Genomic DNA, 144,179 nt, shown 5'->3' on the forward strand with positions numbered 1-144,179 from the left:
AAAACAAGGCCCCTTTATCTAAATGAATTTCTGTCTGTCTGTCTGTCTGTCTGTCTGTCTGTGCTCTAATGCGAACCAAACGACTGGACCGATCTTCACCAAATTTGGTACAGAGATACTTCAGGTATCCGGGAAGGTTTAAGACGAGACTCCAACTCGCTCGGACGCACCGTTGCTGAGATACAGCATTCCAAACACAGTGCCCCCCCCCCTTAGCCAATACAAACCTGCAAGACTTTCACTCATATTCCAACTGCAATACACACGGTCACTCCACATGCACAATACAACACTGATATCCAAACTGAGATACACGCATCAGAGGATTAGATACACAGATCAGCACACAGTATCACACGCCAGAGGATTAGATACACACGTCTGCACACAGTCCCACAAACCAGAGGATTAAATACGCACTTCTGCACACAGTTCCACACACTGAAGGATTTGATACGTGCATCTGCACACAGTTCCACATGCCGAAGGATTAGATACAGGCGTCTACATACAGTTCCACACTCCAGAGGATTAGATACGCGCATCTGCACACAGTTGTACACACCATAGGATTAGATACACGCGTCTGTACACAGTACCACATGCAGTAGGATTAGATACGCGCGTCTACACATAGTTCCACACGCCGAAGGATTAGATACGCGCCTCTTCACACAATACCACACAAGGAAGGATTAGATACGTGTATCTGCACACAGTACCACACTTTGGAGGATTAGATACATGCCTCTGGACACAGTACCACAAGCCAGAGAATTAGATACGCGTCTCCGCACACAGTATCACACGGGGGAGGATTAGATACGCGCGTCTGCACACAGTACCACACGAAGGAGGATTAGATACGCGCGTCTACACACAGTACCACATGCCGGGGGATTGGATACGCACGTCTACACACAGTACCACATGCCATAGGATTAGATACGCGCGTCTGCACACAGTACCACATGCCGGGGGATTGGATACGCGCGTCTACACACTGTTCCACACGCCATAGGATTAGATACGCACCTCTTCACACAATATCACACAGGGGAGGATTAGATACACGTGTCTTCACACAGTTGTACACGCCATAGGATTAGATACACACGTCTGCACAGAGTACCACATGCCGTAGGATTAGATACACGCATCTACATACAGTTCCACACTCCAGAGGATTAGATACACACGTCTGACACAGTTATACACACCATAAGATTAGATACACACATCTGCACACAGTACCACATGCTGTAGGATTAGATATGCGCGTCTACACACAGTTCCACACGCCAAAGGATTAGATACGCGCCTCTTCACACAATACCACACAGGGGAGGATTAGATACATGCGTCTGAATACAGTACCACATGCCAGATAATTAGATACGCATCTCAGCACACAGTACCACACGGGGAGGATTAGATACGCGCCTCTTCACACAATACCACACAGGGGAGGATTAGATACATGCATCTGCACACAGTACCACATGCCAGATAATTAGATACGCATCTCAGCACACAGTACCACACGGGGAGGATTAGATACGCGCATCTGCACACAGTACCTCACGCCAGGGATTAGATACACCTGTCTGCACACAGTACCACACACCAGAGGATTAGATACACGCGTCTGTACATAGTACCACATGCTGTAAGATTAGATATGCAGTTCTGCACACAGTTTCATTTACCGGAGGATTAGATACACACATCTGTACACAGTACCACACCAACAAGGATTAGATACTTGCGTCTAAACACAGTACTGCATGGGGAAGGATTAGATACAGCTTTACTCCAGGTATCCATAACAACTGATCACAGGTTTTTCACTGATATCCAAAATGAGATACACATAATCACATGACGCTTATGGACATACACAGAAACAACATACAACATACACCAGTGCAAAACTGGACAATTCTTATGAGGCCACTACACAAACATAACATGTAATATACCCGTGCGAAGCCGGGTCCTCTCTCTAGTACTGTATATACAGTATAACTTATAAATGTAATACTGCCATATACGGTATGTACAAAATTATAACTATGATAATATTACTCAAATACAAAAATATCAATTCTGCCCCATGTACATGAATATAAATACTATTTACTTCTTCTACATACAAAAAAAATAATTACTATTCACAGACAAAATATTTAGGGTACCATACTTTTGTGCTTGTCCAAAATTTACAGAATCTGTTTATTTTTAACAGGATGGCCATCTGTTTTCTGGTTCTGTTAAATGGATCTTTTAAATTGATGTAAAAAATATGATCTGAATTGAGCCTTATACAGTCGCTTATGGACAAAAATACAACTATAATAATAGCCCCCAAGGTAAATACTATAATATCCCATTTGTGTATAAGAATATAACTACCTTAACACTGTTACCGTTTTCTCACATAATGATCTCGGGAGTATACCAAGAGTTGTGTGATCAACAAAAAAAAAAACAAACAACCAATGAAAAGGGATTCTTATGCATGTAAACAACTTGTCAACGAAGTGGTCAGGGGAACGTGTCAAGAATTGCTCTGACAAACAGGTAGTGCACAGTGAGGCAAACTGCAGCCAAGTACAATGAATACAGTGCTGGAGCTCCAGCTAATATGTCCAAAGGTACAACTTGTAATGGGCTAGAACAGCAGACAACCAGTTTGAATGCATTGATGTCTTAGAAAGGCAGAGAGACAAAACAACAGTGGGCAAAAGAGACTGGCCTGAAACAAACGGGAGGACTAACCTCACAAATATTCATTGTAATGTGTCTTGCAAGGTTCAGCTATCTCTAATTGCTCCCTATTCCCAAAAATGTAACTACTATTAATTGTATTACTATTGTCCAGGATAAAATTAAATTTCTATTCTAAGCTAAACACCTTCCCCCACCTACCTTCTAACTTACTTAGTTTACAAAAAATGTATATTTGCCTAGATCGCCATGGTGGTCATGTGACCGCCCCAAGCATATTTTCAGATTTTCCAGTGACATTCCATTTCCACTTTGATAGAGGTTTTTTTGAGTGTGGAAAATGTGTAGTTGATAGGCTGTGATGGTGGGGTAAAACTGTGACTTGGGCTTGTTAGATGCCCCCAGACATGCTTCCCCTGCTGTCCCAGTTGCATTCCAGAGGTGTTGGCATCATTTGCTGAGGTGTCATAGTGGACTTGGTGACCCTCCTGAGTCGAATACTGGTTTCCCCTGAAACGAGCATTTTTTCCCCATAGATTATAATGGGATTAGATATTCGTTCAAATAGTCGAATATTGAGGGGCTATTCAAAACGAATATTTCACTGTTCGCTCATCTCTAATAACTAACTGTAATATGGCCTCCCATGTACAAGACTATATAACACACTACTACTTCTTATGTACAGGAATACAACTACTACACTGCAATCCATTGTACAAAAATATGAATAAGTTACTATAATATTACTATGTATGTACAAGAATGTAACTACTACAATACTGCCCCTTATGATCCAGAATACTATAGAAGTTCCCTCTGTGTTTGTATATACTGTATATTGAACTATTTATTTTTGGCAGTAATTCCAGATTTCACATATCGCTGCACCGTCATTTGGGATCTTGCTGTTAAATTATTCAGTAAGACCTCTTTCTCTCTTTCCTCTGCTGAAACTTTTCACCTTTTTATTTTATGCCAGATTCTTATCAAGTACAAAAAAGAAAATGTTGGCACCTCTCTTTGCATCGTCTCCTTATGTGACCCAAATGTGTGTCATCTTATACTTGAACCTCGAACATTCAGACATCCTATTTCAAGCAACTTGAAATTAATGATTTGCAATGGTTTTTTGTATGTTATAACTTTAAGAGAAATATGTGTTTTCCAGGATGTATGCTGCCTCTTAGGACATCCCCCTCAACATCATGCTTGACTTTTTTCAATAAGCCTAATAACATGATGCAGGGATTACTGCCACACTAGTATTTGTATTCCGAAAGGAACAGATTCCCAGCTGTGGACAGCGCTGTTTCGATCTGTTGGATCTCATCAGCACAGCGTAGGGATACTAGTTTGGCTGGGTGAGAGACTATAAACCAGAGTCAGGGGATAATAACACTCCTTTGGCGAGTGGGCACCTTTACAGGCATATGGAGACTTACAGCCATTTTCGCTCCACTGGGGGATTATGGAAAATATATGCAAATCTGTTTTCCAGGATATAATTAGGAAAAAAAGTGCCTCTGTTCACTGCCTCTTAGAACATCCCCCTCAACATCATGCATGACTTTTTTCAATAAGCCTATTAACATGATGCGGGGATTATTGGCAAACTAGTATTTATATTCCAAAAGGAACAGATTCCCAGCTGTGGACAGCGCTGTTTCGATCTGTTGGATCTCACCAGCACAGCGTAGGGATACTAGTTTGGCTGGGTGAGTGACTACAGACCATGGTCAAGGGACAATAACACTCCTTAGAGAGTGGGCACCTTTACAGGCGTATGGAGAATTACAAACCATTTTGCCATTAAAATGGCTTGTAAGTCTCCATACGCCTGTAAAGGTGCCCACTCTCTAAGGAGTGTTATTATCCCCTGACCATAATTTTAAGAATACAGTTACTGTATTTAAGAGAAGCAGCATTGCCAAATATCTGACGAATTTCCTCACCTCTACTATTTACTTAGGTTTTCAAGTTTCTGTTATTTTGTAATTTATCTTTATCCCTTACAGGTCATAAATTTTGTCAACTGGACATCTAAGTCACTGTGTGCGTACATATACATGAATTGACCTGTACTGATATTGGTTCCGACTGGAGACTGGCGTAAGCATGGAATATCTTTTTCGCAACTTGGGGCCCCGGCCTAACAGGTGGTATAATCATAGGCAGACGCAGGTTCCAACCTACAGTGACTACATAGTCGGGGGTTTCTTACCGCTGTTGTAATTATGTAAGGTATAGACTCTCATTCACAGTAACTTGCAGTGATCAACACACGTTCATATTCTTAAAAAGGTTTGCAGCCGAAATATTAAGAATTAAGTATTAAGAATTTTGTGGAAAAGGTGCATATATGTGGCTGTTTATGTGAAAAGGGCCCACACTGTCGATATGGAGTTCTTGGTATCATTGTAACAGTTATGGTGTAACATTGTCCGAAACAGCAAAAAATTTTTTATTGAAAGCACAATTACGAGAAAAAAAGTGAAAAACACAACATCTATATTATGTGATTTTTTTACCCAAATATGTTTTGGACTATTTTCTCTATAATTAGTATCGACGATCTGGGCCCTTTTCACGTAAACAGCCACATATACCTCTTACTAGTATAGTTGTGTCTGGTGAGCACCTCTGAAACTTCCCCATGGTGGAACTATTAAAGGATTATTGTATCTTATCTTATTTGATAGGTCTTTGATTCTGTCCATAAAATGGCTGCAGGTGGAGTGGTATGTAACTTTACATGTCACTCAGCCACCTCCGCAGTAACAAACTGCACATAGGTAACAAGCAGAGGTGCAGTGTGGGAGCCTAACTGATAATAGTCATATGCCAGATGGAATCAAAAACTTGTAGACTGTGCGAGTTTGGCTTTAACTTTAATAAAGGTTATATAAGCTTGTTGAATAAATGCACATTTCATACACACATTTCTTAAAGGGGCTCTATCAGCAAAATTATGCCTAAAAAGCCTATCCAGGCACCGTAAATGTTATATTAAATCCCGGCCCTGTTTTTAAATAAAAGCATTAAAACATATATGCAAATCTTACCGAACGTGCACCATGGGCGGGGATAAACGATGTGACGTCAGCTTCGGGCACGCCTGCCTCTTCTGTCTTCTTGTAGTAACGCCCTCTGGTTCCGTGTATTCCAGCTTCTTCTCTTCAAATCCCGCACCTGCGTAGTAGCTCTTCCCTCCGGAGCGCTACTGCACAGGCTCACTCGCCATTTTACTTAATGGCAGTTCGCGAGTGAGCCTGCACAGTAGCACTCCGGAGGGAAGCCCTACTACGCAGGCGTGGGATTTGAAGAGAAGAAGCCGGAAGACATGGAACCAGAGGGCGTTACTACAAGAAGACAGAAGAGGCAGGCGTACCTGAAGCTGAAGTCACATTGCGCATCCCCGTCCATGGTGCACGTTCGGTAAGATTAGCATATATGTTTTAATGCTTTTATTTAAAAACTGGACTGGGATTTAATATAACATTTACGGTGCCTGAATAGCCTTTTTAAAGGCTATTCACGCATATGGTGGGGCTCTATTAGCATGATTTTGCTGATAGAGCCCCTTTAATACTACCTAGAATGTGGCCATAGGATAGAGGATAAATACCTGATTGGTACAGGTCTGACCAATGAGACCCCCACCAATCCTAAGAACACACAGAGAATAGAACACCCCCCTTTCTTGGGATCAGTGAGGTTTCAGTGGTCATATTCAGATGATCAGGAGTTTATCCTCTATCCTATGGTTAGATGGTTTTCATGGAAAAAAAAACCTGTAAAAAAATTTGAGGTGCAATACAACAGACAAATACACGTGTATTGCCATTTATGGGATAAACCTTGTTTTACACTGCTGCCGATTAAATCTGTATTGTGGAAACTAGATCGAACATCTCATAGCGGTTGGGCTTTGTGAACCACTAGTTGCCTGTAAATTTTTGATTGTAAGTCGGAAAAAGATATGTGACAGCAATCCAAACATTGTCTGCAGATGATTTATTGTAAGTAGGCATATCATAGGAGACCATGTACAGTTCAGTTATCCACTGATGCTGTAACGTTTCGTGAATGAGTGCCTTCATCTGGCATAAGGAGCTCTGAGCGATGTGGCATCTCAGTTAAAAAGGATGCAAAATGAGTGAACAGTTAGTGGGTGGTGAGAGAAATTGCCTGCCATGCAATTAGGTTTGACTACCACTATGGATGAGCACCAATGAGCACTGAAGCCATTTGACTGAGATATGTCACTGAACCCCTGATGCATGTGTGGTATTGATTAAAAAAAAAACCAAAAACATGATCATTTTTGGGGTTTGACACTCATGAGCCAAGAGAATAAAGAGTGGAGGCCCAGGGTAAGTGATTAAACATAACAAATAGGGTTACTCACCTCCCCTGGACTCTGGCACCAGTATTCAGTCCTCTTATGCTCTCAGACACTGCTGAGGCCTGTGATTGGAGCTCAGCAGCCATGTTGGTGTCATGACGTATAATAACACAGACTTAAACCACACTAATGAAGTCTTTGATACCTGAAGAAGTCTGAAGACTGGTACTGAAGCTCAAGAGACGTGAGGAACACTGTTTGTTATGCTTAATCACTTCTCCTGGGCCTCTGCCATTATGCTCTGGGGTCTGAAGAGACCCCATGGTATAATAACCGTTCCATTTCAGACCTGTTCAGCCTGAATGATAGAGCTGGGAGAATCTCGGCAGATGAATCTCATGAGCTTTTCCCAACACTCAGAGTACCACCCCATCAGATACTCAGCAATCAGCTACTCTCACTTTGTATATGTGAGTGTGTATATACATATATGGACAAAATTGTTGGTACCCCTTATTTAATGAAAGAAAAACCCAAAATGGTCACAGAAATAACTTGAATCTGACAAAAGTAATAATGAATAAAAATTGTTGACAAGCCACAAAGCTTCTGGATACTACGCCATGGAGGCTCGTTGTACTTCATACAGTACATCGATGTGGCATGATTTAGGTCATTAGACCGAAATGTCCCTGCTTAACATTGGATCAATTTTTCACTTATACCTAAATACCGTTTTTTCCATGGCACATCAACCTATGTTAACTTCACAATAAATGTATTTGTTTATTCATCACTGAATCAAGAGTGTGCAGCAGAAAATTTCTCTTATGTCCTATCATAACATCAGCTCTATGTTCACAGACAGAAAAATGAAGCATATCTTAAAAAGAACACTGTCCCTACTATGAAACATGGAGGAGGCTCTGTTATGTTCTGGGGCTGCTTTGCTGCATCTGGCACAGGGCGTCTTGAATCTTTGCAGGGTACAATGAAATCTCAAGACTATCAAAGGATTCCAGAGAGAAATGTGCTGCCCAGGGTCAGAAAGCTTGGTCTCAGTCACAGGTCATGGGTCTTGCAACAGGATAATGACCCAAAACACACAGCTAAAAACACCCAAGAATGGCTAAGAGGAAACCATTTGGTGGAGGTTCCATCATGCTTTGGGGCTGTGTGGCCAATGCCGGCACCGGGAATCTTGTTAAAGTTGATGGTCGCATGGATTCCACTCCGTATCAGCAGATTCTTGAGAATAATGTTCAAGAATCAGTGACGAAGTTGAAGTTACGCCGGGGATGGATATTTCAGCAAGACAATGATCCAAAACACAGCTCCAAATCGACTCAGGCATTCATGCAGCGGAACAATTACAATGTTCTGGAATGGCCATCCCAGTCCCCAGACCTGAATATCATTGAATATCTGTGGGATGATTTGATGCTCGGCGACCATCAAACTTAACTGAACTTGAATTGTTTTGTAAAGAGGAATGGTCCAAAATACCTTCATCCAGGATCCAGGAACTGATTAAAAGCTACAGGAAGCGACTAGAGGCTGTTATCTTTGCAAAAGGAGGATCTACTAAATATTAATGTCACTTTTCTGTTGAGGTGCCCATACTTTTGCACCGGTCAAATTTTGGTTTAATGCATATTGCACATTTTCTCTTAGTACAATAAACCTCATTTCAATCCTGAAATATTACTGTGTCCATCAGTTATTAGATATATCAAACTGAAATGGCTGCTGCAAACACCAAAATATTTAGAACTAAAAATGATTCAGATTAATAGGGGTGCCCAAACTTTTTCATAGGACTATATATATATATATATATATATATATATATATATATATATATATATATATACATACATACATACTCACACACATACTGTATATACATACATTCTCCAAATCTTACAACTAAGTTTTTTCATATTTTGTTTTCATTTTCTTGAAATAATACCAGAACTGAACTTTTGGAGGCAACATATAAGGAAATTTTATTGTATAGTAAGTATTGCAGCCATCTGTATGACATTTCTACTAATACACAGTAAGCAAAACAGTTTGGAAATTGGCATCAAAGTACATCTGTATATATCATAAACTGCAGCAAAATGAACATTATAATAATTAGAATATTTTCTGAATAATTATCAAGTACTGCATTGAATGTGCTGTAGTTTATATAAGTAGACCGAAACTTGTGATAAAAATCGCCTAAAATACAAACGCCATACATATATGCCACGGAAGTATCTGAAAAGTAACAAGCACACAATGTAGCTCCTAACAGAGCCAAATAATATTATACAGCAATATTTGTCGTGTAAGTTTTGGGACATTTCAACATTTATATTTATAGATATATATATATATATATATTAAAATATGTAAAAAATGCCCAGTTTTCACACAAAATGCTTCATAATTGGGCCTTTAACTTGGGATCGTTCTTCAAATGTCCGTTTCGTCCTTTTTCAGAGTTTAGTGCAATTTCTTTACATTAGAATTTTTCTAGAAACATCACTCATTCAGCAAAATTCAAGAAACAAATTTACCTCCTTTTCTCACAAAAAGTGTTAGTAAATATGCATTTTCATCGGTGTTCATTGTGCATTACTTTACAAGAAACAAAAGAAATCTTAAGAAAAACTGGATATTCATTTCTTTTTGTTCTAATGCCGTTTGTATGTACGGAAAGTGCCTAGCCTCTGAGTAAATGTAATAATCGACATAAGCTACAATATGGTTATGAGATAATTGTAACAAAATCTAAAGGGGAAAGGCAGGGATTTTTCTAATGAATGGTATTTCATTATAAGTTACACCAGGGCAGGGAAAAAAAACCAAGGCAATTTAGCCCTCCATGTTGCCATTTTTGTACACTGAACTAATTTGGGAGTATGGGGTACAAAAAAAATAAATAAATAAAAAATGAATATATATACCCCAAGAAAAGACAATGACGGTAATGCCTGACTGATTGTCAAGAAGCACAACCTAATAATATATTGATAACATAAGTGTAAATATATTAGATTGTTGAGTTTACAAAAAGTTGTGTCTGAGAAAGAAACATATGATCTGTAATAAGTAACAGTATCAACATTTGTTTTTAAAAAAAAAATTAAATAAAATAAAATTATATATATATATGTTTTGATCTGTCCATACATCTAAATACCCAGGCATTACTTACGTACTTTAGGGGGGGCTAAAGGTCAGAATGCACCCACAATTGGAATGAAAACAAAACTTTAAGCTTTACACACACAAAAAAGGCAAAACCACAAATACAACTTCAGTCTTAAATTGCCACCTTCCAAAAATTGTGCAATCTGATAGTAGCAAACCAGGTATTATGTTTGATCGGTCTAGTGCAAGTATGACTGCCAGAAGAGAATATCTAATTGGCTATGAATCCCTTACTGAAAATTGGTCTCAACTATTCTTAAAGGGATACTTTGGGCAAGTTAGAAATAAAATTTAAAAAAACAAAATTGAGAATTTTTTTTTTTTTTTTATAAATCATTTTTGGATCAGCTATGAATCTCATTTTAAAAAAAATAGTGAAAAATACAACCATGAAAAACAAAACAAAACAGAATTTGTGTTAAATATAAAATTAATGTATTCAATTTATTTTAAATGGTATCCCTTTAAAAACAGCTTTAAAAGATTACTGAATCTGGTAGAACTGATACCGGAAATGGTCTTATTCAAAAACATTACATATTTTTATGGCCCTATCCAACAAATTCTCACTTTTTTTACTGAGAAAAAAAAAAAAACGTATTTGTTAAGAATAGTAAAAACAACTTTTATTACAACTAAAACATATGAAATATGATTTTTTTTGGAATGTGATTTTAGACATTTAAAAATGTGAATGCTTTACGGATACAGTATCATATCTACACAGTTCAGCAATTTTGTTTGTAACTGACATCACTATATTGTGGTTATCAATACACACAGGTATAGCAACTATGACAATGAGTAGCAAAGTATAACAAAATAAATTTGACAAGATTTTTTTTTTTGGCTCAGTAGGGGCAATCAAACACCTCTAATTTGCGTCATACAAAATCTACCACAGTTTTTAGCCGATCTGGCATTAGGATATGTGCATTATCAACAAGGCTCCTATAGATCCTTGGGAACAGTCCAATGCTTTGCATAACAAGCACCATACAGAACGAGGCACATTTTATTCATTTATACATGAATACATATATATAATATATATATATATATATATGTTCTGTATTTATATATATAGGATTTAGAGAGAAGGATCAGGGACATAATAAAAAAGTACAATATCCCATTGGCCTGCGTCTCTGGGTCTCAAATAAGAAAGGGTAACAGATCCTTGAACCCCCTTAAGAGACAGCTGGGCTTGGTTTACCCCGGCCACCACCCCTCATCACTGAAGGCGTTTGTAAGGCACTAAATTGACACAACACCAAAATAAATCCTAATGAACACCTACAGATGCTTGTATTATACAAAGACACCATGATCATGTCATCAGGTGGCCAAAAGTTTCTAGTGTTTTTTTTTTTTTTTTCTTCCCCATTGTAAACATGGGATTCACTCAACCCTTTATGTGGGGGGAGGGGGAAATCCACATTTTTGGAAACAAATATTGGAGATTTGTGGTCTACAAAAACAAAATATTGGAAACTAAGAAAAAGATTGGAGGCACTAGAAATAAATAATGCTCATTATTGCCTTTTTTATATTTTCAGTCCACTAACAGAGGTCACTGCTGGTTTGTATGTACTTTGTAATTTTTTTTTTTTTCTAAAATCTTGTGCAAATCGAGAAACCCTTACAGGAAGAACACTTCCCACAGTCCTTAACCGTCTTCCGAAAACTTCAGAAAATGGAGGGTGTGTTTGTATGAGAACGCCAACCTTACTTTGTAAACTAGATTTTCTTTACCCAGACTTTAAAACAATATGCTCAGATTTACCATGTCGGACCCTTTATCAGTAAACCTTTTTGCACTAGGTACAGGTAATGGATGTGCACAGGCAGAGCATGCTAGGATTTGTAGTACTACAGAAACTGGTCAAGAATTGCCGAGAAAATAAAATATTAAAAAAAAAAAAAAAAAACAACTTGCCAGTTGAAATGGTTTTGAAAAGTCAGGGTAAAGGCACGCTGCACCGCTACACAAGGGAAATTTTTTTACTTGGTTATAATTGATAATTTGTGTACTATAAAAAAAAGAAAATGCAAAAAGTGCTAATATTAGAAACTGTATAAAAAACCCTGCGTCTATAGGGAAGTCATAACTGCAGGTATAAGAGCTGATACGGGTCTGTAAGGAGTCACTGGCCATGTGAGATGGGCAGGTCTTGTGTGGGTCTTGTTTGTTGATTTTTGCTTTTTAAAGTCTTAATTAACATTTCTGGCTGAAGTGCAATTTCGCTAAAGAGAAGAAAAATATCTTGTCATTTTGAGCTCGTGAAGATATAGATTTCAGATGAAATCTCGATCCAGTTCACTTGGAAGGTCTGTTAATCACTATAATTAGCAGTTAGACTAGCTAATTTATGCCATGCTTGACCCATTGACTCCAATCTGGTGTGAAAAGCAGCGTCCCTGCAATACATAATATCATTTAGGTAGCGATAGTACTATGGAATTGCAATCTCAGTAACTGTTTGACTAAACCTTCCACTATGCTACTGAAAGATACTGGAAGTTGTAATCAAACAGTAAAAAAAAAGGTTCCTACCAGTCATCATGTGCCACTGAGAAGTCGCAATTAGTACGAGTGCAAAGAAGTGATCCTTGTATAAAAGACTAACCTTCTCCCTAGCCAAAATCTTGCCCGATTATTTCCCATCACACATTCAGAGATTGTGTGTCTGTATACTAGATTATGTGTTGGTATATTATGTTTAAATCCTTTTTTTTTTTTCCAGAATCCATAGCTCAGGTGAAGAGAAACTTTGTAATATACTTTATATGAGAAAAGTGCCCTTCTCTTTACTTATTTGCCTCCTTCACAGATCATATCTGTAGACTAGAACTCTATGGAGAAGGGATGGGGAGGAAAAGGAGAGCTCAAACAGAAACATAACCAGTAGGTAGAGTTCTTTTTCATAACAAAGCTGAGTTGTCAGGAATCGTATCCAGCAGTGTCCTGACAAAAATTACACATTTATTGCCGTAAATGTCTCTCCTTCTCCTCTTCCCCCTTCAGAACCCATTGTGTATGGAGTAGGGACAGAATTAGTTAAGTAAAGATAGGAGAAATACCTTAAGACATATGCACTCTTCTTTAGTGAAGTATAATGCAAAGTTTGTTCCTTTCGCCTGCCTTATGGATACGCTTTAAAAAGTGAGAATTCTTGTCTGAGATCTGCAGTTTAAAACTCTGAAATAGTCATTGTATTTCTGAATTTGTAAAGGGAAGCATGTTTTTTTTTTTATTTATGACCGTGAGAAGGATTTTTTGTAGTCCAAAAATAAGAGACTGTGATGTACAACAACTCTCTTGTCAAAGAAATGTATGGTGTAATCCTTTGTGATGGTCGATGGTGGTTCCTCCTCATAGGTTTATAGACTGAAGATGTATTACTTCCTGAGGGGTAACCACAATTTACTAAGTGCAATTTCATAGTATTGTTTTAAAAGTGGGAATTTTGTTGGCGTTACCAGTAATTCTTTTGCAAATTTCAACAATTTTTGAAAAATTTTAATTAAAATAATATTTTAAATTGGAGCGAGGACAAAATGGTCTGAGGAGGGGAGTCCATGTATATTGTTCTCTACAGATGCAAAAATAAAAACAATTAATTTCACAGCCACAAAGGGAACCTATCACCATGCTTGGGACCCTTAAAATCAACAGTATATTCTTATTCTGCTTGGTTTTAGAGCCCTAGGCCTGGTAACCCCTCATTCCCAAACTGCTGTGCTGTTCTGCAATTTTGTTTTTTTAACATCTCATTCCCCGAAACTCCAGACACATGCACAGTGAAGGGAGGTATACTGTCCTCAACTTCAACGACTCTCTGCATGAAAATACTGGAAGCTGCCCACAGTGAATAAGGGAATCATCCCCACCAGATTACAGCAGAACAGACTCATATCCATGTGGCTCAAAGTGGTGTGCAGTGAAGCAAGGTGTACTCTCTTCTGCTTCAACATCATACTGCGCCCCTGCCCGGAATCATCAGTGAGCATTGGGAATGGGCCTAACCTCCAGCCGATTAAAAACGATAAAACTGCAGAATGGTGCAACAGGTGGGACTAAGAGGTTTAGAGACCCCAATTCTGGTGATAGACTCTTTACTTGCTGCTACAGACACATAACTAGAATTTTGCGAAGGAAGCAAAAATAAAAATTCTTACAACTCCTGGCATGCCTGCGGTATAGGTTTTGAAGTGTCCTTCAGTACGGACAACCAAAAAGTTTTTACAGGATTGGAAAAAAGATGGCTGTTTCGGTCATAAAATAGTGCCACACCCGTTTACTGGTTGTGTGCTGTATTGCAGCTCTGTGCCATTCATTTCAATTGGGCCGAGATGTAGTACTAGATTCATCCCATGAACAGGTGAGGCACCATTTGTAGATAAAAGCAGACATATTTTAGAGCTGAGACTTTGGCATCATGCAGGAACAATGTGCATCCTGTCAATTTGTTAAAACCTTTAAGGGATAGAAAAACAGAATTGCGTAACAAACACACATGATTTTTTTTTTCCCAATTAAGATGAATAAATTGGCCCAAATGTTGTCTGATAGGGAATGTGTCAGCAGTACAGGAAGGGTCAGTCCCAATGCTTGTTCTAAATAAATAGGTTTCCTTTCTCAGTATAAAAGAAGCTGCAAATTTGCCTTTGCAAAAAAGTAAAGCTGACTATATTGTGGCAAAGACAAATATGAACAAAGAAGTGATCTACACATTGACAAAAACACTAAGGGGCCAGGTACAAAAGTAGTGTAGACAAAAAAACGGATCAAATCTGTTCACTACAATCAGATCACCACTTTTGTAAAGGATACGCCCTGGCATAATTTAAGGGCTTTCTCATATAGATGACTTCTATTGCATATTAACCAGACATATCTTCAAAGTCATATTGTGCAGGCTCAATAAGGAGTAGACTTCAGTTTAATAGAGAGAAGACCAATTAGGCATTTAAAACTATAGGCATTACAAATATCGATGGGTTAGGGGAGAACTTCATGGGAAACCTCTTTAGGGCTAAGGCCCCACGTGGTGGGCCGCAGCTAATAAGCGCTGTGGCGAAACAGTGACGTCAACGCATCGCGGCTTTTCACAGAACGTCAGAGGTTTCTTTTGCAGACTTTCTGCTCCATTTATACCTATAGGGAAACCGCCGGTGTAGGCATAATTGACATGCTGCGATTTCCAAAACCTTGCAGCGTGTCCGCTATGCATTTTCTCCTGCAATGTGTGTGGATGGGATTTGCTAGAATCCCATCCACTTTGCAGGAACTGTAAAATGCTGTGTAGGCCCCTGGCCTAAGACTAAGGCATTGTGGAAATACAGCTTTTTTTTTTTTTTTGTTGCAGATTTTGCTGCAGTTTTATAACCAAAACAATGAACGGCTTTTTAAGAAAAAAAAACAAAAAAAACACTGGGAAATATACAGGAAGCTTTTATACTTCTACCTTTTGCACAATCCATTCCTGCCTTTGGCTCAACAAGACCTGCAACCAAAAACCTGGATTTCCACAACGTGGGGCCTCAATTTTACACCCTAAAGCCAGATTCTGAAGAAATAATGCATTATTATTCTGACCCAAGACCCTCAACAATCCAAATCTGTAAAAAACAAGTGCTGTACTTTTTTTTTCCAAGGTTGTTTTCTTTTAATTTGGGTTTTAGAACATACTTGAATGCAGCACATAACTTTTTTTTTTTTCCTTTTTCAGTTTTGTATTGTTTGTGGTAGACATAATACAATGTTGTTAACACAAGGACTGGTATAGTCATATCAAAAAATAGTGCAAATTTTTTTTTTTAACATTTATATAAATAACTCTAGTCCCCTGCTTTTTTTTTTTTTTTCCTTTTTTTTTTTTTAAACACTCTTTCCGAGTTGGCACTCAAACAAATCCACCCATCCCCCGCAAAAAAAGGCTTTTTTTTTTTCTTTAACGTCCATTTTCTGATGAGCAAACATCCCATGTTTAGGCCCTTTTCTAATACAAAAATACTTCCCTCACTCATACTTTCTCTCTTAGTTTTCATATATATTTATATATTGCAAGTCTTTTTTTTCTTTTTTAACAAATAAAGTTTTGTGCAAATATTTCAGGACTTTGTTTCCTTTTTAACGTTAAGTGAAATATTAAAAAAAAAAAAAAAAATACACAGATATATATATAGGTGATGGGGGTATATAGAGAAGCACTCACGCAGGCTAGTCAACTTCTTAAAGGGCAACTGTGTAAAGGAATCCAAGACACAGCTAAACATACAAAAAGGATTGCAAGCTTCTTCAGCTTGTGCATTCAAACCAGACAAATACAACTAAATATTTATACAGGAAGAAGGTGAAGAAGCCGGGAGGGTTTTCTTGCTTAACTTCTTTTTTTTCTTTCCCTCCTTCCCATCGTCTTCTTCAAAAGTTTTTGCCCCCCCCTGTAATTTATTGGTCATCAGAAAGGCACGCAACCATCTAAGTATTGCGACCTCAGCTGACAACGAAACGGGCCAGCTTAGAAGTGCAGTGTTTATGGATATTAACCTTTTGTTATTCAGTTTGGCGTTTTTGATCCTAAAACGGCTGTCCTTTTTGTTTGTCCTTGTCTTTGCTCCGTGCAACTGTGCTATCCAGTACATTGCTTTGCAAGTGAAGTCTGCTGCTTTCTAATATTGAGGGCGTGCCTGTGTTCTGCTGATGCTGGTAAAATGAGGACCCCGGGTAATGACCTATAACCTCGTTGTAGGTTGGAGGTGGACCTTCCATCCTCCCATTGCTGCTGTAAGAGGTGGCGCTCACTCCAGAGTTGCTGCTCGGTGGGCAAGGTCCTCCATAGACTGAACTATCAATTAAGTCACTGTCAAAGATGGTTCGATTGGGAGGTGCCCGCACACTCTCTCGATTCAGTTCCATCTGTTGTTCAGGGTCACGGAGCTGCAATGTGCAGGGCCCTTGGTAAGGCGGTGGTTCCTCTCCATCTGATAACGAGATGGTGGGTGGGAGGTCAATCTCGTGCTGAATGTAGGGATAGGTGGGCTGGAAGCGGTTAAAGCGATCTCTCTGGAGGAATGGAGGGATGCTGAGTCTGTCCGAAGGTCTTGGAGTATAAATGTGCTGTAGAAGGTAGTGAAAGACACAATGTAAATAGGAAGTCGTCCTACACAATAGAGCTTAGACGTTAACCATATATATTTAACGTACATGTCCAAAGAGCCATGAACAGTTACTTATAAAAATATAAAAAAAATTTAAATTTGAAGCCCATGACTACTTGAAAACAAAGTAAAGCAACCACTACAAAATTCCTTTTTTCAACTGCCTAAAACTATTAATGCAACAAGCACCGTGGCCTGAATTTGTGTTATCTTACCTCTGCTACCCCGTTTCCTGACACTGTGCTCTCCGAAGGCCACAGGCTTCCTTCCTACATCAGACAGAAATAAACACCATAAGAATCAGCCCTGTGAGGCGTCTTGGTCAGTAAAAATGGAATTTCATGCATTTTGAATACTTTTTTGATGGTGCGGTGGTCAGAGGGTGAAGGGTAAATACTCTAGTCTTAAGAGTAAATGCCATTTTGGCCAATCCATTTTAAGAAGTGACATGTCGAAATGCATGATAGTGCTGGTTAACTTCCTAAAATGAAAAATCCACCCATTTTATTTTCATATTTTTCTTCTACATGTGGTCAAGTCTGACCTGGCAAAAGCAATCAGACTGCAGTGAACAATAAAATAACCGATCCCACTATTAGGGGCTGTTGGAACAGATTTGTACCAACCAAAAAGATTTTTTTGTATTACTTTTGGTAAATATGTTGAAAAAATATTAGCATAAATTTTCAAGGGTCACAATGTAATGTGGGTGTTGTATGTAAGAAACATAAAGGTTCTTGGCAAAGGGAATCAGCACCTTTTCTGTCATCTTCTGACTTTAGAGGGAGGTGAGTAAGCTGTGAATCCTCCCACTGATCTAGAGAACAATAGTCTGCTGTATAATAAACTCAGTCTACTCAACTAGCTCCATGGCACCAAAACTGTAATACTGTTATAGGCAATCTACAGCCAATCTCGATGGTTATACTCGTGTAGCAAGATAGTATAGTCCTTAAATGACCAGTGGTTGCCTGTATGTCAAGGTGAAAAGGCTTACCGAAGACAGATTCTCTTCTCGCCTCCTGCCCTGGCTGTGCCGATGGATGAAAGATCGTGCAGAAAGCTTGTAGTGGTTTAGGAGACACGTGATCACTACGACCATCACCATCATCACCACAACAATGATGATTATCTGAACAAATTCCAATTCCGCTGCAAGGAAGAGAAAAAACAATGACTTGGTTTTGCCATAGTAGAAAACGTCTACACAGATGTCACTATGAAAAAAAGCCCACTATCCCCTTGTCACGGGATGTTTAGAGTCTATACTACAGGCAATGTGTAATATATATTTTGTGTGGAATGTATCCTCTAACCTGTTGTATACATCAATGTGTAGTTGGCTGATTAGGGTCTAGTGTGTTAGCACATTGTATGCAAATACCTCTAACTAGCGAGGACCAGTGAGGACAATGGGTGGAGTTAATCTGATTGGTGTCTCCAAGAAGATGTTGGACGGTGCATTGTCCAAAGTAGACAGGGGGTCTGCTCTCCTTGGCATAGGTGAGGGGGGAAGGATCTGTGACTCAGCCCTTCCCACCCACAGATACAGGATGTAACAGTGTTAGTATATAGTATGTAGTTAGCAGTTAGTATGGGTTAGCCAGCCTGGGCACAGCTCTGCAGAGAGCCAGGATTTAGTTACAGGACCAAGGAACCAAAGCTATCATTGGATTGTGACTTCCGTGGACTTATTGTTATTACGGTTGATGTGACCGCTGCCGGCTACTAACTTTGTGGATTACAATAAATTGCTGCTGTCTCCCATCCTCATAAGAGGATGTCCCTGTTGATTCAAGAGATCTTCCGGAGGAAAGACCTATACTTCAGCTCCGTGACAACTGGTGGCAGCAGTGGGATCAACAGCGGACAGCGAGATGGACTACAACAGCCCAGCGATTAATGGAGCCACAACCTCAGAATACAGGAACTGGACTATGGCAAGTCTACAAGTAAGGGCCCGGGAACTAAACCTGAGTTATTAAGGAAGAACGAAAGATTAACTGATCGAGGCACTGGAGGAGATGACCCTGCAAAGCGACCATGAGGAGGGCTGCCCCCAGGAGACAGTAGAGATACGGGAGCGGCAGGTACAGACCCAAAAGAGCAGATGGGTTGTTTTGTATGAGAAGGAATTGGCAGTGCTGGGGCCAGAAGCAACTGCAGAGCAAAGGAGTAGAGCAGTACAGAGGGCTCAGGAAACGGAGAAGGAGGAACAGAGAATGGCGCATGAAATGCGAATGGCTGAGATAACTACGAGGAATTATAATCAAACGCTAACACACTAGACCCTAATCAGCCAACTACACATTGATGTATACAGCAGGTTAGAGAATATATTCCACACGAAATATATATTACACATTGCCTATAGTATAGACTCTAAACATCCCGTGACACCCCTCTATTGTGAACTTCAAATTTCTAACAATTGGCCACAGATTTGAAGACAAATGAAAATTATCTGTGAAACTAAGGAAGGGTAAAACTAAATAAATATTCAGATTTGTTAATGTGAACATTCCATATTCCTATGCTTAGACCTCAGTATATCAAGATGTGAACTCCCTGTACATGATGTATTAAAAGTTGTCGCTCACAACCCGTAGTACTGTACATACCGTACTTCTGGCTGTAACTTCTATCTGAAAGGGTTTGGGTAGCTTTCTTTGATATCACCAGACTTGGGAGTACTGCCAACCACCACAATAAAATACTGGTGTTTGATAACCTATATAATTATTAACCAGCGAACAGCAGCTCTTTATAAAGTTGTGTTATTCACAACTATTGCCGAATGTATTGAGCCATGAGACAGAGTGCCTCAATGACTCTAGCTAGTGGCTAGAGATGAACCACAGACAACAGACCGAAAAAAAATCTTCTGCAATACTACAGCAATGACAATAAAACTAAGACGCCATTTTATCTGCATTCATAATTTGAGTATTAGGTAAGCAGGCTGGATCAGGTTTCCTATTTCGCCTCATCTTTCTCAACAAAACGACAGCCATAACATAAATGAATAGGAGTTTCTTTAAATAAATATACACTCCCCAATCCAAAAATATTCAATAAGAATCCACCCGTTGCATCATACTCGCCAATACAGATAAGTGAATCATTCAGCTGGTCCATATTATTCAGTACGAGAAGTTTTTTTTTTTTTCTTTTTTGCCACTGGAAAATAAATTCATCCAATGTAATGACTGGTGAATTGGGCCAAAATCTAAAGTTAGGGTCAAAAATATGCTCATCTCTACTCCTCAATTAAGGGAGTAAATTGTGTGTGGTCATTTCTGAAAGCAAGGCTGTAAACTTACCCTAAATCCTTACTTTTTTGTGCTGCTGTCAAAGTAGAAAGCATAGCCTTGTCAATTTTAGGCAGCAATATTCCTGCCCACAATACTGGAGGAGCCTCTGTGCCCTGAAATGATTAAGGATTGCCCCTGTGGCCTTATTTTAGCAGACTGCTCTCAGGGAGTAAATTCCCAATGCAACTGCCCTACCCTTGTCAAGATGACCACTTATTCACAGATTCCAAGCTGGCTGAAAAATAAAGACTTCTTTAGAGCAGTATGCAGTGCTCCAGACAAGCAGCCCCTCTTTACTATACACAAACTTCTTATACAAGTTCCATGTAATAAACCCCTAATCTGAACCCAGCAGACATAAATTCTGCATTGACCACATGAACCACAATGAAGCATAACATCTCTGCCCAAGAATACTCCCCAAACATTGTAAATAACCAAGAATTTCTGACAAAATTTCTAGAGCCCTGCAATACAGGTCAAAACCATGCCTTTGTGAAACTTTGTGAAATAAAGAAATAGACGCAAGTACCAATGTGGAGATTTACAGAGGTTTTTGGAATTTGAAAGAAAGGACAAAGTGTGCAGCCACACAATAATTGGCTACAACCGATATAGCAGATTATTACATTGTCATGCCATCTAGCTAGAACTTCAGTACCAAATATGGCATCATGAAGCCAATGGAGCTCAGAGGGCTTTCTTTGTATTATTATACTTTTCAGTCATGCTCTACTGGTTTTCAGACAATGAATCTCTGCCAAGGATATTGGGGACATCCTCCATACATAGATTGTCAAAACATGCATGTTTTTGGAAATCTTTTTGCAGCTCGCAATGCTAAGTCTTCAAATCCCCGTCTACCACTTTGAGAGGCTTAAATACTTGTTTCCTACATACAACCAATAAGATCCAGTCTAAAGCCTAGTTCACATCCGTGTTCATTATTCGGTTTGGGAAGTTCACTTGGGGACCACCCAGACAGAATACTGAACGCATAAAAAAAGCGGTGAGCAAAGAAACCACACGGACCCTACAGACTATAATGGGGTTCGTGTGTTTTCCACACAAATCACGCGTAGAGAAAAATACTTCAAGCAGCACTTTTGTCTCCGCATGATTCGCGCGGACACCACACAGAAAATATACATGATAGTGTATGGAGTCGGTGTGGTTTCTTTGCTTTTTAATGCGTTCGGTATTCTATTCAGGGGGTCCCCAAGCAGACTCCCCGAACAGAATACCGAACGCAGATGTGAACCCTATATTGGACAGTGTTGACAATGTATGTAAAGCGCTGTGGAATATGATGGTGCTATATAAAGCAAACAAAATAATAATAGTCTAATCAATGAAAGCTCAAGCAATCACGCAAACCCAGATGTAACATACGAAGGAGTCACCTTAGGAACCTGTAATCTAGATCCATACCACATATAACAAAACAAAACACTACATTACCATGTTACCAAGCAGATAAGAGGCCTGTTTATCAGTAGACTGCAAGGAAAAAAGGGCACATTCTCTTACCTTAAAGGCTCACAATGTCATTTCTACAAACAAAAATTCTACAAATAGTAAGTTTTGCTGGCTTGGCTAAGGTCATGTAAGGTAAAAATTTTGCTTAGCGAGGGATCATGGAGTCCCAGAAGCTCGCTGTTCACATTTTTCTTTTTATAGTTCAAGAACAATTCCTCACAGGACTGAAAGCTGGAGCATGAGATGCAGATCCAGTGCTACCAGGTGGTTGGTGACAACCATTATATTTGACCCTTGTGTTTTGTACCTTTTACTGTACATATGGGGAAGAGCGGTTTGAAAAACTTGCTACAAGAAGTGGAGAACAGACATGGTCCTGAATACTAAAGACAAAGCATGGACCCAAAGATGGAATAATGGAGGACATTTTTAATGACTCGAATCAGAAATTTGGTAAAAACAGACAAAACAATTATAATCAGCATTTCATATTATGAATTATTAAGGAGTGGTACTCATGCCCCTGTCTAGCTTATATGGGTTAAGATTCTCAAAAAGGATTTGCTCTTTGTTCCGCACTGATCCCTATGATTATGTCGGATCTTGCAGCACCTCATTCAGGCAAAAAACAGACAATCCATAGACAAAAATGACGCTTTTTGAGTTTAAAGAAATCAGTATTAAATTTTATACCTCTATAAACAACCAGAATGCTTTGCAGAGGCTGAAAATGTTCACATTTGCAAAATTCAGGTAGGAACAACCTCCCCAATATGTAAAAGAAGGGATAAGATTAGGACGGGACACCATTCTAGAACACCCCATCCCCCTTAAATCCCATTTATTACTAATATGATTTTTTATAATTTTGTCGCTTTAACTGGTCAAATAAAGCCACCTAGGCTCTAGCAGTTCCCACCACTTGGACATCTCCCAAGATGTTGCTGCCGCCTAAGGCACATGAATTACAAACTGGAATCCAATTAATGATAAACAGACAGATAGATGGTCAGACGGATAGAAAGATGCTTCAAAAAAATATGCAGTCTCATGCTGCCCCGCAGCAGCAAACTGTAAACACTGGAATTTCGGCACTCACTCAAGCATGGGGATCAGAGAGTCTGAAATGTATAAAAATCTAATCTCGTTAGTTGCGGCTGTCTGTGAAGGGAGACGCTTGGAATTCATTGGGATTCTGGTCCGCAAGCGCTCTGCCACTGACTTTCAACTCCTGTCATACCACTTATCTCTGCCTCTAAAAGATTTAGACTCCCTCTCTTGCCTTGTTCCTAAAATTCACCCAACAGCAGAAGATCTGAGCAAAAAAAAGATTAGAAGTTTATATGAATAATTAGATAGATTTATATACCTATATATTATTTTCAAATTGGAATTTTGTCTGCACTTTTTACAATGGCAAAATTCTAAATAAATAAAAAACCAAAAAAAACAACAAATATATATTATATATAATTAATATTTATTTAAAATTGAGCAGGAAGGTGCAAGGGTTAACATAATAAACACACATTATCATGAGACGTAAGCTGGAATTCCATTGTGGCATTTTAAGTAAAAAAAAAAAAAAATATGACAAAAGCAACCACAGCCACACAGCTACACCTGTGCCTGACTGTACAGGGGCAATTTCAGGATGTTCAGAGTCACAGCTATATTTATATTCCCCAGTAACACAAGTTGAAGTGTGACTCCAGCAGCCAAGCATGGGGCAGGCCCCAGCCACTTCCAGACAAACGGGAGAGCAGCTTTATTTGCATAATGTCTAGACCATCGTAACAGCTGCTGCCTGGAGAAAACCAGTTTTCAACACACATCTCCCAGGCACCTGTAGATGCTGCCGCCAGGTGAGAAGGAAGCGGCCAGAAAAAACAATAAACAAAGCTTGTGATGCTGCCAAAATACAAAAAGAAATGAAAAAGGTTACTGACCTCAAGGGCATACGAGGCATTTAAGTCCATTTTACACATTTTATCTAAATTTTTCATTATTCATTTGTTCAAAACAACAGCATGAGCTGTATAGGGAAGGATTGGAAGAGTTAAAGAAAAATCTAAAAACAAAACAAATAAAAATACAAAAATTACATTAAAAAAATAGATCAGCTGTACCAGTTTTATATTCTGTACTAAAATCTTACACAACAGCCCCAAAACTGTATTTTAATTATTATTTTTTTCTCAAATTTGCGAATGCTGCAATCAATAGCTGAAGGCAAAAAAAAAACAAAAAACCTTGAATAAATTGTGCTGTTATCAGCTAGGTTAGTTTTCAGGGATCAACCTCAAGCTCCTAAAGAGTCAGGGCTAATTTTAGGTGGAGTCAGAAAAAAATTGAAAATAAAATGATAAACTATACAATTATTGATACTAGGTGATTAGGACTAGAGATGAGCGAGCACTGTTCGGATCAGCCGATCCGAACAGCACGCTCCATAGAAATGAATGGATGCACCTGGTACTTCCGCTTTGATGGCGGCCAGCTGCTTAACCCCCGCGTGTCGGCTACGTCCATTCATTTCTATGCGAGCGTGCTGTTCGGATCGGCTGATCCGAACAGTACTCGCTCATCTCTAATTAGGACCTAAATCAAAATTGCGATTAATCAGGTATTTCACCTTATTTACTATTAATAGCAACTTAGGCCTCGTCCCTTTTCAGGCAAACAAAAAACCACGACCCCACTACCCAATCATAGGTCTATCAGTTTCCTAACGTTATTCAGAAGCCCAGAAGACGACGAAGACCAGTGTCTGAGCTCGTGATAGGTGAGGAACACTGGGGTTTTTTTATGTTTGCTCGTCTCCCATACACCTCCACTAATTATACTCCGGGGTGTGAAGAGACCCCGGAGTATAATAGCAGTTCTGGTTTGAGTATGTTCGGTCTGACTAAAACTGCAGGCAAATAATGTAATATCCGAACTGGAATAACCATCGTGCATAAAATCACATTTGTCATTCAGACCGATGGTCGGTTCCAATTATTTTTCAATGAATTGCCCTGGTTCTGATATCACAAGCTCAGCTTTCATATGCTGCCAAGTATGAAGTACAAGCTATAAAAAAAAAAAAAAAAAATTAGAGATATCGATAGTTAAAAACACAGCCGGGAATATGATTTTATTTGCAGCATGAAATGCTGCATGTTAAGTGTGAATTTTCATTTTTTCAACTTAATGTTTCTAGGTGGTATAAAACTGGAGATACAGCCACTTGAAGTGACCATTTTCCCTTTGGTAAATGTTTCGGCTCTGTACATTTACAATACAAATGTGTATGGACTTTCCCTAGTAACAGCTCAGTTTAGAGGGTTGCTAAGGAGAACGTTAGCCTGTTTTATACTAAAAAAGGAATTTAGACAGATAAATAAATATTACAAAAATAGTCACCAAAAAACCTCAATGCACAATAGCGCAAAAAAAAAAAAAAAAAGTTACATTTTAATGCTTCAGCAGATCAAGACGCTAAACAATTGTATACATCCATCTTAGTGGGAACTGTTTGGGGAAGGGAGGTCTCTGTTCCAGTTTGATTTTACCCCAGCATATGAAACCCACCCAACCATGCCATTATGGACCATGCTTCATGTCAAAGAATTTGACTTGTCCACATAGAGCCCTGACTTCAACTCCAAACCTTACCAAGGGGAAAGGGAGGGGACCACCTCCCTTAATATTAATATAGTATATGTTACACATACACGCAAAAACAAATGAACACATGCTTAACTTTCCAGTGAACACAGTGCTAGAGAAGGATATCATTAGGATTAAGGTCATAGACGGCCTGACTCATAGCTGTCTATAAGGATACTCTCCCAGACGACACACAAACAATGTAGGCAGCAGGCAACACTTTCTAGATTTCCTTGACATACAACTATTGTCCTGCACTGCCCTTGCAGATTTTTACAGACTATTACCAGAGAAAAGAACATGTAGCTAGAATACAATGGGGACACTGCCCTTCACCTGTCCTTGTACAGACAACCTGCCGATGCAGGAGGTGCCAGCTCACAAGGCTGCCATTCAAGATTCCTGCATGTCTGGCTCTCCGCCTTCTCCAGACAATACGAGTTTAATGATCAACAAGAGAAAATACCGAAGAGGATGAGATCTGTAACAGGTGCAGCCAAGACACTCATGTCTGACTACACGGCTGCCAAAACCCCGCAAAAAAACTAGAAGAGGAAACATTAAAAACTAACTAAATATCTATTTCCGGGCCAACCCCACGCCCCCATACAATTCATTTTTGGTCTGGTCTTCAGGGACCAATATGGCTGCCATTTCAGCTTTAAACAAAGTAGTGCGGGATTCCAGTAGGGTAAATAAGTGTAGTTACACAGTAATATTAAACCATGAGTTCTTACCAGGGCTGTGGAGTTGGAGTCAGGACCAATTACAGACCAGAAAATATATGACCCATATAAAGGATGTATTTCCTGGCCTCATAAAATCCGCTCTCTATGGTGCTATGAATCACTGCCACACCACAGGCCTTATTATACTGTAATGTTTACAGGACAGAGGGTCTGCAGTGAAGCAGGAACTCACAGCACCATACAATACTATAAAAACTTAGTCAGGATCTCTAGAGTCCAGAAAATACAGCCGAAATACTCAAGGATGCACCAATTACAGTGGAATGGACATCATATGAAGTGCATAGCTAGGAATGGCGGGGACCCGTGGCCAACTTTTGACATGATCTCCCCCCCCCCCACACTCAAGAGGGGTACGTGGGTGTCCAAGCTGTAGGTGAACAAGAGGGTGACATGGGGTGCAGGGTGTGTATGAGCAAGAGGGGAAACGGGGGTACAAACAAGAGGGGAGAATGGAGGTGCAAGCTGAGTGCACCCCTATTCCCCCTTCTTTCTCACACACAGCCTGCGCCCCTACGTCACCCTCTTTGCTCACACACAGCCTGCATGCCCATTTACCCCTCTTGTTCACACACAGCCTGCACCACCCACTCCCTCCTCTTGCTCACATAGGGCGGAATGGGGGTGTAGACTGTGAGCAAGAGGAGTACATGGGTGTGCAGGCTGTGTATGAGAAAGGATGATGGAGGTATAGACTCTGTCACCCACAGCCTGCACACCCATGTACCCCTCTTGCTCAGTTTGCACTCCCTCCCATTCTTTCTCCTCTTCCTCACAGCCTACAACCCATTCCCGCTTCATTGTACACTGACCTGTGCAATCTGGATCACTTCGCCCACAAAAGACACTGATTCTATCTTATGCTATATTCACACCTGCGTTCGTGTGTCCGTTCTGTGGTTTCCGTCTTCTGCATGTAAGAAGACGGAAACCACAGACCAAGTCCGGCCGTGAGCGGCGGTGAGCGTTTTATGCTCTCCGCCGCGAAACCGGTTTTTTTAAACCGGACACAGAGTACTGCATGTCCGACTCTCTGTCCGGATTTAAAAATCCGGTTTCGCGACAGAGCATAAAACGCTCACCGCCGCTCACGGCCTGACAGCTTTCAAACCCATTCAAATGAATGGGTTTGAAACAGTCCTGCAGGTTTACGTATCCTGCCTCTGTTTTGTGCAGGAAACGGAGACCTGCAGAACAGAGACTGGGCGCAGATGTGAATGAGCCCTTAGTAAGTTAACGGACCTTTGATGACGTCATTTCACAGGTCCTGTAACCTACTAGTATAGATGCCAGGACAGGGCTTAGGGACAGCAGGCAGGAGATAGAAGTTTATCCTGCCCGCAAGTGTCGGGAGGCAGGAGCCCGAACAGCAGGTGGCCCCTGCTTTAGTACAGTAGTGAAGCCAGCAATTTCTGGCTACACTACTGTTATAAGATGGACTGTGGAGGAGGCAGCTCCTCTCCGCATCCATCTTCAGGCACCACCTGGTGATGCAATAAATAGGGCCAGTTACCTGCTGGAGTAACTCCAACAGGTAACGGCCTATTAAAAAAAAATCTGAAGCAGTAGCGGCTGCCACCAGGCCCCCTAGTGTCCTGGGCCTTGTGGCAGCCACTACCGCTGCTACCCTGCAATTTACGCCCCTGATCATATGAAAGCAAGTCTGGGCCTTCAGCTAGATCACAGGGCATTTTGCTTGGGATTTTCTGACATTTAGTCAATGCAGGTGGAGCTGCTGCTATGTGTATGCAGTTTTTAATTAAAAATACACACTTTTTTTCAACTGTGTTTAAGAAACGGCATTAAAATATATATAAAAAAAAAACAACAAACAAACAACCCTCTGAGAACTAAGTCCAGGGCCCCACGGTTTTAGCAACAGGATTTTAAAGTCCCTGCACACAGTGCATCACATTGCATTTAGTGAATCCCATCCACACCTTGTGGAAAAATACAACAATCAAGCTGTGATTTCCAAAACCATCGCGGTTTTGGAAATCGCAGCATGTCAATTACACTTACAGAAACAACAGCAGTTTCCCTATAGGTATAATGGAAGCAGAAGTCTGCAGAGGAAACGCCTGCGCACTGTCCGCGAAAAATGCTGCGGGGAAAACCCATGATGTGTTGTCATTAAGACTGGGGTATTTGACACTGATTTTACTGCCGCCCAGTAGGGGGACACACTTAATAGTCATGATTTATGCACCGCCCTTCAGAACCCTTGCGCATAGTCGCAAACCTATAGTATAAATGATGATCAAGTGCAGGCGGTGGCTCAGCACAAAAAAATCCAACTAATTTTATTCACCGGCGGTGTTAAATAGTCGCCAATCGCATCACAAACATGGCATAGGGGATTTGATTAATTGTTTATTTTTTTATTTATTTATTTATTTATTTTTTATTATTATTTTCTTTATCCGGATCCATTTGCCTTTAAAAGCCTGGTGTTTGCCGTACATGGTGATACTGTAGTGAGCATTGTTTTTCTGTTGTAAAACTGTTATTCTTCTCTGAAAGGACAGAACATTCAGAGACTTTCCTATCAGACAAACTAGATTTTAAAATTCCAGACAAAATGCAAATATTTCATCTGTCTGGGAAAAAAAAAAAAAAGTTCAACTGTTTTTTCAAAGGGGGCAGTGAAAGAAGGGGTGGAGGAGGGGAAGAGGACAACAAACAAATCCTTTGTATTCCTACTAAGGAGGGGGAAGATGTACAACAGACTGACATATCATATGCTGTGTCCTTGCAGACATCTGATGTTTATTAGGAGTCTGAGAGGAAGAGGAGGTTAAAATAGCCTCTGTGCAGGCAGCTTTGTGTCAGTCAACTCTGTAACCTGCTTCATCACCATTCAATTCATGACACTGCAAAATATCTGCAGAGCTGCTCCCTGAAGGTGCTTAAAAACCGCTATTTTACATGGCAAGCACCAGTCAGACTTTTAGAAAGAAAGAAATATAGTGCGCTTTTATTTTATTGGTTTTTTGGGGAGAGGGGGCAGAGGGAAAATGGTTAGAGCCATGGGAACACAGCTGATCCACCCATTAGGAACTGGGATCACTAGAGCTGGGAAATTAATTGGAAAGTAATCAAAAGTCAGTTTAATTGATCGATGTGAACTTGTCCAGAGCCATGCCATCTTGTGCCACACTGCCACTGGCTATAAGATGTGTCGCTATCTCAAAGCTATCCAATCAGGAGTGCTGATACATGAATAACCAAAATTCTGTGGCATGGCGTGTCCTAACATAATTGTTTATTAATTGTCATCGAGGTAAAATGCTCAATTAATTAGGATTTTGATTTGGCTCATAAACACCCAGTCCTAGATATCTCCATATCAAAAACTGACTTGGCAAACAAAATGTCTGAACATGGCAGTAGCTTAATACAAGGCCATTTGATACTCTTTGGTAAGTGTGTTCTTAATGAACAAAATGGCTGCCTCCGCTCTGCACCTGTCTCGTCATTCATGCAATGAATCTTAATGGACCATTTAAAACCCAAATTTGAAATTTTCCTACATGTTTGGTAATCAGATTTATATTTGTACTTTTTATTAAGATAAAATATTACAAAATATTACATGACTGCCTGGGCCTAACAGTATTCAATACACAACGGTATTAGTTTTCAGTATACTTTCCAAAACTACAGATAGTATATAGACTCGTTCATTTCTATGGCCCCATACATACATTTCTGCTTTATACAGATCAGCTTCTCAGTATGCTTATCCATATCTGTGGCACAGACTCACCCATACAAGCGTGTGGGATTATACAAGTCTCTTTGTAGATTTGTAATTGCCGAAGACATACTGATGTAATGCTGACATTTTTTGAAGAATACAAACCTATTTTTGCATACTGTAAAAACCACATACATGCACACGTCTCAGGCGCAGTTCACATCTGTGTTTGGTATTCCATTTGGGGGAGTCCTTATGGGGAATCCCGAACAGAATACTGAACACATTGCAGTGAGTTTATGAAAGCACACAGACCCCATAGCCTATAACGAGGTCTGTGTGCTTTCCGCGCGCTATCCACACGAATCATGCAGAGAGGAAAGTAGTTCATGAAGTACTTTTCTGTCCACAGGTTTCATGTGGACACCGCGTGGAAAACACACAGACCCCATTATAGTCTATGGGGTCCGTGTGCTTTCATAAGCTCACCGTTTGTGAATGTGTTTGGTATTCCGTTTGGCGAGTCCCCATGCGGACTCCCTGAACAGAATACTGAACGCAGATGTGAACCAGGCCTCAGTCTCAGAAACCACTGAAAATTTCTCTATGCCAGTTTAAGTATAAAAATGTCGAAAACCCGACAGACACTCTGAGGCCTCCATTGTTGTTAAAGGGGTCTGCGGGTAACCACCACCAGCGCAATTGTGACCCTAGCCTAAGATTGTATTTAGACAGTCAGGTTTTGAGAAAATATATGGGAAATATATAGGAAGTACTTCTATTTCTACCTTCTACTAAAACCACTGCAGTTAAAAAAAAAAAAAAAACCAAAAAAAACCCACCAGCAAATAAAGCTCATAACATGGTGCCTCAGCCTAAAAGACTTTTTTTTTAACCTGGGATTAAAAAAAAATTGGTATTCAGAATGACTTGATAATGATCCACATCTGTCACTCTTTTACTACATATAAAATAACGACGAATTGACGTCTCTTTCTTTCAATCATGACAATGGTCAGTGAGGAAGAGTCATTCACATCCAACCCCCAGCCTGGCCACCGTATACCTCCTGACCTCCCTTTGGGGCTTAGGAAGAGATTTAAGTTCATCACAGAGCGGACATCTAAGCAACCACACAACTGTATTACAAATATTCCTAACTAAATGGGTAAAATTGAGCAAGTGCAATAGAATTTTGCTACTTTTTGACAAACTATGAAACAAAATATTACACTGTGGATTAAAAAAAATATCTATCTTATTACAAAAATTCCCATGCAAGTTTTTGCCATCCTCAAGCCAAAGCAAGCTATTTGTATTTAACGTTTCTGAAGAAAAAAAAATATATATCATAACCGTTGTCCAATCTTCTATAGGTAGCTTTTCAAAGTAATTTCCTGCACCAGACAAAAAACTGTAACTACAAACTAAGACAATTAACCAACTATGACATAATGTGAGAAGGCTGAGGAAAAACACATGAAGGAAACCAAACATTGTTAAGATACACACAAAGCCTCATAAACATTGCACCTTGTTTGGAAAGTAGGCTGGAGCCCCATATAGAAAACTCTCAAAAATACTTTGAAAAAATATGAGGAAATACTGCTAGGATACTAGGGACAATGTGCACACACACAGTGCTATCTGGTCTATAGCAAATTATAATCAGAAAAAAAAAATAAAATAATGGACATCTTATGAATTTATACTATATTACCATTACCATGCGAGTCAAGACTATCTTCAGGCTAAGGCCCTATGTAGTGAGTCTGCGTAGCGAACTTGCAAAGTGAATGGGATTCTGCCTAATACCATCCACACATTGCAGGGGAAAAAAAAAAAAAAAAAAAAAAATCAACAGTGAAAAAAAATTGCGTTTTCGAATATGCTTGCTCTTTCGAAAATCCCAGCATGCCACTTATACCTGCAGAAATGCTTTCGTTATAGGGATAATAAAGGCAGAAAGTCTGCAGAGGTAAAATACTGTGGAAAAAAAAAAACCAAAACATGATTTTCCCAGTTTTTTTATGCTGCGATTTACTAAGTGGGGCATTAGCCTAATAGTGGCAAACTGCAGGTTTTAGTGAAAGACTGGAGAATTTTGTTTGTCCAAGTTTATAAATAAACTTTTCAGAATAATTATTTCCCTCCATTCATATGTTCAGCCATTTAGGGTTATGTAACCAGTAACCAATCCACTATAGGAATGACACACTGGGCAAGATGCCCTCTTAATTGTCAACCATGACTAATACACAGAGGTTCTATAGCTTGGTGAGGGTGTCACATAATGAGAATATACTAGTGACAAGCATTACGATAGTAAGTAATGTAGAGAATTAGCATAACCAAATAAATTAACACTTCATTTACTTTAACATTGAGGCCAGTTATTCATATTGACCTATGTAGATCATGTCTTCTGAAATTGCCAAGTTAGCTACCACGTCATCACAAAAAGTCTAAGGGCCCGTTCAAACGTGCGTGTATTTTGGCAAAATACACGTGTAAAAAAAAAAAAAAAAAAAAAAAAAAAAAAGACTATACTAGACATAAGATATTGACTTCAATGACTTTTTTTTTTACATATGTAAAAAAACACATGTAAAATGTCATTGAAGTCAATGGGAGACTTGTTATACACATGTATTTTGCCAAAATTAACCCCGCGTGAACCGGCCCTAAAATGGGTGCAGGGGCGACAGATAATCATTTATATTCAAGGTTAAGAAACCAAAAAAAAATCCATTAAAATAAAGACAGATGTAGATACTCACAATATAAAATATATATATATATATATATATATATATATATATATATATATATATATATATATATATATATATATATTTTTTTTTTTTTTTATTTTTTTCTCCAGAAAATAAGCATATCAGTTCTGGGCCATCACACTTTAACTATCCACATTTTAGATAAACCCTCTTCAAAACAAAAGCGATGTTATATAAATTAGGATACATTTGGATATTGGATTTGAAACAAAAAAGTACTTCTGTTATATAAAATGTGCTTCAAGAGATCTCAGTTTTGACTTACAGACATACGTGCAGCCAAGATATATCTATAGAACCAATTAAAATATCACATTGGCAAAAAAAAAAAGTAAGACTATTCCCCTGCTACAATCACATCTGCACGCTGTCTAGACACAACCATCATACAATTGAATGAACAGCCCACTGCCTCTTCATAAACCTCCTTCTTTATAGTGTTCACGTAAGAAGATTAAAGACAACATACAAACAGATTATTAGGAAATAGAACACTATTTTTAATAGTCTAAAAGAATAATTGAAGCAGAAAAATAAAAAAATAAAAAAAACAACATTTAAAACAGAAAACATACACACACACAAAAAAAAAATCTTCCTGTTCTCCCAGCAACCCAAATATTCTGGCTGCGCTATGTCTAGACACCAGATAACAAAGGCCATTTGAGGCTGCGCAGAAGACATAGAGCGATAGTAGTCATTTAAGGATGCAGCTAGTGCTCGGTCTCCCTGGATCTGTTTGTCAGATGAAGTTAAAATGGAAATGATTAGCTATCACTTTGTGTCACGGTGTGAAAAAAATAATAAAATAAAAAATGGACAAGGCAGAAAAAGAAATCTACCCAAACTGAAAGCATATAAGAATAAATCTAAAAAGGAGAAAAAAAAGCATAACCATTATAATAAAAAATATTTTTCAATATTTTGTAGGTTGTAAAGAAAAGCTTTCTTTTTTCAATAACTCGGGTAGTTTTCTTTAGAATGTCTCCTACACATTTACATATTGTCATATTGTACAGTGGCAGAAAGCATCTTAATACCAGCTGTGACAACATCTGGCGTCCATGTTGGCACTTTGCTGTTCCTGATGGTATACTAAAAGCACATTCTGGAAGTTTGTTATTCTATGTAGGGCTCAAAAATGGAGCTAGAATATACATACATTGTGAACACAGTTAAAGTCTGTCATTGGTTTTCTTCACAGTGGTCCATGCCCCCAGTTTCACCGATGAAAACATAACATTTAACCTTTTCCCGCCACAGACATTTTTTGATTTTAGACTCTATATTTTCCTAAAGCCATAACTTTTGTAGTTTTCCACTCAGAGAGCCATAGGAGGGCTTAATTTTTGTGGGACAAATTATTCTCCGTAATGGTTCCATTTAATATTAAAATTTTCTCCCATTATGCCGTTTACCATATAGGAAAAATATATTTTACAAGTTTGTACATCGGGCATTTTCAGATACCTAATGGGTAAGGCTTGGTTCACACATCAGTATGCCATCCGTCCGTTTGTATTCAGTTTGAGACTAAAAACCGACTGATGCACATACTGATTGTATACCGACACCTTTTTATGCTGATAGCAAACGCGGTTCGTCCCCTAGAGGACAGATAAGGGGATTAAAAGTAGAAAATTGTAAACAGTAGAGATAAGGACTAGAGATGAGCGAACACTGTTCGGATCCGAACAGCACGCACCCATAGAAATGAATGGAAGCACCTGTGACGATGACTTTGCCAGTGGCCGGCCGGCGTCACAAGTGCTTCCATTCATTTCTATGGGTGCGTGCTGTTCGGATCGGCTGATCCGAACAGTGTTCACTCATCTCTAATAAGGACATATTTAAATACTAAACATCCACCATAATATTTTGGCGGAAGTCAGAAAAAGGATATAAGAGTTTACTAACAAAAGACATTCATAACAAATCCACAGGCTACTAAATGGGATCTTTAGCGCTGTATATACAGAAGGAGCAGATGATGTTGGTGTCATAAATGCTGGTAATACATCAACCGATATACTAAACTGGATAAACACAGAAGTGGTCTAAGCCAAGCTATACAAATTCAATGTGAACAGGGCACTGGGTCCAGATGGTCCAGAAGTCCCTACCACATGTGAAGGATGAAGGGAATCAGCAGCATAAGGAAAGGGACACGGACGTCACAATGCCAGAAGAAAAGTTTGGCACATAGGACCTGATCGCACCTGGAGACACCAGAGCTCCGGGGATAGATGAACGTGTTTGTTTTGGTTTTCACCTTTCCTGGCCTCATATTAAAAAAGTGGTCATCATGGAAAACCCCTTTAAATAACTCAGTCCAGTCATTCTTAATTTTTATGGATTCTCTAGTGACTGGTACAGTGCCAAGTGACTGGTGCAAGACACATGTGGTGCCGGTTTTAAAAAATGTCCCTAAATTTTCTCCAGGTAATTACAGAGTGGTGAGTTTATCCATTGTGGGGAAACAGTTTGAGGGACTCTTAAGCAACTATATATAGGAGTATGTGACTATACGTAATATAAGTGTCTGACATCATGGTTTAACTAAGGACAAGAGTTGTCAGACTAATTTGATTTGCCTTTTCTCCTCTCGTATGAAGAGGAGTGTAGAGATCTGGACATGGGTAACATCAGTTCCATTGGCTTGGAAAATATAGTTTGTAATTGGATTGAAAACTAGCTAAAAGACCATATTCAGAGTTGCGGTCAATGACTGCTTCTCAGACTGGTCCTCTGTTCTAAGTGGTGAAGGGCTCTATGACTGACCCTTTATAGGAGATGTAATAATGAGGGAGCAGTCAGTGGGAACATATATTAAGGTGCATGTAGATGTGGGCGCCACCTTCTGCTGTTTAAGAGGTGCCCACCATGTCCCTTTGGCTTCTTTGCACTTTGGTTTCTTGTTGTTTGTCAAGTGTTTTGTTCTTTTTCAGAGCTGTTGTCACAGCTTGGCAGGAGGCCATGCCCAAATTGAGAAGAAAGATGCCCCCACATGCCCACTTCCCAGCAATGGTATTCGGGAAGATGATGTGCTAGTAGTTAGGAGAATATTAGAGTGGGCATGGAGATGTTGTTTGGGTAAAAAATTGGAGTCTGTTGTCAGGTTATAATAAATTAAAGCTGTTACCAACCCCATGTAACCCACAAGTCGGTGTAATGTGGCTGCTTTATTATGGTACACACAGGTGGGGGAATGGTAGAGATGTTGTATGTCCGGTGAGTCTGGGTAAGGCGGCATGTGAATTCTAGCTATATAAACACTGTAAATACAGTAAAGGACAGTTATCATGCAAAGAGACAGAGACTCCTAGCATCATAGGATGGCTATGATTCTTGGGAATCTGGGTCTCCAGGAAAGATTTGGGCCAGGAAATACAGTTGACTGGATTTTACAGAATCCTAATTATTTAAATTTTAACACCAACAAAGACAAGCCATAAGGTTATGCAAATGGAGGAAATAGCAGATGTTGCCAAGATTTGCAAATTTGATAATTTGCAAGCACCTAGCTCCAATCTCCAACATGTGAGAGGGACATAAAAGCCACATCGAAAGCAAACTGTCTTAGCCACAAGGAACCTCAAAAGTTATATCAGTGGTGTGGAATGACTCGATGTGCCAGTCATCAAAACTGGTCACAAAGTGAGATGGGTAGAATCCTTGAGCTTAGAAACCTTGAGCTTAGAAACCTTGATTTATTACTCAAGCAGATCACTATGAGTCTAGACTAAGATGTCAGCACGGCAATGGAGGTCTACTCTCTTCAGCAATGATATTTTTGTCTCAGACGCAATGATAGTTGGAAATTGTTCTGGAGACACATAGACAACTCCATGAAGAAGAGGCCTTCACATGAGATCGTCGCGCTGGTCCTACTGGATTATGGTATGGAATCAGGGGCAGTTTTACAACAGGACGATGCCAGGCTTGATGCGGCTTGTTCTACTGTGAGCAGTCTGCATGGCTTAAAGAGGACCTTTCACCACTTTTGGGCACATGCAGTGTTATATACTGCTGGAAAGCTGACAGTGCACTGAATTCAGCGCACTGTCGGCTTTCCCGATCTATGCCCGGTGTAAAGAGCTTACGGTCCGGTACCGTAGTGCTCTATGGTCAGAAGGGCGTTTCTGACCATTAGCCAGAGACGTCCTTCTGCCTCGCGGCGCCAATCGCGCTGTGCTGTGGAGTGGGGAGGAACGCCCCCCCCCCTTTGCTCACAGCGCTCGTCCATAGACGAGCATTATCAGGAGCGGGAGGGGGGAGTTCCTCCCCGCTCCACAGCACAGCGCGATTGGCGCCGCGAGGCAGAAGGACGTCTCTGGCTAATGGTCAGAAACGCCCTTCTGACCATAGAGCACTACGGTACCGGCTCCGTAAGCTCTTCACACTGGGCACAGATCGGGAAAGCCGACAGTGCGCTGAATTCAGCGCACTGTCAGCTTTCCAGCAGTATATAACACTGCATGTGCCCAAAAGTGGTGAAAGGTCCTCTTTAAGTGTGTTACCATGAACCAGCAGGGTCTCTGAACTAGTCTCCCATTGAATATACCAAGATAGTCATTGGAGCTGCCAGCAGCCAATCTTGATTATTTTTGATCCAGAGTCAGGGGCGTAACTACCATAGAGGCAGCGGAGGCGGCTGCCACAGGGCCCGGGCCATTAGGGGGCCTGGTGACAGCCGCTACCGCTGCGTGTTTTTTTTTCTTTTAAATTGGCCGTTACAGGCCCTATTTACTTGCCGATCCTGGACATAATACTGTGTGCATGGGCCACTATGGGGGATAATACGGTGTGCAGGGGCCACTAATGGACATAAAACTGTGTGCAGGGCTTACTAAGGGACATAATAGAGTGCGGAGGAGGGGGTCGGTCAAGGTCTTCGGTGTCGGTTGGGGGGGGGGCCCATGTCAAAAGTTTGCCACGGGGCCCCGCCATTCCTAGTTACGCCACTGTCCAGAGTGCATTCAGCATGGAATAACACTCCTCAGGCAGCCATTAGAGGGGTTGTCCATCCTCAGCAAGTGAGCCCCTATCCGTAGAATAAATAAAGGACAGGCAAATTTTGAAGCAGAATCTGTCTCCAAATCAGTTCCAAATTACTCTGTGTGAACACATACTTGTTCATCATTAACTTAAGGAAAAAAACAAAACAAAAAAAAAATAGAGATAAAGGTTCTGCAACAAATCTTTTGAACAGAAGCCAAGATGTTTTGGGGTTGAGGAAGGGTTTGATGAGTCGTCTGACAACAGCCTGCATCCATACACAAGCCCCCAGTGTTCTCAATGCTCATATTTCAGCTACTGACTCGCCAGACAGATGAGGCAATTTCTAATTTATCATTTCCAAAAAGCATCAAAGGAAGCTTTCAATGTCCTGTCACTGTGTGGAAGTGCCACCACCACCATCATCATAATCATCCTCCTCCTCCTCGCCACAAACAATGTGGACTGCCTGATGACAGCCTCATATCCTACAACACGGAGAGTCACATGGCATTGGTAGGTATTTCACAATACATTCTTAAAGGTCCCGTAACCTTACAGACTTAAACTTATAATAGTTCAGCAGTGTTCTATAAAGAGCTGCTGATAGCAATCACACCTTGTGCCTCATCCCTTTTTGGCCTCTCCCATGCAATTGAATACAGTAGCAAAACGATGGGGTACAGACATTGCACAGGATTACATCAGGGCCAGGGGCCACACGGTGGCTCAGTGGTTAGCACTGCAGCCTTGCAGCGCTGGAGTCCTGGTGTTCGAATCCCGCCAAGGGCAAAAACCTATCTGCAAGGAGTTTGTATGTTCTCCCTGTGTTTGCGTGGATTTCCATCCCATATTCCAAAGACATACTGATAGGGAAAAATGTACATTGTGAGCTCTATGTCGGGCTCACAATCTACATTTAAAAAAAAAAAAAAAAAAAAAGATTACATCAGGGCCCTAGTGGGGAGATGCCAATCTGGATTGACAAAAGGTGCGGGTCAGGTATCCCCAATAGATAAAACATGGTTGCCATCACTCTTGCAATCCGCTGCACTCATAATGTTGCATTATTAGGCAGGTTTACAATTCAGGACTCTGGGAAAGCTAGTTCACCAGAACAGCAGGGGTTTGGGTGATAACTGTTATTACCTTTCTCACAGTCATGGCAAAACCACTTTCCCAGACTCGAGTGGCAAATCAATCTATATACCCTGCATTCCATTTGAACAACTATGTCAGTTGTCACCCAGCTTTCCCAGATTCCTGAGCAACACATCAGCCTATAGATCCCTTGTTTCACTTTCTTGAAATTGCACAGCATATTTACCATCCAGCAGCCTATATATCTCCTGCACATTAGAAGAATGATTTACCATTCAGAGCTTTGATAAAGTTGGGATGATCATCCCTGGGGTGGGAAGGCTATCCGTTGTCACCCAGCTTTCCCATACTCCTGAGATACAAGACGGCAGGTAGAGGAATTACACAAGAGGCAGCGTGTCTGCCATAAGAAGGAGTTACTATGAGAGCATTAGAGACTACTGAGCTGGAGGCAGAGGACGAGGCCGCCAGACAGCGGGGAAGCTTTTCAAAATCACTGACGCATTCCCAGAGAAGAACAACAAAATTTGGAGGTGGGTTGAGTGTGAGTGAAGCGGCTTCTGCAGGTTATTACAGAGTCTCTGAGGCGGTGAGTAATAACACAGTTATTTTTAATACGTCTTCTTTTGTATCCAAGAACATTGGGAGGAATGCATTAAACGTCGCGGCCGGGATTCACAGAATTGTGCAGCGTGCAATGAATATGTCCCAGCGTCCAAACAAAAGCCTCGTTCAGACTCCCAGATGGAAATGAACCCCTTTATTGAGACACAAGAACCATTATGTGCAGATTCTCATACAATCCCAGCAACACCCAGGGGACAAAATTCATGGAGTTTGCCAAAATAGATTCAGTATGTGCAATTCTTACAGAAGTGGCCCCATAGGGAACTACAAGTCCCAGAATTCCATGGAGGAAGTAGAGAATGGAATTCATAGTCTCACTGCTGACATGAGGATGCATCTATTTTTACGTGCAGTCCAAAATGGCCAACAGCCTGTTAACAGGTCCCAATAGTGTTAGATTAAACACACAGCAATCATTTTATTTCAATATACAACCTGTGGCTTTTCAGCTCTTACGGAACTACAACTCCCATCATACACTGTGGATATAACTAGCCAACAACCAGGAAGTGACAGACAACACCGCTGTTAGATTTTGGTCGGAACCATTTCCCAAAAGCAAGGAGCCACTCTCACGAAGTGGAATCCCTAAACTTTACCTTCCAACATCTTAATCCCAAATTGTGGAAGACTTTAGATCCTGCACTCTGTTCCTCCCCCAAACACATAAATCACCCCTTCTTACTCAAATTTATACAAGCCTTGCTTCCTTCACCCGACATCCCTATGAAAAACAATATATTTCAATCAATATATTCCAACGTCCTGGGAATGGTCTCACAGTGTCACTCAATGACTTAAATTTGCATGTTTTTTTTTTTTCCTGAATGCAAATGGACAAAACATTTTGGGTTACCACTTTTAGGCGATATGTAATGGCACCCATCTTATACTGGTTGTCAAACAGAGAACCGTAACTAGCTACCATCATCAGTTATGCCCCCCTACTTTTTAGCTTCTATGCTTGTTGATAAAAGTTTATAACGTGCATTATTAAAAATGTATTTGTTGCGTGTGATATGTCAGACTCGATAGAGTGCCAAAGGGAACTTACTGTTAGTATGTACCTGACAATGGTGTCTGGGCGTTGAGTTGCTAAACTGATGGATGCAAAGACCAGCAAAACACCTTCAGACAGAAGTAGCTGTGGTTAAAATTGAAAGCTTGACTTTGGTTTGGCTGTTGGAGCATCATCATATCATCAATGTGCTGTGCATGCCTGACATTTTCCACTGATACGGATTCTCTTAAACTTTCCTCCAATTCTGGAATAATTTGAGGAGCATTCGTTTTTGGCTACAACTCAAACAAAATGGTCTTCTGCCCCCCACGTCAAGATTTGACTTTAGACCATCGCATACCACAACGTGGTCAATGAGCCAACAATCAGTTCCTTTTGAAACTCTGTCAGGACTGACATATCACATCCCCTAAAACAGATTTTTAGATAATTAAAAATAATAAAATTGATCAACAGCAATATAAGCTAATTGACTGTGGAGGTGTCACTGCAGACGTTGGCAGGTGTGCCACTAAGGGCAGGGTATGCAGGATGCCCATTATTTAGTCCAAGCAACTCCTAGACCCTAAGCCCAGGCCACAGCAGGGCAAAAACCTGCTAACTGTGCACTCATGCTACTTCACTGTGTCACGTGGAACCCAGACATCAAAGACTCTGATCTATAAACTGTCTTATCTCCTCCTTCTAATCGTCTGGGGCTAAGGTTCCTTGAAGCTCATGGACTTGAAAGAGATTAGCAGACTGCTTCCTCCCAAGGAACAATGTAGACCTTGTAAAAACAAAACCGCAGGAGGAACCGAGCACTGAAAGAAGACACCGTTCCAGAAAAATACTGTACAGAAAAAATAAACAAACAAGCCAAGGAAACACAAGAATTAGGGCGACAAAAGGCTGGGCGAGAGCAGACGTGTCGCAACAGGAGCAAGCACAAGGAGGAAACAATCTCAACCACATGTAGAGATATCAGAGAGGACACTCACTTCAGCTCTGGTATTTGAGGGGACACCCCCTCAAAAAAGCAAACAAAAAAAAAATCCTAAGTGTTAAAGGGGCTCTACCAGCAATATTATGCTGTATGAAGGCTATTCAGCGACCGCTAATCTTATTTTAACCCCCCCCCCCAGTTTTAAAATAAAACCCTAAAAACATATATGTAAATTATACTTATCTTGTGCGGTGGGCGGTGATGCACGATCCGTCATCTTCTGGCACACCTTCCTCTTCTTTCGGCAGATGCCCTCCGGTCCTGGCTCTTCCCGGCATTATCGTCGTCTTCTTCCGGCGGATCAAATCCGGCGCATGTGCAGTAGCGCTCCCTCCAGAACTACTGCTCACGCTCCGGCGCCATTTCTCTCAATGTCAGTGCGCACGCGCCGGATTTGAACTGCCGGAAGACGACAATGATTAAGCCGGGGAAGAGCCAGGACCGGAGGGCGTCGCCGAAAGAAGAGGAAGGCGTGCCAGAAGATGACGTCGGATCGTGCATCACCGCCCACGATAAGTATGCTCATACAGCATAATTTTGCTGATAGAGCCCTTTAAGAATTATACTAATGCAATTTTTTTAACCCACAAATTGGCAACAGGGAGACTGTCACACAGCTTTCAAAGGAAAAAAAAAAATGAAAGGAATGAAAAACATAACTCCACATTTTATTAACATAGCATTCTTTTCCACTTCCAAATTTTTCAGCTCTGGTTGTGTGTGTCAGTCTTAACTGTAGTCCTAGAATTCTATTCATGAAGCAGAAAGTTTAGGAATAATAGACTTTTGTATTGCATACATTGTGATGCTATATCGACGACTATTGAATTCTATAGGGCTAAATCCTTGCATTTTTTTTGTTTTTAATTTTTTTACAGTTGCAAATTCTAAAAGCCATGTGATGAGCGGTCAAACTACACCATTAGTTGTGTGACTATAAATCATTCTTAATCTATAGGGAAACCCCTGACAGATAAAAGTAGTGTCCTAGCTAAAGTGGTGACACACCATCTACAGCATGCACAAAATCACTATAACTCTATTCCAAAGTGGTACATGTAGTCACAAAAGGATGTGCATGGCAGGGTAGGCAGCCATCTCCTAAGTGTATTGCATGACTTCAGATGAACGGTCAGCTGTTCTCCAGAGTAACAGCAGCAGACAATGTGAAAATACTTCAAGATCTCATGATCTCCAGGCTATGTGAATCAGAAGTAAACAGGGAAGTGGAGGAGGACACAACGAAAAGGCGATAACACCCCACTGTAAGAAATTATATTAGCATCACCCAACTCCCAAAGGATCATGAGCAACACCTAGTGAGACAGCATTTCCATGAGAAGATGAATACAACATGGAAAATCATGAAATGGGGAACAACTTCTTCACAGATTTTTTTTGTTGTTGTTGTCAGGCTGAAAAAAAAATGTGCTACAGGAATTAGTTTTTGATGTGTTTCGCATTAAAACGAACAAGAGAAGTTTTTTTTTCAGGCAGATCCTGCTTCAAACGACTCCTGCAAGAAACACCATGTGAACATAACCCTGTTTATATGCTCAGGTTTTCTGATTCAGTGTTCCTATACGGATTTCCCAGCAAATGATATCGATGACCTATCCATAGGATGAGTCAATATCATCCACTATATGGAAAAAAGAGCTAGAACCATATGGCTCTCTTCTCTGTATAGTGGCCATGATAAATGACTGCAGCTCAGCTACCATTCACTTGTATAGGGGCAGCTAAGCCCGGATTCACACAGGGTTTTTTGATCCGAATCCGCGTCAAAAAACCGCCTCCCATTGAATTCAATGGGTTCCTTTTCCTCATGCAGTTTCTTCTCACTCAAAAAAAAGAAGCGACATGCCCCTTTCTTCAGGCGGATTCTGCGACTGATTCAGCCGTGGATGTCCACTGCGCGACATTCCCTCCCAAGTAGGCCCATTCATTTGGGCCTAATCCAGAGCAGAATGCCACGACTGGATGCAGGTTCACTGTATGCACTGCACCGGCATCTAGTCGTGGCTAGCCGTTTTTTGGACTGGATTCTGAGGCGGCCTCCACGTCCAAATGCGGTCCAAAAAACCTCCGTGTAAACCCGGCCAAAGCCATCTACTACTGGCTCTGTTCTCAATATAGCAGCTGATCACCAGAAAACTGGCGTAAATGATGATAAATCTGATGGACTAATGACCTCGCCCCAACAAACCGCCCATGAGTAAAGTGGTGTGCAGGAAGTAAGAAAAAAATAAATCGTGTTTCTTGCACAAAAAATGTGTCTTTTTTCATGTCATATATGGCAGTTTTCTGATTATGAAAAATCAGCTCCAAAAAGCCCATAAGGGGCATAGTTTTAATTTGTATGAAAATTTGAGTCAATGGCATACTAGCTGAAAGCTCAGTGACTACATACTCATCTGTACAATGTGGTTGTCCTCACATCCACACTAAAGGCCAGGGAGGGGGATAAGGCCCATGCGAGGTGAACAGAGGATGGCAGAATATTTGGCTCTTGACTCAGCTATAATTTAGGATTCTGGAGAGATGATGCGTTAAACAGATGGCTCTGTGTTACACTAAAATGTTCATGTATTTTAAAGCACTAGAATATTTTCCGAAGTACAGACAGAGGCGGCCTGAAAAACTGAGGAATCTGAAGCGGGTTTAACCCAGACACAACCAAAGAGAAATGAGTGGCATATGCATCAGATAGCTACAAAGATTTGTGGAGCATAGACACAGATAATGTAAACGGCAGGGAAGAATCTATGATCCACTAGCAAGGGATCTGTTGAGGCCTTGTCACTCAAGATCTTCCAACGTAGTTAACAGACTTCACACTCCAAAGCGAAGAGTATGATGATCCATTTGTATAGCACACATGACAATGGCCCACGTAGAAAAATATTGAGTAACGTTTGAGTAACGTGTGTAAGAGCGCCTTACACAGCGTGGCATACATTCTTAAAGGGGCTCGATCAGCAAAACCTAAAAAAAGAATGTGATCTACTTACGCATTGTGCACGCTGGGCAGGCATTCAGGGTGTGTCTTCTTCATCCACACCTCCTCTTCAACCGATGTCCTCGGTTCCCGTCCTCCTCCGGTGCTTGCTAACTGACATTGATTTAAAAAACTGGCCTGGGCGCATGCGCAGTAGCCGTAGTAGAAGCCACATGCTACTGCGCATGCGCCCAGGCCATTTTTTTTTTTTTTATCAATGTCAGTTCGCGAGCGCCGGAGGAGGACGGGACCCGAGGACATCGGAGGAAGAGCTTGGATGAAGAAGACGGCGGACCCTGAATGCCCGCCCAGCGTGCACGATGCGTAAGTAGATCACATTCTTTTTTAGGGTATCATTTTAAAACAGGGGGGGGGGAGGGTAGTTTAATATAACATTTACGGTTCCTGAATAGCCTTTTTAAAGGCTATTCACGCATATGTGGGGCTCTATCAACATGATTTTGCTGATAGAGCCCCTTTAAGTTGCGCACATTTACTTGCACGTTCCTTCCTACAACCCGTGATCTCCGCTCACTCAATGACCTAACACTTACATCCTCTATTATCAGCACCTCCCACGCTCGTATACAAGACTTCTCCTGAGCTGCACCACTTCTCTGGAATGCTCTACCCCGGACAATCAGATTAACTCCCAATTTCTACAGTTTCAAATGCAAACTAAAGACACATCTTTTCAGACAGGCCTATCACAATTTCTAACGTAAACCCTTCCGTACTATAATTAGAATCCCCAAAATTTAACCCTCCTCTGTCCCCGCTCCCACATTACCCCACATGGTATGATGCCATTTCAGGTTAACTTTATTTGTCCAAGCTCCATCCACATGTTACAGGACACCACTAGTAACGGCTCATAAAGTTTTGTTTGTGTAATGACAGTAACCTCTATTACAAAATTGTCTGACCACTGTATAAGCAATGCCGCCCCTGCTATCTCGAGTCACCCCCTCTACTTCATAGATTGTAAGCTCTTGCGAGCAGGGCCCTCAATCCCATTGTGTGAAATTACTTTCTTTGTAATGTATCTTTCTGTCTGTATTTGAACCCTACAAATTGTACAGCGCTGCGGAATATGTTGGCGCTAAATAAATATAATTTATTATTATTATTATTGCGACACGCTGTTACCTTGTCACTACGCCTGACTGGCGATACCTGTGTTTTGTACTACTAACTTCTTCAGATTGCAGAGTCTGAGGATCGTCAATTAAAGAAACGTTACCTAATATTGCTCTATGTGGGCTATTGTCACTGTGCCAAATAAATGGATCATTATACTCTTCGCTTTGGAGTGTGAAGTCTGTTAACTAATTTAGTCTAAGGATTAGGATCCTACTTGATAGGTGATAACCTATCACGATCTGCCAAGATCCTCAAGACATGTCAGAAGAACAAATGGTAAAACATTTGGCGCAAAGGAAGGCATCAAATCTCAAAGACAACCTATGAGCAGAATAATAACTGTTTAAAGATCATCCCCTCAAGGCTTGGTGATGACAAACAGCAGTGGAAAATCTAAGAAATAACCTCCCATGGAAACTATAAAGGTACTTCTATAGGTGTACCCGAGCTTTCCCCCAAAAAAACTTTGAAAAGTATTTTATTTACTAGGTTTTACACTAGGGAAAAGCAAGAATGAACATACTTACATTCACTGGAACGTTAACTGGTGGTACAGTTGCACTGGAGACTATGGGTAAGGGGGGGGGATTTACCAACCAATCTCCATCATGTTTTCTGGCACAGCAGGGTGTGAACATAGGGCAACTTGGGCACATAGCCCTTTCCTGTGCTATAGATGCACCACATAGTTAGTTCTGCGACCCGCCTGCTATTATTCCTGATGTTCACATCAATATATATATATTTTATATACAGGTTTATTATATGATATTTACTGCACTCTGCTATACAAAAGTCAGTATAAATCTGACATAATCCCATCCACCCTGTTTATAATGGTGAGTCAGTGCTTGCTGCTGTATATAGCAAGTATTACTTTATTTTAATACACGTTTACAAGTCCAGGAGGAGAAACACATCAGAAGAGGTCGTCATATTTTCCTGCTCCAGTCTCTATATTATCACATTACAAGAGATCCATCAGCGATGCTCTTTAAACATGCAACATACACTCACTGGCCACTTTATTAGGTACACCATGCTAGTAACAGGTTGGACCCCCTTTTGCCTTCAGAACTGCCTCAATTCTTCGTGGCATAGATTCAACAAGGTGCTGGAAGCATTCCTCAGAGGTTTTGGTCCATATTGACATGATGGCATCACACAGTTGCCACAGATTTGTCAGCTGCACATCCATGATGCGAATCTCCCGTTCCACCACATCCCAAAGATGCTCTATTGGATTGAGATCTGGTGACTGTGGAGGCCATTGGAGTACGGTGAACTCATTGTCATGTTCAAGAAACCAGTCTGAGATGATTCCAGCTTTATGACATGGCGCATTATCCTGGTGAAAGTAGCCATCAGATGTTGGGTACATTGTGGTCATAAAGGGATGGACATGGTCAGCAACAATACTCAGGTAGGCTTTGGCATTGCAACGGTGCTCAATTGATACCAAGGGGCCCAAAGAGTGCCAAGAAAATATTCCCCACACCATGACACCACCACCACCAGCCTGAACCGTTGATACAAGGCAGGATGGATCCATGCTTTCATGTTGTTGACGCCAAATTCTGACCCTACCATCCGAATGTCGCAGCAGAAATCAAGACTCATCAGACCAGGCAACATTTTTCCAATCTTTAATTGTTCAATTTCGATGAGCTTGTGCAAATTGTAGCCTCAGTTTCCTGTTCTTAGCTGAAAGGAGTGGCACCCGGTGTGGTCTTCTTCTGCTGCTGTAGCCCATCTGCCTCAAAGTTCAACGTACTGTGCGTTCAGAGATGCTCTTCTGGCTACCTTGGTTGTAACGGGTGGCTATTTGAGTCACTGTTGCCTTTCTATCAGCTCGAACCAGTCTAGCCATTCTCCTCTGACCTCTGGCATCAACAACGCATTTCCGCCCACAGAACTGCCGCTCACTGGATGTTTTTTCTTTTTCGGACCATTCTCTGTAAACCCTAGAGATGGTTGTGCGTGAAAATCCCAGTAGATCAGCAGTTTCTGAAATACTCAGACCAGCCCTTCTGGCACCAACAACCATGCCACGTTCAAAGGCACTCAAATCACCTTTCTTCCCCATACTGATGCTCGGTTTGAACTGCAGGAGATTGTCTTGACCATGTCTACATGCCTAAATGCACTGAGTTGCCGCCATGTGATTGGCTGATTAGAAATTAAGTGTTAACGAGCAGTTGGACAGGTGTACCTAATAAAGTGGCCGGTGAGTGTAGCTATTCTAGAGACCTGAATGGCAACTTTTGCAGCACCAAGGGCAAGGATGGATGGCTGAATTTCTTAGGCAGGTTTGTTTAGATATTAAGGAAAGTAAAGTCACAGCCCCTTTACAGGAGACCATATTGATAGTAACCCAGCCGTCACATAAGAGGGCGAAACAATGATGGGCCACATTCGGACATGGTGGATTTGCTGAAAATTGTGAAAATTCCATCTACACACACTGAAAATAATCGTGGTCACACCACAGACTTCTAGACACAGTCAAACTATCATGTTGTACAATGGCTGTGGACATTCATATTTTTTAGTGCATTTGCAGCCACGTTTTCCAACAATGTTACACCTTAAATAGATTTTTGATTTAAAAAAGCTGGTGACAACCGCTATTGGTATTTATAATGGCAGCCATATTAGTTGTCCAGAGGAAAAAAAAAGTAGACAGATCAAAGGTTTTTATTTTCAATGTTTGTGGGAAAATGTTGCTTAAAAGAGTATTATAAGTTACAGGCAGCCATTTTCTCAAAAAATAAATTAAAAAACATAGCACTATGCTGGTCATTGTCTGGTACAACTACCATTTAGCTACATGGAAATGGGTGCACTTTGGTGCTGTTTTGGGAAGAAAGCAGCCATTTTCTGCTCCTACCATTTGATCAAAACTTATGCCTCATCTCCATATGCACTCACCAAGTCAGCAGCATGGGACTCGGCTGCAGAGCTGACTATCTGTCCCATGCAGGTTTCTGTTTGTGAATCACTTCAGGCTTGTATGACTGGTTTGGAATTACAGTAAGATCTGCGTGGCTGGTGTAGACACCGATAAATGAATCATGCTTTCCGCAAGAATAAACCTTTGGGCTTTTACAGACATCAATTAGGGAGCGAAGCTGAAGGAACAAAGAGCGCCAGACGTGTTTGTACAAAGTCAAGTAAAAGTGGATTCATCGGATGCAAAATTAATACACTATCCAGTCTTTTATCCAGCCAGCGGCAGAGTAGTAGGATGCTGAGGGCCGGTCTTGCGTCTTCCAAAATAGAAAAAAAAAAAAGTCTTAAATGTCTTTTTAGGTCAGTTTGCGTATTGGAAAGCTGGGTAATAGAGTGGATTTCATAGAAACAACACGTATCACCTATCCACAGCTCTGCTGCTCCATGTTTGAAAGGGACAGCAGAAGACCCCACAAGTTGCAGCTCCATTCATACAGGGTACACATTAGGACCATAGGGGATTTGGGGAAAAACCCTACAAGTCATCCAGGATTAGAATAATATGACTGCTTTTGCCCAAAACAGCGTCACCTCTGTCCATGAGTTCAGCATATTAATGTAGCTAAGCTCCACTGAAGGGAATAGGGTGATGCTGCAATACCACACAGATCCTGTGGTCAGGCTGGGCATGGTCCGGACCTTTATGAGAAGATCAGCATTATGAATCATGTCACGTGTATGGCCTGCTTTACTTTCAGATGTAATCCTATACTGAAACTAAAGCGACTAACACTAGAACCCGCTCCTTTATTTTATATTCAAAGGGGGCCACTATTTTTGGAAGAAGGAAATGACGAACCAAGTTTAAATAATGGAAATATTACAAAGAGACATCTATTAAGACTAAGATGATGTTTCAGAGACATTTCACCCTTTTGACAAAAGGACTTCTTTGGAGCAATAAGGGTTGGAAAAAAGTGGTAAACAGCAATACTCTCATTGCTCTACACGTCTGACAAAAACTGCCATCTCTCAGCAACAGCGCCACCAAGAAGACAACAAGTGATCCTAGCTGGTCTGTCTGTGGTACTGGGGAACATAGCGGGAGAACCCCGAAAATCTACATATTTCATTTTGCTGTTCCTTAGTTAATATTAGTTTTGAAAAGACCAAATGAAAACAAATAAGATTCCAAAGATTTGTCCATTGTGAAGATATTGGATTATGGTTGGGTGCGAACATGGTGAGGAAGGAGAAGGAATCAAACATATGAACTTATGACCCCACCGCTGTCCATTAAGCTACAATGCTGCTTCTTCTTTGCAAGGGCATCCAAAACAATCCAACAGACAATAAAAAAAGGGGGGGGGGGGTAAGGTCAAAATGCCTTTGAGGATTCCACACAATTATACTTCGGAGTACAAGACTGGGCCCCTTAGTCCCTTTGTGACAATTGACCTTTAAACTTCACTAATAACCTTCACAAAGACCTTTCCCACAGATCTGATCCTTGTCCTTAAGGTCACGGCATGTGGAAGAGACACAGACGTTAACAGCTGGGACTTTTACTAGTTTGGCAGAAGAACCATAAAGACCAGATTCAAAAAATTTCATTATGAAACAAAACATGGGCTTAACTTCAGATTATCATGGGAATCTCCTTTTATGAAGAAACAATTCAAGGCCAAAAACACCAATTTGACCACCAATTAAGTTCCAAAAACAGATATTTACCAAAAATAAAAATTCAAAAATTTTCCTCATGAACCCAAAGAAGATCCAGGCCATGACACCAAATGTGCTTTTATTGGATTCCTCTCCTGGTGACTGATGGATAATTATACCCTTGGGAACTATATCTAGTTCTTTGAAAGGTCAAGCCAAGTTTAAGAAGCCACCATACTCCAGTGGACACTGACGGGGACAACCTCCTTCAAGACACATTCTATTGAATCTGATGATGGGGAGCTGAAGATACTTTGTTTGGGTTTTTGGGTGGTTGATTTGTTCCATAAAGAGCTATGCACTGCCCCTGACCTTCATGTGTGACCGCACTTAAACACTTTGATCATCAGAGCTAAATTATACACAGTCCATCTGGCACTGCAGGGGCCAACCTTATAGGAACATGTATTTGGGAAAATTAAATTCAAAAATAGTAAACAAAAATATAATTATAGAGTTGATTTCCAATCCTTCAATCACACTACCACTGTCGTAGAGTAGTATTACTATATTTCTAGGCTAGTAGACCCATTATATTGTCAAATGATTGTGGCAATATAATGCCAATTCCATAGCCCTTGCATTGCCCCTATAGCAGTTGTGAAGAATGGGATGCTATGAAAATCCATTATCCTATTTATTAATTGCAATATACCCACAAAAGTCAGTGACACTTGTCCCCTTTCCTCCATTGCGTTTCCGGCAATTAGATAAGAATAAAACACTGCCTGGCAGACTGCAGATTATACAAGTTTTCAACAAATTCTGCTACTCCTGTGAGCCTTCTGAGTATTTTTATGCATTTATCCCTGACATGGCAGCAGGTAAATGGCTAAATCACAAAGCAAGTAATCAAAAGAAGAAGCTATAGACATGGCGGGAAGGAGCGCCTGGCAACACTGTTATGCATACAGTGACAGAACGCAGCTATACTCTAGTACATATGAAGCAGTATTATAGTAGTTATATTCTTGAACATAGGAGGCAGTATTATAGCAGTTATATTCTTGTATATAGGAGGCGGTATTATAGCCTGACAATGCTGGGCTATACAATTGACAGTAGACAGTGTTACAGTAGTTATATTTTTGTACATTGGAGGCAGAATTATCGTAGATACATTCTTGAACGGGGGGGGGGGGGCAGTATTTTATTAAATTTATTTACGTTGTAGTGAGGTTTACATAAATAGTGACTGGAATCTGAGTAGGTGCCATCCTTATATATTAGTGTATGGGGTAAGAGTATAGCACTATGCAATTCTGCTGCAATACACATATTAATCATCAATAGGTTTTGGGACAGCAGAGGTTACTATCTAAATATCTTCACAATACAACACAGGGAACGTATCTATTACAAAATGGGCATTTGACAGATTTTATACCATAAGTGAAAACTAAAGCATTTAAAAGAAAATCTTGTGGACATATTTCTGACCATAACCAGCACTTGGATCTATAGCAGTTTAAACACAGTCAATAAACCACAGCAGGATATGAGGTGACCACACAGATATCTTCATGTACAAAGCTCAAGACAATGGATTAAAAGGGCCAGCTTGCAAGAGAAGAGACGGAGATTAGTCACACATATGGATGTAAATGTGTCTGGATGTTTGGAGTACTGTGACAAGGTAGTCATCATGGGTGGTAGAGAGGAATCTATCTTTCTACTCCTTTGGTTGTAAGATATAGCAGTATCCCTTAGCAAGTCCTAAAAGCTGATAGCAGGACACAATAGAATCTTATCACACAGAATTCTAGGTAGCACAGAATTCTAGGTAGAAAGACAGACTTATGATGGTAAAACGATGGGTCGAAATTAGTTTTTAGCCCTAACTACTCAATTACCACGTTACTTATGTTACTAGTGGGCTGCATGCATGCTTACGGTTTGCCAAACCCAAGATTTCCAATGCAGGTGGAAACCATCTTTACGATATCAAGTAGAAAAAGTGATGGGTGATGTAAAGAGAATTGTTCATCCTGAGCTTCCGAAATGTCAAAAACACAATGGTGATAGGCACACTTTTAGGTTTTGCTGTCAAAAACAGTGGTGAGCAGAGCTGATTTAAAACTGCATAACAACTGAGATATACCTCATTCACGGTCCCTCTGAACATCCAACAAACCTTGCAGATACCGATCTCACATTTATGGATTTTAGAGGAAATGTTTATAAAAAGGGACAGTATGATTTTTGTAGCCTACTGTATGTCCCTTTAAATCTGGTTTATAGTGCCACTGAGTGGGGTCATGGAAGGTGAATGTTCATGGCGCGTCTGTTTCCTTCCACGCAGTGTCCAATGCTTAGTGGTCAGCAGGTTAGCAGGATTTGGTAACCACAGGTGACATAACACCACATGCTGCTGTGGGTTTGGGAACATATGTGCAGATCTCAGATCTAGGCCCGCAACTGTTATTTTTTTTTTTTCCTTTCTCTCTTGTGATATTCCAAATTCTGTTCTTTTCCTGTTAAAATTAGATTTGCAGAACAGACATCAGATCTCAGCATCTAAGAGAACACAATGATGAGAATAACTAAGGCTTGCCAAGACTCTGTCTGTGCAAGAAACTAAACAACAAAAAATCTGAAGCCTTAGCTCTTACATATTATAAAGCCAAAATGTGGGCTCCAGGAAAAAGTCACTATAATTTAGGAATTCCACACCAAAAAAATGCAGCATTTGGAGTGGCAGAACTTGGGCACAAACGTTACAGATTTTCGATGGCTGAAAATCTGCAGCATTTACCTCCTGTGCAGATATACCCCAATTCATTTCAATAGAGAACAATACTAAAAGTCGTACTAAATAGGCGATAACACAGAGCAATACTCTATCGTCACCTTATAAACAGCCTCTCCTGCATGATATCATGACAATATATAGTATTCATCTGTCCTATAGTCAGCCTCTCCTCAGCCTGAAAGCAGGGGGCTATTGGACTTTATTGCTAATACAATGAGCCAATTCATCAAAAAGCAAAAATACATATCTTACATTCAACTTCACAATGATTACCACCACAATAGAAAGCTCCCAATAAGTCTTTATCCAATGAAACTGATGGCCACTTGCCAGAAATTAAAGTACTATCACCATGATAGCCAAAACTATACATCACTCACGGCTGGATAGTCTGAATCATTACGTGTATGATCAGTTTAGCTATGGTAAGACTGAAACAGTTGGTAAATGCTCCCAGGGTGGGCAAAAAAATCATTGGTGGGGTCACCAAAGACAGTGCTGTGGTGTATCTTTCTGTTATTCAAGATGTTCTGCAGTAGTTGTAGATGGCACTCTCTTTGCCAGACAAGCAGGTTCTCCAGACTCCCCTCTAGACAGGGGAAAAAAAAAACCCAGACAGACGTCTGCAAGATGCTGCTGTCCTGTAAGATCAGGATGGCAGAATCAAAAGCGATGAGTTAACGCTGTAACCTACATGCAATGTGACAACAAAGGGCAATATCTGGAGAAAACTTATCTAAACCACAGACTGGCACTGCCAATGCCATATTTTTTTTTAGTTTATGACAGTATTTTATGTATACTAATTTATTTATTTTTTTCCCCTTCGAACTACACAATTTGATGTACCGCAAGTATTTTCTTCTTAAACATTACCATATATAAGATTTTTGGGGCTATTTTTTTTTTTTTTTTTGTCTTAAAGCAAAGTAATACAGTAATGTAACCTGTGGTTGGTGTGAGCTAGCCACAAAACAGTGCTGGTTATGGTACAGGAGTGCAACTACAGATGGGCTTAGAGTCGAACCAGATGAAAATTTGTTACCATCATTGTGTATGACTAGTATCGGGTCTTCAGTCTTGCGCACATATTTATCAATGTCCTTGAAATAAATTCACCGCAAACCGCAATTTCACACTCATCTTTGAGAGCAGAGGCTGAAAGGAAGATTAAGGAAGGAGAAATTTCCCTAAAGATGTTGTTTGGAAAGACTCAGACTGAATCCTATAATTGCCGGCGGGGGGGTGGCAGGGGGTTGTAGGCATTGAATGTAACTTCACAAGAAACGCATTCTATGGCTTTAGGACACAGTAACAAAGTCTCTACGTAGGTATCAGGCTGACAGGAGGCTGATTATACCGGTAGGGCTAGGCTATACATCCATCTGTATAAACTAGCTGAGGATGCCAAGCTTCTGTTACAGTAATGGCAGAGTTGATGACTTTTGACAATATTTTTGTCTTAATGACCTTGACATGAATGGAGAGGGGATGGAGGACTTATACAATGTCCTATACGGCAACATGAGTGACAAGTTTTAAAGCAATTAATTCATAAAGTAACACCAGAGATCATGTAATCCCCTTAATGCACAGTGAGACATCACAGACCTGTAGAAGAATAGATGTAGCAGAGCTGAATTTATAGTTTCTGTCACTGGTCATTTTATTAACTCTACAGCCTTAGCTACAATCCTATGGAACATTGCATATAAGATGACATGGTATTAGAGAGAGTTGTGCCAGATGACAAACTCAGTATTGCTGCGTCAGTAATATAAATCGACATAGTCTTGGAAACACTCGCACAATGACAGATAGAAAAACTGTAATCCTAATTTAAGGCTGATTATTCATTTTCGCAATGACATTAGACAGTAAACATATTATATAGTGAATACTTCTTCTTGAAAACTGGTCTACTTAGGTTACATGACAGTAGGAAAGGGGGTGGGTGGGCACTTACTGCGGAATTGAAAATTGATATATGTGGTAGAACATCACATAGTAGCAATGTACATATATGTAGCAGTACTACTTATTCTTTCATCAACCATGTTAAAGAAATATAGACGACTGGGTCTGCAGTCATAAAATCCCAAACACCAGTTTGATATCAGTGTGAAAGGTATCAAAACGACAAACTGAGTACTGCTACATCTGTACGCACTCAACGCATCTGCATAGACAATTCAAAATACAGAGGGATTGACGTTTTATTTACTCATACTTAGTGACCATCACACAAAGACTAGTCATACATCTATAGACCAAACCACAGAGGATGCAGTGCAGCAAAACTCAGCATGTAATGGCAACATCAAAATACAAAACCTAAAAACCACCAGGAAACAGATCCCAAAGTAAAATCCATCTCCGTTAGACACTATAAAGCAGGAACTGCAGACACTGAGGATTCTAACACTTCACCTGGGGGGAAACTGATGGCATCTTCTGCTTACAGAGCGTCTGCCGCAAGTAATTACCCTCTGTATACTGACTCATATATTCCTAGGCTCACTCCTACAGTCATCACTGAGTCAACGGACATCAGACCATAGACAGACCATGACAGGGAGAGTGCACTTCACAATCTTCCAATGAAAAATTCAACTGGAATGTTATACACAGAGAGCCATGTATCTACAGACAGACACAGTTATACAGATATATACACAAATGTACATTTATATGTACACAGACACCTATATACACACATACATATAGACAGTCATGTATTTATCAATGGAGGTAGACTATAGATAAACATACAATCATTTATACAAATATTTTTTTTATATATATACATATATATATATATATATATATATATATATATATATATATACACACACACACACACACACACACACACACACACACATATATACACACACACACACAAACACTATTTTATACCACACACAAACCATCTATAACTTACAAATACCTGCTAACAATTAGATGGACACACATTCATACACAGATTATAAATATAATTTATATATTTATTTTATATAAACATATTATATACGCACACCTCTGTACATATACATACATGTTTGTATGTAGCTATCATAATATATTATTAGCGATTATATAACCTACAAACTTGCATTAACCCTTTGATTCTCCCAGCAGCAAATTTTTATTCTTTCATGAACCACAATCTGAGACTCTGAAGACACCAGCGCTTTATAAAGCATCTATTTTTATGTAAACTGAGCTCTATAACCACTGAATCTCAGACACCGCCAGGGTCATCTGAATGTAAAACCCCAGATGACCCCAAAACCCTCAGCTCATATTCTATAGATCCCAATTATGCCAGCTACAATATCTACACACAATTCCATTAGTCTGGCAATATTGTAGGTAACACAGAAATTATGTATCTAACGAATCCCAAATAACATATTTCTAGCTTGACGCTGAGAACTGAGCAGCAAAGAGAAACTAGTTATGATCTATACAGGCTCTAAAGAGGCAATAATGGGATTGTATACTGCTATCTTAAACACACTGTGCTGCTGTGGAGGACAAAGCATTTCTTTATCCAGTTGCTCATGTATCTGCATGCTTCCTGGGATGCCCCCTCTTACTCCCTTCTCCAAAAATTTTTGGTGCAGTCACAATAATCCCTCTTAGTCTTCAGTGCAGGGACATTAAATCCAGGCTGCAGCTATAGGTTATACGTCTCGCCTCACACTATTAAAACTTACGCAGTAAATTCTCTGCTTCCTGGGAGAACTCGTAAAAAACATTTAGCAAGTCCCCATTTTATTTGAAGTTTTTCTATGTAACAGAGGCTTGTGCAGCAGAGTCAGTTGGAGTCACCCCTGGGGTGCAGAAATCCTTCCACTGCATTCCAGGCTCTATGGAAAAGGTGATTAATCCCGCTTTATGTAAGAGTTTCTGCACAGAAAAAAAGGAACAAAAACAACTTTTGGAGACATTGTCTCACTGTCGCAGATTCAGGTGGCTGAGGTCATTGGCAATGGGTGGAAAAACAGGGGATCTGGGGTAGGGAGGGGGATACAGAAAAGTGGACAAGAAGGACTGGAAGATCCATAATCAGCAAACGGGGAGGAAAGTTTTCAAGTTTGTAAGTGATGTCTATATGGTTATGGTTAGGGGATCTATAAAGCTGCAAGGCTCTGGAGGAGGTCTAGGGCTGAGAATAGGGGTTACATTGCTGTGATGGAAGTCTGGCGGGTTGAAAGACTGCAGGGGGTCTGCAGAGCTTCAGGCATATAGAGGGCTTTGAATGTGGTTGTACAACGCTGTGGAAGAGATCTACAAACTTGTAGGGGATGGGGTTCTGGAGTACTTTAAAGGGGTCTATAGGAAAATGAATGAGAATTTACAAAGTTACAGAAGTCTTTAGGGCTGTGAATGAAGTCTACAAGGTCGTGGAAGAGGTGCAGACAGTTTTACAGCTGTGGTGGGAGTCTGAACTGGTAAAGGGCTCATCTAAGGGTCTACAGAAGTGTTAAGGGCATATAAAGAACTGTAGGGCTATGGAAAGGCGTTATACGGTTCTCTTAAGTTCTATTAAAACAGGTTTCCACCCAGACAGGAAAGAGTTAAAAATGGGGGGGGGGGGTCACTTTAATCCAAGTCAGGTTAAATGTGTCACTCGGCAAAACCCAAGGAAGAAAGAGTTAATAAGTCGACAGAGTCAAAACCATATATGACACTGACAAGCCTGTGCCACAAAATGGTTAAACTGTAAAGCACCAAGTACATTGGGGACAATGAAGGCATTCACATCAAAACACAAAAATAAAGGTGGCGGCTTAAAGGGACAGGTCTTGGCTTGAATATCACAAAAAAAAAAACAAAACCTGTTCTGAGTGACAGGAAAGAGGTTGTGAGTCCCCCTCTAATTGTATCACCTCAAACTATCGCCAGACATTGGCAACAATGTATCAACAAGACATCAGCAACAATAACAATAATGACAATAAAGACAGAAGACACAGAAGAAGATGGAAGTGAGAGCTGAGCCTGCAGAATGAAGGAGACATCCCCCCTCCCCTTCCCCCTATACTACACAATGTACAGCCAACTCCAGGAAAAGTTTCTGTAGAGGCAGCACAAGTGCCAAGAAGCTGCCAACTGACTCCAAAGATCCCCCCCACCCCCACAGAGAGGAAGACAGGGGGTACTCACTGATCTCCATGCTTTGGAACAAGGACCTCTTGCAGTTGCAGGAGCAGGAGACATTGGACTGGATGGCAGAGCTGGTGCTGTTCAAACCCATCAAGTCATACATTAAAGAAGAGGAACTCCTTGAGGAAGAGGCAGGGTCACTGGGTGCCACAGGGCTCTGGCTCCTGCTGTTGCTGGAACATTGCAGACAGGGCTAGGGTGGCGGGGGCTGCTGCTGGTGCTGCTCCTGCTGGGGAAGGGGGGTTGCAGAGTTACTTTGTGGCAATCCCAGGGTCTGTCATCTACACTGGGACTGGAGCAGAGAGTAAGCTCCAGTTAGAGGACAAGTCCACAGCTCCACTCTCAGCCTGGGTCTGTGTAAGGAGCACTCGGTAAGTCCCAGTTCTTCCTTCCCCCTCCTCAAGTCCAAGGAGATTGCCTTGCAGCCGGATCCAACACCAGGCAGCCAGACGGGCCGTGACGTCAGCGCCAGACTGGGACTGCCCTTCCACAGCGAGGGGGAGGGAGGGGGAAGGTTGAATGATTGACAGGAGTGACGGCCAATGCGGAGCGAAGGTGGGCGGGTGCAGCTCTTAAAGGGGAAGCCGTCTGTAAACTAGACTGCCCAATAGAAGGAGGTGTGAGAAGCAGCTCTGCGCTAGTGAAAGTGCTCTGCAAGGAGCCCCGCATACAGATGGCACAGTTACCAGTATCATTCCTTCCTCACATTTTAGGAATAGATTGCAAGCTTCTGAAGCAAAGTGTGTTCTTTAGGAGAACTTTTCACGTGACACTAGACTTTTCAGACTTTTCTATAACTTGGTTAAGGCAAACTTTGTGCCAGGCAAAGTCGAGGAGATGCCAGGGCCAGGAGCATAGCTTATGGGGGTGCAGAGGTAGCAGTCACTACCAGGCTCTACAGCTTGAGGGCGCTCCAGAGGTCTCTCTGACACATCAAATATACCGTTAGCCTCCATGACACTAGGTAGCTTCATGTTACACCTCTGGCTGGGCCTATTGTGCTCACAGCTGTTGTCAGTCTATATGGTGGCCAATGGAAGATAGGTTTGGGGCATAAGAAAAGCTTTGTCTGCTATAATGTGTATAACATTGTCAGCGTGCCTTGTGGATGGTACCAAAGGGTAGTATTGGTTGGGGCATTGTTTGCAGATCTCAAGGGGGGAAGGGTTCATGTGATATGTATTGTCAGACAGGCATTGTGGCAGAGCAACATTGGTTGTGGGCACTGTTAGATGGCACTATGGCTGGCATTGTGCAAGTAATGGCAGGTACTTGCCATGGAAGGTCATGGGGCACTGTGGATCTATAAGGGTACTGTAGACGAAGGGCCATACATGTTGAGTTGGGACAAATTTCCACTGAGATTTTGATTTACATAGTTTATATGTTTACAGTCAGAAACCATCCACAAGTTACCACATACATGCTATGGGCAGTAATGTGTGGTCAGTCCGAGCCACTTCTAAAGTAATGCAAGGAGTATCTGAGGTGGCAAATATGTAATATTATCACGATAATCTTATCTAATCTGCCATAGACACTGTAGTGGTTCCACAACATACCCCAACATTCTTGTCATGGGAGAATTTTAACCCTCAAAATCCCTCTGTAGCCCAAATTGTGATTCAAATAATATATATAGATGGTGGCGTAACTACCGTAGAGGCAGCGGAGGCGGCTGCCACAGGGCCCGGGCCATTAGGGGGCCCGGTGACAGCCGCTACCGCTGCGTTTTTTTTTTTTTTTAATAGGCCGTCACGGGCCCTATTTACTTGCCGATCCTGGCAGGGCCGGGATCAGCAAGTGACACCGCGGGCCCCACAAATACTATCATTATACTTGGGGGGGGGTCTTTGCAGACCCCCAAGTATAGTGATCGGCGGACCGGGAGAGGTAAGGGAACATAAAAAATACTATTACTTACCTCTCCACGATCCTGCCAGGCCTCCTTCCTGACGTCCTTTCTGACGTCTCTGACGTCACATGAACCCGGCCTGCGTCCCAGGTCATGTGACGTCTGACATCATTTCAGAAGGACGGCAGCGGAGAAGACAGCGTAGGAGCCGGGGACAGGTAAGAAACAGTAATTTTTTATGTTTTTATTCCCCCGGGTCTCCGATTATTATACTCTGGGGTCTGAAAAGACCCCAGAGTATAATAATTGTTTATGGGTGTCCACTATGGGATGTAATACTGTGTGCAGGGGACACTATGGGGGATAATACTGTGTGCAGGGGCCAGTAAGGGACAAAATACTGTGTGCAGGGGCCACTATGGGGGATAATACTGTGTGCAGGGGCCAGTAAGGGACATAATACTGTGTGCAGGGGCCAGTAAGGGACATAATACTGTGGGCAGGGGCCAGTAAGGGACATAATACTGTGTGCAGGGGCCACTATGGGGATAATACTGTGTGCAGGGGCCATTATTGTGGATGATACTGTGTGCAGGGGCCACTATGGGGGATAATACTGTGTGCAGGGGCCAGTAAGGGACATAATACTGTGTGCAGGGGCCACTATTGGGGATAATACTGTGTGCAGGAGCCACTATTGGGGATAATACTGTGTGCAGGGGCCACTATGGGGGATAATACTGTGTGCAGGGGCCACTATGGGGGATAATACTGTGTGCAGGGGCCACTATGGGGATAATACTATGTGCAGGGGCCACTAAGGGACATAATACTGTGTGCAGGGGCCACTAAGGGACATAATACTGTGTGCAGGGGCCACTATGGGGCATAATACTGTGTGCAGGAGCCACTAAGGAACATAATAGAGTGCGGAGGAGGGGGCCGGTCGAGGTCTTCGACGTTAGTGTCGGTTTGGGGGGCCCATATCAAAAGTTCGCCACGGGGCCCCGCCATTACGCCACTGATATACAATACATATTTCCCAATATCCTTCCTTATAATTGGATAGTATTACCAAAGACTATAAAATAATGTTAAAACTAGGCTTCCACCAGCCTGCCCAAACATCATACCATATGCTACACTGGTTGTTAAATGTTACCAGTTTACAGCACACCCTGGGATTGGAAGCCCTATTACTATTGGGATTTTCCTTCTTGTGCATCCTATTTCATAAAATCACTACAGTATATAAATGTTTATAATAATTAAAATTTCATAGTCAGTATATATATATATATATATATATATATATATATATATATATATAATGTTAATTCCAAAAAGAATGCATATGGTCCCCGTCACAACAGCATGGGTTTGCAGAAGAGTCCAGGTGCTGATCTAGTTTGCCTACTGTCCAGCTCTTTCACCAATATAGAACATTTGGTGCATTGTGAAACAAGAACTCCAGAAGACCCAGGACTGTTGAGCGGTTAAAATCCTACATTAGGAAAAAATGGAACATTTCCTTTCCCAAAACTCCAGCAATTGGTCTCCTCATTTCCCACACATTTCTGGACTGCCTATAAACCATTCCAAGATAAATAATTACGTCTAAGGGACAGTATGTAAGCAGAGAGGCATGGACTCCGAGCATCATATATAACTATACTGCAAGTCCTGACATAGTACACAGGCCGGTATCTGGCTCACAGTGTCTGAGACTCAGTGTGAAGCCAGCCTTAGGCCTCATGCACACGACTATATGCACAGTCAGTGTGCTAGTGTGTTTTGACGGCTAGCACGCTGACCCATTCATTTCTATGGGCCCTTGTGCATGACCGTGTATTTTCATGGTTCGGTGTATGGGGCCGTGAGAAAAACTCAGGACAGGTCCTATTCCTGTGCATTTTGCAGACCATTCTCACTTGGCACCAATGAATGAGGCAGCGGAAGCACAAGCACGTGCCATTCACTCATCCAGTTCAGGCTGAGGCCCCGCATTTCGGAAATGCAGCTTTAGCCTAAAAGGTGACTCTACCCTGAAGACAAAATTTCCTTATGAGAAATGCATGAGAGCTGAGAATCTTCCATCTTTGCCATTAATAAGAGATAGCCAGTGACTAAGACTGAGGCCCCATGTTGCGGAAATGCAGATTTTTTTTGTTGTTGCAGATTTTCTGGGGGTTTTTGAGCCAAAGCCAGGAGTGGATTGAACAAGTAGACATATAGGCTCCTATATATTTCCAACTCCTTTTGTAGCCATTCTTAGCTTGGCTCTCAAAAACTTTGCCAAAATCTATTGCATAAAATGCAGCTTTAAGGCTAAGGCCCCACACAGCGGGCCGCAGCTAAAAAGTGCTTCAGAAAAAAATGCAGCAGAAATGTGTTTTTTCCCACAGCAGTTTTCACAGAAAGTTTTCCTCTGCTTCCATTAAACCTAAAGGGAAACCGTCAGCATTTCCGTAGGTATAATTGACATGCTACGATTTCCAAAACCACCATCTTGCAGTGATTGTAAAACATTTTTTTCCATGGCATTTCCACCACATGGGGCCTTCCCCATTTTGCAGAAAACAGCTTTTTTTCTTGAAGATTTTGCTGCATTTTTTTGATCCAAAACCAGGAGTGGATTGATCAGATGGTAGAAGTATAATTACTTACATATTTCCCATTTTTTAAATATTCTTGGCTTTGGTTCAAAACCCACAGCAAAATCTGCAACAAATTCCTTTGTTGTTCATAGAAACCAATCAATGGCGAAAATGGACCGGACAAACAGAGGATCCCCGCGCTCAATCCGTCGTCTTTTAAAATCTCACTTTATTTAGGAAAAGTACACACAACGCGTTTCGGGCTAACTGCCCTTTTTCAAGTGTATAAACTTATAACTAACGTCGAGCTGGATGCATCCAAGCATCCAGCTCGACGTTAGTTATAAGTTTATACACTTGAAAAAGGGCAGTTAGCCCGAAACGCGTTGTGTGTACTTTTCCTAAATAAAGTGAGATTTTAAAAGACGACAGATTGAGCGCGGGGATCCTCTGTTTGTCCGGTCCATTTTCGCCATTGCCTACACCTAGGGTGACGTGGATTCTGCTGGCTCTCCTCCAGGGGTATAAGACCTCCCCTCCATAAGTGGTGACAAAACGGTTGTGATCACAACCTTCTAAGGTGAGAAGCTTTCTTGTCATATTGACCTCCTTATTGTACGGTACTTCACTATGTGCAGCTCGGTGCTGTTCTCTGTCTATCTAGAAACCAATCAAGGAAGGTTTAATGTCATATTGTCTTAAAAAATGAATGCCACCCTGTGGTTGTTTTTTGGTATTTTTTTAGACAGTTTTAATAAATTTGCTACTTTATGCTTATAAGAAACCACCTTACTGTATTTTTACAGAGCCACTCTCTCATAGACTCTCTCATATTTAGTCCCCGGTGAATTATTTTGGTTTGTCGTGGTAACTGTTGTAGCCTCAGCACTATGTGCAGCATGGAGTCACTCTCTCCTGTCAAGGTCTTAAACAACACTCAGAAATGAAAAATACGGCGACCATCACAGCTGTAACACAGGTTACAACTCAGCTTTCTCTAAACATCAATGAAATTCTGCAGTTACCCTTCGTTCACATCTGTGTTCGGTATTCTGTTCTGGGAGTCCGCATGGGGACCCCCCGAACAGAATACCGAATGCAACTGGAAGCGGTGAGCAGTAAAACCACATGGACCCCATAGACTATAATGGGGTCCCTGTTCTTGCCGTGCGCTGCCCGCACGAATCATGCGAGCAGGAAAGTAGATTGCAAACTACTTTCCTGTCCGCATGATCCCTACCGAGATCTGGTGGCAAGCACATAGACCCCATTATAGTCTATAGGGTCCGTGAGCTTTCACTGGCACACCGCTTGCAGTTGCGTTCGGTATTCCATTCGGGGGGGGGGTCCTCATGCGGACTCCCCCGGACAGAATACCGGACAGAAAGTTAGCAGGGACTTTGTGGACTTTCTGTGAAAAACGCAGGAAAAACCCCCCAAAACATGATGCGTTTCTGCTGTGGTCTTTTCCGCAGCATTTTTTTTTTTTTGCCAGATCTCGCTACATGGGGACTCGCTTCTTAGGACACAGGAGTCTGCAATGTGAAGATCATGCTGCCCCTTCTGCTCCATTAGCATCTGTCTGCACTTGGAAAGTCTTAAGCAGCCCATACACATTAGGGTAAGTTCACACAGAGATTTTTGGTCAGGATTTTGAGGCCATATCGCCTCAAAATCCTGACCAAAAAGAGGGCTCCCCAGTGGCGTAACTAGGAATGGTGGGGCCCCTGACCGACGCCGAAGACCTTGACCGACCCCCTCCTATGCATTCCTGCGCACTCTATTATGCCCCATAGTGGCCCCTCCACACAGTATTATCCCCCATAGTGGCTCCTGCACACAGTATTATTCCCTCATAGTGGCCCCTGCACACAGTATTATCCCCCATAGTGGCCCCTGCACACAGTATTATGTCCCACTGTGGACACCCATAAACAATTATTATACTCTGGGGTCTGAAAAGACCCCAGAGTATAATAATTGGAGACCCAGGGGGAGAAAAACATAAAAATAACTCTGTTACTCACGTATCTCCCGACTCCTACGTTGTCGGCCTCCAAAGTAGTCCATCTTCAATTACGTCAGACATCACATGACCCGGGACGCAGGCCGGGGTCATGAGATGTCAGACGACTAGGCTGAAGCCTGCCCGGATCGTGGAGAGGTAAGTAACAGTGTTTTTTTGTTTCTTACCTCTCCTGGGCCGCCGATCATTATACTCGGGGGTCCGAAAAGACCCCTGAGTATAATGATAGCAGCGGTAGCGGCTGTCACCGGGCCCCTAACGTCCCGGGCCCTGTGGCAGCTGCCTCTGCTGCTACGGTGGTAGTTACGACACTGCGGCTCCTATTGAAATCAATGGGAGCCGCTCAGGTCTTTTCTGTTGGCTCCTGGAAAAAAAAGCGAAATGCTCATTATTCAGACTGTTTCGCCTCACGATTCGGCCTGAAGAGACTCCCTCCTCCGGATTAGGCCCATTCATTTGGCTTAATCCGGAGCGGAGTGCGCGGCTGGATGTTGATGCAGTGCACCGGCTTTCAGTCGCGGCTGCCTGGTTTTTGGTCCGGAACCTGAGGCGGCCTCCGCCTCAGGTTCCGGACCAAAAATCGTCGTGTGAACTTACCCTTAGGGTGCATTCACACGGAGTAACGTGCCGCGTGACCTGGCAAGTATACGCCGTGTGAGATTTTGCGGGCCGTATACGCTCCCATTGATTTCAATGGGAGCGTGGATCATAAACGCCGCGTTATTTTGCAAAATCACGGCCGCAAAATAACGCGGCGTTTACGATCCACGCTCCCATTGAAATCAATGGGAGCGTATACGGCCCGCAAAATCTCACACGGCGTATACGTGCCAGGTCACGCGGCACGTTACTCTGTGTGAATGGGCCCTGAGATGTATTTTGGCGAACAATCTATGTAGAGAGCCTCATGAATTTCCATCCACAGGAAAGTATCGGGCAGTTGGATTTGAGTTGCGCAGGGGACATGTCAGGCAGTGTCTTCTTCTTTCACATTTAGTTAAATATTCACTGCTCAGATGAGCCAAGCATGCATGTGTATGAGTTGGGTGAAATAGCTGATTGCCAAAAAATCACTATCTCAAGCTATGTTCCTAACTGCACAGAGTCCACTGAAAAATGACAGAGCACTGAGGACTTTTTCCTCCACCACTTTCAATTTAAAAACAATGGACACCCGATGGACGCATTTGAAGTCCACTTGGGCTCCATGAGTAACCTCTTTTATAGCATCATGTGCATGCCCAGATAGTTGTAAACCCAGCTTTCCCAGAAACCTGAAGGGTAAATATGCCTAGTTATAAAGTGATGTATCACCCCCTACCATATTGCTGTCACATTTGCAACTCTGAATAACAAGTGTAAGCCGATGGCTGGTCAGGTAATGGAGGGGGTGTACATGTCACCCAGACTTCTCAGGTGGGTGAGATGAGAAAACTCCAGGAATGTTTGTTCTCAGCAGACAACTTTCGTCTGCTGAGCATTTTGGTAAATGCTAAGTACTGGGCTGGATCTTTAGGAATGATAGGATTGGTAGTGGGACCTGTCATTCCACCCCACCTCCAGTCCACACTTTGGGGATGTACCGGTAGCGACTCAGCTGCAGAGAGTCTCCTTGTCAAGGAGGCTTAAGAAGCCAAGCTCCAGCAGCAACACTTTGGCAGAGCTTGGCTGGAGAGCTGACAGAGAGGTCATAATTTTGGAGCTGTGTCCTTAATGATTCTACTGGCTTTTGATTTCTGTTATTCTAGGTGAAGTAACATATTCTATATTTAGTTAGAGCCTAGCCGGGCAGGTATTTATTTTTGTATTGTTTCCTTTTGTTGCTGCACTACCTTTTTGAGTGAAAATAAACCCTACCTTTGTTTTGGACTAAAAGAAACTGTACTTGTGTGTCTATGCCACCCTACCTAGCAACCCCAGACCCTGACACAAGCAACATGGCCACAATTCCAATTCCCATGCACTTTCCAAACGAGCTTTCCCAGAGTCCTGAATGGCAAATCTGCCAAGGATAAAGTAATATATTCCATTGTTCTTATTTCAAAGCGGCACAGTTGGACAGAGTTGCTTTCAGGACCAATTATAACCCAACTTTCCCAATTCCTTGAATTGATAAACTTTATAACTATGCGGCTTTACATCTTGTACTTTTATATGGCTGCAAGTATGTTCTGTGGTAACAACCAAATATGGCCACTATTACAAATTTTCGCAAAGTTTTTAAACTCAGTTTGCCAAATGATAATATGGCTAGTTATGCAGGTGATATTTTACACTTCCATACTGCTGCATAAATAGGCACATTTGCCATTCAGTAATCTGGAAAAGGTGAGTGAGAAGCACTATGATAACCCATGTTCTTTGGAAAATTTGCAAGAGTGTGGATAGTAAAATTAGCCAGGTTAGAAGAGATTGATACCAAGACATGGCTATTTGATGACTGTAAAGCTGGCACCTAGGCTGAGTCTATATGTCCTAGAACAAGGACCACTAGTAGCATTGGATCTATGGGGAAGATCTGATAAATCGATGTCAGGACACATCGCATCGGCATCATAATTTTGCATCTTATATACCTGTCTGCCTGTAGACTGCAGTTAGCAGACTAACTGTACATCAATCTATGTAGGGGAGAGGCTATAATTCTGAAATTGTATAAACTAATGGCAATGCAGAGTAGCTGCTTCTATCCAGCAGGAGATGGCACTGAGGAGCGGGTGACTAGGTGGGTACAATATCTATTTTGGTACATCTGTTCCCATCCTGCAGTCACAGGAATTTCCAAAAGCCTGTCTAGACATATCTATTAGGATTTCAATGCTAGACATACCCCCCCACCCCACCCTGCATCAGTTAACACCTTCACTGCCTGGCAGCTCCATAAAAGGAACCTGAATTCAGTCCAAGAGGACTGCAAGAAGACAAAGGATTCAATGCAGATACAAAAAGACTTCACTTCTCAACTTTTTATATATTTTTTTTTTATATAGACATGCAGCAAAAGACAACAAAAGAGCTACCTTAAAGGCTGCTGGTATTATCTATGCTGACGGAAGGGCATGAGCAAAGACAGCACTGCAGCATGGGTTATATGGAATCTCCCTACAGAGGAGCAGAGCTGGGTTTGTCATGACATTGTGGTTAACTGCAGATTATTATGGGGAAGGTTCACCTGCAGTTCTGTGGAAAACTCACAAATGAAGATATTGATTTATCATGCCAAATAACAAACTCAGCTCTGGTACATCAGTATATTTTAGGAAAACATTTGCTCATCCAGTTTTATGCTCCTAGCTGAATGCTAAATGATAGATCTCTATATTGCTGGTTGCTCCATATTTTGGAATATTATGATTCTTTACTAAATAATAACTATAATTTATTTAAAATATCTACCTATTTAGATATGAGAGGCAGGGACACAGAGATGTATGAGATCTGTCTATGGTTTCCTAACTATCTATAATACTAATAATAATCTATCCCTTTGCTATCTATCTATCTATCTATCTATCTATCTATCTATCTATCTATCTATCTATCTATCCCATCTCTCATATCTGTCTATGTATCCCCTCTCTCATATCTGTCCCCTCAATCATAATCTATCTATCTATCTATCTATCTATCTATCTATCTATCTATCTATCTATCTATCTCTCTCTATCTATCCCCTCTCTCATATCTATTTATCCATACATACTCTGTCTCTCAAGCTGGGTTATTTTTTATGATTTTTATATTCATAAATTATATGCTCCACAAATCATGTACCCGAAGAACCAGGAGATAGATCTAGGAGTTGGTGCTGCAGTCTCATCCTGTGCCCAGCTCTTTTGCATCTACTGCATCCACAGAAAGACAAGAGGTGACGCCAATAGATCTGTATTTAGAGAAGCTGGATTTTCTGTTATCAGGAGTAACTATGTATCCCAACATGAAAGCATCACATTGAGATAGCAGATGTATGGCATATATTACTTGTCTGGCTACTATAAAACTACAATACTCATCGTGCAAACAGTGGTTGCTGGGACTTGTAGTTGTCTATGTATCAGCCGCAGCCCTATATATCAGCCCTTTGCAAGCAGCACCTTTCTCTCCACATGATTCGTGCAAACACCGCGCGGAAAACACACGGACCCCATTATAGTCTATATGGTCTGTGTGGTAACCAGACTTTGGTCTGTGTAACTAACCACTTTTTAATGCGTTCAGTATCCATTTGGGGGGTCCACAAGCAGACTGCCCAAATGGAATACTGAACGCAGATGTGAACCAGGCCTTTGCCTTTGTGAGAACAGGAGACCCTTGAGGGCAGTGATACTATTACATAACAACAACACTCAGTACAATGTATCATTTTATGAGTAATCAGTGATGTCATCATGGAGCAGCAACCTGAGCACAAGACACAAGTGCTCACATTATTACGACTCATTGTAGTAATACTGCCTGACACCTTACCTGCGTTATAGGTCAGCGTAATAATAATGCCTGATACATTAAATGGTGTAATAATACTGCCTGATACTCATCTGCCTTATATGTCAGTATAATAATACTGCCTGATACTCCTCTGCCTTATATGTAAGTGTTATACTACTGCCTGATACTCAGCTCTCAGTGTAATAATGCTGCATGATAGCCACCTTAAATATAAGTCAAGGTAAGGCTGGGCCATATAGCGACTTTGACTGTAATTCCTGTTGCATGACGATAAGATCTCCCATGACTACTTCGGTCATGTTAGTGAATGGAGTCATATTGCAATCCTGAGGGTGTTGTGACCGTAGTCAAGCAATATTCGACATTTTACCGTCAAGAAGTCACGGTCGCAGCAGCCTCGTGGTCGTAATGCGACTCCATTTACTAACACGAGTGAACGTGTTAAAGCCAAAGTCGTCATGTGGCCCTATCCTAATAATACTGCCCAATAGCTATCAGCCTTACATGTCAGTGTAATAATATTGCCTGATATCCACCTGAATTATGTGTCAGTGAACTGCCTGACATCCACCTGCCTTGTCAGTGTAAGAAGAGCACTACTACCATTACTGCTACACTACCATTATAGCAATAGGTTGTATGCTCTTCTGCTATCCCAATTGCACTAGCTACACTACTATTACTACAGGGCAGGCACGATGGTGGTTCCGTGTCTGTACCACAGCCCCAGATAGCCCAGTGACAGAGCCCAGCCGGCAGGACAGGAATGCAGACTACTACATCCCGGCCGCAGATAATTAAATGCCTTCTGTCTCTTTAAATGTTCCCTTAGGACACGGACAGGCGTTTCCAGACAGTGACGTCACAGCCCGTCTGGAAAGTGACGGACAAGGAATCCCACCAATGAAAAGTAAAACCGGTAAAGAGGCAGAACCAGACTGTACAGCTGACCAATCAGAGCTGAGCAGGCGTGGCCCATGGACACATGCCGGGATAAATACACGTGGTTGGCTAAAGCCTACAGTATAAAAGTCGGAGCTGTGTGACCTGGTTTTGACCTCTGGACCGGCAATTGTCTGTAACCCTTAGTGTGCTAGGATGGCAACAAGCTGTCTGTCCTGAGAGTCACAGACAATGGCTCCATAGCGGTGTGATGCCGAGGGACCTCAGTGTGTATAATGGCGACCAGTTATGTAAGCAGAAAGTGCTGCATGCATGACTAGTGATAGTAGAATGTGTGGGGCAAATGGGACTGACACTGGATGAATAATCAATCTGCTATAGATTACAAATCTGGTATATTTTATGCCTAGTCTAGATTTCTACCATTTATGCTTAGTTCACATCTGCAGAAATCAGCGACGAGAAAAGTCTTGTCTGGATAATGAGAACCAGCCCACCTCCCCTGGGTCACTCTGTCCCCTCACTCCTCTCCTGTTTTCATTCCTAGTTACCTGTGCTATTGGGATTGACTTTGATGCGTCTCAGCAGCGTTTTTTTTTTTTTTTTTTTTTTTTGGGGGGGGGGGGGGGGGGTTTGCTGTGCTTCACTACGTAGGGCTTTAGCCTTAATCTGCCCCATTATGAGCTAGTAACCAAAACTCTTTAGCCATTTTAGGACACAGCAACAATGATGAAAATCATTTTTTACCCCTTATGCTTGGTTTCGCACTAGCTCTGTCTCTCCATTGTTTGGTTCCATCAGGGGAGCTGAACAATGAAGAGGCGAACCCCATTGACTGTAATGAGGTCTGTTGCGTGTCCATCGTTTGGAAACTGAAACTGGACAAGTAGGACTTTTTCTACCACCAATTTTGGGGAGACTGGTGCAGATCTGAACGTGGCTTTAGCAATCGGGATAGCTGCGGCGCCGGGACCATGTGGGCTGCCGCCATCTTCCTCACTGTTTCCCTGCTCAATCAGCACGCCCACATTCAGCCCCAAATGTATGGTGCCGCAGCCGTGGCTGCATAGCCCGCCCACACCCAGCCATGCACCAATAGGAGGTGCGTGGACAGACCAGCGCCGGCGGAATGCCAGCTTGTACAGCAGCGTCGGAGGGTTCTTTGGAGGGTCACGGTAGCGATTTGAGGTGAGTGACCCACATTTAAAGTAGCCTATCCTACAATATGCCTGTGTGTGTGAAATTTCAACAAAATCCATTCAGCCATTTGGCTGTGATTGAGGAACAAACATCCAAACCATTACTTTCACCTTTATAATATTAGTAGGATATGATAATATATAATAACTTCCCTGTGTAAATAGTGTCCCTTATTAATAATGCCCCAGGTGTTTCCTAAGTAAAAGGTTTTCCATCTCATCAATAAACAAAAATCAGTGGGGTTCCAAAACCTGGGACCTCGACTGATCAGCTGTTTGAATGACCCGTGTTACCTGGGTAAGCACTGTGACCCCTTCTCTGTGTACACATGTCATTCATCTCATAGTGGCCATGTAATATAACTACAGCCTCATCCTGTACATGTGTATGTGATAAGATTGTAATATCATTACATGGTCACTACAAACAGCGTGTGCTATAAACAGGCAACATAGCCCTTTCAACCAGCTGATCAGTGGGGATTCACTGATCTCTTACTCATGAGCTGTCCTAAAGATAGATCATCAATAAAAATTAGCTGGAAAGCCCCTCTAACAAAGTCCAAGTGCCACCTTAAGGGGTTGTCCAGGTTAACCACTTTTTTAATATGAGTCTGGAGAAGGTAAAAAAAACCCAACAAAATATATATATATATATATATATATATATATATATATATATATATCTTATTTATTTATATATACTCATCTGTCCCCAGTGCTCCCTTGCTTCCCAGCATGGTCTGGTCCTGCTGCTCCGGTGTTTTCTTCAAGCAGATATCCCCACCACACTGTGAGGTGCCATGTTCCTTCCTTAGGGTGCATGCACACTGAGTAACGCCGGGCGTGTATGAGAGCCGTACACGCCGGCATTACAGCAGACTGCCGAACACTTCCCATTCACTTCAATGGGAGCGCTCGTAACAGCGGCGTTTACGAGCGCTCCCATTGAAGTGAATGGGAAGTGTTCGGCAGCCCTGCTGTAACGCCGGCGTGTACGGCTCTCATACACGCCCGGCGTTACGTAGTGTGCATGCACCCTTAGGCCTTCTACCAGAAGAAAACACTGGAGCAGGACTGGACCACACTGGGAGATACTGCAGCTCCAGGAACACGTGTGTGTGGTTTTTTTTGCTTTTTTTTTTTTTGCTTTTTTTTTCACCGTCCCTGGCCAAATATTTAAAAAGTGGTTATCTTGGACAACGCCTTTAATTAAATTAATTACTTCCTTATATTATGCCACTCATTTCTCTTGACATAAGTACTTCTCCCCTAAGGATCCCTTATATAAATGACATCTTTTAAGTTCATAAAGTCCCCTAATATAAATGACCTCTTAAATAAATGACCCCCTATCATCATAATGCCCCCTCCTAATGACGCCTTATACTATTAAAATACCAACAACTGTGCTAAAAAAAAAAAAAAAAAAAAGTTATACTCAACTACCTGTGATCCCTTGGTGAAGGGAGCTGCCATCTCCTCTTCTTTGCCCTGTGCTCTATGCGCCGTTTCCACTCATTGGATGTCTGCGTCTCAGAGCAGGAGGTTCTCAGAAGCAGATGTCTTTTGTCTGTGTTCTCGGTGTCTTGTAAACCGCAGGCCTTGAAGTGGCTTGCAGTTTACGAGACAGAGTTAGTTACACATTGCTTTTGATGGGTCGACGGGACCGACCTTCTTTTTGCACTTGAAAAAGGGCCATTGTAAGGCCCGAAACGCGTTGTGCTGTGTGCTGTGCTGTATATTATTCAATAAATAATTTGAGTTTGGATCTTGGTCTACCATCCTCTTCTGTATACCAGAGAGCATGGTTCCTCCACAACGGACCTTTGGTCCTTTACTCCTGTCCATTGCTTCCTCAGTTCTCCGGTGACGGATTGAACTGCCGCCATTCTCACCTTAACACACTCCACAAGTGTTGTTACTGCTCACAACCCCATAAGGTGAGAGGCCACCTGGTCTATGACAACATTTGTGTGTCTTTGAATCCATTTACCACTCCCAATACTGCACTTAGTGCGCTTGGTGTCCCCTCTTTGTTTTTCATTCCCACGCTAGCTATGTCACTGGTTGGACCCCTACTCCATAGCCTTGTTTACAGTGCTGAGTCCCACCTAATCCTTTCGTAAAATCCATGACAGTAATTCACTACTTGCAGCAACAAAAACCTTTATTCCACCTGACAATAAATTATATTTTTTATTAACTCTGGGAATGGTGTCCAGGGTATGTATTAGCAAAGTATTAGGATGAGACGTCACATAGAGGACTTTCTGCTTCCATTGTAGATATAGTGAAACCGCCAGCGTTTCTGTAGGTATAATTAACATGCTGCAATTTCCAAAACCACAACGGTGTCCACTGCGCATATTTTTCTGCAATTTGTGGAAGGGATTTGGAATCCTGTCTATTTTGCAGTGACTGTAAAACGCCATGTTTTCTTTCCCCGCACCATTTCCACTGCAACCAAACCATAGTGTTTTCGCCATGTGGAGCCCGGCGTTAAATGGTTTACTTGACTCAGAAAGCAATATAGTTTGTAAATCTTATTAGCTGTATTACATATATGTAGCACAATCAGCAGTGCAACAAGCACTGTAATGCACAGCATATCACGTACTGTATTGCGTCTTCACGCTTTACCCAAGTGTATATTACAACGAATAGAAAAACCCTGCTTATTCACACGTAAAAACCGCCTAAGCGTTTTTGGTCGCAGTTTTTTGCAAAAAAAAAACCCCGCTAGGCATTTTTCACCTTCCATTCACTTCTATTGCTTTCCTCAGGCGGAATCCGCCTGAAGAAAGTTCATGTTGCTTCTTTTTTTCTGCTAGCAGCAAAAAACTGCTAGCAGAAAAAAAAAAGCTAGCAGTCTCCATAGACCACCATTGTATGGAGACAGATTTTGAGGCGAAATCTGCTGTCAAAATCTGCCTCATTGTCCTCGTGTGAACTAGCCCTTATTAGTACTGCTACTAAAAGCACTAGTCTTAGTCCCCCTACCTCTGACATATTTTATTTTGTTTGTTGTTTTGGTTTGTAGCAATGAGTGTAATAACATTTGTTACATTCACATTCCGATCAGAACATTCATTTGGGACATTAAAGCCACTTGGTCCCTATCACACCACTAGGGGTCCCGATAGCCCCATAGCAGTGAATAGATCACCACTCACGCAAACAAACTAGCACTTCATTCACATTGAGGACCCTGGGGGACTTAGCTGGGGGTCCTCCACACATGAAAAAAATTAACATACAGTATTATAATATATAATAATACAGTCCTATGAAAAAGTTTGGGCACCCCTATTAATCTTAATCATTTTTAGTTCTAAATATTTTGGTATTTGCAACAGCCATTTCAGTTTGATATATCTAATAACTGATGGACACAGTAATATTTCAGGATTGAAATGAGGTTTATTGTACTAACAGAAAATGTGCAATATGCATTAAACCAAAATTTGACCGGTGCAAAAGTATGGGCACCTCAACAGAAAAGTGACATTAATATTTAGTAGATCCTCCTTTTGCAAAGATAACAGCCTCTAGTCGCTTCCTGTAGCTTTTAATCAGTTCCTGGATCCTGGATAAAGGTATTTTGGACAAACAATTCAAGTTCAGTTAAGTTAGATGGTCGCCGAGCATGGACAGCCCGCTTCAAATCATCCCACAGATGTTCAATGATATTCAGGTCTGGGGACTGGGATGGCCATTCCAGAACATTGTAATTGTTCCTCTGCATGAATGCCTGAGTCGATTTGGAGCGGTGTTTTGGATCATTGTCTTGCTGAAATATCCATCCCCGGCGTAACTTCAACTTCGTCACTGATTCTTGTACATTATTCTCAAGAATCTGCTGATACTGAGTGGAATCCATGTGACCCTCAACTTTAACAAGATTCCCGGTGCCGGCATTGGCTACACAGCCCCAAAGCATGATGGAACCTCCACCAAATTTTACAGTGGGTAGCAAGTGTTTTTCTTGGAATGCTGTTTCTTTTTGGACGCCATGCATAATGCCTTTTTTTTTATAACCAAACAACTCAATCTTTGTTTCCAAAATGAAGCTGGCTTGTCCAAATGTGCTTTTTCATACCTCAGGCGACTCTGTTTGTGGCGTGCTTGCAGAAACGGCTTCTTTCTCATCACTCTCCCATACAGCTTCTATTTGTGCAAAGTGCGCTGTATAGTTGACCGATGCACAGTGACACCATCTGCAGCAAGATGATGCTGCAGCTCTTTGGAGGTGGTCTGTGGATTGTCCTTGACTGTTCTCACCATTCTTCTTCTCTGCCTTTCTGATATTTTTCTTGGCCTGCCACTTCTGGGCTTAACAAGAACTGTCCCTGTGGTCTTCCATTTCCTTACTATGTTCCTCACAGTGGAAACTGACAGGTTAAATCTCTGAGACAACGTTTTGTATCCTTCCCCTGAACAACTATGTTGAACAATCTTTGTTTTCAGATCATTTGAGAGCGGGCTGTCCATGTTCGGCGACCATCAAACTTAACTGAACTTGAATTGTTTTGTAGAAAGAAATGGTCCAAAATACCTTCATCCAGGATCCAGGAACTGATTAAAAGCTACAGGAAGCGACTAGAGGCTGTTATCTTTGCAAAAGGAGGATGTACTAAATATTAATGTCACTTTTCTGCTGAGGTGCCCATATTTTTGCACCGGTCAAATTTTGGTTTAATGCATATTGCGCATTTTCTGTTAGTACAATAAACCTCATTTCAATCCTGAAATATTACTGTGTCCATCAGTTATTAGATATATCAAACTGAAATGGCTGCTGCAAATACCAAAATATTTAGAACTTAAAATGATCAAGATTAATAGGGGTGCCCAAACTTTTTCATAGGACTGTATATTATGCAGCAAAATCTGTGACAGAAAGTTCACAATGGATCCAACCCATGTGGACAGAGTTTATTCAGGATGCTATCACACAAAGTACATTGCAATGGTGTAGTTGCATTCCCGGATGGGGTCCATTTAAAGGGAGTCTGTCACCAGAACCTAGCATATCAACCCAGCACTGTAGATAGATAGGTTAGGGCCAGCTGAATCAAGTGGTATTTTCTCCTTGTGTATCTGTGACTTTCCAAGATATTGCTGTGTTTGTTGATATGCCAATGAACTCTTTGGGTGAAGCCTTTGCTCCATAGAGGTAAGCCACAATGCTTCAAAGAGCTAATTTGCGTATTGACTAAAATGGTAATATCTCAGCAATGGAGACACCAATTCACAAGGGGAAATCGCAGGTGACCCTAACCTATTTATCTTCTGGGTTGTAATGCTGGGTTCTGGTGACAGACTCCCAGTAAGTAAGTGAAAGTATTAATTCATTATGGGCTTTCCCATATTGTGGCCTGCAAAACCAGCCAGTAATGTGGAAAATTTGCTAATTTATTAGGGCTTCACAATTTCAATGGCTTCATTCTGGACTGTGGCTACACTTCTGCGTGGAACATCATCTGGCAGCCCCGTTGTTATAAGGGCCAGTAGAAATCTGCATTCCTATTTGCATTTTTTTTAAAACCACACATTTGGCATTTTTGTTCAGTGTTGGTAATATTCATTGGTGTAGAACAAGCGAGCAAAGACTGGAACCTGGAGGAAGTGTAATGTGTAAACCAAGAGAGTGATAGATTCTGCACCAAATATGCACCTAATGCTAATAACTGGTAGTGGGAAAGCCAAACTACTCAAGTGCGTCTTTGAGACTACGGAGACCAGAGTTTAACATATCCAACTAAATGTGACTACTGAGGGATAAGTGCCTATAGCCAAAGGGTGCTGAGATTGCTTAAGACTATTGTGAAACCAAATTCTGTGGGAACATACCCATGAGTAACCTGTCAGTGACCAGCCAAGTTTCTACCTTGTGATTCAAGAGAGAAAGAGGCCTGATGCAAACAGTATGTGGAGAATATTAAGAATACTGCACTAAGGCTCGGTTCACACTTGCATTTGAGAATTCCGTTCCCCTCTCCGCCATTAAAAATGTGGAGAGAAAAGCGCTACAAGCAGCACTTTTCTCTCCGCATTCATTGTGTGGGAACCGAGCGGAAACCACACGGACCCCGTTATAGTCTATAGGGTCCGTGGGTTTCCTAAGGTAACCACCTTTTTATGCAGATTAGGTTTCCGTTCGGGAAGTCCCCAAGTAGACCCTCCAAAAGGGAAAACAGAATGCAGATGTGAACCTAGCCGTAGACTGGCTTGTGTTTATAGTCATGGACAAATCATCGTGAGGCTGGAAATTTCTGAGGCTGTTTGGACAATAATAATGGTTGTGTGAACCTAACTGGATGACCTTGATGTCAGAGGCCAACTTTCATGACAGATTCACCATATTTGGCCTTCTGGTTCCCACGCAGAAAGCTAAAGCAGAGCTGTGTTTTGCATTGCGGGTGCTGTGGCTGATCAGCTGCAAAATCTGGGGAAAGAGCGAGTAGGAAAATTATTTTTCAGCATCCTGCTTCCATCTTTTTCTTCCTCTGAATATAATTCTGCCCTGAATCTGCCTCAATATCAGTGCCAAATTCCTCTGTGTGAACATGGCCTAATGGATACACTGTACTAGGCTACTTTTGCACAGGTGGGCTTAGCCAAGAGCTGTGAACTGTGTGCTGTTGCTATGGCTGCTTTAAAGAGGACCTTTCATGTCCTCGGGCACACGCGGTTTTATATACCACTAGAAAGCCAACAGTGCGCTGACATGGCGAACTCTTGACATGGGGCCCCCCCTTCCTGACCAACACGGAAGACCTTGGCCGACCGATTTTCCCCCCCGCCCACCCCGCCGCATTCCTGCGTGCTCTATTATGCCCCATAGTGGCCCCAGTACACAGTATTATGTCCCTCAGTGGCCCCTGCACACAGTATTATACCGCATTGTGGCCCCTGCACATGGGATTATGCCCCATAATGAACACCCATGAACAATTATTATACTCTGGGGTATTTTCAGACCCCAGAGTATAATAATCGGAGACTGAGGGGAGATACAGACATAAAAAAAAAAGTTACTTACCTGTCTCTGGCTCCGCTGCAGTCTTTGGTGGGGTTGACCATCTTTAATAACGAACAGATGTCACATGACATTTCATGCCATCCCTCCATCTGCCCCCAGTTTCATGTCCTCCCTCCGTCTGCCCCCAGTTTCATGTCCTCCCTCCATCTGCCCCCAGTTTCATGCACCCCTCATCTCTACCCCCATTTTCATGTCCTCCCCTCCATCTCTGCCCCTAGGTTACTGTTGCTTCTCAATTGCTCCACACCACACATACATACATACTCATACACAGACACACACTCACACACTCTCCATCCTGCATCTCACATCCCCCTCCCCTTCAGTACAATAAAATACAATACAATACAATACACAGAGCGCCCCCTGACTACTATTAGACAGTCATTAGTAACCGCAATTGCAGGCAAGTCTGAATACAAACAGTGTGTAGAGTACTGATCCATCTACTGGCACTCCCCTCCCCCACCTCCTAATACACAGATATCAGGACACTGTCCTCTCCTCCCTAATACACAGATATCAGGAGACTGTCCCCTCCTCCTAATACACAAATATCAGGACACTGTCCTCTCCTCCTAATACACAGATATCAGGACACTGTCCCCTCCTTCTAATACACAAATATCAGGACACTGTCCTCTCCCCTCCTAATACACAGATATCAGGACACTGTCCCCTCCTCCTAATACATAGCTATCAGGACACTGTCCTCTCCCCTCCTCCTAATACACAGATATCAGGACACTGTCCCCTCCTCCTAATACACAGATATCAGGACACTGACTTCCCCCTCCTCCACACCACACATACATACACACTCACACACAGACAGACACTCTCCATCCTGCATCTCACAACCCCCTCCCCTTCAGTACCTAGCACCACATCTCTCCTCCTCTTCATCCCTTCCAGGACTGCACGGGCTATAAAGACACGCCCACCTAGTCATGTGGCGGCTGACGTTACACAAGGTCCTTAAGCACAAGCTTTCCCCGCTCTTATCGCAGTTACAACAGTTTGTCTGTTATAAGAGCGGGGGTAGCGGCTGTCACCGGGCCCCCTAATGTCCCGGGTCCTGTGTCGGCCGCTACCACTGCTACCACGGTAGTTACGTCCCTGCTCGGGGATCTGAAAAGACCCCCAAGTATAATGTTAGCAGCGGTAGCGGATGTCACTGGGCCCCTAATGTCCCGGGCCCTGTGGCAGCTGCCTCTGCTACTATGGCAGTAGTTACGCCCCTTCTCGGGGGTCTGAAAAGACTCCCGAGTATAATGTTAGCAGCGGTAGCGGATGTCACTGGGCCCCTAATGTCCTGGGCCCTGTGGCAGCTGCCTCTGCTACTATGGCGGTAGTTAGTGGTAGTGGTAGACGCCACTGTAAATGTCCTTATCACTACTCTGTTTACAATTTTCTACTTGTAATCCCCTTATCTGTCCTCAATGGGACGGACAGTGTTTGCTATCAACATAAAAAGGTGTCAGTATGTGCATCAGTCCGTTTTTAGTCTCAAACTGATTTCAAACGGATGGATGGCATACTGGGCATACTGATGTGTGAACCAAGCCTTAAGAAACAGAGGGACTCTTTTGACCTGTTGTGGTTCCCTAATTGATATTTTTGGGGCTCTACTGTATCCACATTCAGAGACGTAAAGGAAAGCTGTCTGAGAGGAGAAAAAAATCACTTCCTATTAGGCAACTACTAATGGCTGGTCAGCCACAATTTTGGTGCAGCTCACACGGAGGATATTTTGTTGTGCCTGTTACTTACTCCCCGATGCTGTGACCCAGCAGCAGTCACCGGGGCAATAGTTCCACTGAGTACTCTTGGTTCTTTTGTCATTGCAGAAGCTGCAGGTAGCAGCTCTGCTCATTTCATAAGTCTGGCGGAGGCAGCGCATTTTTTTTTTTTTTTGGAGAGCAATTGCTCGGTTCTACACAGCACATGTTTGTGCATAAAAAAAACCCCTAGGATTCCCGCCCACGCTGTTGTCTTCGTTTTTAATACCAGCTGACAAACCAAACTACTAAACAAAAGTACAAGTTGTACATTTCTTCTTTGCAGTTATTTTAGAAGTAAAAATAAAACCCCTCAATGTCGAGGAACAAAATGGAGGCCGAACTGACGGTGTCTTTTTGTTCGGGCAGTTACCGCTATCCTATTCACATGTCTCACTTGAAGGCTGAATGTGTACTGCAGATTTTGCATTTATTCTCTTATATATTAAGGTGAGAAAACCGCTAGAGAAGGGCAGAGAATTATTGGCATGTTATTTACATATTCTAGAAATTAATATTAAAATAAATTTAATGTTGTTTTTTTCCCTAAAGTTAGGGCTTTTCTACATGTCAGCGAAAAACGGCAATGAGAGTGAGATTATTCACATGTCCGTTTTTCTGACAGACATAAGAATTTCTATTTTTAATGGCCAAGAAATGGACACAGTTGAGTGAATGTCACCAAAGCCTACCCTTCTATACTATACAGGTCATTTCCATCTATTATATGGTGCAAATTTATATGTATGAATAACTAATATTGAAGGCTGTGAACCATAATGTTTTCCGGCTGTAACCTCCTCTGCGGGAACATGAGCTTTGGAACTCTTACTTTCATCTATATAGTGTCATGGTCAAAAGCAATTTTAAAATAATGTGATGTCGCCCTGCTCTCATTTTAATACCTTGAAGAGTACCTGAATTTTCATTAACCCCTTCCCCTGGTGGAGCCATAGGAGGGTTTAATATTTGCAGGACAAATTTTTCAAATAATTTATATCACATAATTGTGCTATTGATTATTCTGTGCAATGTACTGGGAAGCTGACAAAAAATTCTGAATACGGTGGAATTAGAGAAAAAGTACGTTTGTGCAACATTCTCATGGGCTTCGTTTTTATGGCGTTCACTATGCAGTCAAAATGTCATGTCTAGGGTTGAGCCGATCTTGAGATTTCAGGATCGTTTTTAAAATCCGATTTCCGATCATTTTCCATCCGAACCCGATCTCGATCCCAATTCTGATCCTGATTTTTGCCCCACTACGGTGTTCACCATACGGGAAAAATATTTTTATAAGTTTGTAGACCTGGTATTTTCAGACACAGGAATACCTAATTTGTATGTGTTTCACAGTAATTTCCTATTTTTATATATACTCTAGAGAAAGGGAGGTGATTAGAATTTTTTTTTTTTTTTTAATTTTTATACTTTATTTATTAAACCAACTAGGCAGCGCCGCACCTCCCATGAGGCGACCTGAAGCGACTGCTTTAGGCGGTGCTATGCCAGGGCCCCAGGGAGGGCGGCATTTTTGCTTACCTAAGCCAGTCCAGGACAAGCTGTCCTGGACTGGTTTAGCACCGAGCGGTGGATTGAGGAGGCCGCTGGAGCAGCGCTGCTCCAGCAGCCTCCCCTCACGCTCAGGCAGAGAGCAGGTCCTCTCCCTGCCTGCTCTCTGCCTGCGAACGCTGTTAAGCCATGCCCCCTTCGCTTCACCACGCCCCCTCCACTCGGCCCCCTCCTCCGGGCCCCCTCCTCCGGTTCACACCTGCAACTAGGGGTCTTGAACCACAGGGGTCTGATCACTAATGCAATATATTACAATGCTAATGCATTGCAAAATACTGTCATTTGTATGATCAGCTGCATAAAGTGGCTGCTCATACAAATGAATGCCAGACAAGTCTTCAATAGGCTTCCTGCTGTCATAGCAATAGAGGGTCTTGTTCTAGGACTGTATAAGTCTTCATACATGATGTCCTATCAGTTTTTCTGCTGCAGTATGATTGCATCATATTTAATATAGTCTCTAAGGCTGAGTTCACACAGAGTTTTTTGGTCAGGCATTTTTTAGAGGTGTTTTTGTTGTGGCTATGAATTATCTTCTTAAAAACGCCTCATGGTTTTTAAGGCGGTTTTTGTCAATTCCACGTCAAAAAACGCGTCAAAATCCGCCTCCAAAAAATGTGAGGCGGATTTTCTGCCACCCATTGACTTTTTTCAGGTGGAATCCTGAAGGACTGTATGGTGAGGCATTTTTTGGAGGAGGATTTTGAGGCGGATTCCGTGTGTGAACTCAGCCTAAGGTTGTGGTCATGTACAGCAAGGATCATTCTGCCCCCTCCCCTATCAGTCTATTTGGTTTGTATACATGTAATTCTGCCAGGAGTAACTGTAAAATTACAAACAAATAGCTGTGAAAATCTAGGGCAAATACATGCAGACATGAAGACAAAAGATCCTTGACACTTAAATCATTGAGGAAAAGAGCAATATATGGTCACATGCATCCTTCAGAAATTGTTTTTAGATATACCTGAAGAAGAAGCTGAGAGCTTCGAAACGTTGTAATCTACAATCATTATTAGTTAGCCATTAAAAAAGGTATCAACTACTGAAGACTCTCAAGTTTCCTGATAAAGGCCCAGACATTGTGTCTGTTATCTCTCTTTTATCAAACAGTCAAAGCCCACAAGCTTGTTGAAGAATACAGGAAGTAAGAAAAATAGATAGCAGACAAACTGCTGAGAGAGTGAGAAGGGGGGGCACATGTTATATAGGGCCAGGGCTCCACGTGGTGTAAATACCGCAGTTTGACCACAGCATATTAAAGTCCCTACAAATTCCATCCATACATTTTGGAAATCGCATTATATTAATTATACCTACAGAAACACCACCACAAAGGAAAATTCTGCAGACTTTCTGTAAGAAGCACTGTAGAAAAACTGTGATGTATTTCCGCTGTGGTTTTTCCTGCAGCGCTTTTTAGCTGCGGCCTTAGGCAGTGTTCACACTGCTGCTGCTGTCCGCCCCGGGGTGTCCGCTGTAAACCCCGGGGAAACCGGACAGCAGATGGCTTGGGAGCGGTCGGCTTTAAAACCCATTCATTTGAATGGGTTTTAAAAAGTGACTGCCCGTGAGCGTTTTCACCTTCTCTGCCTGGAAACCAGTTTTTACAGCGGACACAAAGTCCTACATGCAGAACTTTGTGTCCGCTAAAAAAACAGTTTCCAGACGGAGAGGGTGAAAACGTTCACGGGCGGTCACTTTTTAAAACCCATTCAAATGAATGGGTTTTAAAGCCGACCGCTCCCAAGCCGTCTGCTGTCCGGTTTCCCCGGGGTTTACAGCGGACACCTCAGGGCGGACAGCAGAGGCAGTGTGAATGCCGTCTTGGCCTTAAAGCTGCATTTTTTGCAACAGATTTTGCTGAGGTTTTATGAGACAAAGCCAGAAGTGACTTAAAAAGGAATTTAGATTTATATAGGAAGAACTTGTACTATCTGGTGCATTTTAGAACCACGCCACGCCAACTTGTCTAGACACTATGCTAGTTGTCTAACTAGACCCAAGCATCTGTTCTTTTTGTCGCAAAGCAATAATAAAATAGTCTAAATTGATTTGGGCCTAAAAGGATATGCAAATCATGCAAGAATTGTGGTGCACGGGTCTTAGTAAATGTATGCTACTGTTTTGAGCTTAGTGCAAGGATTTAGGAGGCAAAGCATTACACAAAGGGTACAAAAGAGAGAATCCCTCAGTCATGCTCCAACCTGTTTTACACGAAGTGTTCCTTTCTAATGATTTTTTGGATACCGTGCAAAATATATTAGACAATTGCTTAGACAGCAGTGCCACAAAACTGTAGAATTAAAGCAAGCTCCCATGGTCTTCTGGTAGAATTGACTATTTTGGATTATTTCCTTACTATAACTTATGCCAGACAAAAATGACGGACATAGTTACATATTGCAGCATCAAGGGATAAATCATTTACATGATGGAATCATGGACACCATTATCACTGTCATGGATGCCAAGTGCACCAAATCTCGATGAGGGAAGCTGTAATCCGCCAGCGCTTAGGCCAAAGGGACGTTGAATATTTATAAATTCCTGAGAGTTCAGTATAGATTGGGAAAGTACAGACTGGGAGACATTACATTCAGTTTGTGTCTCCAGGAGATTTTTGCTCCTTAGCAACTAAAGTTTTTTTTCTTTTTCCTAACTACTTCTCCTAAATTGGAGGTGAAACTTCACACAAAAGCTCAAGATGTTCTGAAAATGCTGCACAAAGTGTTGGATTGTCTTTAAAAAACAAAACAAAAAAAAAAACCCCTTTTGTTTCATCAATGCTTCCTCTTATTCTATAATAAGTGGACACTGCTCAGTACTACTTCTCTTATTCTGTATACATAGAGTAGACAACACACACAGTAATGTGACTTCTCGTATTCTGTCACATGAACCCTGCACAGTACCACTCGTGTTCTGTATGCTGTGTGTAATTCTCAGGGTCTGCATGTATTCTGTATATATGGACACCGTACAGTGCCACGTCTCTTATTCTTGAGTTCAATTTGTAGTGTCTACATTTATTCGGTATACAGTATATGGACATGGCACAGTACTACTTCTAATCAGGCTCAGATTGGCCACCGGAGTACTGATGAATTTCCTGGTGGGCCGTACCATTAGGAGGCCCTAGTGGACCCCCCCCCCCACACACACACACACACACCCTTCTTTAGGCAGTAGAGGTCTGGTAATGGCCCAAATAAATTACCTATCCCCGCTCCTGCTTACTGCAGTCTTCTTATTAAGCCTCCAATGGGCCCCCATTTGCGACACATTACGTTGTTGCAATATGATGTGCAGCACACAGGGTTCACTGAAGGCTGAAGACGAAAGAGGAGGCCACAAACAGGGGCGGTGATCAGGAAGTGAATTCAGCCCGTTTCTTCCCTGTTCTGCTGAACCAGTCATAAACAATACAACTGGATCGCAGAACCAGGGAGAAGTGGCTCCCCAATCAGGTTCTGCTACTGGTAGACCAGTATGCAACAGCCTTCCCACTCTACAAGTCCCCAACTTTTAGGCCACAGACCACACTAAGCTTAAGTGTGGCTACTTACATGTCTGCTCTCTGGCTCCTCCCACTCCTTTCCACTCTGGGTTCACATGACATCATAACAGTGTACTTTGAGCAAGAGGGAGTGGGCCCGGGGAGCAGGCAAGTATGTAATCACCTAATACCGCTGAATGAGGACCAGTGAAGGGGTCCAGGTGAGGTTAATTCTAGGAGTCACGCTGCCACTGCTTGCTTGTTATCCATCATGTAGTGGAGGGGCTAGGTAGCACAGTGGTGCACATCATATGGCAGGTAATCAGCATGGCTCACAACATGTTACTTACCTGTTGCCGTACTGTCTCGGTACAGCTGATCTGCAGGGTCCAGGCAGTGGACCCGTAGAAATAATTCCACTGGTGGGCCCTAGATATCCCAGTGCAACAATGCTTCTAATGTCCTCTTTGCTAGATGTAATTTATAATAGTTTGTTGTTCTGTATACCACTGCACTTCTCTTGTACTGTATGCTGTGTGTAATTCTCAGTATCTGCTCCTATTTTGTATACAGGGACAATGCACATTACCACTTCTCTTGTTCTCCATATTCCACAGCACTTCATAGACATTGTTAGTCACTATCCCATATAGGGCTCACAATGTAAATTTTGTATTTCTCTTTGAAGTGTGGGAGAAAAATGGAGTATCTGGAAGAAAAATAATGGTAGGCACAAGTGTAGTTGGACAGTAGGGCATATGACCCAGGTCAGTGGCGTAACTACCGTGGTAGCAGCTGCCAAAGGGCCCGGGACATTAGGGGCCCGGCGACAGACGCTACCACTGCGTTTTTGTTTGTTTTTTTTTTAATAGGCCAGACCCTGAGTTACTTCATCCGGTAACGGGCCCTACTTACTTACCGATCCTGGCAGGGGCCGGGATCGGTAAGTGACGCCGCAGGCCTCACAAGCACTATTATACTCGGGGGGGTCTTTTCGGACCCCTGAGTATAACGATCGGAGGCCTGGGAGAGGTAAGGGAACATAAAAAACATTGTTACTTACCTCTCCACGATCCGGGCATGCTTCGGGCCTACTCGCATGACATCACATGACCCGGGACCTGCGTCCATATGCGTCGTGATGCAGGCCCCCCGGTCACATGACGTTCCAGAAGATGGTTGACAACGTCGGAGAATGCAGCGGAGCCAGGCGATAGATAAGTAACAGTAGTTTTTTATGTTTGTATCCCCCCCTTGGTCTCCGATTATTATGCTCTGGGGTCTGAAAAGACCCCAGAGTATAATAATTGTTCATGGGTGTCCACTATGGGGAATACTACTGTGTGCAGGGGCCAATATGATGCATAATACTGTGTGCAGGGGCCACTATAGGGCATAATACTGTGTTCAGGGGCCACTATAGGGCATAATACTGTGTACTGGGGCCACTATGGGGTATAATACTGTGTGCAGGGGCCACTATGGGGCATAATACTGTGTGCAGGCACCACTATAGGGCATAATACTGTGTGCAGGGGCCACTATGGGGCATAATACTGTGTACAGGGGCTACTATGGGGTATTATAGTGTGCGCAGAAATGCGTGTGGGGGGGGGGGGGGGTTGGTCGAGGTCTTTGACGTCGGTCGGGGGAAGGGGGATGCATGTCAAAAGTTCGCCACGGCACCCCACCATTCCTGGTTACGCCACTGTCCCAGGTATTTGTTGTCAGGGAGACATTAACAAACCACTTTTATGTATTTAGATACAGAACAAAGGAGTGAAAAGAACCTTTGGCCTGGGTGATGAAAACCTTTGGTACAGGGTTTCTGTACGTATGATCTGTGCACAGTACCACTTCTCTTTCACCATTCTTGCTGTAATTCTATTACTATTCTGTAGGTATTCATAGACTGTACAAGCATCATTTCGCACACACTTTTACACTAAAACCCCAAAGATATTTCTTGTCTTTACTAGATACGGCGGAATGGGTCCATTAAATAGTTAAACATCAGCTGTGGGTAGTGGGGGGATATGGAGTCATGTACAGAACAATCCTCCACATTATACAGGAGCTGGACGGGTTTTTTGGTTGCTGGTAAGGCAACAGTCGAATGTCCCCTAATGTTTTACAAATCTGTTCATTGTTTGAAGAGGGCGGACAGAACGGCACTATTTTTAGCCTCCTCGCCCCGATACCAGCTTGCTATTGTGCAGTCTGCCAGGTTTTTGGATCTGGCAGGGCATCTATAAATGTCTGAGCGCAGATTGAGGGAACAGCGGAGATTATGCTGAGCTGCGCGACAAACAAGAGCAGAATACCCTCCTCTCCAGAATGTGTCTGGGTAATGACCTGCCACACGCGCTTTACTCAGATGCCTGACGAACACTCGGCTTTTATCTCAGACATGTGCGGCCATCTCTGTAGAAAAGCCTGATTGCATCATTGAGGGCATTAAAAAGTTTTAGGCTTTTGCCCAGTTCTACTGACAAGTGTCTGTTAGGACTATTGGTATTTTAACTCCTTAAAGACATAGACATAGCGATCTGCAATCTAGAAAGGCTAAGCAAAAGACCGCAGTGGAAACACATTGTGTTTTTTTTCTGCAGCGTTTTTCTGCCTCTATTATACCTATACAGAAAACGCCAGCATTTCCATACGTATAATTGACATTCTGTGATTTACAAAAACAGAAGCATTTTTTAAATCACAGCATTTTTGGTGCGATTATTTTTTTCTTTTCTGCAATATGTGGATGGGATTAGCCAGAATCTCATCCACTTTATAGGTAATGTAAAACAGCCTCAAGGTGATTTTAAAGGACTATATATTAGAAACTCCCATAAATCATCTCATTTTCAAAACTACACCCCTTACATAATTCAAAACAACATTTCAAAAGTTTGTTAAATCTTTAAGAATTTCATGGAAATTAAAACAATATGGAGGTGAAATTTAGACATTATTTTTTCCCCCAATAATACATTCCTTTAGCTCTAAAATTTACACATTCATGGGGGGGTTAAAGGAGAAAATGCATAAAAAATTTTTTAACCCCATTTTGAAAACTACACCCCTCTCAGAATTCATTAGGAGTATAGTGAGCATTTTGACTCCACAGTTGTTTCACAGGTTTTATTCACATTGGGATGTGTAATTGAAAAATTACTTTTTTTTCCCAATAAACTTCCATTCAGCCCCAAATTTTTCATTTTCACAAGGGGTTAAAGAAGAAAAAGCACCCCACAGTTCGTTACACAATTTCTCCTGAACACGGTATTATCCCATGGTTATAAAATGTTGTGTATGGAGGGGTTCAGAATATAAAGAGAGCTAAAACACACTCTAGAGGCCTCCTGCTCAGTGTGTGAGCTTGTGGAAGACTTCCACCATAATACACTGTCTACCAATAAGTATTTGGACACCTGTGGTAGAATAGAAAAACAACATTTACTCATATTCAATAGTTGGTAGAGACTCCACAAGCGGCAATTACAGCCTCAACCCTCCAGGGCATGCTTTCCACAAGTCCTTCTATGATGGCTAGTGATATTTTATTCCATTCAGCTTGGAGAAGACAGGTAAGTTCTTTCACCGATTTTGGACAACTGCAATTTCGTGGGTCTGCCGACTCGGGGCCCATTCCAACAATCACTGTTCACCTTCCACTTCATAATCACATAGGCCACTGTCGATTTTGGGTAATTCAGTTTGCTTGCTATATCCCTTAAGGATCGACCATTTCTGTGGTATCCCACAATTACCCCTTTATTGAAATTGGACAACTCTGCAGTTCATGACATCTTTATGCGACTAATGCCAATGCTGTTTCCTACACGATATTTAACAGTGGAAAGCGTGACGTATATCACGACCGCAGATATCTTCATTTGCATTTGCATGGGTGTCCAAATACTTATTGGTAGACAGTGTAGTGTGGTGGTCAGCCTTCAAACCTTGGTGGCAGCGCCATACTATTATGCCATTGTCTCCAAAGGAGTTAAAAGGTTGTCCAGGAATTGGACAAATGCCAGAGGAGGCCGGGGAAGGTGAAACAAAAAAAAAAAAGTTACCTGTCCCTCGTTTGCGCACTGTACCTTTACCACCGAAAGTTCTGCACCACACATAACAGAACCCAGTGACATATGTGAGTATTGTAACTGGGTCCCTTCCAGCCACCACTTATTGTCCTCAGCAGTCACACACAACAAAGTCATATTGCACGCACAAAGTGGTACTGGACAACCTCTTTAATGCAACACTTTGAGGGTAAAAATGCTCACTGCACCCCTTGATAAATTTCTTGAGTGGTGTAGGTTCCAAAATAAAGTCCTCTTTAAGGGGATTCTATTGTCACAGGCAGTGGATTGTGCTGCCAACCCCAGCAGACTCCATTCCTTCGCCCTTTGACCCTGATATGGGGATCAGGACTTGACTGTCGAGAATCCAACAAGCCACTACCTCTTCAGCTGTTCCAGGTTTGGAAGTAGCTGACCAGGCAGATAGAACTGTGGTGGAGAGCATCAGAGAAACATAATAAAATGCATAAAAACAGAATGTGTACACAGGTTACTGGTAAATTGGACAGATAGAAAAATCGACACAACAGGTAACAGGAGGCCACCAGGGCCACTGATAGTAGGAATAAAAGCAGACTAGGATAAAAGCCCAAATAATAGGATACTGTTAGGAGTAGGACTGGAGCTTCTGCAGCGCTGTGTGGAGGTTGCCATCCCTCTCCGCGCTGTTAATAGCCTGTTACTACTAGCAAAGGCTTTGGGCCTGTATAGTAACAGCCTGTTACTGCTAGCACATGCTTCGGGCCTGTATGGTACTGCTAGCACAGGCTTTAGGCCTATATGGTAATATCCCAGACCACATGACGTCTGGGACATTATCATACAGGCCCAAAACCTGTTAGGATTAACATTGGATCCCGGAGAGGTGAGTAACAGTGCTTATTATGTTACCTCTCCTCCCCTGGGGCTCCGATTATTATACAGGTAGTCCTCGGGTTACGACGGTCTTGGTTTACAATGTTTCGTTGTTACGACTAGAGATGAGCTAAAAAGTAAAGCTCCCTCGTAACAGAAAGCTGCCAGCACTCCCGACTAGCAAGGACGAGCCTGCGGCTAATCAACGCTGGTTCTGCAGCAGGCTCGTCCTTGCTAGTCGGAAGAGAGCTGGCAGCTTTCTGTTACAAGAGAGCTGACTTTTTCTCATAGGAATGAATTGACTAGTGTTGATTGGCCAGTGTACAGCATTCGGCCAATCAACGCTGGTTCTGCCGGAGGCTCCTCTGTGAGGAGGCGGAGCCTAAGATCGGACCACAGCAGTCTCCATTGTGGTCTGATATTAGACTCCGCCTCTTGGCCAGCATTGATTGGCCGAATGCTGTACACTGGCCAATCAACGCTGGCCAATGCATTCCTATGAGAAAAAGTAAGCTCCCACATAAATGCAAGCTGCCAGCTCTCCCTGTACAGTACGTGATTTAGTGTGCAGCGGCTGTATATGGTACAGTCTGCACACTAAATCACATTGATCCGTTCCTACGTTGTAAATCGAGGAAACCTGTACTTGGGGTCTGAAAAGGCCCCTTAGTATAATAATAGTTCATGGTGTGCAACTGTGGGGCATAATAGTAGGGTGGGCAACTGTGGGGCATAATAGAGCTTGAAGGGTCCACCGTAGCCCCTGTAACCTCTATTATGCCCCACAGTCTATTGTGCCACTGTGGGGCATAATATAGGCTGCAGGGGCAGCTGTGGGACATATATATAGGGGTTGGGTGCGTGGAGAAGTGAGGAGTCAAAGATGTCTGTGTTGAAAACTTTACAGAGTCAAGTCACAGCTGGAAGAAGTGGTTATGGCGGTCCAAAGGGAAGAAACAGGAAATGTGGGAAGACATCTCTTGTGAGTATTACTGCACAAACTATTATTGCATTGTATTTATTTTAATACTGCGCTGGCGTCGGAGGTGACGCAGGAGGAAGACGACAGAGAAGGGGAGGATCCAGCTGAAGATAGAGCTGTCGCAGGATCGTGTTCTCAAGCTGCAGTGGGGACGCCCCCATCGCATTTTCAGCGCTGGGGCCCGCTCCCATTGCTGTAAGATAACACATTTGCATACCGGTAAAAACCGGTATTTCTAAGGAACGGCGCAGCGGAGATCACATCTAAAGGTAAGAGACGAATAGCCTTTCTAAAGGCTATTCCGAAGTCTTATCCACAAAAAAAGAGGTTTTAATGGTAGAATCCCTTTAATAAATCTCATTGTCTGTCTGCATTTGATTGTTAAAGACCCCCTTGGAGTAGGTACAGTTTGTCAGAATCAAAGACAGGCACATGATGCTTGACGTGTGTGAAGCCTCTAGAACAACTCCTACAGTAATCCATTTATTTATAGTATTAAAGGGGCTCTGTCATTGGGAAAACTCATTTTTACCTTTACTTGCATAGCCTTTAGAAAGGCTATTCCATGCATACCTTTTGTATGCTAATCCGCTCAGTCATTTTTGAATGAGCCCGTTTTTATTCATATGCTAATTAGCCAGCAACGAGCATCGGAAGCCTCAGTGAGCATATGCTGTGTGAGCATATGCTATGTGTGTGTGAGCGCAGAGAAGGCTGATGAGTCATCATCATCAGCAGCAGCAGCCTCCCTGCTCTCTCACACACACTTACTCATTCAACAACGACTGAGGGGATTAACATACAAAAGGTATGAATGGAATAGCCTTTCTAAAGGCTATGCAAGTATATATTTAGCTAAAAATGAGTTATTCCAACGATAGAGCCCCTTTAAGCCTTACAATTTAAAGCGTAACTAAACTTTTGCACAACTTTTGATTTTATGGCAGTATTTATGTAATTAATAATTTTTTAACCTATTTTAACAAATTTTGGATCATTTCTATGAAATCTTGCATTTTTCACTATGTTCCTTGCTACTGTTTTGAGAGCTGATCCTGCCTCTCACTGAATATTACTATGCATGGGAGTACGAGTCTGTTAAATGAAAAGAAAATGAGGGTCACTTCTAACAGTTATTTACAGGACATTAGAAAATGTACAAACTTGCTTTTTGTGTCATAATAGTAAGGAAAAAACTGCCATTGAAACTAATGCAGCTGGTGGCTCAAGCAGTAGCGTGGATTCTTTGTATACATCATCATTGGGTGTGATTCTGGATTCATAGTGGCACAAACAGTTGAATGATTTCCTTGTATACATCATCATTAGGTGTGATCCTGTGTTTACACCTCAAAGAAAAAATAAATACAATAAAGTTTTAAATTGATGGATTATCTCTAGAGATGAGCGAACACTATTCGAAACAACCATTTCAAATAGCACGCTCCCATAGAAATGAATGGACGTAGACAGCATGTGGGGAGCGGGGTTAAGCGGCTGGCCGCCGGCAAAGTCTGCCTGCTGGCCTCTTCCATTCATTTTTATGGGAGCGTGCTATTCGAAAGGGCTGTTTTGAATAGTGTTCGATCATCTCTAATTATCTCCCATTATTAAAGTCTACAACACAATATAATCATTATCATTAATACTATACTGTATGTGTATATATATATATACAGTCCTATGAAAAAGTTTGGGCACCCCTATTAATCTTAATCATTTTTAGTTCTAAATATTTTGGTATTTGCAACAGCCATTTCAGTTTGATATATCTAATAACTGATGGACACAGTAATATTTCAGGATTGAAATGAGGTTTATTGTACTAACAGAAAATGCGCAATATGCATTAAACCAAAATTTGACCGGTGCAAAAGTATGGGCACCTCAACAGAAAAGTGACATTAATATTTAGTAGATCCTCCTTTTGCAAAGATAACAGCCTCCAGTCGCTTCCTGTAGCTTTTAATCAGTTCCTGGATCCTGGATAAAGGTATTTTGGACAAACAATTCAAGTTCAGTTAAGTTAGATGGTCGCCGAGCATGGACAGCCCGCTTCAAATCATCCCACAGATGTTCAATGATATTCAGGTCTGGGGACTGGGATGGCCATTCCAGAACATTGTAATTGTTCCTCTGCATGAATGCCTGAGGATTTGGAGCGGTGTTTTGGATCATTGTCTTGCTGAAATATCCATCCCCGATGTAACTTCAACTTCGTCACTGATTCTTGAACATTATTCTCAAGAATCTGCTGATACTGAGTGGAATCCATGCGACCCTCAACTTTAACAAGATTCCCGATGCCGGCATTGGCCACACAGCCCCAAAGCATGATGGAACCTCCACCAAATTTTACAGTGGGTAGCATGTGTTTTTCTTGGAATGCTGTTTCTTTTTGGACGCCATGCATAACGCCTTTTTTTATAACCAAACAACTCAATTTTTGTTTCCAAAATGAAGCTGCCTTGTCCAAATGTGCTTTTTCATACCTCAGGCAACTCTATTTGTGGCGTACGTGCAGAAACGGCTTCTTTCTCATCACTCTCCCATACAGCTTCTATTTGTGCAAAGTGCGCTGTATAGTTGACCGATGCACAGTGACACCATCTGCAGCAAGATGATGCTGCAGCTCTTTGGAGGTGGTCTGTGGATTGTCCTTGACTGTTCTCACCATTCTTCTTCTCTGCCTTTCTGATATTTTTCTTGGCCTGCCACTTCTGGGCTTAACAAGAACTGTCCCTGTGGTCTTCCATTTCCTTACTATGTTCCTCACAGTGGAAACTGACAGGTTAAATCTCTGAGACAGCTTTTTGTATCCTTCCGCTGAACAACTATGTTGAACAATCTTTGTTTTCAGATCATTTGAGTGTTGTTTTGAGTAGCCCATGATGCCACTCTTCAGAGGAGATTCAAATAGTAGAACAACTTGCAATTGGCCACCTTAAATACCTTTTCTCATGATTGGATACACCTGGCTATGAAGTTCAAAGCTCACTGAGGTTACAAAACCAATTTTGTGCTTCAGTAAGTCAGTAAAAAGTAGTTAGGAGTATTCAAATCAATAAAATGATAAGGGTGCCCATACTTTTGCACCGGTCAAATTTTGGTTTAATGCATATTGCGCATTTTCTGTTAGTACAATAAACCTCATTTCAATCCTGAAATATTACTGTGTCCATCAGTTATTAGATATATCAAACTGAAATGGCTGTTGCAAACACCAAAATATTTAGAACTAAAAATGATTAAGATTAATAGGGGTGCCCAAACTTTTTCATAGGACTGTATATATATATATATATATATATATATATATATATATATATATATATTACACATTATTAAAACTTTACGGTAGGAAAGTAGATTACAGCAAACCTTTCTAGTAATGCACTTTATTAAATGGCATATAGACATCTGGTATTAAGGTAACTTTTACCAACTAGCTTTTTTTTTTTTTTTTTTTAAATGTAGATTGTGAGCCCCACATAGAGCTCACAATGTACATTTTTTCCCTATCAGTATGTCTTTGGAATATGGGATGGAAATACATGCAAACACGGGGGGAACATACAAACTCCTTGCAGATGGTTTTTTGCCCTTGGTGGGATTGGCCCTCCAACTAGTTTATTTTGTCATTGTTGATCATTGTTGCCTTCTTGGGTTTCTCCTTTGGAGACTTCCGGTCCTCATTGTTTGTAATGTTAGATTCTTTGCATGTACTTTGTATGTTTGTATTACTCTTTGTACTTTTGAAAAAACATTAAAACTTTTGAATTGAAAAACAAAAACTCTTACGACCTAGACAATAAAAGAAATGCAATATTTAACATGAGCACTAAATGGAGTAAATAATAATAGCACAATTGTTTCTTTTATTTAGCCTGTAACAATCTGGGGTCCAATATTATTATTTGCGATCCGAATATATTTAGCCAGTACTCTTATATAAGGGCAATGCCCCTTCAAAAAGTCACTCCTACTATTGCAAAACACAATTAACAAATCACCCTGTGAAAGGCTTTCCCAGGTTGAAGTCTCTGTATTAGGCAGATGTGTAACTTAAAGCATGGGGCCCATCACATTTCATGCACTGCTGTCCTCTAATGTGGCATAAGGGTATTACCATCAGGGCCTGGGTACAACTGGCACCAGCACTCCCCTTGACTATAATATTCAAGTGTAGACATTTTTTCTTGCAACTCTAGGCCTTGATGATCAGGCCAGTAATATTTCCTTATTCCTCTCTTCTTTGATTGGTTGCCAGGTGCCAATGTAAGACAAGTGCCAAACACCCGGGATTAAAGCTGATCTGTATATACTGAATAAAAGAGATTGGTCCCGAAGGAGCTTACAATCTAGTCTGGCAGCTAAAAGCCCATGCTATGAAGAAGTGTCTCCTCACCCTCGGCTGACCTGATTTTCTGCATCGTGCTGTCTGAGTTCCCTGAAAGGCTTCACTCCTCCTCCAGCGCAGCAGATCTTTCATCCCAGACTCATCTCTTTCCTATTCCCACTTGATTATGCTGTGCAGGGCAAAGAAGAAATCTCATTATATAAATAAGCTGCACGGTCTTGTGATGTTGGCACCCAGGGGACTGGCAGCACCAGCCATTTGGGTTTGTCTTCTAATAGAGGGTGAACACTGGGTCTAAGTTAGATATATGTATATAGGTGGTATATGTGTGTTTACTGTATGTGTGTATTCATGTTACAGGTCAATATGTATAGGTGCATCTGTGTACCCTGTGTTCTGGGCCCTTTCTCTGCAGAAAGAAGAAAGCTAATCCAATATATTATATATTCCTTATTAAACACCCTATTGACACATTAGAAACATGATGATCATACACCACTCACATAAGAGATAACCCACGAATAGGCTGCTTACACAAAAGATATATGATCCACAAACACTAAGTGTTTACACACTGTCAGTGCTGTAGACACATTCATCATACATACCACTCCTATAATAGATGCATGCATCATACACATCACTTACATTTTAAGCTTACACATTCTTCAAGTCACTCACATATTATAGGCATACAGCGCACACACCAGTCACAAATTAGATGTATGTATTGCATGTCAGTTACATATTAGGCACAGATAGTTGACATGTCACTCACTTAACAGACACAATGCAGGTAATAAGGACTGCACAACCCAAGAGACAAGGTGAGTCTCTGGCCTCAAGCAGCCCTACCCAGGACTGCAGGGGCAGCTGTGAAACCTTCTGTCCTTCATTCCAGTACAGCCTTGCACAACGTTGCATATGCAGTAAAAATTGTACATTACTGATCTGTAGTAATCCCTACATGCATTGATGTGTGCAAGACATTGTTGTCTTTGAGGTTGTCTAGAATGGATTTGTATAAATCAGGTGTGTCATGGATCCAGTGAATGGCGCTGCATTGGCTCCGGCTATGTTAGATGTGATGGGCTGGCAGGTGGAGCCTCAGCATTGTTAAAGTAGAGGCTAACTATGCCTCTACAATATGCAACTTTAACCTGAACCTGTCTGGTTTAATGTGGATACAGCAGGTGTTGCCTCCTACTAACAGTCATAAGAGACAGTCTACTGGACACCTACTGGATCCACAGTATACCAGGCAGCACCTGATTCTACCCACTTCACTCTAACATGTATCCTGTCCACAGCCACCTCCACCTGTGTTTCCCCTTCAGCCAACCTAACAGCACTGCACCAGGGGCCTCCTGCAGGCTGTAAGGGAAGTGCCGGCAGAAGTGTCAGGTTACAGGAGTGGGATCAGAAAGTCATTAAGGAGGCTACTTACTTCATGGGTCCAATAAAGGAGAAGTAAACTGGGGGGGGGGGGGCAGTAAAAGAGGCATTTACTGTATGGATGCTAGTAAAGGAGGAAGCAAACTTTATGTAATCTACTGTGCTGGGGGTAATTATGGGGTCTTTATACATGGAATGGCCCCCACGTGAACAGAAAATCATCTCAATAATGTAACATAGACTCATAACGGATTTCGAAACGCACGATTCATTCTAAAAAAGAACTGAAAACCTCATTGAAATACCACAAGATAGAACACCCCATTGGCGACCACATGTCCACAAGAAATTTGTTGTGTAAGTAACAGCCAAGGAGGCGAAATCAGTCCTGGTGTATCTGGAGCAATCTGAAAGCAGCTTCCACTTCGGACTTGGCTAACAAGTCCCAACCCCTGCCTGGCGAACCAAATCTACCTCTTGGTCAAACAACGTTTAGGACACAGCCGCATCCTCTTTTGAAATTCTGTCATTAACTGACTCACACTTGGGATAGGACAAGTGATGGATCAAGCAATATTTACCAATGATTCCCTCCACAAATCGAGTCATGCTTGAACTTGCAGGAGGAAAAAAAACTATAGTGCTCCTCGTTATTCAACCAGCAGGACCCTGTAGGTTTGTGAGTAATTGATCCTTGCCCAGTGGCTGTCTCCTCGGTGCTGCCTGGAAAAGGTTGCTGACCGCTGTCTGAACTCCTGGTCATAGTGCCACCAAGATTTCTCACTGTACAGCTTGTTGGCACTATATATAATATCTAAATATACAAAAAGCTCAGGACCCTTTGAGGGGCAATGTTAGCAAAAAAAGTGTGCCGGCACTGCAAAAGGCTCAACCCAAAGTTTCCTGAAAGTTTATGCGACTCTCGGCTTCCGATCTGCATTCCGTTCACAAACCCTCTCCTTATCCAGTGTCACGTGGTTGGTGGACAAGAGAAACCAGGTGTCTACATATTCACCTTAATGATTTTTTTGTTGTTCTCGCCCGGCACATGTGTACCTAATGGAGTGACACCACAAGAACTTGAATCTCTAAAGACCAGGCCCTGTTGAAAACTGACAGGTGAAGGGACCGCCCCGCCTGAGCCGGCCACAGAAACCTGTCTACTAGCATTACTCTCTTGCTGAGCAAGCATGCGCCGTAAGACCGAAGCGAGATCTTTGCCAGGGTTCGGGTTAGCTAGGGAAGACCAAACGGGAAGGCAAGGTGGCTCACCGTCTTTCCTTTTCCCTGTGTATGATAATGGCGGTGCTAGTGCTGGAGAAGGGGCCTGTGGTGCTGGCAGATCTTCAGGGCTGTGTGACTCCCCTGGAGAAGCCCTTGCTGGGGAAAGTTGCACTGGAGCATGATGAACCAGTTGAGATGAAGATCCAGAACTATGGCGTGAAGAGTCCCTCCTGGAGCAGTGCGAAAAATTGCATGAGGAATGGCGTGTCCACTAGTCCACCATTATCCGGGAAAGTCGACTTGGTGACCTGGATACCGATCACCCTTCCTGGGGCCAACTGATAGCATTGTGATTACTGCTGTGGTCCCTTTAAGACCACTGGGTCAGGAGGAAGAAATGCCTCTTTAAGACTTCAATCAATGTGCTGGTCCGGGTCTTTATAATCCTGTTTATCTCTTTACTCTCTGCCGGCTATTTCATTTCTCCTTAGTTTAGGCTCCTGCTTCCTATTTATTACTGCCTACTGGCTTTGGACTTTTTGCTGTTTCCTCAACTTCCCACTTGGATTATGATTCTGCTACCTTGCTCCCGTTTAGCTTCCGACCTCTGGATTCTGAAAAGTTCAACTCCTCCAGTAGAAGCAGTGGTGAAGGCATCTGGAAGCTGATTTTGACTTGCTCTAGGTGTGGTGCTTTTTGGTTGAGGTTGGTATACGTGAGAGTTGCCTGTCCCAGTCCTGCTGTCTCTTTATTGCATACTCATACTATTCTGGTATCTGTACTACATTTTAACCATAACACCGACGATCCCGATGGCGATGCTCACAGCATTAATGGATAAAGCGACTTAACTCTCTGCTGTGGTGTCTGCGGCGATGAAGCCTGCTGCAAACTGAAGAAGAAGAAGACTTGGACGCATCCCTGGCCCGTGAATTTGCAGCATAATCCTTGACCTCCGACTTGCAGATCTCTCCTGGCCCTGTTCTGCCCATTCTGATGGGATGTCGACTTATCCCTGGTGACCCCTGATGCCCCTAAGGACTGGGAGTACTGCAGGGAAGGAAAGGACCTGTGGTAAACCCTGCATCAAACCTGTGGCAAGCCCTGTGTGGAACTCTGGGTGAAGCCCTGTGTAAAGACCCTATGTCCTGTAACAGCAGCCTGGCAAGGAGTAGACACCTGTTTGGATGTATGAGGAAGTGTCCCACCATACTGTAGAGACTCCTGGAGTGGGACATAGCTGAGGCAAGGCTACATGGGATGGGGAGGGACAGGGTTGAAAACAGCAAAGCCAGTAGAAATGCTTTCTGCATGTGGGAAAGCTGTGTATCCCGGACCAGAAGAAACCCTGCTCCCAATCTCTGATGCATGCCTCACAGATGCCAATGCCGGCAGCGAGGGTTGAAATCCCTCTACCCCGGGTGCTCCACACTCACCCTCCTGAAGCACAGGGCCTTGATGTTCATCTCCTGTGGGAGACTCGAGGGCGGCCATCTTGTGAGCTAACCTCCGCGAGGCTGTCAGGTGGTACATGGAGTCTCCTCTCAGACCCAGATTCCTGCTGCAGCTCTGCCTGCCTCCCAAACCTTGGTTCCCTAGGAGGCGTCGGAGGGTGCAGATGCCACAGCCCTACAGTACCCTGCGTTTACCTCCTTGCGTGGGCAGGCTGGGGCTGAGGCAGGCAGGCTTTCTGACATCGCAGTGTGGCCTGTGAGACGGAACATTCATAGCCTCCACAGATGGGATCCTCTCAGCTTCTCCCAATAGGACACCAGCCGTAGCACATCTAAGGATATCCTCCAACCATTGATGCGGAAATTCTAAATTACTGCCATGACAACCAAATTGTATAGCAGTCGTTGCTTTAAAGGGGTTGTCCCACGTCGCATACTTACCAGTCTTCGTTTCTGTGAATTCTTCTGTCTTCCGGCTTTGTCTCGTCATTGGTGGGCGGGGTCACATATGCAAAGCCAAGCGGCGAGATGCCGCCGGCCCTGCGTGCGCGCTCATAGACCAGTCTAGCCTTCACAGTGCAAATACAGACCCGACAGGATGTCGGGTCTGTATTCGCATTGTGAAGGCTAGAACTGGTGTATGAGCACGCACGCAGGGCCGGCGGCATCTCGCCGCTTGGCTTTGCATATGTGACCCCGGAGCGGAATAACAGCATCGCTTCTGCCGCTGCTGGCTTCATGCAGGGCAGAAGCATAGCGATGTTGCTGGCTTCACCTGTGCCGGTGTCTAACAGTCCCCAGCATCCGCCTCTCTATTACAGAGGATGCTGGGGAGTGTTAGACGCCAGCACAGGTGAAGCCAGCAACATCTCTAAGCTTCTCCCCTGCATGAAGCCAGCAGCGGCAGAAGCGATGCTGTTATTCCGCTCCTCCGCCCCCCGCCCCGGAATAGCAGCATCGCTTCTGCCGCTGCTTGCTTCATGCAGGGCAGAAGCATAGAGATGTTGCTGGCTTCACCTGTGCTGGCGTCTAACCCTGTATTGGCGGCCCCTTCCCCCAAAGGGTAAACTACCCCCCCTCCCACCAGGCTCGCACCCGTGCACTTAGCTCCTCCTCCCTCCCCCTGAGAGCAGGCAGACACATCACTTGACTCAGGAGCAGCTAGGTCAGGGCTGTGGCCACAAAAAATTGAATAAAGTAAGATAGTGGCCAAACAAAGCAATTTTGCTGAAGCAATGTATTTAGGAAAAGTCTTACATTCACATTAACAAGCATTATAGATAGGATCCTTGTGACGGGACAACCCCTTTAAGGGCCGCTAATGCATATAGCACGTCACTATGAGACGAAATTCATTTGTATATTCACTCGCATACATCACAATTTAGTTGCATATTACACACAGTATGCATATACTAGCCACACGATGTAAGTTCCATAACATAATACACACGACATATACGTCACTTAGATATTAGAAACATGATGTATACTTCATAGCACTTACACTTCTGAAAAGACTCCAGAGTATAATAATAGTGGTAGTTGATGGGGTTTGGGAGCTCTCTCTTCCTCACAGCCGCTTCTGCTCTCCTCTTCTGCATTATATAGGTAGGCAAATAGGCTGTTATCTGCTGGGGATACTCGAGCAGGTAGTGGCCTATTAAAAAAACAAAAAAAAAGTTATACTCACCTACCTGCAATCCCTTGATGGAGTCACTGCTGCCGCCTCTTTGTTCACCTGCGCATTAGACGTCTGCATATCAGCGCATTAGGCATGATGCCATCTTAGCATTGCCGCCTGCGCCGAGATGCAGAGGTCTAAGCCAGCCCAGGACAGGTCCACTCAGCCTTGTTTTCAGAGCGGCCTGTCTGGGGCTGGTTTAGGGAAGAAAAAAAATTGTAAAAATGACGCCCCTCCAATAGAGCCGCCTGAAGCAGCTGCCACATGTATATGTAGATGTATAGTATCATGTATAGATGTATAGTAGATGTATAGTACCTATATGTATATGTTTGTATGTATGTTATTTTATTATATCTATCTTCTTCCTAAACTCTAGTTTTGTGCTTGGCTGCTTCAGAATCAATGGCAAGCAGTCAAAGGAATTGAAGGTTGGGAATTGGAAGTTTTGTAAATTAGGCGGGGCTCTGCGCTGCAGGGTTTTGGGTACGGCAGGAACGCCACAGCAAAAAACGCATAAAGTAGATGGGATTCTGGCTAATCCCATCCACACATTGCAGAAAAAAAATCAGATGCTCACATGCTTAGCATGTCAATTATACCTATGGAAACTATGGGGATTTTGGTATAGGTATAATAGAAGCACAAAGTCCGCAGAAGAAAGCTGCAGACTTTCTGTGAAAAATGCTGAGAAAAAAAAACAATGCAATTCTGCTTCGGTCTTTTGCATTTCGTTGCAGTGATTCTCTGCGTGGAGCCTTAGCATTAAAGGGTTAGTGTGTAAAGATGGTTAGTTCGACTGGTGCTTGACAGATCCTTCTACATCTTTGTTGTACAACTGGAGAAACCTGTTCTGCACATTCTGATATTCCAAAATTCTTCTGCACAGAGTTCTATGATCAGATGACCTGATGCAGTGTTCCTCCCAGACACCACTTTCCCCAGTGCGATCATCACATGATCTTGCCAGATTTTTGATATCCTCTGGATATAAAACATGAATAATATTATTATTATCATTATTATTATTATTACAGAATATATATAATAGTAAATGTTATGAAATAAAGCAAGAAATACTAACACTATATTGGAAAATTTTATTTTCTCTTTTATTACTTTACAGTACATGGGGTGGTAGAATATGCTAAGGTAATTGCTTGTATCTGTAGAATGCAAATTAAAAATAATAATACAATAAAATATTTATTTAAAAATAATACTGTTTTTTGGACAATGTTATTATTGTTCCTTCATTACTGCCTCTGTGAGTGACTTTTTGCTGTTCATTGTCTGCCCCGCTGCACTCAAGTAGTTCTGCCACTGAAAATCATTTTATTTGATTTAAAACCAGATGAACTGGACAAAACCCCATTACACAAATCAGGCACTAAGTTTCTATAGTGTAGAGATCCAGCAACTCTTAGGCCCCGTTCCCACGGAGTAACACGCCGTGCATTCAGACACGTATACACGTGTCAGAGTGTGAGCGCTTAAAACAGATCCCTTTCACTTCCATGTGTGCCGGCTCATGCGCGCTACACATTGAAATCAATGGGTTAAAAAGCCTCCCATTGATTTCAATGTGTAGCGCCCGTAAACCGGCACACATTGAAGTGAATGGGATCTGTTCTGAACGCGAGGTGTGTTACTCCGTGGGAACGGAGCCTAAACATTTACACATCTAAGGGTTGGTTCACATCTGCGTTGGTATTCTATCCAGGGGAGTCCGCAAGGGGACTCCCTGAACGGAATACCAAATGCAATTGCAGGCGCTGTGCAGTAAAAGCACACGGATCCCCATAGACTATAATGGGGTCCATGTGCTTGCTGCCAGGTTTCCGCACAGAACAAAATAGATTATGAACTACTTTCCTGTCCGCATGATTTGTGTGGGCAGTGCACGGCAAGCGTACGGACCCCATTGTAGTCTAGGGGGTCCGTGTGCTTTTACTGCACAATGCTTGCAATTGCGTTTGGTATTGGACAGAATACCAACGCAGATGTGAACGAGGGGTAAGAATTCTCACAGCTGAGGGTTTGCTACAATTGTATTCAGTCTAAAAAAACAAACCTATGTGAGCTAAGCACATCAGCAGCAAAAGTTTCAGTGTTTCAGTGCATGTACATCAGTCTGGTGTCAAAGCTGCATACCTGAAAGAGAATTGTCTACGCTGAATTCAACTGTAACAAATTCTCAATTGCCTTTGGATAACCCCCCCCCCCCCCCAAAAAAAAAATGTAAGTATTTCATTGAAAGTAAATAGAAATCTTGGTGAGAAAATTATACACAGAACATATTTGAGAGTTGCAGAACTTTCCAGTACATGGGTCTGGACTGGCCCCTTAAGAATCATTGATATTTACAGGGTCTCATAGACTGCACCTCCTGAGGCAATTCCTTAGTAAATCACAAGATCATTACATTTAGAGTTGGTTTTGTGAGCAGCATGTTGAGTTGCAAGCATTTTGTTTCTTAAATCACAGTTATGACCTTGGCTCTAATTCAGATCTAACGATTCTAAGATGTGACATTGATTCAGTGTACAGATAATCTTGCTCTCCTCTCTGGGCTCTGGAGGTGAGACTGGAGCTCAAACCAAAGATCTGCTTCTCTTCTTCACTAAAATGCCAGCTCCACCCAAAAAAGATCAATATTGTGAACAGAGTTCTTTAATTTTTCACATCAGCATCAGTAACGAGAGTAGATTCATCATAACAACCTATTGATGGATGAACCATTTGACACATTGTAACTCATGAACAGCTGACCAAAATATAAAAAACAGCTGCAAGGATAAACTGTAGAAAGCATATGGCTGGAGTTACCCTTTTAAGGGAGCCTCACATTAAAGCTGCTTTTACACTAACTATTGTTTTTGCAGATTATTAGACATTGTACATCCTAGTGTATTTTTGGATGTCATCCTTGTCTGACACATCATGGCCATGGAAATCCTATACACTCTTAGAATTTCCACCTCCAGCTGCTGTGACTAGCAGTACTAGTAAAACACCTCTCATCCAGCTCATCAAAAAGAGGAAGAAGGAGAAATAGATTTTTCAGAAGGTGACACATCACTACCAAGGCTAGGTGTCAGTGAAGAAGATGGAGACACAGCTGATAGTCCAGAAAGGACCTGCTGTAAAATATGTGTTATAGCGTAGGAACACACAGAAGTTTGACCCAAGATCAAATCATTCATAGATGTAATATACTCCTGTGACTGAAATGAGTAAACTAGGAACTCAAAAAGTTAATCTTCATTCACGTGCTGTGCAACAATCCAGCGGCTCTTGGCAGTGTCACTAAAACAAGAAGTAGCGTTGCTGTTGCCACCCATATTCTTATTGTTAGTACTTGCATGTCACCCAACATTTTTTGCCAGTCATTATTTTACTGCACAGTGCTTAATTATAATAGTGATTAGTCAACGTTAACCTCTTCCCACTGTGGTATTTTTCGATTTTTTTTGTTTTTGACTCCCCTCCTTCCAAACCCCATAACTTTTTTATTTTTCTGCTCTGAGTCATATGAGGTCTTATTGTTTGCATGACAAATTTTTCTTCATGATGCTACCATTTATTATTCTGTATAATGTACTAGGAACCTGGAAATAAATTCAAAATGGGGTGGATTTGAAGAAGTACATTTGTGCAACTTTCTTACGGGCTTCGTTTTTACGGTGTTCACTGTGCAGCCAAAATGACATGTCACCTGTATTCTATGTTTTGGTACGATTCTGAGGATACCAAATTTATATAGTTTATTTACATTTTAAACTCTTAACAAAAATCCAAAGCTGTGCCTAAATTTTTTTTTCTAAAAGTTGTCATATTCTGACACCTATAACTTTTTTTATACTTCCATGCATGAGAATGCATAGGGTGTCTTTTTTGCGGGGCTGGGTGTACTTTTTAGTTATACCATTTTGGGGAATTGGTATTGCTTTGAACACTTATTATTCAAGATAAGTTATAAGTTATGAGAGGCAAAACAGTGAAAAAACAGCGATTTGGCACTTTTGATTTCTTTTTTTCCACTACAGCGTTTACCGTACGGGAAAAATCTTTTTATAGATTTGTAGAGCGGGTGTTTTTTTTACACAGGGATACCTAATGTGGATGCGTTTCACAGTATTTAAGTACTTTTATATGTTTTCTAGGGAAAGGGGGTGATTTGAATGTTTAATACTTTTTATTTTGTATTGTATTTTTTAACTTTTTAAAATTTAATTAATTAATTAATTAAATTTTTTTTGCACTTATTAGACCCCCTAGGGGTCTGGAACCCCAGGGGATCTGATCACTAATGCTATGCATTATAATGCTAATGCATTGCAATACATTGAAAAAAACCCCTCATTTCTTTTGAAGGCTACATTGATTAGCCTGCAAAAGAAAACCATTACAAATAGGCCTGGGAGCCTTCACAAGGCTCCCGGCTGTAATGCCAATGAAAGTCCAGCCTCGAAGCTTGCTCCGGGTGCTGGCAGTTCCCAGCAAAACTGCGACGCCCACGCATCGGTAAATTGGTGCCTCAATAAGCTTTGACCGAGGTGCCAGAGGGGTTAATGCCTGCGATCGGAATAAAACAGCAGACACCTGGCGGCTATGGTGGCCACTCGGCTCCCGAGTGGCGACCATCTTTACACACCTGGCATCCGCCATACTAGTACTGCGGATGTCAAGAAGGGTTAAAAGAGGTGGCCCTCGTGGCCAGAAAAGTCAATGTGCATTAAAATCCTTCTTATGTCAAAAACACCATGCTTGCCCCAAGGTGGGGCTTGTGGCTTAGGAGAGTGTGGGCGGGTACTGAGAGGGGAGACATGAGTGATGCACTCACGTACCCCGCCCACACTCTCCTAAGCCACAACAAGCCCTGCCTACTCCCAGCATCTCTAACACTAGCCTGGGAGGCAAGGGTGCGCACAGCGCTCTGAAGGCATGTGAAGAAGAACGGGAAGCGGCAGCGATTCTGTGCAGGTAAGTAGGGGGACTAAGTAGCCGGGGGAATTTTTTTCAATCACTACACAGCATGGAGTCCAAAAATTGAAGCGTTCAATTTTTGGACTCCATGCTGTGTAGTGAATAGGATCGTTTGTAAAATCCGATCTTCGATCATTAAAAAAATCCCATTGAATTGCATTAGGATCGGAATTGGGATCGGGATCGGATTTAAATGGAAAATGATCATAAATCGGATTTTAAAAATGATCCTGAAATCTCAAGATCGGCTCAACCCTAATTGGTAAGCATGGCAGCCTCTATGCTATGCTGCTTACATAGCAACAAGTGTGTCATTGGCATTACGCAGAGGGATGAGTATAGGATAGCAGTGCTTTTAGAGCCTTGCTATAAAGACAAAACAGAGGAATTCTTCCCTGCTTCCCAAAAGGGAAGAAACATTTGAATGTTGTCAGAATAGACTGTATACTGAGCTTGCTTCATAATTTAGAGACCACTGCAACTTCCAGTCGCATGTGTACCCAGGTGGCATCAGCCCTCTCCTAGTCCACCTCACTCAGCCAGCGCTCAACCTACTCCGCAGTGTGCCACAGCTCCAAGTGTCAGGAAGAGTAAAAACAGAAGCAGCAGCCAGACCCATTACATTATCTGGAGGATGATGTACCAGAAATGCATCAGTTTGCAGTGACAAACCACAACAGGCAGCTGACACCCACCGATTGCACTAGCAGGTATAATTGTAATTAGAATGCATCTATATTCCAGCAGATTGTAAGGATTGGAGTCAGGGTCAGGCAGTGCAAAGTGACACAGCTGGGAAAGCAACACTGTGCAACTAATGACAAAAGGGGTCGTAGGCCCTGCAGCTATGACTATGCTGTAGTATCTGAGATGAGGCAGACCAATGCACTTCCTAATTGAAGTGCGCCTACCACGACTCCTTACGCTTCTATCCCGGCGGCTAGGATAAGGGAAGAGGAGGCCCTGAAAGTCCTAGGGACTGGAGTCATGCGGTCACACCTAAACAGAAAGCACAGTGTAACTGCAATGCAAAACAAAAGACTAAACAGCATGGAACCAGGGAGGACCACAAGTCCCAGCAAGACACAGAAGAGAAGGCGAGGTCAGACGAGCAAGAGGTCGAGCCAGGAGATATAATAAAGCTACCGAATCAAAAGACAAGGGATAGTCAAAAATACAAGCCGGGTCTAAAAACCAAGAAACATATAGAATAAAAACAGACAGGGAATCAGACTGAGCAGGGGGACCAGGAAACCCAAAGTGAATGGCTGGCAAGGATCCATGCCCGGGTGGGGTTTAAATATCAGCAGAGAACACACCTGATGGCTAATGACATGGAGACTGAAGGCAAGGAAAAGATTAACCCTTAATGACCTAAGCACACCCAATAGAACTCCTAACACGTCTCCCAGGGAGACGCCGCGCAGCAAGGAGACCGCGGCAACTCCGTATCCTGACAGTACCCCCCCTTTGAGGAGGGGCCTCCGGACCCTCAAGAGGACCCCCTGACTTAGTAGGGTAAGAACGGTAAAACTTCTCCACCAATCTAGGAGCGTGAAGGTCTCTGGCTGCCACCCAAACACGCTCCTCTGGTCCATACCCCTTCCAATGTATGAGGAACTGAAGGGAATTCCGCACTCTGCGTGAATCAATGACCCGTTCCACCTCATACTCTAGTTCCCCCTGAACGATCACGGGTTCGGGTGGGGAACGAGTGACCATTGCCGGAACATACTTTTTGAGTAGGGACTTATGAAAAACTGGGTGAATATGGAGGGACCTAGGAAGTGATATTTTGAATGACACAGTGTTGATTATTTCAGAAATGGGATATGGACCAATAAAACGCGGGGCAAATTTAGTAGATGGAACACGAAGTTGGAGATTTTTAGTGGATAACCAGACCTTGTCACCCACCACAAAGTCAGGTCCAGGGTGGCGCTTTCTGTTGGCGAAATTGACTTGATTAGCCTGGGCTTTTCTCAGCGATGCCAGGCTTTCAGCCCATACAGTACAGAGAGATTTAGCAACGTCCTCTACTGAGGAAAAGGCGAATTCATTGCCTGTTCCTGAGGAGAATCTGGGGTGAAAACCATAGTTAATGTGGAAAGGAGACGACCGAGTCGAGGAGTTGACAGGATTATTTAGTGCAAATTCAGCCATGGGCAAATATTCACTCCATTTATCTTGGCAATCAGACACAAAGCACCTCAAATACTGTTCCAAAGATTGATTCAATCTCTCTGTTTGACCGTTAGTCTCTGGGTGGAAGGCTGAGGAAAAAGAAAGAGAGACTCCCAATCTGTTACAAAAGGCTTTCCAAAACCTGGACACAAACTGCACGCCCCTGTCCGACACCACATTTGAAGGAATACCATGCAGACGTAAAATGTGGCGGATAAACAACCAGGCCAACAATTTAGCTGAAGGCAATTTTTTCAAGGCAACAAAGTGGGACATCTTAGAAAAACGATCTACTACAACCCAAATTACCGATTTCCCTTTAGAGGAAGGGAGAGCGGTAATAAAATCCATGGAGATGTGTGACCAGGGTCTATTGGGTAGCGGGAGTGGATGTAAAAGACCCGCTGGAAGTTCATGGGGCACCTTAGATCTGGCACAGGTCTCGCAAGAATGAACAAAATTTTTAACATCTCATTGCCAAGTTGGCCACCAATACGTTCGTGATAACAGATTCCCAGTACCAGTAATGCCTGGATGACCTGCCAGAACAGAGGAGTGGATCTCCTCTAAGAGCTCCAAGAGGAGGTGGCTAGGAACAAACAATTTACCTGGCGGTACCGCACTAGGGGCAGCATCCTGAGCGTTGAGAATACGGGTTTCAAGATCCGAGGTCAAAACTGCCACTACCACCCCAGGAGCAAGTATATTTTCAGGTTCCCCATCAGAACTACCACTAAGACCAAAACTTCTAGACAAGGCATCTGCTTTAGTATTCTTTGAGCCGGGACGGTAGGTAATTACAAAGTGAAACCTAGTGAAAAATAGAGCCCACCTGGCTTGACGGGGATTTAATCTTTTTGCCTTGTCTAAATATAATAAGTTTTTGTGGTCAGTTAGTACAGTAATTTTATGTCTGGCCCCCTCCAGGAAGTGTCTCCACTCTTCAAAGGCCCACTTAATCGCCAGAAGCTCTCTATTGCCAATATCATAATTGGCCTCGGTAGTGGAGAACCTCCTGGAAAAGTAGGCGATAGGTTGGAGGTTGGTAAATGGTTCAGTGCCCTGAGACAGGACCGCTCCTACACCTACTTCTGAAGCGTCAACCTCTACAATAAAGGGCAATTCAGGATCAGGATGGACCAGGACTGGGGCAGAAGTAAAGAGTTGTTTCAAGGTGGCGAACGCTACCTCCGTCTCTGGTGTCCAGGAGGCAGGATCCGCCCCCTTTTTGGTCAAATCGTTGAGAGGTTTAACAATAGAAGAAAAATTTCGGATAAATTTTCGGTAATAGTTGGCGAAACCTAGAAACCTCTGAACTTCTTTTAAGGTAGTAGGTTTCTCCCATTCAAGTACTGCAGATACCTTTCTGGGATCCATACCAATGGTACCAGGAGTAAGGATGTATCCCAAAAAACCTATCTCCTGGACTCCAAATTGACACTTGGATAACTTAGCACAGAGGTGGTTTTGACGTAGCCTAAGAAGAACCTCTTTTACATGTTGCTGATGTGACTCCCAGTCCGGTGAGAATATGAGGATGTCATCTAAATAAATTACTAGATATCTACCTAACAGATCCCTAAAAATGTCATTCACAAAACGTTGAAATACCGCCGGAGCATTGCTCAAACCAAAAGGCATAACTAGGTATTCAAAATGACCTTCAGGGGTATTAAATGCGGTTTTCCACTCATCCCCGTCTCTTATCTGAATCAAATTGTAAGCTCCACGGAGGTCAATTTTAGAAAACCATCGAGCCCCCACCACCTGGTTAAAAAGATCCGGGATGAGTGGCAGAGGATGTTGGTCTTTGACCGTAATTTTATTGAATTCCCTGTAGTCAATACAAGGTCGGAGGCCAGCATCTTTTTTTTCAACGAAGAAAAACCCCACCCCCACAGGAGAAACTGAAGATCGGATATGTCCTTTAGATAGGCTCTCTTTAATGTACTGGCGCATGGACTCGCGCTCTGGAGCTGAAAGGTTAAAAATGCGACCTTTGGGTAGTTTAGCTCCAGGAACCAAATCAATTGCGCAGTCATAAGGTCGATGTGGAGGCAAGGCCTCCGCACTGAGCTCGTCAAAGACGTCTTTGAACTCGGTAATAAATTCCGGAATTTTGATATCATTTTTGATAGTACAAATAGTATTAATATGAGAAGTACAGGAATCTCCCCATCTAACCAACTCCGAAGTTTCCCAATCAAACACTGGATTATGTACACGCAACCAGGGTAAACCAAGAATAACGTCTGCAGCCAGTTTTTTCATAACAAAAAATGACACTTTTTCAACATGTAAACTGCCGACAACAAACTGCACCTCAGCAGTACGGGCTAAGATTTTCCCTTCAGACAAAGGGGTTAGATCTGCTCCAGATACCTGAAATGGGTATTTCAAGGGAATTAATTCAATCCCTAGAGCTTGCGCCACCACTTCATGGATGAAGTTCATGGCGGCACCTGAATCCACCATCACCTGACATGCAAAAGTTTTATTACCATTAACAAGAATAGCAGGGACTAAACATTTCTCAATATTATTAGGTACCTGTGTGCCTGAGTGACCCTCCCGGAAATCACTCAGGCATTGGCGTTTTCCCGGCGGTGGTTTAGGTCTGGTTGGACAGTTTCTCAGGATATGTCCAGGTTTGCCGCAATACAGACACAGAGCGTTTTCTAGGCGATACTTTCTCCTGGAGGCGGATGTGGACCCCAATATCATTGGCACTTCTTCAGGTATAGAACTAGAGGTAGGAACAGCAGAAGAAGGTATAGGTTCCGAAAGGACAGACCAGGATTTAGCTGAGGACCCAGGTTTAATTAATTTCTCTCTATGCCTTTCCCTAAGCCTCCTATCAATAGAAATAGCCAAGGACATAAAGTCTCCTAGATTTTCAGGGACTGGATGACTTACTAGAGCATCTTTTACAGAATCAGATAAGCCTTGTCTAAAAAGGGTTAACAAAGGTCTGTCAGTCCACCCTGACTGAGAGCTCCACTGACGAAACTCCGTACAATAGTCCTCGGCCGTTCTAACTCCCTGCTGAATAGACAACAGATGGGACTCGGCCAAGGCAACTCTATTAGGGTCATCATAAATCTGACCTAATGTTTGAAAAAACTTATTTAATGAATTCCATTCAGGAGCTCCAGCAGGTAGAGCCAAGGCCCAGTCTTGTGGTGACCCTTGTAGAAGGGACACAACCAGCGCCACCTGCTCTGCTTCAGAAGAAAGGAAATTAAAACGGAAAAATAAATGGCAAGATTCCCGAAATGTTCGGAATCTGTCTGGTTTACCGTCAAAACGGTCAGACAAGAGCATTTTAGGATCCTGACGGGTATTCAATATGGGAAAAACTGGTGTTTGAATAGAAGAACCTGCAGCGGCTGATGCTGGATCAGGCAAAGCATCCAGACGCTGCGAGACTTGGTTAATTAACCCAGCCATGCCCTGCACCTGCCTTGATAGTTCGTCCAGGCGGTCAGTTACGGAGCGTTCGGCATCCACACTAAACTGCCGGGCGGTCTGCCTAGGGTAAGGGCCAGCCATTATGTAAGGATTGGAGTCAGGGTCAGGCAGTGCAAAGTGACACAGCTGGGAAAGCAACACTGCAACTAATGACAAAAGGGGTCGTAGGCCCTGCAGCTATGACTATGCTGTAATATCTGAGATGAGGCAGACCAATGCACTTCCTAATTGAAGTGTGCCTACCACGACTCCTTACGCTTCTATCCCGGCGGCTAGGATAAGGGAAGAGGAGGCCCTGAAAGTCCTAGGGACTGGAGTCACGGGGTCACACCTAAACAGGCTAATGACATGGAGACTGAGAGCAAGGAAAAGATTAACCCTTAATGACCTAAGCACACCCAATAGAACTCCTAACACGTCTCCCAGGGAGACGCCGCGCAGCAAGGAGACCGCGGCAACTCCGTATCCTGACACAGATAATGCTGACCTCATGAGTTTCTGGTCCAATAGCTTAGAGCAGTGGAAGGTGCTGGCCCAGTTTGCCCTGGATGTTTTATCCTGTCAGACCTCAAGCGTAATAGCTAGAGATGAGAGAGTAATATTCGATCGAGTAGGTATTTGATCGAATACTACGGTATTCGAAGTATTCGTACTCGATCGAATACTACTGCTGCTATTCGCATGCTGTACACTGGCCAATCAACGCTGGTCAATTCATTCCTATGAGTAAAAGTAAGCTCTCTCCTAACATCAAGCTGCCAGCTCTCCTGACTAGCAAGGACGAGCCTGCGGCAAATCAACGCTGGTTCTGCAGCAGGCTGGTCCTTGTTAGTCAGGAGAGCTGGCAGCTTGATGTTACGAGGGAGCTGACTTTTTATCAGCGCAACTGCAAGCGCTGGGCCCCATAGACTATAATGGGTTCTGTGCGCTTTAACTGCACAGCGCGTCTCCTAAACACTCTCCTCCTGCTATTCGTGGACTTGGTGACCCTCCTTTAGTCGAATAGTGGTTTCCCCTGAAACGAGCATTTTTTCTCCATAGACTATAATGGAATTCGATATTCGATCGAGTAGTCGAATATTGAGGCTCTACTCAAAACGAGTATCGAATCTCAAATATTTCACTGTTCGCTCATCTCTAGTAATAGCCTAGAGGGCGTTCAGTGCTGCTGGTGACAGTCTAACACCTGAAAGGAAGAAACTGTCCACATCTATTAAAAAATTACTTTTGTCAAAATGCATCAGGCATGGATCTGTGAGGATTTTCAAACACCTCTGCCTGATTCCTCTGAATAATGGTGTCACCATCTCCTTTATCATTATGTTCCATTTAATGTACTCCTGATGCTGCCTGCTACTCTTAAACAGCTGCCACCACTGAGACTGACATGTCCTGCAACCTGGTACATTATATTATGCCCTGCTGCACTGCCGCCCATGTTGCCATAGCTATCACCACTGCCACCACTCAGCCAGACATATCCTGTCACCTGATCCATCATATTATGCCCTGCTGCACTGTCATACTTTGCTGCCTCTAATCACTGCTGTGAAACTGGTGCTGGCTTGTCTGATGATCAGGACCAACTCCCACCTCTACCTGGCTGCTCTGGCAGTCAAGAAAGTTTACAGAGATGCTGCTTTCATCATTGATGACATCACACTTATGTTGTGTGTGGTTAACACCTGACATCATGTGCATAATGAATGGCACATGATCAGGATCAGTAAGGAAGTGATTGCAACAGATTGTGTTGTTCACACATATGCAAAAGGAGAGTAAATATTTATTTTGTTTCGATTAATTAATTATTAATAATGATTAATTTCACCCCATTTTTTTGTCTTTAAAAAAAACAAAAAAAAACAACAAAAAAAAAACCTCTCAGAAAATCCCTTGAAAATGTAATTCCCACTTTCTTTTTTTGTTATTGTGTTGCGTAGAGATGAGCGAACACTAAAATGTCCGAGGTTCGAAATCCAATTTGAACAGCCGCACACTGTTTGACTGTTCGAACGGATTTCGAACCCCATTATAGTCTATGGGGGGAAATGCTCGTTTCAGGGGTATGCAAAATTCGATAAAATTATACTTACCAAGTCCATGAGTGACGGTGGGGCTGGATTCTCCCGGCGCAGCATCCCCGCGTCTTCTTCCGGGTGGAATTCACTCTGCTCTGTGAATTCCAGCCGGAGGACGCCGCGGGGACGCTGCGCGGAGAAGACTTCTAAAGGTAAGAGAAGAACCAGCATTGATTGGCAGAATGTATAGCATTCTGCCAATCAACGCTGGTTGTGTATTGAACCTTAAACTTCGAACAGCTAGTAGTGTTCGATCAAGTACGAGTATTTCGAATACCGTAGTATTCGATCGAACACCTACTCAATCGAACACTACTTGCTCATCTCTAGTGTTGAGGGCTGTTTGGTGACCATTTTTGTAATACACTTTATTAACCTATCTAACATCCTTTTTAATAGAAAACAGGCTGTAATATCCTCTTACTGAGCTGTCTGTACAAATTTGTATTGTGAATATTCAGAGCTGAAACACTTACCAAAGGAGGGGATGATCACTTTAAACAGATGTATCTCCTGTTTTATACCCCCTAAAATAATGCTTCTAATATCATAAGAAATGCTCATGCTGCCATGATTGAAGTACTAACTATAACAGAAAACAATCTAGAGTTAAGAACACAGTCGGGAATTCAAACTTAATATGTAGCAATTTATACTGCATATAAAATCACATTCCCAACTATGTTTTTAACTATTGATATTAGTATATAATTTTTTTTATCTAGTACGGAGAATCTCAGCTTTCTTGTAATACCAGAACCATTTTTTCTTGGTGGTATAAGACTGGAGATACAGCCATCTGAAATGACTATCCCACTTCCATAAATACTTCAGCTCTACATGCTGCATTAACCCCTCTTTCGCTTTTGACTCCCTCAACCCCTTCCAAACCCATAACTTATTTATTTCTCCACTCTCAGAGCTATATGAGGTCTTAATGTTTGCGGGGTAAATTTTCCTTCATGATGCCGCCATTAATTATTCTGAACAATATACTGGAAAGCTGGAAAAAAATTGAAAAATAAAAATAAAGTAAAAGTGCATTTGTGCGATTTTCTTACGGGCTTCATTTTTACGGCGTTCACTGTGCAGCCAGCCAATATGACATGTTATCCGTATTCTATGTTTCAGTACGATTCCAGGGATTCCTAATTTATATGATTTTATTTACATTTTAACCCCTTAACAAAGATCCAAAGCTGTGCCAAAATTTTTCTAAAAGTCACTATATTCTGACACCCGTAACTTTTTTATACTTCCATGTACGGGGATGCATAGGGCATCTTTTTTTTGCAGGGCCGGGTGTACTTTTTAGTTATACCATTTTGGGGAATTGTTATTGCTTTGATCACTTTTTATTCCAAATTTTATCAGAGGCAAAACAGTGGGAAAAAAAAAGCCGTTTGGCACTTTTGACTTTTTTCCCCACTATGTCATTTAACCATACGGGAAAAATATTTTTATAGATTTGTAGAGAGGGCATTTTTGGACACAGGGATACCTAACATGTATGTGTTTCACAGTATTTATGTTGCCATTTTTCTCAATGGCAGTGCCACCGGAGTGTGTGCAGTAGCTCCAGAGGGAGTGCTATTGCGCACGTGCCGGATTTCAACCAATCGGATTTGAACTGCCGGAAGAGGATGAAGATGAAGCCGGGGAAGAGCCATGACCGGAGGGCATCGCCGAAAGAAGAAAAAAGAAGAGGTAGGCGTGCCAGAAGATGACATCGGATCGTGCATCACCGCCCAGGGTGCACGTTCACGTATGATTTACATATATGTTTTTATAGTTTTATTTTAAAACGGAACGGGGGTTTAAAATAAGATTAGTTGTGCCTGAATAGCCTTTTTAAAGGCTATTCATGCATGTGTGGGGCTCATACAGCAAAATTTTGCTGATAGAGCCCCTTAAATTGTATTAAAACACTATTTTTTTTCCACTTTTTTTTTTTTTACTTTTTCATGTGTCCCTATGGGACACTTGGATCAGTGATGATTTAATCACTAATCCTGTATTATGCTCTGTGAGACACAGGCTGCACGTGTCTCACAGGGCATAACAGGAAGTGAGCTGGGTCCAGAAGACCCGGCAGGATCAACCAGGTACCGGGGGCTCAGGGCAGCCTGTGGTCACTAACCAGATCGCGGAACCCTTTGTTTGACCATCGCAATCAAAGGGTTAAAACCTTCGCTCGGTGAAAGCACCGACCGAAGGTTATGGAAAAGGGTGAGAGCTGTTGGTAACAGCTTTCACCAGCTTCCGATTCTGCCCACTCAGCTAGTGAGCGGGCGAGCGCTCCATGACGTAGTATTACTTCATGGTGCACGAAGTACCTAGCTCCCATGAAGTAATAGTACATCATGGGTCGCTAAGGGGTTAAGTACATGTGTACGGACTGAGTCTCCCTGGCAATGTTTAGTTAGATCATTGCTAATGTGAACTTTACAGCCTATTTTATATTATAAGGAAGTTTAATAGGTTAATGAAGTATATTACAAAAATATTCACCTCACACCTCCATGAGAAAATGGCCGCTTACAATACTGTGGAAGCGGCCATTTTTCTTGTGGACGCGGGCATGCGCACTCGGCTTTGCCCTAGGTCCGAGGCCTAGAATTTAGAAGACACTGCCGGAAGAACACGTGGTGAAGACCTCGTTGCAAAAAAAGATGGAGGCGGCACTGGAGAGTTCTCTGCCAGCATTGGGGACGCCTTCAGTGCTGTTTGAGCACTAGGGTCTGTCCCCAGTGCTGCAAGAGAACTCATTTACATACCGAGAAAAACCGGGATTGCAGGCAAACAGCGGCACGGAGAAGACAAGTAAAGGTAGGAGACGAAGGCTTTCTTAAGGCTATTTCGACATGTTAGGGAGAGAAAAATCTGTTTAAAAGATAGGATCCCTTTAAACAGCTATTTCTACTGCTCTCTGTTGTCAGCCAGCTCCTGCAATTTCTGATATTTGCTCCCAAGACACTATCAAAACAAGCGCATGTAGCTTAATGAATCTGGCCCAATGAGTGTATAAAGGGTTAATACCCAACACAACAGTTGACTGTGAATTGTTAAGGTGGATTATTTTTCATGGCGCTGTCTAACGGTAGGTTTTGCAGGTGTGTTCAGCTCGCTAAAATCTCCTCAATTGATTTTCTGCAGCTGTTTGTGCAGCCCCACAGAGAGTAACATTTACACAGCAAAACCCAGAGATGCTCAGTGTTAAATTGCTCTGCCCGTCCATTATACAGAATAATTTCATCTTCTGCCGTGTGTATGTACAATGGAGTAGATGGGAAAACTCAGACATCACCCAAACAAGTTCTCTCCAAATGTCCCCACAACGATTTATTGCACTTTGCTGAGATATAATAACTTATGTTTGCCGAAGAATTTCAAATAACACATTAGTTCTGCTGTTAAACCTGAACTGCATCCAGATTCCCAATGTTATAGATTAACCTGTGTCATAAGAAGGTATTCTATGATATGACTAGGGAGGATGGGAGATATAGCACAAAATTGTAATACAAACTTTGTCAAGAGCCTACTCTAAACAGGAATAGAACTATAATACTGTGCCTTATTTACAGGCATATAACCACAATAAGACTAGGTCTTATGTACAAGAATATACGTGTAACTACTACAATACTGCCCCCATGTGCACGAATATAACTACAATAATGCAGTTCTCTATGTACAGTAATATAATTACAATAATACTGCCTTCTATGTACATTACTACAACTACTACAATACTTCTTCCTCTGTACAAGAATATAACTAACACTTCCCTTTATTTACAAGAATACAACTACTATATTACTGTTTTTTCTTACAGGAAAATAATTACTTCTCCCGTTGTTTAAAACTTTAAATAATGCTGCCCCCAGGCTAGGACAGAGACCAGGACAATAACAGTCCACATAAATAGGACAAAACTATACCTCTAGTAATAGGGTAATATCAATGTTCAAATAAGGTGCATACAGGAATAGCAGCCAGACAAGAGATACCTCAGTAAAGTGCAAGCGCTTATGTCAGAGGAAAGCTGCAGAGTAAAGACCAATCAATCAAGATAGGCCAAGAAGTATCCTAGAACATAGCATATGAAATAAATAAAGATACCCATAGTGATTGTAACGTCTGGCCTCTGTCCTCTGACACACCCCAACGCACGCTTCCGTAAGAAGTTGCCTTCGTCGCTGCCTCTGACACTGGATGCCTTGACTGTGTGCAAGGCATCTTGAAAGTTAAAGATTACCAAAGGATTTTGGGTCTCAATGTACCATTGTCAGAAAGCTGGGTTTGCGTCCTAGGCCATCGGTTTTCCAACAGGACAATGACTCCAAACATACTTCAAAAAGCAACCAGAGATGGATGGAAAGAAAGTGCTGGAGAATTCTGAAGTGGCCAATGAGTCTGGATCTAAATTCCACTATACACCTGTGGAAAGATCGTAAAATTGATGTTAGGAGAAGGCAACCTTAAAATATGAGAGACCTGGAAAAGTTTGCAAAAGAAGAGTGGCCCAAAATTCCAGTTTATTGGTGTAAGAAGCTTCTTGATTGTTACAGAAAGCAAATGATTTCAGCTGCTTTTCCCAAAAGATGTGCAGCCAAATATTAAGTTGAGGGTGCCAGTAATTTTATTCTGCCCATTTTTGGAGTTTTGCATAAAATCAAACTTTTTTTTTCTTTCTTAGTTTTCTTGTGTTGTCCCAACACACAAAGGAAGTAAACATGTGTATAACAAAATATGTGTAATTGCAATAATTTTCTGGAACAAAATTTCAGGGGTTCCAACACTTACGGTCAGGATTGTAGGTACACTCTAGATACGACTGTACCTGCTGGTCAGTTGCCTGTTGTGACTCCGATTGGTACTGTGAGGTGAAAAGTTTTGCTTCATCATCTTCCAGATACTGTAGTGGGCCTTGCTGCTTCTGCTTTTACTCCTCCCAACACTTGTGGCACTGGCAGAGGAGGTGGAGCACTGGCTGAGTGAGGTGGACAGGGAGCAGGGATAGATCCCACAAAACAAAAATATTCCACAGCCCAAGTCTCATAAGTTCATGTGGATCAAATCAATAGGAGACACTGTATAGTGCATGGATACAACACCCTCCGGTCAAGGCAGACACAAGCTAAATCCAAAATAGTAAAAATCCAGCACAGAGGTCTCCAAATATATAAAACTTAACTTTTAATTGAAAAAATGCCATGATCACGCTCTGAAACATGTAGGCAACTACTATTTCAACATGTAGGTCAGTCTATTGTCTAGTCATGCTGTGAATTTGTTTTTCACTTCCTTCGCTGGTAATGCTGTATTTTATGGCCATTTTTTCAGCCTATGCCATTGTAAAACTGAATGGGAGTGGTTTGCCTTACACCTATGAAACAAGTGAGGAGGATGAGGAAGATTCATGAAAATGATGGCTTGCCCCGGTGAAGATGGTGGCAGGAAACAGTCCAGAGAGGAGGATCCAGAGGAGGTGGATGGGCCCTGCATGGTGTCGGAAATGGACCTGCACAATACGGGTGGAACTAGTACTTGGTCTTGCTGCATTTCTGGATTGTGGCCGCTGCATCATCATCATTATCATCCATTGGACATTGCCAGTTTGTTTTAGAGCCTGTGAGATAGATTTGTTATTTTTCTCCCTGGATTTTAAAGAATAAAAGGGGGGAATATATGTGATTGACTTTTTTCCACTACTGTGGGAAGGTCTCCAATCTGACCCATCACTATGGCCTGTTTGTTTTGATATATTTCTATATTTATCTTAGTGAGATCCCCTGATGAATGGTGTAGATAGGGTGTGCTGTTTAAAGGTTTAGTTTGGTACTGCCCTTTTAAGGGTGGGAGTCACTTGGGGTGATAGCAGTGGAATCCACTAAGTAGTGCAGTAGCGTCTGAACTGCCAGCAGCTTGGCTAGGTAAAGTTGCACAACTGATGGATGACTTTGCACATATTGCTGTCTCCTGGCCACACATTCCTTTATGGATGACTGACATTGGTGTGGAAGAGAAGGAGAAACATTTTATGATAATGCTGCGCACTGTCAGCTTTCCAGCAGTATATAACACTGCATGTGCCCAAAAGTGGTGAAAGGTCCTCTTTAAGTGTTTGTCTTTTGTGCCTCTGGGTTGTGTTGGTATGTCCTGTCCTCTGTGTTCTATGTTCTATGTGTCTGTATATACAGTCCTATGAAAAAGTTTGGGCACCCCTATTAATCTTAATCATTTTTAGTTCTAAATATTTTGGTGTTTGCAACAGCCATTTCAGTTTGATATATCTAATAACTGATGGACACAGTAATATTTCAGGATTGAAATGAGGTTTATTGTACTAACAGAAAATGCGCAATATGCATTAAACCAAAATTTGACCGGTGCAAAAGTATGGGCACCCTTATCATTTTATTGATTTGAATACTCCTAACTACTTTTTACTGACTTACTGAAGCACAAAATTGGTTTTGTAACCTCACTGAGCTTTGAACTTCATAGCCAGGTGTATCCAATCATGAGAAAAGGTATTTAAGGTGGCCAATTGCAAGTTGTTCTACTATTTGAATCTCCTCTGAAGAGTGGCATCATGGGCTACTCAAAACAACTCTCAAATGATCTGAAAACAAAGATTGTTCAACATAGTTGTTCAGGGGAAGGATACAAAACGTTGTCTCAGAGATTTAACCTGTCAGTTTCCACTGTGAGGAACATAGTAAGGAAATGGAAGACCACAGGGACAGTTCTTGTTAAGCCCAGAAGTGGCAGGCCAAGAAAAATATCAGAAAGGCAGAGAAGAAGAATGGTGAGAACAGTCAAGGACAATCCACAGACCACCTCCAAAGAGCTGCAGCATCATCTTGCTGCAGATGGTGTCACTGTGCATCGGTAACAATACAGCGCACTTTGCACAAATAGAAGCTGTATGGGAGAGTGATGAGAAAGAAGCCGTTTCTGCACGTACGCCACAAATAGAGTTGCCTGAGGTATGAAAAAGCACATTTGGACAAGGCAGCTTCATTTTGGAAACAAAAATTGAGTTGTTTGGTTATAAAAAAAGGCGTTATGCATAGCGTCCAAAAAGAAACAGCATTCCAAGAAAAACACATGCTACCCACTGTAAAATTTGGTGGAGGTTCCATCATGCTTTGGGGCTGTGTGGCCAATGCCGGCATCGGGAATCTTGTTAAAGCTGAGGGTCGCATGGATTCCACTCAGTATCAGCAGATTCTTGAGAATAATGTTCAAGAATCAGTGACGAAGTTGAAGTTACGCCGGGGATGGATATTTCAGCAAGACAATGATCCAAAACACCGCTCCAAATCCTCAGGCATTCATGCAGAGGAACAATTACAATGTTCTGGAATGGCCATCCCAGTCCCCAGACCTGAATATCATTGAACATCTGTGGGATGATTTGAAGCGGGCTGTCCATGCTCGGCGACCATCTAACTTAACTGAACTTGAATTGTTTGTCCAAAATACCTTTATCCAGGATCCAGGAACTGATTAAAAGCTACAGGAAGCGACTAGAGGCTGTTATCTTTGCAAAAGGAGGATGTACTAAATATTAATATCACTTTTCTGTTGAGGTGCCCATACTTTTGCACCGGTCAAATTTTGGTTTAATGCATATTGCGCATTTTCTGTTAGTACAATAAACCTCATTTCAATCCTGAAATATTACTGTGTCCATCAGTTATTAGATATATCAAACTGAAATGGCTGTTGCAAATACCAAAATATTTAGAACTAAAAATGATTAAGATTAATAGGGGTGCCCAAACTTTTTCATAGGACTGTATTGTTTTCAGGTTTTCTATGGTTTTCCCCCAAGTGTTTCAAACCTTCCCTTTGGTACAGCCCTGGTGTATCACAGGCCACTGGGTGGGATTGTAGGAGACTTTTTCTCCGTGGTGACCGTTGAGAGCTCAGACCAGTTCCCTGTCTAGCTCTGGACAGTTGAGTTCCTGCAGAAGTACTTGCCAGCACTGAGAATGTGCTTCAATGGCCATCCATACAGCCTCTAGTAGGAGAGATTTCTGCCCTATCCTCATCCACAGACAGCTCTGAGAAGGGAGTTTGGCTGTCAGGACTTTTGGATTCCATGCCAGGAGGAGCAGTGGAGGACACTAACAGGAGTTGACTCAGGCCTAAGCAAAGGTAACCAGATCCCTGTCAAGACTCCCTGCACTACTGTCCCCAGTATCTCTAGCTAGGAATGGCATAAGAGGAGTTGTAGTTGGAGGAAGTCTGCCTTAGAGCCTGTATCATACCTGGGCATCTTCCTAAGACCATAGCTGGGGAAATTGGACACTGAGGAACTACTACTCTCATTTCAAAGCTGCCCTGCAAGTGGCACATCATCTGCCACTACTGCTCCCATCCTCCAGTTTCCTCCATCTGGGTTGCGGCACATGTGGTGTGAGTCACTGCGCACGTGACAGTGTCTGCTCTGTATTTCCTGGTCTAACACACGACAGCAGCCGTTTTCCTTATTTTGTGGCCATTTTTGTTCATCCAAAGTGAATTATCATTTGTTCAGTTTTGTGAAACCTGAAGAAACCTGTCTAGTTATGATTTCTGGTTATTTCCATATTTAAACATGTAACTTAAGCTGTTTTACCCAATTCATTTCTTTGGGTTGCTCCCTGTCATGGGCAGCGAATAGTGAACTCAGTGTACCACCTCTCAGAGTGGTCCTGTGATAGATGGCTGCTGACCAGGGACTCAAGAGACTCTGGTTTGATTCACTAGAGGTTACAGGAAGAGGATACTTGGAACAGGCTGAAGGTCAGTGGCAGACGGCATATAAGACAAATCGGAGACAAGCCTATGGGTCAAGGCAGGCAGCTCAGGTTCAGTAGTCCAGAACAGGCCAAGGTCATACAAGGGTAATCAGCGGAACAGGATCAGAAGCCTAATCAAAACAGACCAAGGTCAGTAAATGATTATCTAATACAGAACCCATGCAGAATTTGTAAGACTAGATCCAATATTGCTCAGGTATGGTTCAAATGACTTAGGGTCCATTCACACAGAGGAAAATGGTGAGGAATTGGTGTGGAATTTCAGCACTGAAAAAAAAGCCTCTCATTGACTTCAATGGGTTCCTTTTTCTGCTGAATGGACCCTAAAGGAACATTCAGATCATGTTTTGATCACCAGTTTAACTGATTAGTTTTGCGGAGACAAAAAGTTGATGCAAAAAATGAATGAAAATGGATGGAAACTGACGACCAACCATTTACTTAGAGTCAATGTTAACCCCTTCCCAAAATCCGCCATTATAGCACAGCAGATGTTGGGTATTTAAATATGGCACTGGCATGCTCCAGGGCTTGTGACTCATTACCATAACAGCTGGAAACCTATTGAAGGGTCCATTCACACGGAGGAAAATGGTGAGGAATTTGGTGTGGAATTTCAGCGCTGAAAAAAAGCCTCCCATTGACTTCAATGGGTTCCTTAGCAGGGTAGATGCAATGATTCTTCCAGCTGTGCCAAAGCAAAGCATTGGGCCTTTTCCCACCCCAACTTTACCACTGCAAGCCATTGGTTCCACTCTCTTTCCCTCATTTCATGGTTGTAAGGTGAAGTGCACATTGAGTGGTACTTTTGCATTTTTGATAGGGTGCCCCTAATTTTTCTCAAAATTATGTCACTGTTACTACAATACTTGCTTGCAAGATGAAGTGCACATTGAGTAACAGTGTTGTACATGCTGGAGCATGAGTTTGAGCAGCAGTATATGGGGAATGATAACTAAATGCAGAAAACCAACAACACAAACATCACTTTTGGAAGATAGTCCAACTTTTTCAGGCACAGTGATAGTGCTCCCCAAAATTTTCTGGAAATGCTGTCAATTGTCATTCCCCCAACATTATATTGATGTGGCATTTTCTCTTAACACACGAATAACCAGCAGGATCATCTAGGTTCTTTTCTGCCTCCAAAGCATTGTTCTCAGGGTCATAGCATCCTTTCCATTTCAGAAGATATTCTACCTTTTTCAGGTGACAGGAAAGGAATTTTTCCATTTATCATCATCTGTTATTTATGATACTGCAGCTGATGCTAGCTGCTACTCCTAATCAGATACCAACAACGATTTGGAATATTCAGGTCAAACCAATTTGCTTATCTCTAGCTAGAAGTCATCAATTGGCCATAGCTAGCTTGGCAAGCATTTTTTTTAAGGAAATCATGGTTTGTAATTATTATTAACACCTTAGTTTGGTTTTATTGCATCTAAAGTATGTGTTTATACTGTATTTGTAACAATAAAGCATGGACCTAAAGTTAGAGTAAATGTAGTTACAAATCATAACTGGAACAAGTCGTCATGGTAGTTTGGGCTGAATGGAAAAATGGGGAAACTGATGTGAGATATAAATGTACATTTTATCATATTAATCTCCTTTATTAACATTAACAATTGTTGTTACAATTGCTAAGTAATAAGTAAATCATAACGATATAATTGGCCGGCATAAAGGGGTTAATTTGGGCTCAGTGCCTAAGGCAGTATGAGCTGTAAATATGGGCTTCAGCTACTGACCAAGGGGAAGACAACAATTTCCTACTGATAACTTGTGGGCAGGAAATGTAAGCAATAGAGCACCTGAAATACAACAATGAAAGGATATTACACATGGGCAGAAGAGCAGCATAGAACTAGATATTACGCTATGGAAATGATTATTCTACATAGAAGATTATTGGCTTACTTCCATGTTTGACAATTCCATCTCACACTTCCAAAAACACACTGAAAGATTATTTGGCACGCAAACGAACTTGCCCCAATGTGTGCAAAATTAGAGTGTGAGACCCTGCACACAGAGACTGATGTGACTAAGTACAGCACTGTGGAATATAACACCAGAGCGACAACCTACACTTTATTTCCATATAGAAGTTGCTGGGATTGCCCTGATAAAGCATTTTTTTTAATCTATTTGGTTACTTCAACAGTTAGAGTAACTTCACAAGGGGTATTTTGGTCAGGATTTTGAGGCCGTATCCACGTCAAAATCCTGATCAAAAAGACGGCCCCCATTGAAATCAATGGGAGTCAGTCAGTTCTTTTTTTCCAGGAGCCGGTTTGTTCTGGCTCCCAGGAAAAGAAGCGAAGTGCTCATTCCCTCAGGCGGATTTGCCTCGCAACATCTGCCTGAAGACACTTCCTCCCGACTAGGCCCATTCATTCATTCATTCATTTGGACTAATCTCGAGCGGAGTGCGCGACTGGATGCCGTTGCACAGTTGCAGCTACCCGTATTTTGGACCGGAACCTGAGGCAGCCTCCGCCTCAGGTTCCAATCAAAAAACCACTGTGAGGACTTACCCTTAAACTGCTTATAGTTTAGTCATCAATCTCTGATCCTCCACAGTCTTTTGCAGGATCAGGAATCAGTGAGTAAAGACTGTTATCTGTTGAAATAATTCAGTAGGTAGTGTCCTGTTGTTACTGTGGGGAGGCCAGTTATATGGCATTATATGGTGTGCGGGCCAATAAAGGGGACATTATACTGTATGGGAGCTAGTAAATGGGGAATTAGATCTATGGTGTCACTAAAAGGGGCATTATACAGTGTGGGGGCAACCAACAGGGCGTCATATGCGGTGGGTGTACAAAGGAGCACTTTACTGAGTGAAGCATTCCAGTGTAAATTATATTGGGGTGTAGCATAGGGAGCCTAGCATTTTACTAGACAAGATAGCTGAACATGCTGCATCATGCTGTAACTGGGAAAAATAATATGAACCTAAATACAATGTTCATTTGAATATGTTGTAGAGAATCTTTTGCAGGCAATTTCTGCCTGAGGTCTGGAACCCATGGACATCACCAAACGCTGGGCTTCCTCCTTTTTGATGTAGTACCATGCCTTTACTGCAGCTGTCTTCAGTTGTTGCTTGTTTGTAGGTCTTTTTGCCTTAAGTTTTGTCTTAGGCATGCCGAGATCTTGTGATTGATATAGCCATTGCAGAATATTGCACTTCTTTGCCTTAAAATACTCCTGGGTTGTTTTTGCAGTATTTTAGGTCATTGTCCATCTGTACTGTATAGTATCATCTGTCAGGTTCTGGGGTTGCTAGGTGGGGTGGCATAGACACACAAGTCCAGTTTCTTTAGTCCAAAACAAAGATAAAGTTATATTTTCACTTAAAAATATAGTGCAGCAAAAAAAGGAAACAATACAAAAATAAATACCTGCCCGGCTAGGCTCCAACTAAACCTAGAATAGGTTACCTCACCTAGAATCACAGAAACCATAAGCCAGTAGAGTCATTCAGGACACAGCTCCAAAAATTTGACCTCTCTCTTTGGCTCTCCAGCCAAACTCTGCCAAAGTCTGCTGCTGGAGCTGGCTTCTTAAGCCTTCTTGATGAGGAGACTCTCAACAACTGAGTCGCTGCCAGAACATCCCCAAAGTATGGACTGGAGGGGGGTGGAATTACAAGTCCCACTACCAACCTACCTACCATTCCTAAAAATCCAGCCCAGTAACTGGAACTTTGAAATAACACTCAGCAGACAGAATTATCTTCTAAGAAACATTATTTCTGGAGTTTTCTCATCTCACCCACCTTAGTAGTCTGGGTGAGATGTGCACCCCCTCCATTACCTGACCAGCCATTGGCTTACACATCCAATCAACTTTGTTGCATTTGGTTGAATCTGGGCAGAAAGTATTTCCCTGTACACTTGAGCACACTTCTGGCTGCTTCTGTCTTCTGTCACATCATCATTAAACACTAGTGATCCAGTGCCATTGGAAGCCATACATGCCCATACCATCACACGGTCTCCACCATGTATTACAAAGGATATGGTGTACTTTGGATCATGAGCCATTTCAAGCCATCTCCTTTCTTCTTTCCATCATTCTGCTACAAGTTCCATCAGGTTCCATCATTCTTCTACAGGTTCTGCTACAAGTCTAATTTTGCCTGATTTGACTGATTAACATTTTCACCTTGGGTTGAACCCTTGTATTTACTCTCATGAAGTCTTCATTTTATGGTAGACTTTGTTACTGGGATACACCAACTTATTGGAGAGTGTTCTTCACTTGGGTGGATATTGTAAAGGGAGTTTACTTCAGGCCTCTTTTAGTTCCCAAGCATATCAGTGTGCTGTAAGGGAATTGCTAGAGCAGCAGTTCCCCAGTAGCTGCTGGTGAACCCTGGGGGGAGAGGCACAATAGAAAGTGAGCCCTAAGCTGTCCCTTCCTGCTTGCTGGTCCTATCCTAAGCAATAGGTGACAACTGGTCGACAAACCCTTCCTATATATATATGTGATAACACAGAACGCAGACAAGACAAACAACAATAAAGGGAGGTCAGCTAGCCAAGGGTCCAGTAACAGTCAAGCAATGTAGTACAAAATCGTAATCCAAGAGAATAGTCACAAGAGAAGCCAAGGGTCAGATATCAGTAATGCAATAGTAGCAGAATGAGGAGCTTAGCAGGGACAAAGTCTAAGGACAGTGTCACAATAGCCAGCAAGCCTGTTTGGGCTGATGGCCTGTATATAGAAAGCCCAGACCCGCCCTAGACTTGATTGGTAGACAGGATGTCAATCGCAAAGGCAAGGCTAGAATTAACTATTTGATGAACAGAGAGAAACAAGGTACAGGAAATTAGTGTAGTAGAAACTCAACTACAGAGGATAGATAATAGAACAGTGTTCACTCAGTGCAATGACAAACTCAAAACAAAGAATCAAACAAGAATGTACCAAACTGTTGATTTGGCCACTCCTAACATTTCCACTAGCTCTCTGATGTGGAAAACAAAAGAAGAGAGACACCGAGCGCACTAAGTGTAGTACTTAACAACCAATCCTAGGATGCTGTGATTATAACAACCAGATGGCCTGTCACCTGAAAGGGTTGTGAGAAGTCGCAACCCCCTATCTCATTCCTTGATAATATCTCAGGTGAAAGTGGCAGTGGTTCAACCTATGCATCGGGGGGACCGGAGGAACAATGGGCAGAACAACAAGTATCTGGAGGTCCATGGTAGGAGATCCGCGCTTGCTGGTGATATAGATGCAAAACAAAATTTTAAAAAGAACTCTTTATTGAGTAAAACAAACAAGTCATCACGACGCGTTTCAGGCCAGAACTGGTCCCTTTTTCAAGTGCAAATAGACTGTAAAACATACACAATAAATAATGATAGTCAAAGACGCATACTGACACATTAAGCCCACTGTATATACATATATATATGTATATACATATAAGTATAAAAATTTGATATAAAAGCAAAAACAAAGTATAAGTAGAATAAAAAATAAAGGAACAGATAAAAAAGCTCCTAAAATTGGATACATTTCTCCAATACAGTCAACTGGTAGTGGTCCAACACATGATCAGTATAAAGTCATTAATTACAATCAAAAAGGATTTGGACCCAATAAAAAATATATATACTCAGATAAAATGCAATCAAAAGATACCATATGGAAAACATCATACATAGAAATGATGCTTATGATCACAATAGTATAATAGAAAAAATATAAAAAGTAAGACCAGCATTAAATGGTTAATTATCAAAATAAAACCAGCATATGATCAAAGACCATATAGGAATGGTGAATTGCTCATTCCTAGTGTAGCTATAGCATACAGAAGTTTGGCATACATGTTACAAGCTGCTATAGACACTATCATAGTCCATTACACCTCTTTCAATCTTAAAGGACCTTGGGTACTGATTCTGGAGGTGACAGAGACCAATTTGGTGTAGTGAGGTCATGCCGTCAGCTATAGGAGCACTGCTATTGCTGCTCAAGTAGGCTGGGTGAAGTCATAGCCATGTGAGGATCAAGTCTCATTGCATGGGGTGGTTCAGGTAGGAAAGGTAGGAGCCTGTGTGGCAAGAGCAGTTCTCCAAGACGCTGAAGTCTCGCCTCTAGAGCACCGACTGTCTCATTTGTATATGACTTCAAGGCTGTTTTTCACCAAATCTGCAAAAGTGACATACATAAAGTTATTCTGTTTATCACTGGGGTGATTACACATGCGCTCTGTAACATGATGGTGACAGTAGAATATACTTTAGGAGGTGGTAGATTTCCTTGTATACATGGGTACCATACCCCAGCTGTTCTGAATTCTCTTAATCCCACCATGCCTATCACCTGGTACATGGGAAGAATATGCAAATCTGACTTACATGATGTAATTAGGATGCCAGTGCCTCAAGTATGCACACCAATAGAGGGCACTGACTGAGAATGTGCAAGTCTATCTACCATGATGTCATTAGGAAGACAGAGTCTCAGTCAAGCAAAACCTACAGAGGGCGCTCCCTTTAACATCATGCTGACCTTCTCAGAGGCCTTTGTTTGCAATGATGTTGGGATTTACCAGCTACAGTCTCTCAGTCTATCACCTGGTAGTGATGTATTATCTGAACTGGTACCCTTTATCATACCTTTCAAGAGCGCTCTGTTACAGTCCACTTCTGGAATACAGTTCAGGCCCTGTCCTTCGATTTATTCTCCATGAATATGCCATTGCACCCCCTGCTTTACTAAATGTCCCAGTTTGTTTCTATATATTTGCACAGCAGCAAAAACATTAATTGTCAGATCCTGGAACAGGCAGGCCTCTATCCGTCTAAAGCTCCTCACTAGAATAAAGGAATTTCTTCTGGACTTGTTTTAAGTTAGTTTAGATCCTCTGGACATTGTTAACATAGTTTAACCTAACCTGTGTAGGTTGGAGACACCAACATCCCCTTTATGAGCACTTGCATTGGGGATGACTCTGCCACTGCTTCTCCATTCTCCCCTCACCACATCCTTCTTCATCATCCCCTCTGATTTATCCTCCCCATGTGCCATTTGTGTCTTTGTGCCGCCAGCTCGTCTTGTATTCTTGTTGTATAACTTGCTTAGAGCTTAAATGCCGCACATCTTTCTTCTGATGGGAGAGAGAAATCCCTGATACCGATTCTTTCAGTTTTTCTTCCACATATTTTTTTCTGGTTCCATTGTATTTTTGTGATGTGATAATACTGCATTTCAGTGCTGACTACAAATTCTTCTGTACATTTTACAAATGTGTTTCCTGTTTTCCTCTGTTCTCTGACACAATTCTCAATAAAAACTAGTCAAATAAAAATAAGAGAAACTCTAGTTTAGGCTAAGGCCCCACGGGCCGTAATCGCAGCGCTAAAGCGCTGCAGAAAGAACCGTGGCGTGAACGTATCGCGGTTCTTTCTGCAGCGCTTTTAAGAGAAAGTTCACAGAGTTTTCCTCTGCGGACTTTCTCTTAACACTATATCTACGGGAAAGCCGCCGGGGTTTCTGTAGATATAATTGCCATGCTGCATGTCCGCGCTGCGATCTTTTCCGCAAAGTGGGGATGGAATTCGCATGAATCCCATCCACTTTGCATGCACTGTACAACGCCACAATTTTTGCTGCAGCGTCTCTGCTGCTTGGCAAATCGCGACGTTTACGTCCTGTTGGGCCCCGGCCTTAAAGGGGTATTTCCAGCTCACACATGATGACGGCACATCCAGTTAAATGTCAGGTAGACGTGGTCCTACTTCTGGAACTTTTACCTTTACCCAGGATCTGCATCTATGTCTGAGATGGGAATATCTTTTTAACTTGTGTAGAAAGACTGAAGTACACGCTTGAACATTTACTATCTTTTTCGTGGTTTAGCAGATAAGGGGACTGATTTAAGATGCCCCAACATGCAATAACTGATCATTTTTTGGACAGAATTTGTTAAAGCATGGATTGGATTTGTAGCTTAAATTGTTGCGTGAATGGCTGTTTACATGTTGGGAATGAACTTCTCTCTCTGTGGCCTTGGCCCTACTACTACTGTGTAGCTTTCTCCCTTTGTGTTGGTTCTGGAAGGGTTAACAGTTTCTGATCCCGGTGGACACTGTAACAGCTGCGGGAAGTCAATTGGAAAGAATATTAATTAAAGGTGAAAACATTTGAATTCACTTTTTGCTGTAATGAGTTTTCTTGTTCCATCTGCGGATCTGATATAAAACACAATCTCAATTTTACAATGAGTGATTTTTAGATTCTTCTCAGACATCAGAAATCTTAGCCCATCCCTAGTACAATGGTTGACATGCGCTGAGATTTACAAGCAGCTTTTTTTACAGCCAGAGATAGCTGTGTTCAGTAACTTTTATCTATAGTTTTATCAAATATACAGGACACGGTCTAAAATATAAGGGTCCATTCACATGGAGTAAACACGCGCTCATTTTGGCAAAATACACGTGTAAAGAATACACGTGTAAAAATAAGACTCCCATTGACTTCAATGACATTTTACACGTGTACTTTGACGTGTTTTTTTACACGTGTAAAAAAAATGTAATTGAAGTCAAAGGGAGTCTTATTTTTACACGTGTATTTTTTACATATGTATTTTGCCAAAAGGAGCACGCGTTTACTCCATGTGAATGGACCCTAAAACTTATGAACATCTCTGTTAGGGAAGTGCCAGACAGCAGTTCCCCAGTGCTGTAGATGAACCCTGGAGGAAGGGGCACAAGAGACAGTGAGCCCTGGTCTGAAACCCCCCACTGTCCCTTCTTGCTTGCCGATCCTATCCTAGGTAATAGGTGACAACTGGACGACAAAACCCTTCCTAAATACGTGACACACAAAACGCGGACAAGACAAACAACAATAAGGGAGGTCAGCTAGCCAAGGGTCAGTAACAGTCGAGCAATGCAGTGTCAAAATCGATATCATAGTCTATAGGGAAAGCCAGAGGTCAAGAATCAGAATACAAGAATAAATAGCAAGAGAAAAGCCAGCACGCACAAGGCAATAGCAAGTACCAATGTGAATGTGAGCCAAAAATAAATAGGGAGGAAGAACCTGGAGTTGATAGGCGGATAGACTGTCAATCACAGGGCAAGGCTAAACTTAACTATTAGAGGAGCAGAGGGAAATGAAGGTGAACGTAGGCGGGTATGGTAGAAAAATCAATACAGAGATTGTGAACACTCCTCAACGAAAAACACTAAGCAAAGAATCAAACTGGATATTTTTTTGTTTAATAATTTGCTATAACTTCATACTAACAGCAGACACTTTCCTCCTCCATAATTGTGGATATTTTTATTCTTCGTCATCTAACACATTAAAACAGACACGGCGGCAGTGATGGCGATTATCAGAGAAAATTATACATTGTATTATTAATGTATTCCGATGGCAGGTCAAGGAATTGTTGTTAATATCAATTTAATGACGCTGAGAGGATGAAAAATGGCCGAATGCGCTGTGCAGAGACACATTAGAAAGGTGTTAATAGGCGTCTAAGTGTCTCCATAGTAGTTTGTGTCATTATGAAATGCGTGTAATTGGTGCTCTTAACTCTTCACCCATCATCAATGCGAGCAAGGCAGAAGACAAGGCTAGTAGAAGTACACATTCCCCAACATGAAGGAGGGTATATCAGACATGATATGCTTAGATACATACATCAGCTAACAGTATCGTGCATGAGAATTAGGAACAGTTGCTTCAGTAGACTGTATCACACTTGATAAACTTAGACATCCAATTTGATCAAACAGTATTACACATGACTGGATTAGATACGGTTAAGGCTTCCAGTGTCATACAGAAAAGAATAGATACATGGCTATGACACACAAAAGGATACATGGCTCAGCAGATAGTATTACACATGATAAGCTCAGATACAGGCACTCAGCAGACAGTATAACACATGATAGAATTTTGACCAAAACCTGTTGAATTGATGTGGCTGAATGTAATAGTTTTGCAGCTCTGTAAACTGGGAAACATTATTTCTGTGACTAAATAAAGCTTTTTACTTCTAAAATGTCTAATCTTACAAATGACCCTTCTTTGAGATACGAAAATGTTCATTTTTATTGGAATTATGGCATTAATATTCCATGCAGGAGAACTCCTATTCTCTGCATATTCCACTGATTGCAGACTATTTCCCTAAATTATAGGTAAGCTTCAGAAAATCATTGTACAGAAACCCCTGGATCGCAGACAAAAAGGGAAGCAAGCAGCCAAATATTGCAGAATAGTCAGTTGTTTATTCTGACCTGTTACCAAATGTTTCCCTTTGATGTATATGGATGAGAATGGGGGAACGGAAGAAACCATGGAGGAGGGAGGGGCAAACTTTGCATAATTTCCATTTAATGTCACAGAAAACATTCAATATTTTGGCACATTTGTCAGTTTATTGATCACAATGAACTTCTTTTATTCTTTATTGTACAATAGCACATAATTTACATTACGATCATATGTGACCATTTTTATTTTTTTTTACAAAGAGAACCAAAAGGTTTAGAAAATTTTTCTAGAAAAAAAAGACAAATGGTTTCCTGCTGACATTTACTTTATATATCTTAAATCATGGTTGACATACTGTATATTGCCATGGTGTGAACTTCCACTTGTCATGGTGTGAACTTCCACTTCCACTTCTCTCTATAGTCTATTTAGCTTTATCCTGTAATAGTTTTTGAATCTTTCAAATGCATGTTTTTCAATAACAGTAAAATATCTCCCTCCTCTCTTGTGTATACTTCCATAATTCCATTTCTTCTCTACACATTGTCTTTATTCCCTCCGTGTGCGCTCTTTGTAAACTTTCGTAATTCCATTCCTTACCTCCATAGTGTCTTTGTTTCCTCCCTCTTCTCTTAGTAAACTCCCATAATTCCATTCCTTCCCTCCATAAGGCTTCTATTTCCATCATCTGCCCTATTTGTAAACTTCCATAAAACCATTCCTTCCCTCCATAGCGTCTTTGTTTCCTCCCTCTTCTCTCTTTGTAAACTTCCATAAATCCATTCCTTCCCTCCATAGTCGTTGTTTCCTCCCTTTTCTCTCGTTGTAAACTTCCATAATTCCATTCCCTCCATAAGGCTTCTGTTTCCGTCATCTGCTCTCTTTGTAAACTTCGACAATTTCCTTTGTTTTCTCCGTAATACCTTTATTTCCTCCCACCTCTCTCTTTGTAGACTTCCATAGTTTTATTCCATTTCTCCCCACTTTCTTCCATGTTTCCATTCCCAGTGTCTTTATTTCTTCCAGTAACTGTCATGTATAAACTTATATTGTTCCATTCCTTGCCTCCATAGTTAATTCTCCCTAAGCATTTCCTTACAATTTTCCATTATTCCATCCCTTCTGTCCATGGTCCATATATGTTGTCCCTAGTCCCACTTCTATTCATATTCCTCTATGGACTCTCCTATGTAAACCTTCATAATTGTATTCTTTCTCTCTACAGTCCATTGTAAACTTGTGTAAACTTCCTGTATTCTATGCGTTATGTCATAATACAATGACCTAGAGCAGTTATCTACTCTTATTGTGGGTGTGGCCAAGACTTTCATTGCTAAAATACAGAATAATAAAACTAAGCTGGAGCAAATTTGTCCATAAACTACAAAGAGCTTTAAAGTACAATGGTGCAAAATGTATAGATCTGAGCAACTTGGATTTAATCAAAGAACAATGAGGAGGTATGTATCTCTTTAAATTTCATCTTTAGTAAGCTACTCAGTGCCCCTCTCTTCAGCAAGCTGTATGAATTAGTAACCAAAATGCTTTGAACAAGGAAAAAAAGATTTTAATTAGATAAATACATTAAAAAAAGATTTTGCGACTCTTGTTGCCGCTAGCAACTGTAATAATCATTAAAATTTCGTGTCAGGGTAAAAGACGGAAGAGACGTCTGAGGCCGATACAACATTTTTTTTAATGTTATCATTTATTGACTAGACTCGGGTAAACTTATATTACAGCTACAGTTCAAGTCTGTTCATGGTAATGTGCGAGCGTTACGCCACCACGGCGAGCGGGGACAGGCTGATTAATCCTTGTAATTAGGTTTAACACTTAATGATAACAAGTGTAAGAAGTTACCGGATCCGGCAGCTGCACCACAAAAGCATCAACTCCCAATAAAATAAGTTACCGCTAATTAACTTGGAAAAAAACACATTTATTTTTTATTTTTTCCCCACATGGTCATTAAGGAAATGCCGTTTTCTACACCCAGGATCTCAATCAGTAATCGTTCATTTTGTCTAAAGTTTACTCTTTACATTGAAGAAAGTATAAATTCTCTATGAAATGTGAATATGAGACTCGAGAAGTTCAAGCTGCCTTATTTATCATGGAGAAAAAGCAAGCCTGGAGTACTGAGAATAAATGAAATATCAGCAACTAATAATTCCTATACCAATGCATCCCCACCCTGAATGACACTGAGACAGGAGTAAAATAGTTACTTGGACTTTTGGCCATGTCCTCAATATACTCAGCAAAATGATAGTGTGAATATTGTTGGATTTATTCATAAGAGGCCGACCAGTGGTATCACAACAACTAAAATAAAGTTTTCTGCCTTCTGTGGTGTGCTGTGCAAGTCTGGGTACACATGATAAATCTTAAAGGGATTTTTCCGGGCAAAAACCGCATTATTATTATTATTATTATTATTATTATTATTATTAAGATCTATTAGTGCTATTAATGGGTTAATAATTGCATCAAAATACCTTTGGCCATGTTTTGAATGATTTCTGGCTTTCTCTGGGAGCTTCTGGTATCTTCTACATTTGTTTACATGCTTCCCTAGCCTACAACTCCCATGATCCCCCTCTCAATCCCTGTATGACACCCCTTCCCTGTTTCCCTAACTAGCCCATGGACTACTAGCTTTATCTATCTACCTACCTACATAACTCAGCCCCAATCCCCTCCTCCCAAATCATACCTGTCTTTTATGTCCTGGAAATCATTTTCTTCAAGCGGCATCTCCTTCTGTGGACTTTGTGGCATGCGTGGTATGCGCTCTTCGCCTCTGCAACATTACAATAAAGCTCTATTGCACAGGTGCAGAGGTAGTCTTGATGGTTTGTAGAGTTGTCACTGCCACTCTCACAGTGACCCTAATGCCAGCAGGAATGCTACAAACTGTGGTTTTGAGGCTGCTAGGGGAAGTCTCTGTGGACCAGGCAGATCCATATCCTGGAGCCCATGCAGAAGCCATTTCTCATCATGAAGTTGTAATTTGGAGAAAACATGTGACGAAGTAAGAGACAGCAATGACAATGACAATGTTAGCAGCGGTTTCCCATCCCTTTGTACCAGGGGTCAAGTCAATGCTGTAACACATGCAGGAGAACAGGGTAATCCAGCTTAGCAAAAGCCATTGGGCCTCTCTAACAGTCAAGGTAAAGAAGAACCATTTGCTGCATTTTTGTGTGAATTACCAGTGTTTGATTTCTAGCACCGCCAGGAATGCCTACCCCCTGCCTAAGATTGTGGAGTTGCTAGCAACCTTCAGGTGGGCTTACTATATCTCTACATTTGATTTGGTCAGGGGCTACTGGCAAAGGCCCATTACTGAACTGGATTCATCATGCTAATAGGACTGTGACCTGACCCATTGAAGTGAATGGGAAGTGTTCGGCAGCCCTACTGTAACGCCGGCGTGTACGGCTCTCATACACGCCCGGCGTTACGTAGTGTGCATGCACCCTTATAATGAAAATGTATGATTACATTATGTTATGCCATTTGTGCGATTTTGATACATTTGGGGGAATTTCTTTTCTTATTTTGACTGCCTGGATATTCATTTTATCTCACAAATAATGAATACCCTACCCCTATGCTGCAATGCACTATGTATTACTGCAGTTGCTTCTCTCAGTACGGCCTGTACTCCGTTGTGAGACCTAATTAGAGAGTTTGGTGCTTATCACCAGCAATGATCACACTGAATAGTAACAGCAAAGAACTTACATAAAACCCATTTTCTTATTTTAGTACAAAAGGCGACAGATTTTTTATTTTTTATTTTTTGAAAAACACTTTAAAAACTACCTCATTACTGACTGTGAGAAAAGGCAAGTATCAAATGTTCTTAAATTCAGATTTGCTTAAAGAGTAACTCCATCTCATTGGTTCTATGGGTAAAGCTTGAAGCAGGTATAGGTGTCCATTCCTCCCAAGTTTCTAAAGGACACAAAGAGAGACAAGCACTGTGTCTCCAAAGTGTCTTTGTGTTACATCATGCCCCTTAGACAGAGCACTCTCATCTATGTCCTCTTTGACCTTGCCCATTCTTGCCCAGTCTTGCCACATGTTCTTTATGTAACACACAGTGAATGCCCCCTTAGTTTTCCTCACAGAATATAATGCTCCTTTAGTGACTGACAAAGTATAATGCTCCATTAGTGCTGTCATTGGATATAATGCTCTCTTAGTGCCTACACATATTATAATGCCCCATTGGTGTTCACATGCAGTGTAATGTCCCATTAGTGTCCTATACAGTATAATGCTCACTCAGTGCCCCTCACACATCATAATGCTCCCTTACTGCTCCTCATAGACTGTAATGTCCTTTTAGTGCCCTCACACACTCAATGTGATATTCATCCCCTTCCTGCACCATGACATGATTGTATGTCATCAAAATGTATGCCTTAATGTGCCATGTTATCCTATTATGTCATTGTAATATCACCCACTCACAGGCTGAGCGAGTGACATCGAGAGCGGGTGTCAGCTTTAAAAAACAGCTGACACCCACCTGTAACATCCATGGCTTGAGATGTGCTTCGATCATGAATGGGCCTAGTCCAGAGGAGGGAGTGTCTTCAGGCCGAATCGCGAGGCAAAATGGCCTGAAGAATAAGCATGTCGCTTCTTTTTCCGGGTGCTGAAAGAGGAACCCATTGAAGTCAATGGGAGGCTTTTTTTTTCAGCACTGAGATTCAGCGCTATTTTCCTCTGTGTGAATGAACCCTTAGCTGATAAAGAAACTGAAAGGAAATAATACGACAACACAGGTGTGAGTTTGCAGGAAGTAGATTGAGAGGTCAGGGATCCATAAAAAGCCATGCGAACCCTGTCCCTGTCTTCCTTCTGCAGCACTCCTCCGCCATATTTAAACAAGTTTGTATTTTGATTCTCCTTTTATTTTAGGCCCGGTTAACATCAGCGTTTGGGTTTCGGGACCCCCGAACGGAAATCTATCCGCATTAAAAAGTGATTACCTGGGAAACCTGCAGACCCTATAGACTATAATGGGGTCTGTGTGGTTTCCACTCGGTGTCCGCATGAAACATGCAGAGAGAAAAGTCCTGCAAGCACCACTTTTCTCTCTACTTGTTTCGTGCAGACACTGAACTGAAACCACATGGATCCCGTTATAGTCTATGAAAAAGAATCACAGTGCAAATGGAATAGGGTATGGTGGGTGGGAGCTTGGGATCCAAGAGGTAGACCCACCCAATGCTGAGGCCTATATGGTAGGCCTATCCCTCCCTCCTCCAGCTGGCGAATCCTTCCTGACTGGCTAGAGGAGTGAGGGGGAACCCGGTATAACTTGGTTGGTCAAGAGCTGGCCGTCTTATACAGCCCGCCGGCTTACAGACCAAAAATATGAACATATGAAGCTCACGTCAAAGAAAAATAGAACAAAATGTAGCAAACTATATTGCATCACCTCAAGGAAATGAAAGAAAAACCAATTCAATGCAAACGTATAGTTTACCATTTTCAGGTGACCACTCTGCACTGCTGCAGTACCGATATGGTTGATAATATAGGATAAATTGGGCCCAGTGGCCTGTAGATAAAAGTGCAAGACGTTTGCGACCACACAAGACGTCCCAGCAGTCCCACTGGGCTGGTGCTATAATTTCAGAGCTACAAAATTATTTTCCCACAGTAGACTGTCTGTAAACTAGAAGATGCCTGGATCTACTCGGGAAGATGCAAACATGGTGAATTCAAAGCTGCCATTATCTGAGCTTGGAGGTGTTGTGATTGATGCTTTCATAGATACTCTAGATTGCTTCCCAACTTTAAGATATAGATTTTCCTGCTGGGTAAAATGGTGGGACTCCCGCTGCTGCCTGTACCTGCATTATCTAGCCACGAGCAAAACTGCAGATAATTTACTCACAGGCAGGATTTCTATGAAAAGAAGTTTTCTTTTTGAACATAAAGTTTCTTGATAAATAGAGTTCTAACTCTACTTTATTCATTTAAAGGGCTGCAGATTTTTTGCTTTTTCATTGTGTCAGTGTCTGAAGTCACAAGTCCAAGGTTTACACAATGGGGCAGAATTATTAAGACTGGTGTGTAGTATGGCAGTCTTAACAAAGGGCTTGACAGGCTCCAGACTCTTAAAGAGATTCTATCATTAGAATCGCCGCTGTTCGGTAGATACATATATCCTGGTTTTCACTATTATGTTAATGAGTAGAGATGAGCGAACACTGTTCGGATCAGCCAATCCGAACAGCACGCTCCCATAGAAATGAATGGAAGCACCTGGGACGCTGTCTTTGCCGGCAGCCGGCCGGTGCTTCCATTTATTCGCTCATCTCTATTAAAGTGTTCGCTCATCTCTATTAATGACTTTTCAAACAGCATGGGAGGTGTCCCCTGTGCTGCTTTAAAACTCTCCAGCGCCACCTCCATCTTCTACTAGAATGCTTCTCCGCCGTGTCCTCTGCAATGACTTCTTCTGGCGATAGTGTCTTCAGGATCTAAATTGGCTCTACCATCAGGCTTCAGGCACAGCCAACTTCACATGTATGTGCGGACATTTTCTTGTGGCCGCTTACACGAGCATATTGTGCATATTGTCATTGCCATTCTGTATTTTTTGGTAAGTTTTATACCATCCACCACATGGCATGTTACCTGCATAGCAGTACGATTTCGATAATACTTAACAAGGCGATCACCGAGAGTGATAAATAATGCATTAGTGTTGTCATGGACTAAATATATATTGCAATATGTATTGTACTTTATTGTTTTCTATTTTTTACACAATAATTGATTTTTTTTTTTTCATGGGAGAAGGAGAATTTGGATTTTTTTAAAAAAAATTTAAAATATTTTGAACATTTTTTTTAAAGGGTAACTAAACTTTTGGATAACTTTGCATCATTAATATATTATATAATATTCTATACTAAAAATTTTAATCTGTGAATGCCTTCATTTCCTTCTTTCCTTTGCCCCTCCATTGAAAGCTGTACCCTGGTTCTCACTGTGTACAATGTACAGGTTTGTGGGTGCAATGGCCACCTGAAATTGTTTATGATCAGTCAGTTTCAGTTTTAGAACGGTGGACACCCAGCGGATCCCCAGAAGGTTAATGAAGCCAGGCCTGATACTGCATCAGCACATACACATAGCAGTGCCGAGGCTGATGCAGGGGAACTACTGCTGGGAAAACTGGGAAATACCTGAGATTATGCATAGTAGCAGAGTGTCAACTGTATGTTGCAACTGACACCCTCTGACATTGCCTCAGCTCCTCATTGTCCATGTTATTTACAGCATGATGCATTAATGTGTAATGTGTCTTGTCATAAATGTACAACACTGCGGCAATGGGTTAAAATAGATACCTAGGATTAGAAAGATATGGCTACCTTTTATTCTGTAAACAGTGCCCTACCTATCCACAATCTGAGTGTGGAATTTTGGCTCAACCTCATTCACTTCGATGGAGTTGAACTGCAATAATAAGAACAACCTTTGGAAAGGTGTGGCACTATTTTGAAAATCAAGCAGTCATGTTTTTCCAATTCTAAACTTTTCCTGGTGACAGGTCAACACTTGGATCACTAGAAAATTATGATGGTGCTCTCAATATTTAAAGCACAAGACATAGGACAGACCCAAACCCCAAATGATCTTCTAAACAGTCGTTCTCAAACTGTTAACATGTAGAGTTACTAAAGATGTTTTCTGGGGAACAGAAAAGCAGATCCAACAGAACCTTAATTTGGAAGAACTGCATTTAGGTATACCTTGAACTGGTCTATCATAGAATATCCATGTCTTTATTGATCCTTGGCCTTGTTTTGGTACAGCCTAACCTTGTTCACGATCCAAGACTTTGCTGATAGCATAAGGGAGGAGGGAGTTACATCTACACCACACCAACCTACTGAGTACAACTTTGGAGACTAAGGGTGCATTCACATGATGTATTTTGGCTCGTAATCTGGCACGTCTACGCCGCATGAGCTTTTGCGGGCCGTATACGCTCCCATTGATTTCAATGGGAGCCGGGATCGTATACGCGAGATCCCGTGGCGTAGACGTGCCAGATTACGAGCCAAAATACATTGTGTGAATGCATCCTTTGGAACCTCCATGACTGACAGCTTACATAGCCAAGGCAATGTGGACCTGCACACTTCTCCCTTCCTCTATAGCCCTCACAAAGGAAGTAGATGTGTGATTGGGTAAATTATTGGTTTAATGGGTCCCATTACCACTCTTATTTAAAGAGACATCATTACATAGTCATTTTACTACAAAAACAATAAAAAACTTTAAACACTTTTATATATATATATATATATATATATATATATATATATATACACACACACATGCAGTATATATATATATATATATGTATATATATATATATTTTTCCCCAGTAGAGTTTCTCTCTGTGTTATTAAATAGTATTAAACTAACCGAACGTACTTATGAAAAGCTATTGTAGTGCCTAGCTAAGGGGGACATGTGCAGTGATATCATTAGTGGTCACCTGACTCATTATTATGATAAATTGTCTTACTGGATCCAGCAGGGCATCACAATGGGGAATCACATTGCAGACTATATTTAACAAAACAAACACACAGCAGTGAACGCTACAAGAACAGCTAATACTAATCATGACCATTGAACAGTCAGAAAATGGCTGATCAGTTATTACAGGACCAACTATGTAGCCTTGGGGTAACAAATAAGATGATTTACCATTATTTTGTAATGTCAGATACAAATTTGCAGTCTCTCTCTTTACTAAACCCTGTCTGGGTCCTCTGGAACAATCAGTAGCTATCTGATGCCATTGTCAGGCATGTTTCTAGATGGGACTGTTTTTTATTGTCCCTAAGGGTCCTACTGGCTAAGGGTTACCGGCTTCCTTTTGAGGTCTCTCTAAATCCCAGTACCTTGTAGAAGTGATGCTACAGTTTCCAAATATGTCTCTGTTATTCAGCTTTGGAGCCCCATTTTTGTGTACATCACTGTTTTATTCATATGCAAATTAGGGCAAACGTGTCCAGGAATCTAGAGCTGAGACCAACACCCAAGTAAGCTAAGACATGCCCCCAAAACATGTTTCCTCCATTGGAGACTCTATTACAGTGTCTCACACTCAGTTTCACAGCCCCACTCACCTGTCCTGAAGGGCACGCTTTAAGGATGAGTTATGAGTTATGGAAATACAGGGGCGCCACTGGTGGAATGGTACCTCTGGGGCTCAGGGTGTTTTTGTAAAATTATTGGATATGGTGGAATACATGCTGTACCCTGGACCTATTATCTACTCTCGAGTTGGCACGGTGCGGCTGAGATATTATTTATCAGGTACTGCTTTAGTGGGCCCTGCTACACCTCCCTTAAGAACTACATGGCATTATGGATTATTGTTATTTAATGGTTATTTGTTGTATATTTTGTACGTTAAAGAGCATTTAATAAAGAGGCTGTTGTTGGCTCCTAATTCCATCATGTAATGGTGGCGCCTCAGTTTTAGTTACAGGTAAGCAGTTACAATGGTGAGTAATAGAGTATGCTTTCAGTTAGGGTAATGGGATGGGCTCAGCAATATCCTGGTCATATAATTTTCTAACAAAATTTGAATTGCTCCTCCCTAGTCTTCGGATCTAGCTGCCTTGTGTATATGAGCCCCCTCCCCTGCCCTGTATATTGAATATAATTCCTACTGTCTGTTCCTTTGCTGTAAAGTCTATCCAGTCTTATTGATGTTGACTATTGAGACGCAATGGAATTGCATTCCAGTCGACTCCAGTCGTCATGCTCTGCTGGAGGTTGTAGTGTTACACATCTGCCTGTAGCGCCTTGTGGATACTTAACATGAGGATACAAATAACTGTTGCAAATAATAGTGCTTGTCATTTTCTCTGAATTGACTCAATAACAGCAGCCCCACCACCCCTCCCCCCATTTTATTTGCAGCACCGCTGCTCGCGCTATTCCCTTCCATCTTGTTACTTTGTACAGATTGATTTCATTAATCACATGTGCCATTTACTTTGTCAATGTTTAATTGCTCTAATCGGCTAATTAAATGCTCGGCTGCAATCATAAAGCATTTCTACAATTATCTTTTGCAGTCATTTTATTTCCTGAAGCAACACCATTCCACTAATATGAGGACACCGAAAGTGATCTCCTAACACCGTGGATTTTCTTGCATGTAACAGGGTAAAGCCACAGAGATTTTTCCTGGATTTCTTCTATAATGTGTTCTTGGATCTGAATTCAATCCATTCACAAATCTGTTGTGATCATGTTTCAAATATAGAATAACAAGTTTACCCACAATGCTTTATATGGCCGCTGTGCTTTTACAAAGAAGAGCTTTGGTCACTGGCTCCATTGTCTTCGCTGTATTGTCTTCATGTGTATAAGTAAGGCCAGTTGCAGACGACCTGCCATGACTTAAAAGCATGGGCTGTACACAGGGGACACGGGGATGTGCATGGGTCATGCTTCCACGGCTCCTTCATTAAATGAATACAAGCCATGGATGCACGGGAATAGGACATGCCCTATCTGACGCAGCCCAGATTGTCGGCCCGCACATGGGATCGTGAAAATCGCGGTCATTTGCACGGGGCCATATAATATAGAATAGCTCAGTGTGCTATACATGGATAGCACACTGACCCACAGCATGGTCGTCTACAGCCGGACTAAAAGCTAGCCTGAAATCCACTTCTCCTGGCTCA

At 42.0% G+C, this 144,179-nt stretch overlaps 1 protein-coding gene across 3 annotated transcripts; it reads right to left on the minus strand.

Annotated features, from left to right (window-relative positions):
• Window positions 1-16,138: 16,138 nt before the first annotated feature.
• On the minus strand, window positions 16,139-59,077 carry PMEPA1 (prostate transmembrane protein, androgen induced 1). 3 transcript variants are annotated; one of them, XM_075276831.1, is made up of 4 exons: window positions 58,621-59,077; window positions 18,447-18,601; window positions 17,665-17,718; window positions 16,139-17,408 (listed from the first exon to the last, which is right to left on the minus strand). In XM_075276831.1, exons 1-4 carry the CDS (start codon window positions 58,721-58,723, stop codon window positions 16,869-16,871), a joined length of 852 nt encoding a protein of 283 aa, XP_075132932.1. In that variant the 5' UTR covers window positions 58,724-59,077; the 3' UTR covers window positions 16,139-16,868. The 3 variants fall into 3 exon arrangements, with proteins under 3 accessions (XP_075132932.1, XP_075132934.1, XP_075132933.1); XM_075276833.1 differs by lacking the exon at window positions 58,621-59,077 and adding an exon at window positions 55,876-56,065; XM_075276832.1 differs by lacking the exon at window positions 17,665-17,718.
• Between the last annotated feature and the right edge of the window lie 85,102 nt (window positions 59,078-144,179).

Source organism: Leptodactylus fuscus, chromosome 6 (assembly GCF_031893055.1).
Source record: "Leptodactylus fuscus isolate aLepFus1 chromosome 6, aLepFus1.hap2, whole genome shotgun sequence".
Taxonomy (NCBI): domain Eukaryota; kingdom Metazoa; phylum Chordata; class Amphibia; order Anura; family Leptodactylidae; genus Leptodactylus; species Leptodactylus fuscus.

Excerpts from the sequence above, each read along its gene's own strand:
- PMEPA1 (XM_075276831.1), bottom strand. The coding sequence starts at position 58,723 with ATGTATGACTTGATGGGTTTGAACAGCACCAGCTCTGCCATCCAGTCC. Across the intron at positions 17,719-18,446 it reads GAGAAGAGAATCTGTCTTCG|GAAGGAAGCCTGTGGCCTTC; the intron begins GTAAGCCTTTTC and ends TGTCTGATGTAG. Across the intron at positions 17,409-17,664 it reads CAGGAAACGGGGTAGCAGAG|CACATTTATACTCCAAGACC; the intron begins GTAAGATAACAC and ends TACCTTCTACAG.